This window comes from Xiphophorus couchianus, chromosome 15 (genome assembly GCF_001444195.1).
Source record: "Xiphophorus couchianus chromosome 15, X_couchianus-1.0, whole genome shotgun sequence".
In the NCBI taxonomy this organism is placed as follows: Eukaryota; Metazoa; Chordata; class Actinopteri; order Cyprinodontiformes; family Poeciliidae; genus Xiphophorus; species Xiphophorus couchianus.
In genome coordinates, this window is record NC_040242.1 from 8,352,335 (window position 1) to 8,495,895 (window position 143,561).

Genomic DNA, 143,561 nt, shown 5'->3' on the forward strand with positions numbered 1-143,561 from the left:
TTTCATTTCCATCACTTCCATTAAGAGAGTAAAAGCTTCAACGGGTTCCAGTGGTTTACTTACCTGCTTGTTGTAGCTGGAGCCACCAGACTTTCCACTCAGCCTCTCTTTGACGAGCGTTCTCAAAGCATTCATTGCTCCATCGACAATCGCCTGACTACTGCGTCCTCCTAGTGGCATCAAAGATTTATTCATTGCATTATACATCTTTAAACATGTGGTTATTAAATCAGCCACCAATCATTTTATGATAGCATCAAATAAAAATTGCACTTCTAATACTCACCTTGGTATTCCTCCGGTTTATTTTTATTTGCTCCAAAGACCTTGATGGTGGGGAACCCTCTGACGCCATATTGGCCTCCCAATGACTTGTGCTGGTCAGCATCTACTGCCCCAACCTTCACAATACCCTGAAAGATTGATACAGACACATTGGCTATGGTTAGTGTAATTAGACTACATTTAGTCTAATTAAAAGCATCAATGTTTGCAGGTCAAACATGAACATTTTATGTGACTCTACATGGAGGAGTTTTGTTAAGCAAAGAAAGAAGTATTGACAAAAAGCCGCACTTAAAAATGAGCTGCAAGCCATAATTTTATCTACATCTTTAGCATCTCATTTGCAGCTATATTACCATAGTAGAGTACAATGTTTCAACTGCAGTAACCTGAGTTTTACATTTATGTTTTTGCTCTCAAGTGAAACTGATCAAATCAGAAGGTGTGTGTTTGTGTGTGTAACTGTGTATACCTCAAAATGTAACCACCTGAAAACTTATCTGGAGCTTAAGTTAATTCACCATTACCGTATCAAGCAGATAAAAATAAAGGGAATGGTTAATCTGTGCTGCATACTGACAATTTAATTTTTAATTTGACAGCATAACTTTAGCTTTGCCACATAATAACTTAATTGTTATTAACTTTTTGTTTATGAAGAAGGTTTCTGCTGCCGAGCCATTATGAGAAGTCCATTGAGGTTTTAGAACGAAACATTTTGTGTATCAGTTATTCTGCTGCAACAAGAAGCAGACTTGCCAATTTTGAAGCTTTGGGTACAAATATATCACCCAGGTCCTTCTTTTTCTTGGAAACATATCAGTATAACTCTACTTGTCTAGTCTGTTCAAAATAAATGCAGAAGGAAGAAAAATGATGCGTGATGGCTCTGTTTGATTACCTTGAGGGCTGTTGCTGCTTTCTTCCACTCTGGAGCGAGACTTTGACAGTGACCACACCTATGACAGAAAATGGAAGAAAAAAAAAAAAACAACAACAAATGATTGACCAAATGACCATAAATTTCTGCAATTAGAGACAAACAAACTGGTCAGCAAAAGAATGGAAACAGACAAAGTTTTTTGGGTGAGCAATAACAGCTTAATGGTAGTTCAGATACTGAATATCTGCTTATTCTTTTCACATTCAATAAATTAATCAAAACTAAACATTTTTCTCTCTGTATTTGTAACAGTCACAGAAAAGCAAAATGAATAAAAACTGTTCTGAGACTCATACATCAAAACCCTGTAAAATCTGAATCTTCCTCAACTTTTGTTTTTATTGGGGGTCATAATCAGGACAATTTCTAAGATTGTGCTGCTCTAAAACTTTCAATGCCAACAAAGGACAAAAATCAACTCAACAGTTGTATTATATTGTTCTTTCAGATGAAAACACAAACTTGTTCACCTCATCTTCTTGTTAGGGTTGTGCTCTTCACAACTAAAAAGTGGAAAGCAAATTTTGCATACAAGCCTCGTTTTGTGTTTGTGATTCATATGTAAATGTTTAAAAGGGAAGGAAATGCCTCAAACAGGCGACTGTCACTCAACCACAAATCCTTTCTTATAAAAACGATTACAGCTGCATCCTTATTGTGATCAACGAATGCGAACATCTGTATGAACTCACCAGGGAGCATAGAACTCCACCAGCCACAGACTGTCACTCTGGATCACCTCCCTGTTGAAGTTGGACGGTGTGAGCTCAACAACATCATCACTGGAGGAATACATGGCTTGGACCGACAGGACCAGCGAGCAGCCCAGCATTCCTAAAACACAAGGTGAACAACCAGCAGGTTTATCTCAGCGACTAGTTACGTTAAATCAATTAAATAAAACACTAGCTACAGAAGGTTGCTAGAGGACAGCAGAGGACTGTTTATACAGAGCTAAAGATTTGATTTTGAATCATTACATAAAATATAAAAGGCCCACTCCTGCACCGAAACTTAGCCCTGCAAGCTAACAATAGTAGCTAAAACGCACTAAAATACTTTAAAAACTAGCTCCTCCTCGTTACTAATATAGCATAATAATATTATAACATTCTCTAACTTATAACTTACCCAATAAAATCGAACTCATGGTTTTAACTTCTCTCTGCTCGTCTCCTCGATTGAAACAACACACAGACTACCGCCGCTGCTCACTCTCACAAAAGTCTATTGCAGTGGGTGGGAAAAAAAATTAAAAAAAAATCTCACCGTGGCCCACGCTGATTGGTCCGCTATCGGAGACGGTGAGATTAGACCAATCAGCGTGCGCCGTGTAGTTTTGAGGACGCACGAAGGAAAGGAGGAGGATGGAAGCAGCATACGGCACTTTCGCTTAACCAGGATGTGTTAGATATGACTAGGCTGACTCATTCTTAAAATTTAATGACAGCAGGATACGTGTTGAACCATTAAAAAAAAAAAACTTATTTTAGCACTAGAAAATACAACGAAGAACAAAATTATTAATACTCTTTGAACTTTTGCCAATTCTTTCCACATCAAACCCCAAAACTTTAGTGTATTTTGTTTGGATTTTAAATGATAGGTTAACGTAAAGTAGTGCATAAATTTGAAGTGGGACAAAAAAATGACAGCAATTAATATTCTGAATTAAACGTACATGTTTGTTGGGCACTTGTGCAGTTCATTTTAATTTGATAACACCAAATAAAATCGTGTGAAACCAATTCAAATATAGTTACCAAATAGAATCCATCTCTGATCATGAGTGAACAAGCTTGTTCATGGATTATTTGTGAACAAACAACATCTTGAAGATCAAGGCAGGCAGGGAACACAGCAAGTATAAAGTTTCTAGCTATAATTACATCAAAAGGTGTTCAACAAGATGTACAATGTTCAGATTATCTCTAAAAATGTGTGAAAACAATCCATCTTCTTGCACTTTACAATTAAGCACTGCTTTTCTTCATCACATAAACAATAAAATATTTTGTTTACTTACTTTATGGAGAAATTAAAGGCAATTTTTTTTCAAGTCACACAGGGGACAAATTTAAGTTTAAGTTAATAAGCTTTGTATTGTAAACAACTTTCTTTAAAAACAATACAATCTGACTTAAATTAAAAATAATTAGAAAAAATAATATTTTCAGCTAAATGTATTCCACAATAACAAACAGAAAATAACTGAAAACACAGCATTTAAATTAAGGTAAAACATATCCATAAATTCATCAGTTTTTCTTTATTTTTTCTGAACTTTTAACATGTTTAGCTCTTGAAACCCACAACTTTTGCAGAAATGTAATTTCTTTTTACAAAGCAATTTCAAAACAATAAATGTTAAACAAACTAAAAAGGGGGAAAATACTCCATAAAAGCACAAAAAGTACACTATTAAGTGATAAAACAGATCATCTTGATTGGTTGTGATTAGTGCAACGAAGGATGAGCTGCATTGGAACGATGTGACCACTAGATGGAGACAAAGTCCAATACTCACGGTACACCAAGTCTTTAATACAAGTAGTGAAAAATAGAATAGAATAGAATAGAAGTACTTTATTCATCCCAGCAGGGAAATTACTTCGCAGTTACAGCATAGAGACAAGACACAATAACAACTACCACTGAGTAGTAGTTGTAGAGAAAATAAAAATAAAAAAAGTGTTCATTTGTAAAATATAAAGTTTGATAAATAAATAGATAGAGTTATTTGTCACTATATCTTTTATAACCATTGTAATACGTTCTTTTCTCAGACACAATCACAAATGTATTGTTCGTAGCATGTGTGTGTGTGTGTGTGTAAGTGTTATTTGTGTTTGTAATTCGTGTTATTTGTCTGAAATAAATTGTTCATCTATTCATTCACGTCCTTCTTATGAGCTTTCCATTAATTTATCAGATCAGCTGTCAGGTCATCATTATCGTCTTAAAGGCCAAATGACTCACTGGTCTGCGTTACTGGTATATAAAAAAAAAATCCCACTGTAAAAGCTCTTCATCTTCATAAAGCTGTTAAAACTGTTGCTGAGAAGCTTTCAGTTAGAGTTTCATGATGATGAATCCAGTGTGGATGACAGGAAGGCCACATTTTGGGCTGATAGAGAAAGTCTTGGGGATATTTCTTCTCAACAGGTTGCTCTCATGATGCGATGGAAAGCTGCAGTTCTCATCTGTAATTTCGTCAAGCTAACACCTCTCAATGATTCCCATGAACGCGCGGAAAATTGCGATCCGCAGCGCCTGGCTGCACTGCGCTGCGTCCAGACAGTAAACAGCAAAACACGCAGCAATCCCACGTCGCAGCCGGAAATTGAGAAATCAGCTTCAGAAATAAATGTGGGTGGGTGAACATATCGACTTCTGAAGTCAAATGTTGAAATGTAGTCCATAATTTTGGTGATGTATATTTATAATTTCAATGTTAAACGTGATTAGTTTGAGAAAACAGAAGTCCAAATTTTGATATAGAAAGTAATAATTTTGGCTTTAAAGTTTGGATTATGACTTTGAATTTCACGAGATAAGAGAACAAGAGAACCTTGATTTCAGAGAGACTTTTAACTTTAAAAGTCAGAATGGTAACTCAAAACTATTGAACCTAATAATCATTATATTACATCTCGCACTTATAGAATCGTGACTCTATTTGCCATTTGTATCTTGTAAGCGATTCCACATTATTCCACACCTGTATTCGTTAACCATGAACCTACAAGAAAACCCTTCTTGTCTTTGGAGTGTTTTATTTTTGAAATCTCTGCCGGAAGTTTGGATTTAAATTGCTCTGACTTGACAACAGGCGCACTTCAATGCCAACTTTTGCAGCGCGCACAGGCGCACTGTTCACTGCCAAACAAGGCTGCACGGAACTGACAGGACTTCATGCTGCAGTCAGGTCGAAGAAAACAGATTTTCTTTTTCATAACTAATATACATATACATATCTATTTAATTTAGAGGAATCTAGCGGCTACATAAAGAGCGCCAGGGCGCCTGGTGACATTTCTGTGGGCATTTTATTCAGTTTTGAAGCGGGCAATCTTCGGAATAATGTGGGGAATCCAGAGAAGTCGGTACGCGGACTGCAACGGCTCTGAAGCGAGTGAAGAGGCGGAGATCGTGGTGAACATCGGCGGAGTGAAACAGGTGTTGTATGGCGACGTGTTGAATCGGTTCCCGGAGACCCGACTGGCAGAGCTGGTGGACTGTTCTCTGAAGTCTCCCGAAGAGATATCCTCACTGTGTGACGATTATGACCCAGACACCGGGGAGTTTTATTTTGACAGGGACCCTGAGGCATTTAAGTGTATAGTAGAGCTGTATTATTACGGAGAGGTACACATGAAAAGGGGCATCTGTCCGATTTGTTTCATGAAGGAGATGGACTTCTGGAAAATCGGCGCCGATTTTTTGGATGAATGCTGCAAAAGCAACCTTAAAGAGGTTCAGGATGAACTTGCAGAGATCGCAGAGAGAGTGAGGACTATCTTGGTGGACAGAGAGGGAGACCCGTCAGCTGGAGGCTGCCAGCGCTTCCAGGCGTCCCTTTGGAGGCTGATGGAAAAGCCGGAGTCCTCAGTGCCTGCGCACGTCATTGCCATACTTTCTTTCATCTTTATCCTCGTCTCCTCTGTGGTGATGTGCGTCGGGACAATCCCCGAGCTTCAGGTGGAGGACTCCGATGGCAACCTCACGGAGCACCCCACTCTGGAGGTCATCGAGACGGTGTGCATCGGTTGGTTCACCATCGAATACCTCCTGCGTCTGATCTCATCTCCAAACAAGATCAAATTCGTCCTGTCTTTCATGAACATCATCGACTTCATGGCGATCATGCCCTTCTACGTGGTGCTGATTCTGACCTCCTTCGGCGCCGGAGTGATGGAGCTGGCCAACGTGCAGCAGGCGGTGCAGGCTTTGCGCATAATGCGCATTGCGCGCATCTTCAAGCTGGCGCGCCATTCATCCGGTCTCCAGACGCTCACATCTGCGCTGAAGAGCAGCCTGAAAGAGCTGGGTCTGCTCCTCATGTACATGGGGGTGGGGGTGTTCCTCTTCTCGGCGCTGGGCTACACTATGGAGCAGAACCACCCGGACACGTTGTTTACCAGCATCCCGCAGTCGTTCTGGTGGGCTGTGATCACTATGACTACTGTGGGCTACGGGGACGTGTACCCTAAGACCACTTTAGGCCGGTGTAACGCGGCCATCAGTTTTCTGTGCGGGGTCATCGCCATAGCGCTGCCCATACACCCCATCATTAACAACTTTGTGCTGTTTTACAACAAGCAACAGGTGCTGGAGACCGCAGCCAAGCATGAGATTGAACTGATGGCGCTGCGCTCCACTGAAGGCGAACTGAGGGCTGCACCCGAGCACCGTGAACATGTTTGCGGTAGCCGGGTTTGGGACACCTCCATGAGCTCCTGTCACAGCGATACGTTCCTACCTCTGCTGAAGGACACCAGGGGAGGGCCGAGTATGCAAACCCCGAGCATGGAGACTAGCTTTGAGAGCACAGCAGAGGCCTCAGAATATTTCATCTCATGAATTTGGAAAAACTTGTCTTATCTGATAAGAAAAAGCATCCACAAGATGATCTAATCACTTTTTTATTTGAAGTACTATATATGTATGGGAGATTGGTTAAGGATTTGAAAATATCCCCGCTCTCAAAATAAGATTAAACAGAAAAATGCATTAGCTTTGGACCTGATTCACAGCGAACCCAGATTTGCATATGGCCTCCACTTGAACACCCATACAGGCATCTTACTTCAGCCAACATTTACATATGCTGCCCAAATAGTTAGAAAATTACCTGACAATGGGGTCCCAGTAAGGACTGTATGCAGGTCACATTAGGCTCAATGACTACATTATTTGCCACTGAGGGGTTCTGGCAGCTTTTTCTGTCCAGGCAGCAAAAATTTCCATATGGAACCAAACGTGTAGGGAAAAGTAATATTTACTAGACCTTTTTAAAGTGAATCTATTTTTGCTGAGTGGTATTGTTACAACATTTGTTTTTATGTTGGTATGTTATGAAGGTAACATTGGATCCATTATGCATATATTATAAGGGTAGGAAATGGGCTGAAAATAACCCCCACATGTATTTTACCACAGGTTGAATAATTGCCCCATGTTATTTGCCTATACTTTGCCTATTGCAGGGAATCCATGTTTCCTGAAAGGTTTTCCCTATGTCAGCACCTTATGCCATGCTACCATTTACATATGCGGCCCAAAAGGATTGGAAATATTGAAGCTTTTGCTCAGTTGCAATTGATTCACTGTGAAAAGGAAATTTAACTATGTTCTTATTTTTGCATTTTTCAGTAAGTACCTATTTGAAGAAGGTTTTTCTTCGAAAAGCCACTTTTCCCCATTTAGGCATCTGATCAAAGTTAACATTTACACATAATGCCAGTAAGACATGGGGTTTAAAATGGGCCTCAGCTGTGCTAAATACCCCCATGTCATTTGCCTATATATCAATCCTTTCACAGATAACAGTGGGTTTATGTTTGTTCAGCTGTTCTATTCCAGCAATTAGTTTTTCTCTTTTAGTCATCTCATGAATGCCAATATTTAAGAAATGGGGGACATTTTGGTAGGACAAGGGTTGAAAGCAGGCCCTACATGGGCAGGTTGTATGAATGGAGGTTATACTGTATGTTATCTGATTATACTTATTTGATACAACTCAAATCCGGGTACAAAGATTCCCCATATTCATCTATTTCATCGATTTTGAATGTATATTCATTATACCCAAGTGAGACATGAGGTTTGTCTAGTAAACCCAAGTTGGACCCATACATGAAGCACATTGTGAGCTCACACCCACCTACTACAGTAGCCATCAAGTCTGAGCAAAATCCACAAACACATACTGGTTGTGATTTAACACTCCCATACAACTAAATTTCACTTATACTGTAGATTGGTCTGTAGCTTCTTTTTTTCATGTGAGGCAGCTTGTTCAGGAGAAAATTAAGAAAAGTCAAATACCTTCATGATAACTGTATAAGCATAACAAAAAACAAATCAGATTGTACTGTGCTTGTGATTTAATTATCTACATTTCACTGGCGTTGCTGGAAGCATAGAATTGCAAACCCTCAAGGACTCTTAAATGTTGTTTATCACCCGTGATTTACATCAGCGTGATTATTGTTTTTATGTCAGTGTAGGGTGAAATCTGATGAAAAATGCGCAAGAGTTTTTGCAGCAGCTGCGTCATTTGCCTGATTTTTTGTTAAGCAGATTTTAGGGGCTTTGAATGTTCCTTTTTCTCCAGGGTTCGTTCCAAGTTGCCATCTTTCTGCTGATAAAAGAAGCAAAAATCAGGAGGTGAAGAAATCCCAAACCACATGACTATACTCCAACAAAATCATCAGTAAAATGAAACATGAAAAAATGAGGAGCTGTGTGGAATATGTATTTTATTGTGATTAAAGTTGAATGCAGCATTTTTGTGCTTTTCTAAATTATCCTGACAGGTGCCATTTTTAAAAGGGATTTTTTCATATTTTTGAAATGCCTCAACTCCTACACTGACAAGTCTGAATGATGTTGAGTTTGCTACACGAATAGAACAGTCACTTTAACAGTTAGCTGGCACAGCAGGGATACTGCAATGCCCGACATGTCACGGCATGATTCAAGCAAAGACTGTACATCTTTGCAGAGCATTTTGTGACATTAGGGTCATTAAATCACTAAATGCACAATCTTTTCACAGGAAGCATGAGCAAGAAAAAGAAGAAGAGAAAAAAGCAATTGATGAGGACTTAAGAGGCCTGATTGTAAGTAGACTGATTAGTTGATTTTTTTTAAAGCAGCTGAATTTGGAGTATGTTCATGGATATGTGCTGGTTAACTATTTTTGTACATTAAGAACATTTTATTCAGTGGTTGCCCAGTGAAATACTAGTCAGAGTCAAAAAGGGAAACATTGGTTAGTTTCAATGACTATTTGACTGGTGAATCACAAAAAATGATTCATAAACAAATAAATATATGCATATACTTAAAGCTATATGGATTCTTTTCAAGAATTGATACACTGACATGATCAATATGTGTGCACAAAAATGGCACCAAAACACTGCTTAACATTTTTAGTGGGATTGCCATCAATTTTCTTAAAGACAATGCAAATAAAAATGTTAAAAAAATAAATTGTTCCTTCAAGAAAGATTAGACATTAGTGCTTCTGGCAATGTCATCAAAAATAACCTACCTACCTACCTACCTACCTACCTACCTACCTACCTACCTACCTACCTACCTACCTACCTACCTACCTACCTATCTATCTATCTATCTATCTATCTATCTATCTATCTATCTATCTATCTATCTATCTATCTATCTATCTATCTATCTATCTATCTATCTATCTATCTATCTATCTATCTATCTATCTATCTATCTATCTATCTATCTATCTATCTATCATTTATGTTAAACTCCACCTGATTTTAGTTCCTGGATTCCTCTTAGCTTTCTTGACTTTTTATTTTATCCATGGTCTAATGCATCCAATTGCATAATTATTTCTTGACAAGAATTAAATCAAACTAACATTAGCTACTTTGAGAAAAATCACTGCCTTTTAACAGTGTATGTAGCATCACATGCACATACATGACAATGTGAAACTCCCCAAGCTCCCAACTAAATTGATATTTAAGATCAATTTATTATTACTTAGAGTAGAAGAGTACAGGACACTGCTGCTCTCTCAGTGACGAGGTTTGTGAATATGTCACTTCTCCAACATGTCAGTTTGGAAAAGAGAAACTTCTCTACCACCTCCTCCTCGGTGATGTTCTCAACTGAGCTCTAAGTCTTCCGTTCTGCAGCCTGAAAGCGAGAACATGAAGGTGGTCAGAAGGGAAGGGTACTGTTCAGACTGTCCACCCACTCACATCTTTTACTCCACAGCTATCTCCTCTGGCCAGCAGTAGATTCATACATGTCAAAGACAGAGAAGAGGGCCTTTGTTGGCACTGACAGGTGAAGGGAGGAATGTGAAAAGCATCCATTGTGTAACAGCACAATGCTCCCCTCACAGCAGATGCACATGCAAATCCACACGTGCACCGTCAAGTTCAAATTTAGATCCACAATCGCATGTGTGTCCAAACATCACTCCTCTCCTGTCCGCCACCTACCCACAACAGCAGACAAATGATTGCACTCACCCAAATCCAGCCCTGTTTCGTCTTTACACTTGCAGTCACGTGTAATGTACTCTACAGTGACCTGCTGTGGTCTGCCAGCTATTCACAAGTTTTAACACTCACATGTTGCTCATTTGTTGCATTCTGTGGGTGTTTGAGACAAGCAACAACAGACAAAAATGCTCATTATCCCCTCACCAAAAAAACAGAGATATATTAACTTGACAACCAACTGCTTTCCTCTTAAAAACAGTTGATTTAAAATAAAGCTTGTCTAAAATAAAATCTAGCAGAAGAGACTCCAATAATTGTTTTAGCATCTCTGTTGGTATAAATGGAGTCAATATGGTTCATTTTCTGAATTACTTCCTTATATTCTGACATTTAATGTGATACTTTTCTTCACTATGGGTAAAACTGCCATGCTAGTAAATTATTGTTTTTAATTAAGTCACTTGTGTCATAATTATTGCCACTTTGGCTGCTATTGCTTCTTGCAACCCTGTACTGCCATGACACCACTTCTTTTCCCCCATTGAACTTCACAAGGTTGGAGGATACATTTAAAATGTCTCGGTGTTTCAAATAGCAACTGATGCCATGTGATTAGAATGTTCCCAAGGCCCGCAGTAGCACAGTTCCTCTACCATCCTTAACACTGGCCAAGGAGCTTTCCTACAAATTTATTGTGTGATTCATGTAAAACAATATTATGTGTTTGTTGCCATAAAGCTCAGCCTTAGTCTCATCTGAATTTGATTGTCAGCTGTCTTGGCAAAAATATGTAAAAGTGAAAAGAAAAAAGTTGTGAGCTTGATCCAATGACGTTGTCCATCAGAGTGGGAGAGCCACAGCCAAAGACAACCTGTTGTCTGCCTCCTCCCTCTTTCCCTGTTTTCAGCATCCGACTCTAATAATAAGCATGTCAACACTTGTAACTTGCTGACAGATTAATTGATGGACTGATATGTCTGTTAGATCTGTCGGACAGCATTCTGCTGAGGCAACAAGTCATACTGATTGACATCTTCTATTGTGGAGTGTCACGGAAGTTGCTGTCATATCGAGCTCACACAGTGAGACGTTCATGTGCTGTATGAATTTTTAGAATCGTTCTAGAGTGTGTGCAAGGATCAAGGTTTCAGTTTTACACCGACAATGAGCTAAAGAATGGGTGAAAAACAGGAGCATCTGGAAAAACTATCTGAAATAAGCTGGTTATACTGAAAGCAGGAAAATACGGGAAAGCAAAACAGGCTTAGTGAATAATAATAGAACTTGGCAGCATAAAACTGGAGTGAACAGAGGCTTTGGAAATTATACCAACTGACTATGCAGGAAATGGGGAAACTAACTAAACACAAGTAAGTACCATGAAAACAAAGTTAAATATAAAACACATAACTCCAAACATAATAATCAGAACATTGAACTCAAACAAAACCAAACTTTTAAGTCTGCGTGTTTTCCACCTTTCTCTAACAGTTAACAGTGAGGTAAAGGTAAAGGTAATTTTATTTTTAAAGCACATTTTCATCAACAAGGCAGTTCAGAGTGCTTATGAGTAACACAAAAATGTTGCATGAGTCCAAAAAGAGTTACTTTTCAAGGTTTTGTGTTTTTTGTAAAATCAAAAACAATCATTTCTCAATGTGTGTTTTCTTCCCTTCTAAGTTAGCTCAACTTAAAGGTTTACATAATTTTTTTCAGTGTGAGATTATACACATGGTCCTAAAAAGGCAGTTTAAGAAGCATATAATAACACAGGTGCTGTGTTTATGACTATTATTGTTATATCTTGCAATAATGCCAGCAAAAATATTATTTTTTCAAAAATACACAGAATTATTCTGATTCCCCTGCTTTTTCGTAGCCCACAATGGGTTCCTGACTCCCTGCTTTGAACATCTATTTTAGTGTTTACTGTCACAGTGTTTACATTAGCCCGCCTCAGATTTTCATCAACAGCTGCATGCAGAGAAGGCTGACAGCAGTCATCTGCAGTGCATGCATGTCATGTTTGTTCGGTTCGACGCCGCTGTGGGAACAATCCCGCGTTACAGCCCCACGTCATGCCTGTATGATTCTGTACATAAACACCCAGACTGAAAATTTTGTATGCTTTCAGAGCAGATTTACTGTATGCTCCAAGCAGATGGGGTGCCACCAGGAGAGCTGGTATTGGTTGGCTTTCAGGAAATCAGTGCGATTCCTGAAATATCACTCACGCTATGTCCAGTCGAGCCTCGGGGCTGATTGTTGAGTGTTGACGTGGCCGGTTTTGAGTGTCACCCAACAGTTTCGATGACAGCGCGGAAGCACAGACTTATCTCCCTTTTTCCTTCTCCCTCGACCTTTAGTAGGGGGAGATTGTCAACACCTGTTCCCCTTCTAAAAATAGGGAAACCTCTGTGTACAAATGAACGGACACAGACAAACTCGTACAAATCATGTTGTAGAGTGGTGCTTTTTTGGAAAGATTCATCTCAACAGTTTATTTCAACAAACTTGAATATTATCATATCGACAAAAGATAAAAACCTGCATTTATATCCTATAAGAATGCTTGTGCATAATGCCATGGCTTAGCAGCCTGCCTCTCTGAGACATTTTTTCATTCAAGAGATATTTGCAGCTGCCAGAGAGGGAAAAGGTAATCACCCTGATGTCAGATTCTGAAGACGACAAAAAATAAAAATCATATTCCAGAGATGTTGCTTTAACAAGGAGTGTTTTAAATGCTGCGTAGGTGCACCCCGAAGCACTTAAATTCAGAAGGCGAGCTGCATCAAAATTGCCTGAAAATAATTACACAGATTAAATATGACCTTCTGTGAAGTGGTAGGAGGAGATGCACCTAACCCAGAAAAACACATCTCTCCAAAGTGGATTCACATTTCTCTCTTCGCCTTTAACCGATCAGTTTTAGAGCGCCTGCCTTTCAGAACGTTCTCTTGGAAAATCTTCCGCTTATCTGCCTGTGGGGTTTCAAATGTGCAGATGAAAAATACATGCAATTTATTTAGCCTAATGCATCTGCTGGTGGAAGCTCTAATAATTTGGATCCCTTGCTACTTATAATTCAAGATGTTGTTCTGAAGGATTAAACATTGCAACAAACAAGATGTAATAAATTGATCCTTGCCAAATGGTTTATACCCTTTTGACTTTTGCACATTTTGTCAAACCACAAACAAGGTTCAATGAATTTCATTAGGATTTTAGATGATAGATCAACCCAAAATAATGCATAACTGTGAAGAGGAAGGAAAATGAGACGTGGTTTTCCATTTTTATGACAAATAAAATAATTTGGCATGGATATATAAATACAGTGTGAGCAATTGCCTTGTCATTGAACTTTTTGACCTACTTTTAATAAGCTTAGTTAACTTCTGCATGTAATCTTTTGTACTTGGAATTTATTTAAGGGTATCAAAATGAGGGGGCGGCAACTGTAAATGCAAACCACACACACAGATTACATTTGTGCTCAACTTTTTCTTGCCCAATCACAAGCAAATAACAAAACTTATTTGAATATGTTAAGGTTTTTGCTTCTAAAGTGAATTTATGTCAATTTTAAGGGGTACATTTGCAAGGCCGACAAACCAATGTTAGTTAGCAGCAGAGTTTTACTTTTTTTTTTTGAAAAAGTTCATAACCTACCTGGATTAACAATGGAGGCAATAAAACTGAATGACAGATAAAACTTTCTATGTAAGAATGATTTGCATGCAGAGTTGCTCTCGCACGTATTTTTCATTTTAGGCAATAACTCAGTTCCGCAGGGAGCTGAATGTGGCCTTGAGAACGTTTAAATTCCACAAGTAGACACTTTGAGTAATACTTAAGAGTGCACTGAGAATATTCCAGTGGTAGTGTATCATATTGTCAGATTTTTTATTACATGGTAATTCACATTAACACTTAGAGAATATTGCTGCTAGGAAACATGTAATGCAGAAAGCAAAGAAGGATAATGTCAGGAGTTGCACTTGGTCCGAGTCTAGTCTCCGTATCCTGAGGTTTACTGGGGAAGTTATGGTCTCATTTGTTCTGGTTGTTAACCACTTTTGTGGGGATTTTTACATGAAAAACAAGCTGAGTGCCTCTGGGCCACCACAGTGATTGCTAGTGAGTCTCAAGGAGGTGATGTGGTCATATCACTGTGAAAACATCCAGACGCTTCACGACACCTGTTCTCTGCTGATAATGCCAAGTGAAAGCTGAGCAGATTCACACCAGAATGTTTCTTCTGGTGCATGTAAATCAAATCACAGGTAGCAATGTGGCTGTTATGAACTAATTAGTTTAATCTGTTATCTTCTTCTGTGGTATTTAATAGGTTTTGTAAATTGTAGTTTATATAGTCAAACATGGAAGGATTTGTTTTCAAGTCACATGCACAGCCGGGGTCTTTAAATAATCGTTACAGCTTATTGTTCATGATTATATTAGTTTGATTCAGTACATTTAATTACCTAAAAATGAAATATTGAAAATGTAATAGCTTTCTCATACTAATGAAACCATATCACACTTCATGTTGAGGGGCTTATGGAGGCTCAAAGCTAATCTATTCAGAAACATTTTAATACTTTTAATACTTTACATGTCTTTTGGTGAATGTAACTTGTCGTGAAAATACACATTTAAGAGATTTTGATTTTTACATTTAAAATAGATCTATTTTTTTTCCTTCATTATGACAAAAACTTCACATTAACATTGCCTTGATCTTTTCACCACAGCACCTCTTGCTTTTCTGCCATCACAGCCTTTGTCAGCAATACCAAGGCCTTCAGCAAAAGCACCTTGCAAAACTATTGACACCATTGGAGGTATTCCGGATTTTATTATGCCAACACAAAAACATCATTGTATTTTTCTGGCCAGTAGCATTTCAATGAGATTATATGTGATAAACCAGGACAAAGTTAGGCAGAATTTCAAAGGGGAAGCTACACGAGATACAAATGTCTAAATCTAAAAGGTTTGGCATGCATTTACATTCAGCTACGCAGAGTCACTACTGTGTAAAATTACTACATGTTTTAAGTGCTGCAGCTTCAAGCAGGTTTTCTTTGAGAATCATTCTGTCTTCAACCCCATTATGCCCAACAAGCTTCTATATTACTGTTGAATCTCCACAGCATAATGCTGCCACCATCATGCTTCACAGTGGAGGTAGTGGGTTTGAATATCAGCTCCTCAATACACACATTGTTCTGCATGTATGTCAAATGTCATCAGTGACAAGTCAAAATGCATATGCATGCTACGCTTCAGATTTTTAATTTCAAAACCTTCTCTTTTCTCTTCACAATGCAAAATTCCCAAATGTTCATGTTTGTGGTTATAATGTGTCAACATGTTGAAAAAAATCAAGAGGTATGACTAGTTTTACAAGGCACCGTATGTGAAGACCCTGAACCCTGAGCTCACTGAAGAGATTATAAATTATAGCTGCCTCGGGATCGACTGTGATTCCGCCAAAGGATAAGAATGTTCCTGGGGAACAGACAGTTAAAAGTCAGACCTTGGAATGAACTGAACAGTCGGGAAACAGCCTGCATTAACAATGAGAAGATGAAGAGTCCTCTAGAGTTATATCTAGTTATGCTAAATTCCCAGCTCCTCCTCTCATTGGCAGCTTCAGACAGAAAATTCCCAGTGGGTATTTCTTTATCTTTTCCCTCAGCAAAATGGTCCCTTTGAAAGTAGAAATTTGAGAAATGAAGCAAAAACCATTTTAATTCAACTCACTATTGGCTTCATATTAACGTGTAATCTCTTCTTTGCATTCCATTCACTTGGCTGACATTGCAGAGTCCTCTGGAAGTAAACCAAACTCCAATCTAGCAAGTATGCATACGCAACGTTTGATTTAAAATTCAGAACCTTTAAATATTTATTACCGTTGTTCCTCTCTTTTCGGTGCATCGCTCAGGGTTTGGCTTGTCAGTCTTGTGTTTTGTGTTCTATGCATTGCTGTTGTGCAGAGCTCCTTTGATCAAGCCTTGCGAGGACAGGTCGCTTCAAATAACTTGTTCAAAGCCAAAGCTGGTTAAAGCTGCCTGAGTTTATTTAAAAATCAATCCGTCCTTTGCTGGATTTTCTTAGCAAATGGATTTAATTAGCGTTATAAACAGCAGCATAAAAGGCAGGGCTTTCCAGCTTTGTAGAGCTTGTATGGTGAGGAGCTGTCTGTTGTTTAAGTCGTGGTGTATGCCCTTCACTGAAAGACTTTAAAAACAGCTACAGAGGGCATATTTTAATTAATCTTCCATGCAGTAATGGCCCTGTGCCACTTTGTTTAAAAAAATATATGGACATCCAATTATTGAAACTGGTCTTGCGAGACCAAACCTGATGGAAATGATATGTACACTTATGACCCTGTTCTTCAGAGACAAAATACTTTGATGAAGTAGATCATTGTCCTAATTCAAAAATTACAATTAGTTCAGGCTTGAATTATATAAAAATCAGATTAAGTGACTGCGATACCTGAATTACCTGTCCTCTGAGACTCATCACATTCTCACAGAGAGTTCACACATGCATTTTTTATGTGTGAAAACATGACGGCTGGCAGTATGGAAATGTGCAGCCTCGGGCTCAAAACTACTTGAGCTAATATGGAGAGAGGTTTTAAAACTAGATGCAAATGTGCTATATTCGTCTCATAATAAATGAAGCCCTCTCAGCTCAGGAGACTGATTCTTACATCAACTCCTCGCATTTAAGAGTTACATAAGAGAGGAGTGGAAATGCATGCAAAAATAAGAGTTGTGAAATTAGGCCACTTGCTATGGAAAAATAATTTCATGAAATGAATAAGTACATTTTCACAGAAACTTGTTGCATGCAGTCTCTTTAGGACTCTTTTGTGTTCTTGCTGAGACTTAACAGGAGGAACCGTCACATTTGTCTGAAAGTTTCATCTTCACGTCCCTCCAGTTTGAGTTTGATCAAAAGGATAGTCCTGCACACATGGGATCATTAAACATTGATGCAGGCTGCAGGAAAGTAACAAATTGTTTTGCATAAATTACCAGTGTTCTAAATTTATGTAAAAATACTGGTAAATATAAATTTGCTTGCTATAATTGTGATTGCTTTTAAAAATCCTAATAATCAAGAGAACAAGATCCTTCAAACAAGAGACTTAAATTAGCTTTCTCTGGACTCAGTCTTAGAGACAGAAGTGTACTCACTGAAGCTTGAAGTGCTTCACATTGAAAGGATTCAGTTGACATGGTTCAGGGGTTTGTTAAGGACCCCTCCTTTTAGAGTTTAAACAAGTAGGTCCTAACAGGAGAGGGAGACTCAGGACCCAGTAGAGGAGCTATTGACCTGGGAATGTGATGCCCCAAAATCAGCTGAGGTGTTGTCATTTGGAGAGGGATGTCTGGATTTTCCTTAAGTACCTGTTAACCCTAATAGTGGATGGACGGACAGATGGATGGATGGATGAACTTCCTGTTTCATACTAAAGTAAAGACATCCTTGGCATACAGACGCTTGTCCTAACCTTGAACCATCATAAGTTGTTTCTAAAATCTTCCAGCAGTTGTTTGTTTCTTCCTATTTGATTCAAGCTTGACCTCGTAAACAGCTGTACTGACCTCCTCTCACAGCTTATTAATGACACATAATATCTGTTAGCAGCCCTGACCTTTCTCAACATGCTGCGAACACGTTTCAGTAGCTACCCGGAACCTCAGCATGACTCTACACCAGGCACAACAATAACAGGTGAAAGTCCTGTTACAGGCACTGCAGAAAGCCTCTTGGAATGTAAAGAAAAAAGACAAAAGTATAAGCAGACATGACAATTTACGGTAGCGGATTCAACAAGTCACAGTGGATATACAAAACGTCAAATGGTGATGAAATGTTGTGTTGTCTTTGTGCCTGGAGGTAATAAAATCCTTTGGAACATTTGTCTCTTGTGTAGGTCACTGCATTTGATAACAGATGAATACCAACGGAGAAGTAAATCTGCCACAGCTTGGAAAAAAACCCCAAGTGGCACGAGAAAAGTAGTGAAAGAATTCCTTGGACAAATTTCAGCGGGACTTATTTCACTCACCACAGGAGGATATACTTATTTACAAAAGCAGCTCCAGTCAGGGAGAACAGAAGGACCTTGAGGAGGAGTAAAAAGTCTGACATTTTTAAACAGGCAATAAACTCCTCAGTCAAAATGTTTTACAGTTTTTCAAGCTGAACCTAGAGGTGGATGGTGTAGTCTGAAATTATCCCTAAGCAAAATTAACAGTATAGTTTTACTTATATAGTCGTAAAAAGTAGTAGTAAAAGATATTCTTCAATACTTTAATGACATAATCTTTTGACCTTCTCATTCTGAAGATTGACAAGGAGAAAGAGTCTGTGATATTTCAAAAAGGAAAAGTAAATTACAAATGAAGTAATTGACCTAATAATTTTGATAACAATTTTTAGGAGATGTTTTGTTTGACTGAGCAAAACAATGTCTCAACGTTTTTTGTATGATATACTAATATAATTTTGTTTTCAGATCTTGCACACATTGTTTCCAGTGTGATAAACATTTTTCTAAGGTTGCTGCCCTGAGGTTTTTCTTTCAGTAAAGAAACCCAATTTGACTGGACTAATCCTCTAAACAGAACCAGGTCAGTGTTTTTTGTTTAAAATGAGCTCTCTCTACATTAAAATAAATAAATAAATAAATAAATATTATATGCACCTGCATTCAATTGTTGTCATAATTTGCATATCTAAATATATGTTCTAGTCTGTAAACAGCTGTCTTTTTGAATTTTGCCTCTCAGGTTTCAACAACACTTTATTCCATCAGGAAAATGGCCTCAGTTTGTGGTAAACTATTAAGCTTAATGTCCATCAACAGAAAGCCAGCTAATAGCTTATTTCCTTGGAGATCTGGAGAGGCCATTTACAAGAACGAGTTATATGGCAGGGTAAGTGACCTTTGTTCTCCTTGCCTATAACAAGATAATGCACAGAGGCATTACCACATGTCTACCTCAAGTGTGTTGTTATGTGGAGTGGAGATTTATGAGCCAGGGAATAAGATCTAGAACATTTCTGAAAGATTATGATAAATGAAGAAGCATTTGAAAGCATGTGATCATCCATGCCCCACACTGACCTTTAACTATGTATTGATTAGATGTGCAAGCAGCAAAATCTGTGGGATAAGCCTGCGTGTGTTCACAGGCGTGGGCGAAAAGCTTTTGAAGATTGATAAAAGGTTTTGCTGGAATGTTTTACAGGGCATTAAGTTTCATGATAATAGCCTCAAATTTCTAAAAGCAGAAGCAGTGTGACTTTTTTCACCCACCAGGACAAAAGCTTTTAATGAGTCTAACAATCTCTTTTCTTATTGTAGACTTAGCCGAACGCTAAAAGGTTAGTGTGACTAAAGAAATGTCAAAGATGAAGAGAAAAATGGGCACTGCAGCAGATAAAAAAGGCCTTTATTCTTGTAGGTGTTCTTTTTTTATGTATGTTATAATTTGGGGATTTTCTTTTAAACTGTTATCCAATGAAGTACATAGAGTTTGCCGAGACCAATTAGTGTGTTACTCCTGTCCATAACGGCATCAATAACCCCAAATGTGAGAACACTTTTTGCCTAAGCTTTAAAATCACAAGAGGTTGCTTGAAATATTTGACCACAAACCGTGATATTCTGTCAAGAAGCTGCATCATCTTCACTTTTAACATATTCTGTTCACATAACCTAATGTTTTGACATCTGATATACTTTTGATGTAACATATAAAGCCCCTGTAGCAATGTGTCTTATTTTGCCTTGCTGGTGCTACAGATCCCTTTTTTGCTTTGCACTCAGTGTATGAGCGTCCTCTAGTGGTTGAGTTGTTATAATCTGAATTAGTTAATAAATACATGTAGTTCTAACACCCCATGTCAGACTATTTAGAAATTTAATGAAGCAAAACTGAATCTAATTTCATCAGTGTAGACTGAGACTCTGCAAGGCGTTATGTGTCATTCAGTAATATTTCCAGTTAAGGTTGCCGCATTGAGTAACTTTGTGCAAATTTCAGTGGATGTCGCTGGATGTGAGGTGCATGTTGGGTCAGTAAGTGGCTATGCAGCTCTCCTCTCCCCCTCGCTCTCTGCTGGGCTACAGTTAGTTCTCCATATCAGAGCCCAACATGAATGATCAGGCTAGTTAGCATGGCAACCAAAGACTATGAATAAATAATTTTTCTGTAATTGTAAGTTGTTTCTCTGCCATAAACACATTAAATGAGGGTGACTGACAGTGCTAAGACCTTCCTCCTGGCTCTGATTGGTTGTTTCTGACCAGAAGCTGATGGTGACAATTTTAACAAATATGTAAAAAGAAAAACAAACAAACAAAAAAACCATACTGTTTATAAAAGTTAAATACAGCAGCTTTGAGCCACCCCAGTCAATTGATCCAGCATTCACATTCCCAGTATTAAACCACCTCTCTTTCACTCTTTAGTCGCTGTATTCTCCTGTTATGCTCCATTATACTCCATGTACCCCGTTCCTGTTTGTAAGTTCTTGTTTAGTTATTGTTACACTAAAGTCTGCTCTACATTTGGGTCTAATGATCAGACCAAAAATCATGACACAAATTGGTTGAAATATAATTAAAGCCAAACGTCTGGCTTTAGAAAAGGCGTTTCATTTTACTGATGATTTGTCATCTTGCGGAGAGGAAACCTGATATACTGACTATAATCAATAAAGAAAAAACTGCCGTCATCAATGTTGTGTAGTAAATTGTCTAATCTACCCCAATGAGCAGCTATCAGAAATAATAATATCTACGATATTACAACTTGAAACCAGAAAATGCCTGAAAACCTTTTCCGTGACCTCTTAGTTTTCACTATCATTCAATCATCAGTATTAAACACCAAACGGCAGCATGCCAGCCAGAAAACATTATACCTACTAATCATTGCCATTTCTCCAAGAAACGCAATGTTGTCCACTTAAATATGTCCAAGCCTGGGGGTTTGGAGAAGCACAAACAGATTAAATGTCCACCTAAGAGGAAGCAGGAGTTATAAAGAAAGAGGAGAAGACTCACTTTCCTCAAAACAGATGCTCAAGTCCCGAGGGGGTTCTAATAAAAGAGAATTAGGATTCGAACCATTCAGCCCACTTCCTCTACCTTTAACCTTCAGGATGCCAACATAAGGAAAGACATACATCAAACGTCTTAAGTTTTGTTTTCCGCCTTTTGGGGAACACCTATGAGCGAGGTTTCATTTTCATAAGTACCAGCATCCAGAGACTGCTGCGATTCATGTTTTAAAAGAGTTATAAATTAGAGCCCAGCACACCTCAGTGTGATCGAGGCTCCAGGACCGGAGTGTGTGGGCACACCAATGGTACACACAAATACAACACGATAAAGAAAATAGCCAAAGAAAAAAGAAAGAAGTAGATATTTAAACACATCCAGCAGAGGTCAGTTTCAAGACTCAGCCATTTTTATTGCCCACACACCCACGCCCACGTACTGAACATCATTAAAAACAAAAGGGCATCACTGAAACAATGTAGCAATCTGTGATGCAGCCAACTGAGACAGATTTGTTGCTGTAAGGCTGCGCTGCACGAATCTTACAAGAGAAAAGCCTTCATTTTCACGCAATTCTTCACCCATAAAAATGTGGGATTTGATTGCAGCTGTCTGTTTCTGTCCAGTATTTTTAGTTCCTGTGTTTGAACACTGCAATTACTTACTTGGTTTCAGCAGGCATAGACTAAATGGAAAGTTTTCATACTTTGTTTTACAACCAGATCAATTCTGTAAATGAAAGGCAACAGATAGGTGATTTTTGAAAATATTTGCTAATAAATTTGGAAAAAAGTACAAACATCTTTGTTTAGATCTTTTTACAATGGCACCACTCAATGAAGTTCAGTGTGACTAATTCCCTTTTGAAGTAAAAGTCAATGACCTTTGCATAGTTTAGTTTTATGTAAGCCTAAATTATATATATATATATATATATATATATTGTGTTAAAAAATAAACATGTAGAACAATAAACAAACCTAACAGATCAGGGATAAGGTTCGACATTATTCTGAACACACAACCCAGCAGCATCATACTGTGGATGTTGTTTTTTCCAAGCTGGAATAATAATCCTTTTCAGAGCAGATGGAAAAAATTTCAGAGCTTAAAAGAAACAAAAACAAAAAAAAACAGCAATCCTGGAAGAAACCCTGTAAGACACTGCAAAAAACTGACATGGCTGAAGTTTACATTCCTGTAGGACAACAACCCTAAACGTAAAACCAGAGCTTCATTTTTTAAAATATTATCAGATATTTAATTGATAATTTGTGCCAAGACTTGAAAATTGTTCACAGACACTGTTTCTAGTCAAACTAGGCCAGAACAGTTTTGCAAAGAATGTGGAACCACATTAGACTCTAGACACGCAACTCTGATCGAGACACATTACTAAACAGCAACTCAGGTGGAAAAGTTTTCTACAGAGACTCAGGGGAGACAACCTTCACTTCACAATGACGATTAGCATTTTGTCTACTGCATAGAATCCAAATAAAATACACTGATGGTTTTGGTTGTAGCATACCAAAATGTGAAACAGTCTGAATATGTTTGCAAAGGCATTGTAAATTGATTCATGGCAACCACCTTAAGGGATCTAGAGAATTTGAAAATATTGGAAATTAAGAAAACACCTCAGGAGAACACAGCAATGTTTATCATTATTTATTTACTTGACATGCAACCAAAAAGGAAACAAAAGTCAAATATTTACTTTCCTGCATTTTCTCACACCACCATTCATTGTAATCTTACACCAAGCTGACTGTCAGTTAGAGATGAAACTTGCTGATTTTTCAGCGTCTTTGGGTTATCACAAGTCACCTCGGTCTCAAATAGAACATTTTGCTGATGGTTGGTGAGCCACCTCCACAAGTACTCCATCTTCCCATCACACTCCCAGGGGTTCCCTGTCAGGATTATCTGCACAGAGGGATTAACCCCATCCAGCAGGCCTGTGGGGAGGTGGCGAAGCTGATTCTGATTCAGCAGCAGAAGCTCAAGGCTTTGAAGTCTGTGTAGGAGGTTCACTGGCAGATCCTGAAGCTGATTCTCCTGCAGGTACAGGTATTTTAGTTTTAGATTATGAGCAAATAATTGAGGTTTTAGGGTTATTAATTTGTTCCCAGCCAGATTTAGCGACTCCAGGTGATGCAGGTTACTGAACACGTCAGCGTGTAACTCTTGAAGACTGTTACCGTCCAGATCCAGGGTCTGCAGAAGGGGGAGTTTGTGAAGCAGAGCGGCCGAGATGCTGGTCAGATGGTTATTGGACAAATCCAGATAGAGAAGGCTGCTGTTGCCAGAAAACCATGCTGGGTCGGCTTCCAGCAGCTGGTTATTTTTCACTACCAGGTTGCGTAGCGAGCTGTGACTGAACACATTTGCAGGCAATTTAACTAGCTTGTTTCCTGTGAGATCCAACGTGTCCAAGTGGGATAAGGAGACCAATAAATCTGAGGAAAGATTTGCCAGATTGGTGTGATAGAGCTGCAGCTTGTTTAGGAACGGCACAGCACTCAGTTCACCTGCAGTGATGCTGCTGAGGTGTGTGTTTTGGATGGATATTAGTGTGGTGTTGGTAGGAAAACCAGTTCTAGGAAAAACTGTGAGGCCACCTTTGCCGCACACCACCTCAGCATCTGAAGGCTCAAAAGAGCACGAGCATCGATCTGGACACGAGTGAGCATTTCGTCTTTTGTAGTCAAATTCAGCTAGTGCGATGAAAGTGACAAGGAGCAACAACTTCATCTCTGCAGCGAAACACTGGGGGGAAAAAAAATCCCTTTAAGAATAAATCAACACTTTGTTGTGTAAATGATTCTTGTTAATATATGCCTACCTGAATAGAGCAGCAGGAACTTGTTCCCTTTCAAGTCTGGACTGTTTTTCACACAAGGCTGAGCATATTATGGCAGCGAATCAGGATGAAATGTTGCAAAAGGCAAACAGAACAGAGCAAATAAAGTGGTTACTGTTTTCCTGTACTTTGTAACAGCAACAATGTCGCCATGCAAATCAATATCTTCTACTTTCTGTCTCCCAAAAACCTTTTTAATGTATATACTATTGCAAAGGATTTCTTTAAGCATGCATATAATTGAAAGCAAAAATCCAAAACACATCCAAGGCTGATTCACATATATGTTTATTATAAAAGAGATGCGTGAGAAGAAGTGATAATGACATGTCACTTAAAGCCTTGCTACTATATTCACATTCAATCCAGGTTGAAATTCAAAAACAAAAGACAAAATGGTCGTATTGCTATCTTTTTATATTGTCAACAGGTGAAATGTAATTTATTAATTGAAGCAGAAACAGGTGGGATTGTTTTATGTTAGATTTCAGAACCACTGTCAAGCACTTAGTATTGATAGAAACCCATCTAATTCCATTTTATGATCTTTGAAAAGACTGAAAGAAAAAATAAATCTCTCATAAAAAGGTTTTAAATGGGACCAATCGACACCTAATTATGGAATGCTGAAGCAATTGCTCCAAATTTTAATAGAAAAGGAACACGGCTAGATTAAAACTCTTGCAGTAAACAAGTAGCTGCAAACTATCCTAAACTATCGTTGCAAATTTCAGTTTAGTCTTGTCAAGCCTTACTGAGAAGAGTCAAAGTCCAAAACGACCAGACAACTCTCTGGAGTAAAGGTAAATGTAAAACGCAAATATTCAAATGTCTGCAAAAAGTTTATTTATTTTTTATTTTTTGGAAAGAAATTTAAAAATGTCCACAAGTCATCGTAATGCTTTGGTTGCATCTTTATCCATTTCCTTAAAAAAAATTAATCTTCAGTACTTGAATTAACGAGTGGTTAATGAATACATATTCCTGCCTAAACAAAAACAAGCAAATGGGGAATTTTAAACATTTAGTTTGTATTAAATCTTGTTGATATAAAATATTTCTTAAAGGATAACTACAGAACTAACAGTAAGCTTTTTTTATTGAAATGTCAGGATGAGCCAAAATCTCGTTTGCAGCAGATAACTTCTTGTCCAGATTAGGAAGCCCCAGTAGCTAAAGCTAACTGCTAACCCAAGAGGAAAAAAGACCAATCTTCTGCATCTCAAAATTGTCATTGTTAATTTAGTATGTTTTAAATTACTGTTATATTTGCATTTAAAACTAAAAGGATATTATGTTTTTGTACACCATCTTGCCCAACAAGAATTCAGTGCAATTTTATACAGAAAATAATAGTTATTTACTCCAGAAAAGAAAGTTGTTGGTGCGCCACCAATGACCTTCCAGTGTTGAAACATGCATGAAGACAAAACATATAAAATGGTTCTAGAGGACATAATGTACACAAAAAATCTGGCAGATTTTTAAGATCAATAAAAGTGTTGGCTTGAACAACTGTTAACTTTTTACATATTTTTATTCTTATATTACAGATACAACATAACTGTAATATAAAGAAAATACACATTTTGTTTTCATTTAGGTTTCATACAAAAAGACCAATGGAATAGCACAACACTTTACTGCTATTTCCCCAAGTAATATTTTTTTATATGACCAATCAATCAAACATGCTTTGATTGCATTATCATAAACCACAATCAAAGCATGTTTCTGAGATTAGATGGGCCATTTCTGCGATTAGAAACATGTTGAGGACGTAGAACTTCACTTCAGACTAGCCAGTATCTTCAGCTTCTGTGAAAGTTGCAGGCAAGAAATTAACAGCTTATACAATTTAATAGGACCTCAGTCAAGACAAAATTCATGAATTAGCCCTTTTATACACCTAATCACAGTCAGAATCAGGAAGGCTGAGATCCAATGTTCAGATCGTTTTCTGTAAGGGAAATTACTGAGCGCCCTGCGAGAGACTCAGGCAATGCACAAGTGATGTTGTCTGCAAACAAAACCTTCTTGTTGTTCCTCTGAAGCCACTGCCACAGGTACTCTACTTCCCTGTCACAAAGTAATGGGTTGCCAGACAGGTCCAGTCCGCCTTCCTCAAGGGAGCTCAGCAAGTCAAGGAAACCTTTGGAGATGCGACTGAGCTGGTTGTCATCCAGACTGAGATGTGTGAGTCTGTTGAGTCCCTGGAAGAGGTTCTGTGGGAGTTTGGCGAGCTTATTTTGAGAGAGAAACAGAGAAGTGAGATTGTGTGTGAACTGGAAAACAGATGCATCCAAAGTGTCAAGCTTGTTGTTTTGCAGGTTTAGCCTCTCAAGTTTAGTCAGATGGTCCAGGGAGTTTGGTGGTATCTTTTCCAGTCGGTTGTTGGACAAGTCAATATTCTGTAGGTGAGGGAGCCTCTGAAACAAACCAACTGGGATCTCTGTTAGACGATTTTCAGACAAGTCCAACCAGGTCAGGCTGCTGTTATGAGGAAGCCACTTTGGATCTGCCCGCTTAATCTGATTGTTCTTAAGAACCAAGTTTCGAAGTGGAGCATCGCTGAAGACGTCTACAGGTAGATCACTCAGCTCGTTTCCGGTCAGATCCAACGTATGCAGCTGAGGAACGCCTCTGAGTAAATGAGAGGAGAGGCTCTGAAGCTGGTTCCCATACAGATGGAGCTCTTTCAGAAGCGGCGTTGATTTGAGGTGGTGTTCTGAGATGGAGGTGATGTTTGTCAGCTGAATTGTCAGCATGGTGGTGTTCTCTGGAAGACCCGCTGATGGATACTCTGTCAGAGGAACTTCATTACAAACGACCTCCATACTTGTGGGGTAGCATTTGCACAAAGCTGGACAGGAAAAACTGCTGTGGCAGAAGAATGCCAGGAAGAGAAAAGCAGCAACACAGAACTTCATCACTAAAATAAAACAGAATGAGAACATGAAGGTTTAAATACCTGAAGAGATATTGCAAAATGAATGACAGCAAATAAAACTGTTAAGAAATCTATTCTAGTTTCCACAAGGGCGAAACAGCTCAGAAACAGCTCAGAAACAGAAAAAAAGACTTACTGCGTTATTCCAGTTAAGGATCAACTAGACTGCTCCAGTAATGGTCACTTGCAAATTATTGTCATTTAAGGGGTCAAATCCTGTGATCTAATCATTACTTATTGTGTAAATAATGAAATGTCCCTGCAGAGTCACTTTTCAAGGCCATGCGCAGTTGCAATAGAGTTGCAGGGAAAGTCCAAAACCTTCAAAGGGAGTATTTTTCAGTGCGACTGAAAAATACTGGAAAGGAAAAGGTGCAGAAAAGGTCACAGCAAGGGGGGAGTTTTAAAATTAATCTCTGTCGGAAAACTGGTCATAACTGAGTCTTTCGGCAGGATAATGATCCAAAACAAATGGCCAAATCAAAAACACAAACTGTTAATCAGAATCAAACTGAAGTCTCTTTCATGTCCTAAGAAAGCCTGAGAAGACAACATGAGGGAAAATGCAGGAATCTGCAGAATCTCTCCAGATCATCCAAATAGTAAATGGTCAGAAATTCATTCCAGACTTTTCCAACATTGTGAAAGCTAATAGGAGAAGAACTGGTACATTATTGGATACAAGGTGGTGGGTTCAACAAATATTTCTCAAAGTGGGATTTTCCCCCTCTGCTGAATAAGCTAAAATTGTGAAATTCAGTAGAATAACAAGATTATTCTACTGCTTTAAAACAGTCCTTCATTTTAAGGCTTTTATTCGCCCTAGAAGATTCAAATATTCAGGGAGGTTGTAGTTCAAAAATAATATCACTAGCATTTTCTGCAGCTCTTATTTGCGTTTTATTTTTTTGCAAATATTGCTTTAAACTTCTGAATGTTCTAACATAATTGCAGTTCTCTGTGTTTTTTTAAGCCTTTTACATAAAACATTTGAAATATTTGCATAGCTAATTAGATTCCATTTATTGCTCAGTAAGGCAATCAAGTTCCAATTTTAGTTTATAAATCTGCAGTTTTTAGGTAAAATGAAAACGTGTCCTGCTGCATGTAGAGAAACACCAAAACCAACAAAATGCAGAATTGATCTCAGTTGAATAGAAACTGATTGGTTTAAAAATGTAGATGAAGAAAATTCATAATGAGGAGACAATCAGCAAGTTGAGCAGGTTTCATCTGCTGGTAAGTTATCCAAATTGTGGCGTCACGCTCATATTTAAAACCTTTGACATGGGATAGGATTTTAGCATTTGGAAACATGGAGAACCATTACATTATAGATAGTGGGAGCCACTTGGCTTTAGGGGTTCTGAAAGATTTATTTCAGACCAGCCCACTCAGAACTCATGCACTTGTGAGATACAGGCAGAGGTATCCTAGAAAATTTCACACTTGAAAAAGTTGCTTTAAAATACATGATCAGATATCACTTAATGATCTAATTTTATTTTCTTATAAAATTGGATGGAAAACATGAGATGTTGTCCAAGATGGCTTGAAATACTACAATATTTTAAAGCATCTAAAGCAGAAGAAGAGCATCACATGTTTCTAACTTATAAAATTGAAGTAAAAAACTGAAAGATGCATCATCCCTCTGCAGATCAACTGTCTGCCAAATTTTCAACTAATGGCTCTCTGGGCTCAACATAGATTTTTCTGTCTGTTTTGTTTTAAATTAAGCAAAATAAATAGGGACAAACTGTGACAGGCTAGTAGTAGACAGCTGCTAAAAAAGTGCAACATTGGAATTTATCATACATTTTTCTCAAATAACCATATGGTTCAAATTATCATACACACACTCACCATTATCTGATGGAATATTTGACCACTATTCATATTAGAAATGTCTGAGCTCATTTAAAGTGCCATAGTTTCAATGGTTTTCTTTTTTTTTTTTTTAAACCAAATATTTATTTGGATTCAGAGGACTGTTGGAACAACCAAGTCCAGGTTTCAACAATCCAAGACAAATTTCTACCTGAGGAAGACACACAAACTAAAATGATCAGAAGCCACAGCGGCACACCATGCTGGGACCAGCAGCTTTTAGTGTCTGAATGCAAAGCACATTGTGTTGCTCTTTGATTGAAATGTGTTGCATAAATGCTATATTTTCCTCCTTGTTTTGTACAATTTACTGGCTCTTTATGTCATGGACTCCCCATGAGATACTCAAATATAAGTCAGCAGGCTTTAAAGTAAGACACAAATACACACAATGCATCCTTGTATGTTTTGTATGTTTTCTTTTTAATGTCCTGAATACTGAATTGAAAGAAGAAATACATTTCACATTATTCCGTAATGCTGTGATGGCTATATTTAGTGTGATAAAACAAGTCCAGGACATTAAAGCTCAAAAGGGCCCTCCCTCTCTAAAACTCTGTTCATACATTTACAGGACACCCTGTATAATGTGCCACTACAATAGCCATAAAAATGTAACAATCATGTAATATCAGCTCTGCTTTTAGTGTTCGTAAAGAAGCACAACATTTCACAAACGATTTTGAATGAGTCCATCGGTGAATATAAAAAAGGCAGTCTCATTATGAAGATGTGGTTGAGTTTCCTCTCATCAAAAATGACAACAGCCAGTTAATCTGAATCTCTGTCATGTGTTTTGCTATTATTTTCAGGCTTTTTTTTTTCTGTACTTTTCACGTGCAGGCAACTGGGTCCAGACAATCCACATGGATGAAAACACAGCCAGGGTTAACTGGAAAAGAGAGATGTAGAAAAAAAAAAAACAAAACAGAATAATGTGAGAAAAACTTGAGATGCAACCAGCAGAGTGGCAAGAAATCAAAGGCAACGCCCACACAAAATCCACACATACAAAAACAAGGAAGCTACACTGCATCTAAACCCATCAGGGCTGTAAAACACACACAAGAAAACAGACAAATCCAGGGATAGACTGTCTACATGTTTGCAATCGTGAGGATGTTGTCCTTTGGTGAAGACTTGAAGCATGCAGAAAACGCCGCCTACAAGGTTTGCATAAATTCTCTAAGCTTAAAGTTACACATTGTAATGCTTGTTTTGCACTCAGCTGTTTAATTTAGGGCTTACACAAAAACATGCTTCAGATAATAAATATGCCTCCTGGACAGTTTTCACACGGTTCTCATGCAGAGGTGGAGTTACCCTCTGACTCTCCGATTTCAGAAGAAAATATCATCATCATCATCCATCGACCAACTCCAGTCTTTCAGGTCTAACTCAAGCAGCCTGAAACAATGAGGGTTCAGGGAATGACATTTTTTGTTGGTAGCAATACCTGCCACAATCACCAGGGGGCAGTTTGGAGCAAGGACTAGCTTCTGGGTTACTGTGCATGTACATGCTGCTTGGTATGAGGCAAGTGTTAATTGACACGGCAGCACAGCAACAAAGCAGGTGGTTGGGGCTCACCAGGCTTCTCCTACTTACAGTCTCCAAGTGTGATAAATTTTAGAAATGTGGGGTCAGAGGTGAGGAGTTCAGGGGTCAGTGGAGGATGATGCGGAGCATAGGGCCAGTGCTGCAGGATGAAAGCCAGTTAGGGCATGGCTGAGATGATATAGCTTCAATACAGTATCCAAAAAAATGTGATTAGTGACTACGCTAACAGGTCAGGAATAAGTGCGTTTTAGTTCAGCATGTGAAAATGACTCAGGAAGCCTGCTGAAAGCAAAAACACTCTGTCCCAGCAGCAGCTTTTTATGGCACAATAAAAGAAAGAAAAAAAACCTGCCACATTTTAACTACACAGAAGGAATGTTTGAACATATGTGTTTGCAAACGAAGATATTCATTGTTCTTACACAGCCTGGAAATGTTTGGAATTTTATTTCAGTAGAACCAGAATGGGGGAAGAGAGTATGGAAAATATTTCCATACTTTCTTCCCCATCTCGTTGTCTAAATGTTGTGTCCTTTTTTTCGCCCTTGCTCCCTTCTTAATGTCCTATATTTATTCCTTTAGTCCAGTTTTGACCTTTTCTTATTATATCCTCCTATCTTTCTTGTATTTTCCTTCTTCTGCCCTTTTAACCTTGAGCCCTACATGTCTGTTTTCTATATTCTTTATCCTTTTCTTTCTTGTATCAAATCTTATTCAATGTTGCCCTTAATTCCTTCTTCCCTTCTTTCCTCTGCTCATTTCATTCTTCCAATCTTTTTTCTCTCCTTACATTGTTCTAACCTTTTTTATATCCTGCTCTTGAGTCCAAAAGTTTCTTCATTCTTTCCCTAGTATGATTTCCATCCTCAGTTATGTTCTTCCTTCTTTCATTGTGTCCTACCTATCTCCCTTTGTCCTTCATTCCTTCTCTTCCCCCTCAATTTTTTATTTAATTTCACATTTTTTCCATGTTGCATATCCAGAAATATCTGCCATGAATTCCTCATTAACTTAAGTTCTTCTTATTCTAAAACTATGTGCTACTCTGGGGTGGTCATTCACATAATTCCAGTTAATCACATCAAAGTTGATGGCTGTAATGTTTGACAGGTAGGAATACTTCTGTAGTTACGGCTGGTGATGATCAAAGCTTTGATGCTTATGAGTTGATGTGACCCGTTTTCTGTGCCCCTCACCTGGACTTGTCTGATGTCTGCTGCTGTCTGGTGGACGGGATTTTGATGGCGCGGCGGTGGGACAGGCGAGGAGAGTCCTTGGGGGAAGACTCCGGCGACATGTGAGGAGAGGAGAATGGCAGGGATTCAATTGGGCTGTTCCGTGCTGCCGGCGGAGGACTTAGTGTTGGGTTTTTCTTCGGGATGCGCTTGAGGAGGTGATTGACCCAACGCTGCTGTTCCGTCTGCGAGCTGGTCAGCAGTAGCAACTCTTTGGCAGTGGACATATCGTAGTTCACTAGGGAAGATTGACAATATGAAAAGATTCAAATTAAGATCAAGATTTGAGCTTTTTAGTCTTTTTGTTCTAAGATTTGAAGCGAATCACTTCAAATTAATGATCCTCTTCACTGTTTGTAACAAGTTCAATGGGGATAACTACACAAAAATTTTCAGAAGCTCCAAAAGAGCTTGTTAAAGGAGAGAAATGACACCTTTGCATGGAGGAATATTGTCTTCTTTCTTGTCCAGATGGTCTTTATGGTACTTTGTATGGCAGCAGCGGCACTCGAGGGCCGCCGGAGGCTTGAAGACATTCCACAGGGGCCGTACACAAACCTCACAGCTGCAGGGCAAGTGGTACAGAGTGTTGATGAACTCATGACCTTTGTGCATGATGTAATTGGATCGTTCGCAAGGTGCGGGCTCCTCCACGGCCTCCTGGTCGCGTTTGCTCTCGCCCTCATTGGCATACAAGATCTGAAGGAAAACAGGAAGGCCATGAAATGTGGTGCAAAAAAAGGATTTACTTGATGATAATATTATGCACAAGATGAACCTGGATAGAAAGTTAAGAAATCAGAGAATACCTGGAATATTCTAGGGATTTCTTTGACGTCTGCTCGGTAACAGTCAGTTTGAGTGATGGGTCGAACGTGGAACAGCTTTCTAAAGGGGGAATAGAATCGAGCAGTTAAAGAAAGTCTCAAAAATGATCCGTCTTAATATTTTGGCATTTATTAAGCAGAAATGGTGTTGGGAACCCAAAACGAAAACAGTTTAGTCTGATTGAATGTCAGGCAACAAAGATAAAGTAGTATCAGTCAACTTGTTAATGAGCACTTTCATAAAAGTGATCTATGTTAGTTGAGACCAAGCAGTTCTGCTCAATTTTTTTGTCCTCAAGACATAAAAAAGTTAAAAATTTGCTAAGTGTCAGCATCTTCTTAAGTAATTGCAAGTCACAGTTTCTACATTAACGTGAGAAAGTTAAGAGACACCATTCCCTTTTTGCGGAATGATTTCCCTAGGTCCTGGGGAAGCTAAGTATCTCAAAATCATGACACTTCCCCCTCCATGCTTCAAATCATAAGATCCTTTTCCTTGAATTGTGTGACTGGGCCATCTGTACTGCTGTCCAACTAGTTTATTTTTGATTAATCTGTTCAAAGAACACTAATCGAAAAGCCTTGGTTTTAGTCTGTGTTCCATGTGGTAATTTTAATCTGCCCTTCATGTGTTTCTTATATTTTCCTCCCTGCTTGCCTCTTTTGAAAGTTAAACCTGTGCAGTCTCTGATTCTACAGAGACCAATTCCTGTAGAACCAGAATCTGCGCATGAAACTTACCAGAGCCTACTATAAGTCCTGTGATGACATTTTGGGGAACATTTCAGTTTCCTTTCGAGGTGAACCCGAGTGGACAGCAAGACCTGACTATAATGCCAGATGTATTATTTTTTTGGTGCACCGTGATCCGGCAACATCTTAAGAACTCACTGTTCTTAAGAACATTGAATCCCTCAACAGACTGATGAGGTGCTAACCACTGTGTTCCCTCTGACTCCAACAGGCAGCAGTGTGCCAAACTCAATGTCTGAGGACTAGACAGAGCAAAACCTATTAAAAATGCTGGGTGAAGATATTCTAATCAAGTGTGCTTGATGTGTCAGCCTTTCAATTTGCAAGATATTATGTTAAGATTTTATATATTTGTATTACACATTTCTGAAGATGCGTGGGTATCAGTTTTTTATTGTTTATCTATAACCATTGAATGTCTCGGTATTGGTAGTAAAAATAAATAAATAAATGTTCTTGGCACTATTGGCCTTTTATCGAGAGTTGCCAGACAGGACATGGGGAGAGTCCCAGTATTGATATCAAATATCCATAGCTAGAAATGTGTTCAAAAGACACACAGTCTGGCATTGGGTGTGGTAATTTTTTCATGATTTTTTTCCAGCGTTTTACCACCGTCCCCATTAGATTCCGTTAGTAATCCTTGTTTAGTAAGAGTGAGTTAGATGTTCAGCTTTCAGCGACTCACTCGATGTCCAGGGTCATGAATGGGTTAGCTTGTTCTTGGTCCATCTGACTGTTGTAAAACAAGATTTTCTTACTACTTACGACCACATACTGCAAAAGAAAAAATAAACAAGGATCAAAGATTGCTAAAAACTAAGAAAACACAACCCTTAAATGCAAGAAACACTGTTGGACTGATTACTTTTTTGTCCCAGCCAAATCGCTTTGTGTTCTTGGAAGGAAGTGAGATCCAGTCCTCCAGCCTGGAATCTAAAGAGCAGAAAGAAAAAGAAAAAAAAAAAACAAAACAGGAAGATGCTGGCATTAAAAGGACAGCCTTCAATCGTCTGAATAACTTAAAAGAACACCTTGACATTTTTAAGTGCTTGTGGCATTTTCTTCAAGCAAGGCACTCATTACTCTGGGAGGAAATGATTCATTGCTAAGACAAAGGTCCTAGAGACAGGAAATCCTGCTTCCTTGCTGTCACGGAGCGCAACAGCTTGATTAGTAATGACAGCAAAATTTACAAGAAAATGTACACACAAAGCAAGGACAGGATTTTGGTAGAGAAAGAAGAATTAATCCTGAGTCTGGAAAAATCTCAACATTAATTCAAGTCTGTCTCAATTTCAGGACAGCTCAACAGTGCCATGCTGTGAGTTTTAATGTGTTCCGCAAACATTAAAAGTCAAACGAGGGAGCGGATTAGCTGCATTAAAGTAGTGACAAGCCCGAGGACAAAAATTGCTAAAAACAATTTTAGCAAAAATAGGGTTACATTTCAGTCTTCCACACCATGCAGGGTCACCTCCAGCTTCTGGCTCACGGGACTGCAGATAGGTCAGAGCCAGAGGGCGCTGGCTATGCTCCTTAGGCTCTTCGTCTTCTTCCTCATCCTCGGACTCGGAGTCAAACAGAGCCCGGGCTGAGTGAAGGTTGGGCCGAGTGTCAACGCGGACAGATTTGTGCGTGCGCTGGTAGGTGAAGGACATTGACTCGGAGGTGCGAGAGTGAGTAATGCTCACTGCACAGGAGCACGAAAGCAAGGATGTGGTGAGGAAAAATAGAAGCATTGAGAAAGAAGTGGAAGCAACTAATAAAAAGAGGAAGAATCCATGCAGAAATTTGTCTAAGGGTTCAATAATGCAGTTTAAAACCATGAAATATGTAGCGACGATTTCAGTTTGAGGGCCTACCTGGGAATCCGTCCCCCATTTCCAAATCATTGTTGCTGCTGATGCTGGTGGAGTCCAGAGAGTGAACACTAAGGGACGTGATCTGACACCGAAGCCGCTCGATGTCGCTGTCTTTACTGTCCAGAGCCATCTGCAGCTCCTGGCGCATGTGGGTCTCTTCGACCATCATCTGTGCACAAACACTCAAAACTGAGTTGGGTGCATGTAAAGTTGGCTTACAGATTTCTCGTAATTTTGATTTTTTTTCTTATGCTCAGTTGATCCAGAACAAACAAATAGTGTCATAAACAAAGTTTTTTTTTAAATTTACTCGTGATCATTGGCTCAGAATTTAAATTTGTCTGATGAACTTTTTCACATCACAGTGTTGTAGATTCATCATGGGCATGAATGCCACAATAATTTATGTTAGTTACTCTCGACTTCGGCCATTTTTTTTGGATGAACTGATAAATAAAAAAAATGTAACACCCATCATTTTTGAACAATTGGGTTCAAAAGGGTTTCTTTTGATAAGAATAGTGAAGATATACTTAGATACTCCCTCTTAAACAGAGATGATTGTCTATTAGTAAGATGCAGAGATGCAGGAGTTTGTGCATATTTTAGAGCTTATATGACTACATTTTGAAAAATCCACAATAAATTCAGACAGGAATCCATTTCTGGTTTTGAAAAAAGAAAAAAAAAAATCACTCAAGCTTTAGATTTTATTATAAATCTATCCTGGAAAATAACTGCTGAGACACATGACCAAAATTAATAAGTTAAACATGAGTATGATGTGTGTATTTAAACTTCTGACCTAATCTGTACATATAATCATGGGTTCTACAAACCTAGTTTATTCCTCTTGTCTGCATTGCATTCTACCTTCCTTGCAAATAAAGCAATGTCAGTCTACATCCAGCTCTGCAGAACAAGTTGACCAGTAAAAAGAAAATGCATCTCTGTTTGACGTGTCAAAACAGCAGATGTTTTCTGGTAACAAGTATATATTCTGGGTGTATTTTGGGCATCGTGGGTGCACTGACCGCCTGCATGTCATCCAGCTCCTTCTGGTATTTGAAGATGATGCTGTTAAGGTTCTGCCTCTCTGCTTTCAGCTCCAGTTGCAGCTTCCTGTTCTCCTTCTCCTTCTTGTGCACCTCGGAGTCGACAGCTCGGACGCCCCCTCGCCCCTTCTCCTTCTTCTGGTTCATCACCTCGGCCAGCTTGTTCACAGCCTGGGAGCAAAAAAACAAGCTGCAGTAAAACAAAGCTCTTTTATATGGTAAATATAAACCCGGGGAATAAGCGGGGAGGGCTGCAGGAATCGATGCTGCTGTGAGAAAGGGAATTTTTATGCTTCTTTGCAGATGTCCAGAGTTCAATACAAGCCTGTAGCATTGAGCTATTCTTAACAAAAGATGGCATAACATGGAGGTTATCCGTTTTTAACTTGAAAAGTGTAGAAAATATGCATATGTTTTCAGACCTGTGTAGGTCCACACACCTGAATTTTCAGAGTCCTTTCAGTCTGTACTTGTCTTTCAAAAGATACTTTTAGACTTTCCAGTTCCTTCTTCAACTCTTTGGCTTTTTGCAGTTCTATAAAGGCAAACATGCATATAATTTTAGTAGTTATAAACATATATTTTCTTCAATACGTATTAAATCACATAAAAGATAATCAGATCGTGACAAAATAGGATGATTTTTATCTAGGCAAACACGTCTCAAAAATAAAAAAAACCATCAATAATGACAGAAAGACTACATAAGGTTCCTGTACATTTTCAATAAGTTAGTGAATAATTAACTGTCGAATGCTTAAATATAAATCAGCTTTTTTTCTCTCAAATATTAAGATTGATGAAACTTATGTTTGATAGATTTTGAAGAAAAAAATATATTTTGTAATATGGTGCCCATAACCTTTTCAGCAGCTGAAATCTTTCTTGTAACAAGCAAAGGAAATGTTGTAATTTGTTTTATTGTCTGAAGGATTTTTGAGATGTTTGAGGCTAAAAGAGACTAATCTGGAACTGTTGTTTTGAAAACTGTTGTTTTATTTTACTATATAACTTCCATCTTGTCATAAATTTGGTTAGACAGGTACAACTGTAATCAGTGCAGAAAGTAGAAAAAGTGTTTTGTTTTTTGTAGTTTTGAAATAGACATTGGGGTGTTTGAAGTAGACCAAGACAGCTTTTACACCCGTCAGCTCAAATTGTCCTTTTGTGGAGATTTATTCTGCCCGGTGCTCATCAGCACAACAGGAGCCTCACCTTGCTGCAGGTCTTTGAGCTGGTTGTTCAGCTCTTCTTTCTCACTGGCCAGGTTGGCCACGTCCACTGTCAAAGTTCGGTTGGACTCCTCCAGCTGAGAAAGAAGACAGGGGAGACGTGAGCTGATTCTGGCTACAGACAACTAATCTGTTGAAGTTATTCAAAAACAGAAGCCTAAAGGAAGCAGAAAAAGTGAAAGTGACAAAGACATGGTGGTGCTTGCTGCTGATCATATTGTACAGATTTTAGATTGAAAAGCCAGGCTAAAGACAGGCATTTCATACACAATGTGTAAGTGTAGCTATTTAGCATCTTTTCCTTTCACTGATATGACTGTCAGCACTTTGTAGTTGAAACTAAGCTGAATATTTGACATGTAAATAAGAAATGTGAGTCATGAATGCAAACATTAGTCAGAGGAATCAAGTCTTTTATCGGAGAGTTGCAGATACCAGAGTGTTACGTTGAAAATGTAAACAGACTTTGTATTAACTCAATGAAAAAAATACCTTTAGAGATAAATCTCCAAACTTTTCCAAAATAAATCATTTCAAAAACCAAACTATGCCGATTATAAGGTTGATGAATAAAAAAATGATTCTCCAATAATTTGCCGTAGTTAGCGTTTTCGTTAATGGAGTATGTTTGTGAAACTATTGAAATTAAATAATTAGCTTCTTTTACAAATTCAAGCAGGTAAAACTTCTGAAGTTGAATTTGTGCATAAATAAAATATAAACCAAAGAATGATTTCTAGCAGAGTTTGGTAAATATAAATAAACTACAATCAATCCTTGCAAGGAAAATTTTTTTGGATGAATCACCTTCATCTCTAAGGTTTTGCTTGCTACTTTTGAGGTGTTGCTGGCATTCAAAAAATATATTTCTTTTGTGTAATTTTATTAAACTGTTTAAACTAATTACACTTATTAGCATTTATTTTAAGAAAAAGGTTTATTTGGTGTAAATATTTTCTGTATGATGCAGTCAAGTCTGTGTGTGCTGAGGCCAAATGAAACATTATTCTACTTGATTACTGCCAAAGTCCAGGCCAAATGACCATTTCTCACCGAGCCGATGGTGGCCTCCTTCTCACTCAGCTCCTGTTTGTGTCTCGCCATCATGTCCTTGATCTCCAGCTCCTTCATGATCTTCTCCTTCTCCAGAAGCGAGTACTGTTCCTCGGCGATGGAGCGAGCCAGTTGTTCAGAATCCGCTTTGGTCAAACTGCTTTCCAGCTGTGCTGCCAAAGAATCCCTGATCAGGGGGGAGAAACACATGAACCCTTATTAAGCTGCTGGAGCTGGATAAATGTTTCAACAGAATAATCCCTGGCATCATTATGCCAGTTAGAAATCCTCTGCCTGCGGCGAGTCGGAACATAATTAATCAATGACATTTTTGTCATTGACAGATCTTCGACAGAATGCTGAACCGGCTTCTTTAACAGTAAACTTTTTATATTTGGGACATCTCCAAACTTCCATAATGGTGTAAAAAATCATGTTCTGTTTTTTGGCTGCAAGATGAATTCACTGGGAAGCAAAGACACTAATCTGGAAAGTCTGCTCCATTGTCAAACGCTAGATAATACAAGCTTTCTTGTTTTGAGACACAGCAACTCACACTGACAATGCAAGACAAACATCTATAACAGCTGAACTCTTTCACATTTTGCCACATTGCTACTGCATATTTCAATGTGTTTTATTGAGGTTTTATGAGATAAACCAACACAAAGTATCTAATAACTGTGAAGTTCAGGGGAAATTAAACTACTTCAAAAAATGTTGGCAAAAATGATAAATTGGAGTAAAATTGACAAATGTGGTAGGCCTGTCACAATAAAAATATTCCATGATGATAAATTGTCCCAGAAAGTATTAGGATAAACGTTATTGATTTTCAAGCAATAATGGTAATGGCATAATGATGCAAGGACACCCTTTCAAGGGTCAATAATCTTTCATTTCTAATTACTATTTAACACTGCTACTGGCAGACATTTTAAATATCCAAAATAAATAAACAATAAAATGGATACTGAAGATTCTCTAAACAAAATCATCCTCCAAAAAAGGGGCTAGTTGAGGCCAGTGCACCAGACTGAAGCCTTTCGTAGAAAGAAAGAGTCACAAAAAACAATCAATCATGCAAATGGAAGATGGATTACATAATTTTACTTCCAATTCACACATATTGCTTTGGTTTGTTCAGAAGTTTGTGTCTCAGTTTGACAGAGACTGATAATTTCACAGGGGATTGTAGTTGTTGTGTATGCTATTTGCTTTTTATTTTATTTTTTTCCATTCTTTCTCCAGACATCTCAATGTTTCTTACTGAATCACAATTTTTTTCTGTTGGAACAGTGAATGTTGAAAGCAGTTGAGTCTTGACAGGTACAGTTACCTTTCCTCCTGGTATTCTGCCAGCTGCTGCTGCGCCTCTTTATACATCTTATTCTTCTCATTGCATTCATCCTTCAGCTCACGAATCTGTGTCTTGTAAAGGGTCTACGGGAGAAAGAAAAAAAACAGCACACAAGTTGCGGTTTTTACATCGCACATTAGCGCTTAATGATGCAGATTTATGATATTTTTTCCACTATGCTGAACATTCATGCTGTTGCTGACTGTAAAATATTCGGCTGTCGCTACTGTTTGACAGATGCACTAGAAAAGGAGAGTTACTGTGAAATACTGCTCCGCCTCCAGCTGGTCCTTCAGTTCCTTCAGCTGGCCATCAGCCTCTTGCTTTTCCCTGAAACGGTACCAAAAATCTGTCAATCACAGGCGGAGGCAAAGCTGAACACGAGAGCCAGAGCAGCCAAAAAAAAATGACAGACATCAAAGCTGGAGCACTGAGTGCGGTTGCAAATTGGGCTCATTCTGAAATGCTTTTGAGCCTGACCTGTGTAGCTTCTGGTTCTGCTTCTCCAGGCTCTGCTTCATGTCCAGCAGTTGGTTGAGTTCCTGTTTGAGCTGTTTCTCAGAGGAGGCGAGCGCCGACACCTGCTGTTTCTGCGCTTTTAGATCCGACTGGCTCAAACTTCGCTTGCGGGTCTCCTGCTCCAGGCGGAGGGTGAGGTCCATCACCTGGACACATGAGCAAACAGAACAGGCCGTTAGGTAGAGAGCCATGTGGGGAGAAACTTCAGCTGCAGAAGAAAAAGTTATATTCTTCTCTTATCTAACTAATTTGAAAACATTTGTTGTAAATAAATGGGCCAGAAAAGGTAAAATTTTCATAATGGGATTCTGTGAGGGTTATTTTATACACGTTTATTTAATCCCAGCTGCTACAGCAACCAAAAAGTCACGTGATGGAAAATGTGCCCTGAATACATTTTAAAAATTGATGCAAAATTATTAATAATAAATAAATACATCAAATATATTCCTTAATGCAATTTGAATTCATCACAGGCTGAAATAGTTTCATTTAAAAAAATATATTTTTCAAATAATTTTAGTATTTACAGACACAAACTTCAATGTACCATAACATTTTTCAAATAAAATATTTCATTATATTCATCATTTAAATTACAGCATATGAATATGCATTCTTTTTGTATAACGGAACAGGCATTTTTTCTACATTTAACTCCTATTTTCACAGGCAGATTTTGAACAGCTCATGCATTTCTACATCTCAGAAAAGTTACCTCTTCAGAAAGTTTCTCCTTTTGTGCCTGCAACTCCTCCAGCTTTTGCTCTGCTTGCTTGTGATCACAGTCTAGCATGGAGTGCTCCTTCTTTAGTTGCAGCAGTTGTTCTTCCACCTGCAGCTTCAAGTAGCGCTCCTCCTGCAGGGTGCTCTCCATCCCTGGAACAAAAGAAACAAAACCCAAAAATAAATAAAAAATTGTTGATAGGATCAGTAAAACAGTTGTGCCTTTGCTATAAACTTGCATGTAGCACTAAGGGTTCTTGATTAGCAGAGTACTAGAAGATCAAACTGAATCTCATGTCACTTTTTAGTAGACATTATTTGAATAGCGTTGCTAAACTATAGATTTTATCTGCATAAAACCAAGTTTACACCTGCAGACAGACGTAAATGTCTAAAAGCTCTAAAATGCATTCATTCCACACCCAAAAACATTAACAAAAACCACAATTTCTAGTTGAATGCATTTATTACTTTTTGAATACATTAGCTTTTGGAAATAGCAGGATGTTTCTCAATAGAAACCAGGTGGCTAGAGATAAAAAATTTTTATATAAATAAATAAAACAAAATCTAGGCTTTACTGGCAAAACTGATCAGTAGAAATAGCAGTGGTGGGCCGTCTGGGCCTGCAAGGCCTTCTCTGCTGGCCTAAAAAATCTGAATCACAGACTGATGTTAATTATATTTTGTCCATGAATACGTATTAAATAAATCCAAATGATCTGTCCGCTTCCTTTCATTGCTAGCCCCCTGGTTGCGCTGCTTCCAGACGTGTATTTTCATATTTAAGCATTTAACCAATCACATTTCAGCCACTATTTGTTGCCAGGGCCAAAGAAATCTGCCTGGAGGCCTTCACAATCAGTTCCGCGGGCCCTGTAGCATAAAATAAATGTCCATCAAACTGTTTCTTCAACCAATCAGATTTTGAGTTGCATAAAACCAAGGCCCTCTCAAGGACACCAACGCCCTCTAGCAGGCGTACGTCAGCGTATTCACACGCTCTGATTGGATAGTCAAAGCGTGTACTAGCCAGAGCTAGCAAATTGCATCTGTAGCAAGCTGCACAAGCAAAGATATTGTTGTGTTGATTTAATAGCTGGTTAGTCAAGCTACAATGGGTGAAGGATACGGAGCCCTCTAGGGGACATGGGGAATTTTTATTCTTTTGCGTTCCCTCGCAAAACTTTTGCGTTACCTCGCAATACTTTTGCGTTCCCTCGCAAAACCTTTTGCGTTACCTCGCAAAACTTTTGCGTTCCCTCGCAAAACTTTTGCGTTCCCTCGCAATACTGTACTGGTCAGTTATGCAGCATAAATCATCTGACAGTTTTGATTGTGTCTCTGTTGTGTTCGTAGTCTGAATGGTTTAAAGAGCTGCTTTCAGTGCCGCTCCATCTTCGCCTTAACAGACATAAACATGCAGTAAAAAATAAATCGATTTTCAATCAGTGTTTTGCACCAAACAGTTAATAATAATAAACAAGTTTTCACTGAGGCTCTGTAAGAGCCATATAAATGAAATAAGTAATTATTGATATGACAGGAGCAGCGGCTTTGACACTTAGGTGTGTCGACGTGGGAGTGACGTCACCAGGTATGAATGGGAAGGATACTGACTTTGTGTGTATTAGGAAGCGGTGAGCGGGGCGGTCAGTCCTTGCAAAGTTTGGAACCTGATCATCAAAATGGAATAAATCGATAATTGTGACAGAACAAAGAAAAGGTTTGGAGTTGATTGATAAACGGACAGATGAGATTCCCCGAGTTAACCCAGTGCGGCCCTTTACCATCATTAGTTTGTCGTGTTTTTAATAATAAAAACTTGTTAACAGTACAAACTGTTTGGTGCAAAACACTGATTGAAAATCGATTTATTTTTTACTGCATGTTTATGTCTGTTAAGGCGAAGATGGAGCGGCACTGAAAGCAGCTCTTTAAACCATTCAGACTACGAACACAACAGAGACACAATCAAAACTGTCAGATGATTTATTACCCGCGATAATAACTCAGAAATAGTCCAAATTATAATGTATTTTTATTTCTTTCCTACTTACGGAAGGTTTCTGTTTATATCGTAGGTTTGTGGTGCCTTTCTATCCTAAAGAAAGATATAAAACTTCAGATATTTCACAAAAAGATAAAATTCATGGAAATACCTCACATAACCTTATATTAAAGCATAAAGTACGGCGCCCACCGTAGGAAAGGCTTGCAGTATTCAATTATGCTGCATAACTGACCAGTACAGTATTGCGAGGTAACGCAAAAGTTTTGCGAGGGAACGCAAAAGGTTTTGCGAGGGAACGCAAAAGTATTGCGAGGTAACGCAAAAGTTTTGCGAGGGAACGCAAAAGTTTTGCGAGGTAACGCAAAAGTTTTGCGAGGGAACGCAAAAGAAAAAAAATTCCCCATGTCCCCTAGAGGGCTCCGTAGAAGGAGGAGAAGAAATGGATTTGGTTGGAGATTTACTGTCAAAGCCATTTTCAAGACGGACTTTTCAAGAAAAGCTGGACATTGTTAAGCAAGGTCGGGCAACTCCGAAGCTAGCAAGCCTGTCACAACCAGGAAAAGGATTTGTCCGCCACTTTCAGTCTACTAACTAAAACTTATGCCAGAAATACGACAGGGCAGGTTGGACTTTCAGCATTAGCTTCGACGGCGATAGAAAAGGACTTCTTCATGGAAGAAACGCACGGATAATCTGCACAACAGAGTAATTGAAATCTTCTTCAGGAAAGAAAGGAGGATGGATTTTGTGTACAATAATCAGGATTTTTGGTGAGTAAATTGTTGCTATATTCCTAAATAATATTGCAATTTTATCAGGTTATTTTTGATGCTTTTATTATGTGTGTCGCAGCTGTAGAGGTTTTATAGCCATAAAATAGTTATTGAGGGTTGGATTGATTCAGACGGAGCACTGCTGAAGGCCTAGGTGTGAAATGCACGGCCCGCCACTGAGTAATAGTGATAGGAAGAAAGAAAAACAATTATAATCAATACTTTCTTAAGGTGATATTTTTTCCCCACTTGAATGAAAAATGTTTACATTGTGTTTTTTTGTAATCAAAATTTTGACATTTCACTTCTCCAATAAAAGATCCATTAATCTTAAGGCTTTAACAAATTCTTACCAGGGCTGCCAGCACATTTATCAGCATCTATATGTCTATTGATTTTTCTGTTCACCTTTTAAGGCCTCAGATTTGGCCTCCTCGATAGATTTGTAGATTTCGCTTTTATCTGCGAGTTTAGCTTTGGTAGCCTTATGCTCTGCCTCCTCCTGCTCCAGACTCTGCTGGAGCGACTTGAGCTGGAACGCAAGGTCAATCGCTTGGTTGTTCTTTTCCTGCAATCAAAGCATATATGTTACGTTTTTTAGAATAATGTCTTTTACACATTAAAGTCTTTAATGGAGGAATATTTTACACTTAAGGACAGTAAAAGTGATTGGGAGAGAAGAAAATACCTTTTCGAGATTATTTAGCTTTGTCTGTAGCTCCTTTTTTTCACTGTTGACCTTGGAAAGAGAAGATTTCACCTCCTTCACTTCGTCTTCTAGGAGTGAAATTGTTCCTGAAGTGGAGGAATGTAAAAACAATCAAATTAGAGGGAAGCAACTATTTTGCAACAAACATGCAATAATTTAACACCTGGTCCGCTTATTTTTGGACATTCCCTATGTGACACCTCATGTTTGGCCTAAAACACACAAAATACGGCACTTTAAGTTTGTTTTCCTCTTCTTTTCCATGAATCGACCCTAAAGGAGACTTTGACCAACGGAAGAAAATAGCAAGAGGCATCACGGCAAACAGGTAAATCTTTGACCTAACAAATTCCCCTCTGACCTCAGAGGGCGGCGTCTCTGTGTTACAGAGACCATGAAATTTAAAGCCACCTCTCAAGAAAAACAAACAAACAAAAAAAAACCTGCAATGTTCTGGCATTTTGCTTCACTCTCCACCTCTTCCAACAGATGTTTCCACCTATGATCCAATATTTCCCAGAGCTGAATCCAAAAAGCAATTCACATCTAATTCTCAGTTCAACTGCACACTGCCAAGTTATGTAATGTCTTTCTTTTTCCAAAACTGAAGAGAAGTCTACTTTAGGAAAACACAAAAATCTGATTACTTTTAAATGTCTAGATCAGGGGTGCCCAAAGTCTGTCCTGGAGGGCCGGCATCCCGCATGTTTTAGTTCTCTCCCTGGTTTAACGCACCTGGACCAAATGATGGCTCGTTAGGAGGCCTAAGAAGAAGACTGACATGCTGAAAAGGTTGTTGGTACCACCAGGGAGAGAACTAAAACATGCAGGATGTCGGCCCTCGAGGACAGACTTTGGGCGCCCCTGGTCTAGATCATAATTAGTGCGATGAACGATTAGTTAAACTGTCTGTTTAGCTGTTTCCGTGTCTCACCCTGCAGGTCAGCAAGGGTCTCCGTCCTGAGGTTGTGTTCTCCCCTCTCCTCCTCCAGCTCGACTTGCAGCCCCCTCATCTGCTTCTCCTGCTCCGCCTTGCTCGCTTCCAATCCGCTGCACTTTTTCTCCATCTCCCTGAGGCTGACTTCGAGGCTCTGGGCTTGTTTCTGCGTCTCCGCCTGGCTCCTCTTCAGCCGAGTCACCGCCTCCTGCTCAGCCTGCAGGGCATCGTTAGCCTCATTGAGCTACAGGTGAGAAAGAGATGAAGTTAGTTCTTATTTAGCCTAAAAGGCAAAACGTTTTTATTATAGCAGCAGATTTAGTAACATAAGGGGAAAATAGCTATTTCAGAACAGAATAGAACACAAATACCCTTCAATGTGTGATGAAATAAAAGTGAAGCAGCAGCAAAGTGACAAAATAGTATTTTCTTAATTACTCATGATACAAACGCATAAAAAACTTTGATGGCAAGTTCTAATTTTTCTGCGAGAAAAGTAAATCATGTTGTGGTGAGTAACAATACAGAGTTTCCTCCTCACCTGCTTTTGCAGCTGGATGTTCTTCTCATTAGATATTTGTGAGTGTTGGTTCCTCTTCTTCTGGTCCTCCAATTGGTCCCTCAAGTTGTTTACTGTGAAGAAGAACGTTATTCTGATTTTGAAAACGATAAACCCAGTGTCAGATAAAGGTTGATAGGTGCTCACATTCGTTTTCCAGGATGCGCTTCCTGTCTGCCTCCATCTCCACCTTGCGTTGGTTCTCCACACTCTGGTGCTGCAGGAGGGCTCGCTCTCGCTCCAGCTGCCTCATGGAGGCTTCCACTTTCTGCCGACTGTTCATCTGATAAAACAGGAATGCAAACGCAAACTTACATCTACCGTGTTATATCAGACTGGTTTAGAGCACCCGTAGCCACTTCTGAGTCCATTTTTACCTCCTTATCCAGTTCATTGACCAGCTTGTCTAAACGATTGGTGGCATTTCTGAAGACAACAACAAACTTGATTACAATTTTTCCATTAAAATATACTGTAGGATAGATAGAGATTTAAAAACAATTTCCTTTGTTAAAAACACAACACATTTGACCTGTTCTTTTAAACATTTTCTCCAATTTTCAAAAGGAGCAAACTGGTGAAATACAATAAATAAATAAAAGAACAAAAATGAAGCCGAATTTGACATTACCACTCTTCTTCTCGTTTCATTTAGCCTATACTGCAACTACCATTATTAGGATGTTTATTACTACCTCTTAAGTGATTCTGCTAATATATCAACAAAACATTAATCTGAAATGAATCCTGTTTATTCTTAAAATTACAATTTATAGATAACAGTGTATCAGAAAGTGATATAATCCATCATAATGATGTTCAAATGTGTGTGTCTCATCCATACCTGCACTTCTGCTCCAGTTCATCTTTGGCCTGCATCTCATGATCAAGCTGCTCCTCCAGCTGCTTAACCTTTTTCTGCAGCTGCTCAGAGGAAAAACAAAGAAAAATGTCTTCCATCTATCCTCTCTGACAGGATAAAAAACTTTGGACACAAAGTCACTCACGTCTTTCTTGCTATCCGCAGAATTTTCTGTATCCTTACAGTTGTCTGAATCCTCTTCAGGGCTGCTGCCTGATCCGCTCAGGAGCCTGCAAATACAGAGAGGAAACCAATGAATGTATGCAACCGCTTTAATTGGTAGTAACACACAAGTCCAAACTTCAGGGAGCATGTGAGGTTCAAAGATCAGCCATAACATAGTGTCAGTTTGTAAAACAGCAATTGTTTTACTCTAAAACAATTTGCTGTAAGGAAGCCCTGCTTTCTGACGTTTTTCTTGATGAGGCCAAACTTATAAAAGTATCTGCAGAGCCATGCAAAAGTATTCAGCTAAAATTTATTAATAATTGTTCAAATTAAAACCATACATTTAATTTTAGCAAGTAAAAAAAAAATATGAAAAAGGAGAAAAGCATTTAAGGTTTTCAACATTTTTGCCTAACGTGATATTAACAATGTGCGCCCACTCCATTATCAATTTAAACTTCTGTACCTAGTTTTTATTGTGAAATTTATTTAAAAGAAATAAAAAGCAAGACAAATTTACGAATTGTGTGATATATATAAATATATCATTGGAGTTTAGATGCAGAGTTGCTGCACTTGGTTATTTTCAGTACTGTTTACCATTTTAACAAATATGCCCAATAAAATTTGGCTACATACGAACACTTACTCTGTCCTCTGTATTTAAGTAGCAAGTTTGTGGATTAAGGCAATTCAGCAACATAACTTTAACAAATAAATGTTTTTTTCCTCAATTTTTATGCTAAGTTAAAGTGAGGCAGGAAACTATGATAAATCAGACGCAGAGAGGGCATTTAAAGAGACTGTCAGAACAAGGCGGCAGTATGGGTCTAAAACAAGGATCCAGTGTCTGGCTTCAGTGTGAAGCTGTTGTTTCCCGTTAAGCATTCCTGTAAACAGTCCTTCGTCAGTGCAAGGAACTGGCTTTTCTTCATATAAACTCATTACAGCATTACAAATAAATCAAAAATAAAAATTGAGCAATTCAGATAAAATACCAGTCAAATGAAAAGAACACAAGATTAAAAGACTTACTGATCCTCCTTGAAATAAGTGAAGCCGATAAATGGTAGCTGGTTGCCCGCAAACGCTCTGGGAGGAGGAAAAGTCTCAGCAGTTCCCTTTTCCACCTCTATTTCATCAAAGTTACTGGTGTCTATGTCGCTGTTCAGCTCTGGAACCACTGGAGCCACAGCTGGAACACAGGAGCAGAGGGCGAGTCGTTGAGTCAAACGGGTCAAGGAGGAGGAGGCGGTGCAAACCAGGAGGGTTAAAGTCGAAATAAAGATCCTGCTGAGTATAAAGACGTTAGATTGCCTCACAGTTATTTGCTGATCCTTTGAACCATTTCACATTTTACCATGTTACAAGAATTAACAGCGAATGATTAGAATATTATATTACAGTCTATAAATGGGAGGCATAAGGGAGGCAACAAAAGGTTTTTAATATTCTTTTCGAACAGAAATCTGAAAAGTGTGGAGTACATTTGTATTTCCTATGGCAGTAGTCTCTGGATCCACCTTATTCTGCTATTACAAATTTCCTCCACTGTCTTCTTTCTTTTGCCTCATTCACCTTCTTGTCAACTCTGAACTCTTTGACAGAGGCCATGGTCTGTTCAGGCTGATGATGTTAGTGTTCCGCTATAAAAGCATTCTGCATCTGACCTGATAATCTCATTTCACACGCCTGCTGTGTTCCTTATAAATGTTAAAATAACTTGATGATGCCGTTTCTCTGAAGTCTTCACAAAACAGCTGTGCTGCACTCATCCTTATAGATTAAATTAAAATGAATAAAGTGACTTTTAAGGGCCATTTATTGCATTGGGTTTTAGCTAAGTGCATCAAGATAAAGTAGCCTTGTTTTTAAGATTTTACTTGGAAGAAAACTGTGGGAAAAAAATGTTATCATCCTCCTTCCACTTTAACATTACAACTTTTGGTCCCTGCCATAAATGCAGTGAATGTAGAGGTTGCAATGTGACAAAGAAGTTTCAGGAGGCAAAGAGCATTTAAAAACCCTTCCTTGAAAACATTTTAGTACTGAATATGTTTTTTCACCCCTTTCAGCCAGCCCTGTGCCAACTTTGGCACGGCCTGCAGTAGGAGTGCGTTTTCTACAGGTTGGCGTGAGCTTGACACCACTCCTTTTCCCCACACAGTGCTTGCTTTGTGCCCCACACACACAGCTACCTTTCACAAATGAATCCTGACCACAGCAGCAGAAAAAAAAATACAGCACCCTCTGCTCTCCTTTCACAAGAGCAAGCACACTTTTGAACACGGCACGGCATGCAGACACAAATCCGTGCAGGGGCCAATCAGATAAAAATGGTCCTTTAGTCTATAAAAAGATTCCAATTAAATAAAAAGGAAGCAGTCTCAGACGGGTGTAATTCTGGCTCTATGCAAGCAGCTCATTGCTGTTAGGTCGGGACTTGACCGTCAGTTTGATAAATACACAGGACTGAAAATCAACGTAGGGGGTGATATAAAACTGGAAACTTAAAAAAAAAAAAAAAAAGTCAAACGTGTGGTGAGACAGAAAGAGACATGGATGGCCTTGTGGCAAGACTTCCCAGAGTGCTCTCTGATAGGGAGAGTCTAATGACAGGCAGCCGCGGCCACAGTGAGAGTGAAAAAGAGAGTCGAAACCCTTCGAAACGGGGCGCCCCTCTCATTAGATGAGGCCACACGGTCGTCCCGCCCGTTGCTACGGAAGATGCGCCTTTCTCAGCCCCTGCATCCACTCGTCCGTCAGTTCACTGCAATCATCGCCGTAAGCAAATAGAAGAAGATAAGAGTCGCAGCACAGAGCGAAGGCCTTACATAGCAGGGAGTTGATTCATTTTTAAAGATCTAAAGAGTGCACAGATAGAGCTCTGCAGGAAACAAGAAATAGATCTTTCTCATGTTTCCAGTGTGTGTTGAGCCTGTGTGTGTTGGAGACGGAGAGAGAGAAAGAGGACATGCATGTGCAGCGCAGCAGTGGCACAGCGGTGGTTTTATGTTCCAGACTGCAAGTCTCTGATCAGAACTTTAGTCTGGCCTTATAATCAGAGCCAGGTGCAGCGGAGAAATGGAGAGGCGAAAGGAAAAGGCTCTGAATGTAATCACTCACAGACACAAAGGTGCTCTTCATAATTCTAATGTAGAAATTCTAATTTTCTTCCTCTTTTTTCCCCACATATCCCATAATTTCAGCAATGTACAAAGAGCTTCTTGTGAAGACTATTTTTTTGTTTTATGTTACAAAGAGAAGTGCACACAGTAGATTAATGTTATCCAAATCTCATACTTAATCTTACGGACCTGTATGACAAGATTTTTATCTGTCATATGTACACAAAACCGTCCAGAGACAAGAATCTGATCAGAATCAAGTAATATATATATATATTTTTTAAAGGTTTTGTTGGCTCTAGTGGCCTTTATTTGAAAGTAGTTTGACAGGAAACAGTGTAATCAGAGAGGAAGACATGCGGCAAATGTCGCCAGGCCGGGAATCGAACCTACGACCACCGCTACAAGGACTAAGACCTCAACGTGGGTCATGCTTTGCCCCTGCGCCACCACAGCACCCCAGAATCAAATAATATTAAAACATTTTATGAGTTATGAGTTAAAATATTAAGGATATCTATGTTAAAGTATCTGACTTGAAATTAAATGTTTTGAATATGGCAATTACATAAAATGCTATGGAAAAAAGAACACAAAAAGCGTGGCAAGAATATGGAAAACTAATTTAATAATTAACTAAACATCAAAACAATATGACATTGCTTTCCACGACAAATATTTTATAAATCACAAAAGCAAAACAAATGATGAAAATCAGAGATAAAAAAATAATACTTTGAGTGATGCTCCAGAGGAGAGGGAGAAACAAATCAAAGTTTCCCTCACCCCAACTTTTGCTGCACACTGCTGATCAGCTCTGTCTTATTAGGGTCATGCTGCTTTACCACCGCAATTAAGAAGGCCTAGGAATGTCTATTAAGCAGCTGGCTGCAGGATGCCAACCTCAGAAGAAAGAAGACTAATTATCCAGCTAATAAATGGTTAATTAGTCACTTAATCTTCAACTAAACTGCAAGTGTGTATAATTTTAGAATTAAAAACAACAATTAAAATAGTGGACAATGTTAGTAAAACTGCCATAATCAAGTCATTTAATTTCACCAACAGTGGCTGTCGTTGCTCTCATTCCAGCATGTTGTCTTTTAAATTTGAAATACATCAAGTCTTTAAATAATTTGAAGACAACACATTTTGTTTTTGCTTCCATGTTATGATATCTTACATTTTTGAAAAATAGAAATTGTTTTATTTTCATCCCTTGCTGGAAGTTTCCAAAAACTGAACAGTTTTTACTTTATGTTTTTGTTGTTAAGCGGACCAATCTCAATGCACATTGTGTTTGGTCAACGACAATAAAAATATAGATTCATCTAAATTCCAAAGCAAACCGTTGATGTCAAATACATGACAGCAACCCAGTATTACTTGAAATCTGCTGCAGTTATCTTTAATGCATTTTTAAGATATACTCCATATGAGCTGATTTCCAGAAGGATTTGAGCAATAACATGATGTCCTGCTCTACAAAGCATCCCATAATTTGATGCCAGATATGAGACCATATGGAGAGCATGTGTAGCATAAGTGAAGGCTTACTGGTGCAGGGGCTGGAAATAAACTGAAATCACAGGCTAAAGTGGAGCAAATTTGGAAAGGGAATGGAATGAGCTGGAGGTGATAAGACAGAAATGGCAACAAGACTAAGGCACACATTACCAGACATGGGAATAACAGAGGAAACCCACACCTGCACAGACTCAGAGACATGCACCATGTGCCCACTTACTGTCACGGATGTTGTCAAAGGTCCACTGGTCGTCCTTGAAGAAGGGGTGACATTTGATCTCATCCACTCCAGTGCGGCCCAGTCGAACCTTCCTGCACACAGCAACAAGGAGGACACAGACACATTGAGAGGCAAGTTGCCTTAGTGAGAATGCAAAACACTCCCCACATCACCCCGCCCCTCCACCCACCATCACTAACATGTCAACCCAAAAACACAGAGCCCAGTGGAATGACTGCTCTGACCAAACTGGCCAGAATGGAGAACTGCATGACTGCTGCTGCAGAGAACCTCCTGTGTTCAGCCAGAACCAAGATAATATAGTTTCAGAAATGCAGAAAGTTAGCACGAGGAACCATCGGTGACACAGAAGCTTCCCTCCTTCAACGCCTCTCTGCATCCCCCTACCCCCAATACCTCTGGGTGCATGGCGGCAGAGGGGTGTGGCAGTTTGGGCTTGCCACGTGTGGGACATTCCAGATCAAGCAAGAAGGGGAGAGAGCGGAGTTTTCTGATGGGTGCATTAAAAAGAAAAAAAAAAAAAAAAAAAAACACGTGCAACCGAGCTAAGTTTAAAAGCTATGCCTTAGTGCCCAGAACACTAAAGGAGTAAATAGGAGTAAGAGAAATGGAAATTGGCAACAGTCAGGTAGAAAATGTTGCACATCATGAATTGAAAAAAACCATAAAGGAAAAATGAGATAACTCAAAGACAGACGGGATGGGGGGAGGGAGGGGATCAAGACCGGATGAGTGATCCAGCAAAATGGGAAGACAATGACAGAGTATGTGGGTTAACTGCATGCAGTGATTAGCGAATGTGTGTGTGTGAGACTGCCTCACATACACACATCTGATTCTGTGTGTGGTGAGAGAATAGTGAGTGAGAAGGTAAATAAACTCAGTGAGAAGGAAAAAAATGAAAGGCTGCTCTGTAGAGAAGCAGAAAGGGCTTGTGTTTGAAGCCTGTTCTGGGGAGGGGTCAGTAATATAAACAGGAAGTGGTCGCTTCCACTGGAAACGGCCACAAAGCAGGACCACTACCCATTTATTCATTCATGAAAACAAACCTTTGGATTCATTCAGCTATTTTAGGCAAACAGACTCATAAAAATCATTGTCTAATTTGAAAATACTTCAACAATGAATAATTCCTAATTTCACAATTGCCTGGAGTGCATCAAATTGAATGTTTCTTTTTAAACTTTTTATATGGGTTAAATAACTCACTGATCAGGGTGGAATTTTCTAGATAACACCACAAGCAGTCGAAAAACAAATGTCAGCTGCCTAAGGAGATTTTTATTGGGTTATGATCTTTTTAAATTGTTATACATAAAAATGACCAACATCATAATCATCTTCAAATCTGCTTTTTTGCTTCAGCATATGCCTGAAGTTGAGCTAGTCATTCCATTATGACCAACCCACACTGCCACGCCCCTCTGCCGCCATGCACCCAGAGGTAGTGGGTAGAGGGGATACAGAGAGGAATTTTGGTTTTGTTCACAAATTGGTTTCCATTTTTGAAAAAAACAATATAACTTTACATCAAAGATCAATAATTAATAAATTTATGACAATTTTGTTTGGATTTCTCATTTTTTGTTAAGTATGACTGTCCATTTTTTTTCTGTCAGTGTACTGCTGCTGGTGATTTCCCAGAGGAACCAGTAAAGTTCAATCTAATTCAAGCAAATCTAAGAACACGTTTCTTTTTTTTGGGCGATCCTCTCTTGTATCAAGACCCAGACGACCAAACGGCTAGTAGATCTATAATTGGATAATGCAGACAAACATACACCTCTCACGTTCTCAGATCATGTAGCGTTAACTTACACACATACAATGATTTTTGTATGTGTAAATGGCTCCAGCTACTCAGCATGTTCATACACATGAAGTGGATTATGATTTATTTTAAAAAAATGGTCTAAGAACATTTGATAATGTTTGATAAGCAAACCTGTCAGTGAGAAAGGCACTTATGAGATCTTTGGCATTCTGAGACATCTCTACATCGTCCGGAAAGACCAGAGCGTTATGGTGGTTCATGATCTTCCCATACGTTCCGATGAGAGACTCGGCATAGAACGGAGTTTCACCTGTGATGAATATTAGACATTTAAACTTTCTAGATTTTTACCAATAAACCCACAGAAAGAAGTTCATACTTGTGAATTTAAAATGTAACTCACCAACAAGCAATTCATACAGAGAAACTCCAACAGACCACCAGTCACATTCCCGGCCGTAGGTCCCATCACCGCCTTGAGACTGAAGCACCTCAGGGGAGATGTAGTCTGGTGTGCCTACAGCTGTCTCACAGTGCACCATACCAGACTGCAGACAAGCACACACACAATCACAAGTATAAGATTCAAAGTATCAAGTCTGTGGACACTGATTAATATATACCGAGATGATCCGTGTCAAAGTGCCCAACTAAACCAGTCTTCCAACACCTGTGGTTTATCTTACAGAACACGTCATGGCAAACTGTTTTGTAAGCTGTGCTAGTTTGAGGATCCAAAAAAGTCAACTTTTTACGTTTTACAATGGTAATCACAAAATAAGAGACAGTAGTGGCTGCTGAAGCCCCCGTTTGGCACTGCTTATTCTTAATTTAATCAAATTAGTGTATAGGAAGAAAAACTTTTGCCTAGAATGATTAAGTTTTTCTGTCAGGGTACCAATATTTTTTCTCAACAAGGTGTTTTTCTTTGAGACATACCTTTGTTATAAATATTATTGAATTTAATCTTAAATTATATATTTAGTTAGCCGTTTTATTTTAAATATTTTGCTTCTGGTACTTATTTTTTATTTTTGCTTATAGTTTTTACTTTTTAATTCTATAATTTTTAAAATGTTACTGATGCACTTTGTATTTTCTATCTTGAAAGATGCAAAATAAATGAAGCTAACTGTTATAATTTATTTAGTTAATTACCAGCAATACAAGTCTTTTTATATATCTACATAAGAAATGAAATCGTAAGAAACCATAATGCATGTCGAGGTGTTTGTAACGAGTTCAGAGGATTTCCCCAAAGACACAAATATGTAGGAGCAGCTATTTTAAAAAGCTGTGGTGAAAAGCTGAGAAACACTTCCTGCTCCACACCAGAGGCAGAACCACAGAGGCATTTTGATTTGATAGCTTAGCAAAGTAAATCCTGAAGCTTTTCAAAACAGCTTCAGTGCAATTTTGAGTGCCACTTCCACTATTTGAACACCTGATGGTGCACTAGAGCTCTAAGTAATAATACAAGAAACATATTTCCCTGACAAAGAATAACTTCTAAAGTTTCTGAAATACTGAAACATCTCATTCACAACAATAAGCCTACCGAGTTCATCCTCATGCAGGTGCCAAAGTCGGCTAGTTTGAGGTGTCCGTGCTGGTCCAGCAGCATGTTGTCCGGTTTAATGTCACGGTGGATGAAACCCATAGAGTGGATGGCATCCAGTGCCAGCACCAACTCAGCCGTGTAGAAGCGAGCCCACTTCTCGGGGATGTCATAGTTTATGGTGAGCGTGACCACATCTCCGCCAGGCATAAACTCCATCACCATGTAGAGGTTCCGATCATCTTGGAAAGCGCAGCAAAGCTGGAATGAAGTTCATTCCGCACATTGATGTCATTTTGAAGTGCTTAAAAATTTTGATACAGATTTGACAACACTGGTTTATTTCTACACAATTGGTTTTCATTGTTTAACAGCCAATAGTGAAAGTCAAAAATCATTACTGCAAACTTCAACCAATCAATCAATCAATCAATCAAATTTTATTTGTATAACACATTTCAGCAGCAAGGCATTTCAAAGTGCTTTACATTATATCAAACACAGAAACACAAAGTCATCAAGTGGGGGGTTTTGCATCCATAAAAGATTTACCAGTTACACTCCTACTGTGTTATATGGAACGAAATACCTATTGGTATTTTTATTCCCACTCATGCTCACAATCACGCAGTTTAAAACAATGTAAACAGCCTTTCAACGGGCTTCCGGCACGAGGCTCCGTACACCTCTTTCACGGAGCAGGGACTCCGTCGTCCCTCACGGATTTGATGCCAGGATTATGACATTCAAAATCACAACCAGGTTGAACTGATTTATCTAAAATATTACGTTATTGTAGCTTAATTAGTTTAGTTTTCAAATGTTTAATTTAAACATATGTTCTATTTTAATTTCATTCAAAATTACCTAGATAATAACACACAAGTTCCTTGTTACAACTTTATAGCTAACAAAGTTGGCTATAAAGTTGTACAACAACTTTATAGCAAATAAAGTTTGCTATAAAGTCGTAACTAACCAGTTTGAAACTATTATTTCAAACTGGATTCTTGTTCCACATCTTTTGATTTCCTTAGCAATTAATAAAACCATTAAGTTTGTAGGATTTGATTGAAACATCTGGATTAACAACACGAAACATATCTGCAAGATGATCTAAAGAGGTGTTGTCTGTGAAACTGCTTTTTGTTTCTTGTTTTTTTTTTCCCTGTGTGGGATCCTATTATGGATGGGATTCCTGCCGTGTTAAAGGTGTGCCCGACAAATAGCTGAAATCTCAAAGTGAAAACTTGTGGGTGGTTCTGTTGCTGCAAGAAGACAAATGGTGTAAACATGAGTAAGGCTACAGTGAACCACTTGCAGAAGGATGCAGCAACATTACACAGCTAAAGCTGCAGAACTCTGAGGAAAACACTGATGTTTTGTTTTTAGTCATTTAAATTGTGACCATATTCTAATTAGAATACCCTAAATCTGGGAGATGTCCTATAACATACTTTGGGATTAACAATGTCCATTTACCAAGCAACTCATGACCACTAAGTGTTATTAAAGTAGCAAGAAAGCAGAGGTCCTATACAGTTTCCATACTTTTCTAAACTAACATTTTCAGATTTCCCAGTCTATTTTTGTCCCATTTTATGTTAATAATTACCTTTTTCAACCACCACAGTAATTTATTTCAATGACTCTACTGGAGGTGTTTTAGCCTGAATGCGTCGGTGACTCAGCAGTCAGGAATTTAAAAAGTAAAAGCCTGTTGAATGTGCAAGTAATAGTTGGACTGTCAACAGATTCTCTCATCTAGCATAGGCGTTTTCACTGCTTTGCCGTTTTAATCTCTACTTGTCAGGCCTCCTAATTTATGTGGACAGGTACGTCTAGATAGAGTCGCAATGTTCACTTTTCAGCAGCGTCGTATAACACATTGAATGCAGTGTTATAACCTAAACTTGTGTTAAACTTCTCTTAAACTTCTGGGTTTCTTTGTTAACAGGGTGCTCTTTGTTCACTAATGTTCTCTAAGAAAGCTCTTAGGCCTTCACAGGACAGCTGGATATATAGTGAGATTAAATTAAACTCATGTTGCACTGAATTTACCATTAAGGTGACTTCTAAAGGCATTTGAGTCTCTTTAATTCAGAGGTACCAAAGTAAAGGTATAATAATTGATACCCTCTATGTTTTCCTTCCATTTTGCAATAATGTACCACTTTGTACTGGTCTATCACATAAAAGCCTACGAAAACACATGAAAAAGGTTAAAGAGGGTATGAATATTTTCGCACTGTACGTGTTGTGGAAAGAAATACACATCCACACCTGAACAATCCAGGGACTGTTGGAAAACGCCATGATGTGCCTCTCCTCCCAGAAGAAGGCCGAGTCTGATCTTTTGATCATTTCAAACTTGCTGAGCTGCTTCATGGCGTAAACCTTCTTCGAGGCCTTGTGACGGACCTGTAAATAAGGCCAGTCGGATAGAGAGAGGTGGTGATGTAAACTGTAACAACTGCACAAGGACAATAAGGAGAAAACTGTTGGTAAGTCACCATTCTGCTGAGATAACAGCAGAGATTCAGACATGAAACGGGAAACAGTCAGTGTTGTACACACCCATAAGAAGACATGCTTACACAAGTGCTAAGCACAAACACAGACGAGTACCCCTTCACACCCCCTCACCAGATTTCATATTCATACCCCACACAAAGCCTGTCCGGACTCGTTCCAACAGACAAACATCTTATCAGATACCTGATTCTACCAGCAGAAGAAAGGCAGTTAAAAGACGAGGCCAAGAGGAGAGCGAGGAATTACAGCCAATTTCAAAATGTATGATTCACTAGGTAGGAAATGATGTGAAAAATATTTTAAAGTTCTGTTTAAAACAGGGTGTTTTTAAATTTGTCTTGATGGTTGCTCCCTCTAGTGGCCCAGAAGCAAAATCTTAAATTCAGGAAAAAATTCTCTACTTCAAACGCAGAGTTTAACAATGAAATAAAAAGATTAAAGTAAATATTTTCTTCTTTTATAGGGCACTAGAAGAGAAACGCCTCACCAGCTGCACTTCACCATAAGCTCCTCTCCCGATCAACTTCACTCTTTCAAAGTCGTCAAGCTTCACCTGCAGCTCTTGGAGTTCATTCACCAGCTTCTCATCTGCAGATAAGAGATGGGAGTCAAATACTTCAGCAACCCAAAAGTTCAAGCTGCTGCCACTTATATTTAAAATACCTTTTGGAAATTTTTATTCAAAGGTCAAGAAAAATTTACTTTTTGTGATCTGCATAGTTTATCATCTCAATTTCAAATGGAACTGCAGAGAAAACATGGACAATACCATCGATTTACTTAGATTAGTCTTGCGGTCCAGTTTATAATTGTCCAAAAGGCAATGACACTTTTCGAACAAGAATTTGAGTAAATCAAAAGCTATTAGGACAAGAACTGGAATGTATATATATATACACATACATATATATAGAAATAAAATGAAATAAATAATATGAACTAAAAGAACTCTTATTTGATTAGAAAACGTATTTAGGGGATATGTTACTAAAACAAAAACAAAATAAATGGCAGAAGTAATCAAGATGCTTGAATGGATCATTTTAAATAAAAACAAACAACACATCTCAAAATATATCTGTAATAAGTACACATACTTGCATTAAATTAATTTAGTTAAACATACATTTAACTAAAACACTTTGTGGGCGACAAATCTATGTGAGGTGAAACTAAGGAGGAGAATTTGATCCCAGCAACAAAATTCAAAAGTGTTTCAAATAAAACCACTCTGCACACACATCGATCATAAACAATGTTGCAGATTGTTTATGAACATAATCAGCCTCTGAAAAAGATAAGTCTAAAGATAAGAGCTAGAAACACTCCCACCCATTTTATACCTTTGTATTAAGGTGCAACTCTTGGCATCAAGGTTTACTGAGGATTAGCATTTTAAAGCTGCTACTGGTTTTTGCCATACCCCTCTTATGGTTTGTAATACATTTTATGACCAGAGTCAAGAGTAGTGAAGTGTTGCTCTTCCCTACCTGTTTCTACACGCTGCCAGAAAACGCTCTGAGAATTTTCTCTGTCTAACAGGAAAAGCAAATTTGCCTGGAAAGTTGTTATATGGAAATTTAAGCAACTCGAGATTAAGCTTTTATTTGACATATTTTCTAGGAAAAGGAACTGGCATTTTACAGCTTCAGAAAAATCCATTCATATTTTGGCAACTGCCGCCCAGCCCTCAGGGTAGCTTGCACCTACAAGTTTAGACAACATCAACATATGCATGCCTCCAGATGATGATGATATCTGTCACTTAGAATCCCTTTATTCAAGGAAGAATAAAGGGATTCTTTATGAGCTGAATATATGAGCTGAATATTTATGACATGATTCTATAGTAAAAGAATGGTATTACTAAACTCGACTGCCTGAGGTACCAACCTATTAGTCCCCGAAGAAAAAAGAAAAGAAAAAAACTAAAAAAAACAACAACACATTTGACCCTTTTGAAAATGAGAAAAGCAACAAACACACAGCTCTGGCCAAGAAATGAAAAACAATTATTTAAATTATATACCGGTAAGTCTTGCATATTTGACGAAAACAACCACTGCAGTACTGAAACATGTTTGTTGGGATTAAATAATAAACGGTGGATGAAAAAGATGGAAAGTAACTATAAAAAGGACACAAAGCACCAAAACACTAAAAACACAAAGAGTAGCTCTTACATCTGTCCAGAAATGCCTCAATGTTCTTGTTCTTTCGCAGGACTGGATAGTTGAGATCAAGAGCTAAGGCATTCATGGAATCCTAAAAGACAAAACAAAAAACATGAATTTATTTTTTAAGTGACAACTAAGACAGATAACAAATGCTAATATTATATTCAAATGATTTAATTTCCAAGTTTGGATGCCTTTTAACACTCAAAATTCAGAGTTAGAAACTCTTACAATGTTTTACATTTGTATTTATTTATAGGACACATAACATTGATATCCCAGCATATCAAAGTATACATCACAGAAAATGCACATATTCAATCTCTTTTAAATCATCGATTCATCTTCAACCTCCAAATTATCTCACAAAAATTAGAGGCCAGTTTACAAAAGATATATTGCTGAAAAACTATAGAATACTTGGCTACAAATTGTTGACTATTGAAGGTTAGAAAATATGTTTGAAAAGCTAATAATTGTGTTGCATCTGTTTTGTTTTTTTTAAAAGACAGCATTGTACAATAATATGTTTTTGTTTAATTGATGAACAAATCAACATGATTTGAAGAACATTGAAGAGAAGGAGAAAGAGTACAAAATAGTTTACCAGGCGTTAAACATACCAAGGAGCACAATGGAGGAAGTATGGCACAGCAGCAACATTACCAAAAACTAGACATCCATCGAAGATTAATGACAGGCTTCCAAGAGGAGTACAGGAACAATAAAGCAGCTGTGGGAATTTCTGGCAAGTACTGGATGTATTAATCATGTGACGGCAATCTTCCATGTTTTTCATATTTTTGTGCCAATTCTTAAAAAAACTAAATGTATTCCTTCCAAAAGAACATCTGAAGTCTCTCGAAAGGTGTAGCTTTTATGTAAAGTCTGAACATTCTGCTCCCTTCCCTACAAGGTGTTCTTTTTGTGGAGTTTTATTGTTCTAAATAAGCAAGACAAAATTAAACTATGTTTCAAAGCTAAATGTCTCATTTTCGTGTTTACTAATCTGTCTGAAATAAATTTTCACCTGCTAGATGACCTACGTTTGCCTGATAACAGGTACCAGAACCAAATAAATGGACAAAGCAGTAAAAACCAGGGGAAGTATTTTATTAACCAAATTCTTAAATGGGAGAGAAAATTAAAGGAAATAAACACAGTAGTTCAATCTATTCTGGATCAATGGAAAAACACGTCTGACAAGTCATTTCAAAACGAAGGCTAATCACAAGAGGTTAAGGCTGACTTCCAGAACACACAGACCATTTCTGTGCCTCAACAGAGAGGGGGTTAGTGGGAGCATCTGACTAACAGTCGGGGTCTCTGTGGTGTCATCAGAACTCAAATTAGGGGTTTCAGGTTGCATGTAAATCCAAAATGTCTCTGTGATCCTCGACCTAAGGGGCTGGCAGGACAGTTGGACAGGTGGGTGAGGGAGGTGGGGGTTAGAATGCGGAGTGACCCTCTGTTCCCGCAGCCAGGGGTCAAGTTGAGTCACCCAACATGCATGCGTGTGTCTAGGGAAGTTGAGCCATCGGTCTGTTTGTTCGAGGACTTATGGGGGTTGGGGTGATCAGGGGTGGAACAATTCTGCACCTTTAAATAGCAGTGGTGAGGCAAAATCCCCCCCCACTGCAGGCGGATGGAAATAGACGTAAAGGCTCAGAAGCTATTGTGGGACGAGCCGCATAGAGGTTTGGATTCAGTCTAAGCAATCAAAGATCTGTGATCACTTTCTACAGTCGGTATTTACTCAGATTTTTATGACTGTGGTATGTTACTGCAGGGGAGAAGTGAGGTCTGCTTAAAAGATGTAATAACACGTTCAATAAAACCGGAGGAAACATAAAGTCAGCTGTGTGTGGTGATAGTTGACAAACCTTTGAATCGCATTAATATTCTTCTTTGTTAACTACAGTGATAATAATATTTTAAACACAGTTATTTTCATGCATCATCTTCTCAAAAAAGCATGCTTTGTGAACAAATTCTGAGCTCAGACTCTCATTAAACTCTTTACTAATGACAACCCTTATTGATGAGTTTCTAAAATAATAATACTTTATTCTACAGGCATGAATTTAGTCCAATCTGAATTGTTGCCATGACCTTCCCCAGCATAGAAGTGACCACTCAGTTCAGATCCCAGTCTGATGCAACATCTCCTTCTACTAAATGATCCTACAAGACACTGTTACCCAACATTGCTGTACTTCAATGTCAGTGCAATGCATGATCATACCCTGGTTGGATTTGGCAATATCAGACAGATAGTCGTTTAATTTTGTTTGCATTCTTACAGAGATCTAGTGCATCTAATCAAACTTTTTGTTAAATTTAGCAAGTGTGTAACCATTTTTATTAAAGTGAATCTAATAAACTCAAACAACACTTGTCATTCCTGCCAAAACAAGAACGCCGAAGCACTTTTACAAAAGCAATATCAGTAAATCTAATACACAAAGCTCAGAGGAAACAGGAAGAAGCTCATTTATAACAGCTAAATCATAAACCGCTTTAACATCTGATGATTCCCAGCTTGGCAATTTTATTCCATCACGTTAGAAAATACACATTTTTAAATCAAACCAACAAAGACATTTTTTTAAATTGTAACAGGTAAAAGTGTTACAAAAGGGTTCACAGTGGTTTGATTTTTAGGACAAAGCATTTAGTCTCTGTGAAACCCTTAACAACATGTAACAAGCTTTCCACATGTGTGTCTTTAACAGTAGGACATAAGAGGCCATTTCCTCATAAACTTCCTAAAGAAATGAACGGCAGACAGATTGGTGACCCTTTAAAGAGTCTATGCTGGACCTCTTTAGAAGTGAGCATTGGGTCCTTGTAATTTTGTCACAGTTCCAGTCTATTTAAGCTTTGCTCTGAATGTATATGGAATTTTCAGGCAAGTATCTATTTTCTTATAGAAAATTCATCCGATTTATCACAAATGAAGCTAAACAAATATGTCTGTTTTACTTGCATGGCATGTTCTCTTTTTGATTTTGAGCAAAGGGTGTATGTCACACCATGTTTATAATCAATGGATTCAAATACTTTGATCAACGTTTAAAGCCTAAAGTACATCTTCAAATCCATGGGAAATTTGTAATTAACTACTATGAGCAGAAAGTGAAGGATTAGTTTTACAAATGTCAACTTGAAACTCTGTAACTCCACTTCCTTCATCTTCATCTACATCTGGGCTTTTCAATGAATGCAGCACATTTGGCAGCTTTGGAAAAATCTGTAACATCTGTTTAACACGTTAAGCAGATAATGGATTACAAATTTTCAGAATGTCAAAAACATGTCCACCATTTAGAGCTTGAATTATTGACACATGGATCTTTGCCAGTGAAAGAGAGAAATAAAAAGTGGTGTTTAAGGATAAGGTGAAAGTGGTTGATACCATAGAGCCATTGGATTATTGGCTATGATCAAGGAGTCAGACTTGCTCCAACATTGTTTCATCTACCCTGGAGACATTAAGCTTTAAACAAAGCAGGAAACTGAAATTCAGGGACCATTAACCCCATTATTTGCATTTGTGCTGTTTTTGTACACACACATTTTTGTTCGTTGGCAGTAAAGAGTTTGCATCAACGACTAGGAAAACCATTATAAAAACACCTGAAAAGTTAACTGCAATCACCCTCACAGGGAAGACAATGTTGCTGCATTAATGCAATTTGTAGCAGTGAAAGATTTCAACTTCTTTCAAATAAGAAGTTTGATGTCTTTTGTTTTCAGGAATTTGGAAAAATCTGAACATGATCCAGTTGCTACCAACTGTGTGTCTCATCATGGTAGAGTCTTTTGGTAATGTAAGGCACGACAAATGATACCATCAGGTATGCATTCGATAACAAAGGCTTGACTAAAAAGATAAGAACAGAAAAGGCTCATCTTGTATTAACCATCAACTTTGGATAACTCTAAAATGATTTTATGTCCACGGCAGTTCTTTTTTCTTGGCCTTCTTGCAAACATAATTGTTAGAACTCCATGAATATTGCTGATAAAATAAAAGCCTCTGCTGCGTTTTACTTATCATCATGAACACTATACCAATACCACAAGCACACAGACAAATGGCTGAAAAGAGGAAATTAAATGTTATAAGCAATATATTATCCATGGTTTATCTTAGATAAAGACATAAGCCACCCAATAACCACTCCACAAGCCACTAATCTTAAGTATACATTATAAAAATTACATGTAATCATAACATGACGCTTAATTTATGTAACCTTAGGAGATAAATCACATGAATGTAAAGGTGTTTTGCTTTTTTATACAAGTTACATGACTAATTCCTCAAATAACTGTTGATCTTTTGAACAAATACAACACTCATTTGTCTTTGAATTTAAAAAGAGGCCATCATCAATAAATGGAACATTTCTGAACAGGATTTGTAGCCCAATACATGCATCGTCTTCTTTTTATCTGAAATCGGGTTGTGAGGGCAACAGGTTCAGGAGGGAATCCCAGACTCTTGTTCTCTTTCACCCGGAGGAACAATATATCCCATCTGGCTTGTGATCCCCAGAATAAGCTGGAGTTTCTCACTGGAGAGAAGGGATTTGTAGTTCAATAAATTGTTAGTTATTGTCCCATTGATCAATAACCCTTTAAAAATAACCAAAACAGATTCTAAAACGAAAGGGTTGAAAAACTTTCTATATGTTTATGTGATACTGTTAATCTTGTGTTACACTGCCAATACAAAAAAAAATAAATTAGTCAAACAGGAAACGGTGAGGTGAGGTCATGACTAATTATCTCAGACTCTATTCCAGGAAACGACTCCAGCTTCCTGCCTGTTTTTTTCCCAGCATCAGGAAGCTTGGTGGCCATTGTTACGTCGACCCAGAACTGCTTAACAAGGGGAGCCAGTGCCGAATAGAAATATAAAAAATACAACATTTTGAAAAATGACCACACAGAGATGAATGTACTCAAACATCATTTGTTGTCTGTTTACTCAGCAACATGAGGCGAGCTGGATTTATCAGGTATCACTGTCCTGTACTCAGTACTTTGCTTGTGAGTCATCAAGCCTAAGAATAGACACAATTCTGTCATTTAACAAGCAGAGTGGTCACAAATTCTAATTAAACTTAAAACTTATTTGCCAGTCACGTTTTCCTACTGATGATTGTTCCACAAATACAGACCCCTGATACATTTGTTATGCCTAACTACAAGCCTAAATGTATTTTATTCACATTGTATGCTACGGACCAGCACAAATTAGCACATGATTGCTGGCTGGCAGAAAAATTAGTCGTGTATAGTTTTCAGAATATTTTTTTATTGTACTTCTGTTTGCTTTAATCCAGTTGACCAAGAAATTCCACCACATGAACATGTGATTGTTCAGAGTTGTATCTGAACCATTGCATTTAAAAAAAAACTGTATGTTTAGCATTGTTCTCCTAATATCCAGGATGAGAGCCTCACATATACGTATATTTTTAAAGTACCGGTAAGCAAAATGTTTCTATTTTGGTTCCTTGACCAAAACACCTTTTTTTCCCCCCAAAATTGATTTATAGCGCAGCCCTGCCTTAAACTTATCCCTGATCTCTCTGGAGTACAAGATGTTTTCTGGAATGATTTTGAAACATTCCAAAGCTCACTAGATGTATGATCAACCTTTCCCTGAGCAACTGAATAACCAAAATAACCTTTTTTTTATCTAGTTGTATTTCCTTGGTAAAGTGTGGCTCTATATAAAGTGAAGTGCACAGGACATGTTGATCCATACCTATTAATCATAGTGCTGGAAGACAAGAAGTAGTGTTTCAGGATTTGGGGTGGTATGCAAAATCAGTTAAGGTAGAAGTATGTACAACAGCTAGTTTACTGTCTAAATACATGTTAATTATTTAGAAAATATTCCAAATAAACTGGATTGCATTCAGCCGCCTATTTTTTTAAATGACTTTCAGTTTCAGTTAGACTCTAGTCCGCTGTTGAAGTCAATCACATTTGATCCTCTTTACACTCATATAGCTCTGCTGTAGTGTGTAAACAGGGAGTTTTGCATTCCACGCAGGAAAAGCGGCAGAACATTAAAAGGTGGGGCTCCTTCTGCCTCTTTCTTCACCCCAGTTTGATGTTAAACTAATCCAGTAAACGCGTTAAGTTGTAATCTAGAATACAATTTATTCTAATGCTGTACGTTTCCGCATGCGTTTACTTCGGCTGTGATCTCTCTTTTATGGAAGGATAATTGTTCTGAAGTATGCGCGCAGCTCGCTCTCTCACGCCCGTACCTGCGTGGGGCCCCAGGGCAAGTTGCTCACTCACCAGTAGCGTTGATAAGTTAAGCGACGACAGTGGATTCTTCACCATGGACTCCAGCTTCTTTAGCCGGCTTTCCACTCTGCTCTCCGCTCCCAGCATGATTGCAGTCCACTATGTCCAGTTCAAATGCCGTAAAAAATGCTAAAAGACAAACTAAAACAAAACACCTGCAGTTTTGTGTTTGTTTTTTTTCTTCTTTTTTATATATTTCTCGACCAATGGTGGAGGCGCACGCCGATCCGTGGCTCAGCTTCTCATATCATGGCTCCTCTGTACACTAGGGCTTGAGTTGTCAGGTTAATTATTCATCCACAGAAAATAAAACCTCCCGACTTTTTTTCTCCCATTAATAAAACATTAAGCGACTAAAAAAAAAAGAGAGAGAGAGAATCCCGATGTCTTGGAGTTCAGAGACGGGATTTTTAGTCACAGATGCGCCCGGTCAGCGTCACAAACCAGGTAGTTGCACTAAAATCACACAAACACCGCAGGGGGGTACAACCTGTGTGACACGGTCGCCAATGGTTAACACACAACCGTACAACTTCCGGTTAAGGATTGTATTACCAAAATAAAAGCAATCAAGAAAGAAGTAAATGTACTGCTTGTATTGGCTAATTGTGTATTGCTATTTATATAAATATATATATTTTTTTGTCAAAGCAATGTTGATAATCTTTGACTTCAAGAAGCCACTGCAGAGGGCTAAATATTTTAGACATAAAAGTGCTATTTAATTAAAAACTGACTGACACAAATTGAAATATCCTTATTAATTAAATATTAAAACAACTTAACATGTGTGGTGTTTGTAACATGTTACTTGCATCATAAAGGGTGGTTGGTTTGAATCTCAGCCTGAGTCTTTTTGCATGGAGATTGCTGTGGGGTTCAATTTGTTCCAAAAATAAGCAGAAGTCATATGTGTAGATGTTGTTGGTGTATGTTGTTGCTAGGTACTCCATAGATGAGCTATTTTGTTGCGTGCTTGATATGTGAAATCAGATGATCTGATTCCTGTTCTTTTATCTTATTGCTTGCTAGATACTCTGGCTTCTTTGTTGAGTCAAGAAACACAACTGTCAGATTAAATGATTAGTCTAAAGTGCCCGTATATGTAAATGCATGGCTATCTGTCCCCTCTCTCTGTGTTGTCCTGTGATGGACTGGTGATCTGTCCAGGTGAACCTTGATCCCTCATTACTCCCAGTGGCCCTGCAAGAAGAAGAAGGTGCAGACAATGCTGGATAAATAAATACATTTGAAAAACAAAATGATTTTATTTTGAGAAATTTCTTTACATCCGGTTCTCCCGTGGAGGGGATTGGTAACTTGCTGCAAAGGAATCTTCACACATGTCGACTTCCTTTTACAAGTTCAATATTCGTTTCTTTTAACTTTTTGACTTTACGCCTGACGTAAAGCATGTCGATCTATCACTTGTCTCTCTATGATGCTGATAATATTAATAAGAAAGAAAGTTTTTTTGCGACTGAAATTAGCTGAGATTCCTCCTGTCTTCTCTCATCCATCGATTTTACAGACACAGCACATAGACTGGAGTAGCTTTCAGTATTTTAGGAATGTTGACTCACTGCCTTTCAGACACTTTGGCACTAAGAATAGATATTTACATGGTCCATAGTGCGTCACTGTCACAATATAGTTATTTCTTTTATGCGTGTGTTTGATGATTTCATAATGTAAATTGTAGAACTTCAAACGGGACCAGAATTGAAAAAAAAAACATTGTAAAAAAAAAAAAAAAAGGAAGAAAAGAAAAAAACATATCATAAACGTGTCTTTGCTCATAGAATAACATTTATTTATTTTTATTTTACAAAGAGATCTCAATCAAGGATCTTGGATATATAATATTTATTTAATACAAACAATCTGACAGTTTCATTCCAGACTGAAGGTTAAATGTGTGTCAAGTGGAGGTCAGACAGTACCTATTGGCCAGGCTACAAAAGCAACAAACTTTTGTTTTCTTGTCAAATTCCAATAATTAATACAAGGAAATAAATGAGTAATGACAACTGTGATTGTAAATAATTTGGCCTGTGCTATTAAGTTGGGCACGCGGTTGTTGACAGTGCAGCTGTTTTTCAGGAGTGATGTCACCACTGACTCAACACTGAGGTTGTTGACAAAGTTTCCTTACTGGCTGAGGATGAATAAACCATTATGTCATGACCTGCAGAATAAAGGTGACCTTGAATTAACAGAACAAAAGAAAAGTGCTGCAATTGTATGAGTAAGCACACACTGAATTTTAGAATTGAAGCCCACAAAGTCTTTGGGACAAACTGTCACCTCAGCCTCCATTTTTTTTCAGCTCTAAGGTGTTCTTCTTCCAATGATGTTTGACCTGCAATCTTTGCAGAGCTTTGATAGCTCTGCTTCAGAAAGAATCCCCACACCATGACCCTTCCACCACTATGTTTCACTGAATGAATGGTGAGTGCAAAGTAAGGGCTAGTGTATTTTTTTTTCAACCATATTTTACTTGCAAATTAATTTAATGCATTCCTACCACTTTTTGCAATTGACATTTTTGCAAAATTGACAAAAATGTCCATTTCTACCAGTGCAAAGCTGATAGAGACTTACAGCAGCGGTTGCAACAAAATGTGGTTATTTTCCGTTCAATCACATACAAGCATAAGGAAGTACACCAGGTCTGTATGACAAAATATGGAGGAGCTCAAAGGGAGTGAATTGCCCAATGTATATTATGAGTAAATATAACCTTGATGGCAGTATTTAGTATCAAAGAGAAAATAATAGCAAAATGTCTGTATTTGGCATCTGATATGAAATACCAATGAGTAATTTTTTGTAACTAATGACTTTATGCAAACTGCATTCTAGTTTCCATGTGTACTCAGGTGCAAAGTTTAAAAAAGGCAAACACTCCCCTCTAGTGGGCTTTTATCATAATAATAATGTGAAAGGGCACAAAATTGTTTCGGCACTCACGAAATATATTCAAATAAAAATACAACAGAAAAAAATGCATCGAATGAAACTTTACCTATGCTTCTTCCATAAGTTAATATAACATAAAATTGTACCTTTTAATTGCAAAAATGAAGTGTTGACAAGCCTCAAAGCTATCTGTCTAAACGCATGTGTCCTCAACTGTGGCAACTGTAATACTGATCACTGTTTGCTACAGCATTTGATGCTTTCGAGTGTAATACCTCATCTGGTAATATTACAAAGCTGATCTTTCTTTACAGAATTGTCAGAAAAGAGCAAAAATATTAAAATCAAATACCCTGTCAGGAGGTTGCAAGCATGCATGGCACCCAGTGCTATAAGTAGTTCTGATTTTGTAGATCAGAAGAGGAAATAGTGACCAGTGTGTACCATCTTTGTCTAGACAAACAGGAACCTTAGATTATCAAAACTACAGTGCACTGGTGAGCGCATCCTCATATACCTTCGTAGTTTAGCTTTCCTCGGGAAATCTTTGGCCTGACTCTCCCAACACTCGGAGAAACTTGCCTGCAGATAAAGTATTCATCTCACTAGATTTCTCTCCTTTCTCAGAAGAAGTGAGAAGGCTGGCAAATCTCAGGCAGTCACTTGCAAGAGGATAAAATCTCAGAACCGAGTGAGTGTAGCATGTCTTGTATTTATGTTGGGCGGATAGGCGGAATAGAAAAGGCTATACTATATTCCTGGCTTTTGCTCAAAAAAATAAAAAGAGGAAGAAAAACCCTGCTCCTGAAGTTTGAGCCCCAATCGGCCAGGTAATTCAAAACCTGGAGTGGGGAGTTAGCGTGGGATATGAGGAGAGAAACAATGTGGCTCTTTGTGCAAGCCGGGCAGAGAAAACAAACCGTTTCCCCTGGAAAGAGATCATGTTCAGGCTCCATCTGAGAAGACCACACAAGGCTGATCAGAGCGCTGTCTGCTGAGTGGAGGAAGGTGAGGAGGAGGAGGAGGAGCGCATCTGGGCAGCCACACTAACTTGTGCGTATATAAACGCTTGAGGGCAATGTCAGACAGGACGAGGATCTGAGGATCTCCCTTTCAAACTCTCAGTCAGCTCAATATAACACACAACCCAGTGATACTTTTTGGTCCAAGGGGGAAAAAAAACGTGTGACTGAGTTGTGTGTTCTTCCACGTTGTTGATTTGTGATGACTCGGCCATCTGGACTGCTTCCTGGGTTGGCACCCTGCTGGTCTGACGGGTTGAGGGACAGGCAGGCAGGCGGGCAGGAGGGTGTTCATTCTGGTGTTGTTCACACAACGGCGTGGCGCTGAATCTGGCACTGCTGGAGAACGTCAAACAGGGAGTCTGTTCATTTGGACAGGATGATAGAAGTTTGAAAAACAGGAGAAAGAGGAAAAAGAGCAAAGAAATGTTACATTTCATTTCTACCATATCTTAAAACAAGATCTACAGCTCTGGACGCTCATTCCCTAATCCACCCATTCCACATAAACACTTTGAATGAGGCTTTTAATCATGTCAACACTCAGATAACTGCTGCATAGGGTGCAATCAAACCAAAAACATCTGGCCTATTTTCTCTTTTGCACACTTTAATTCAAACACACATATTAAAGTTAAACACACACATACATGTAAGGACCAAAGCAGGACTCTATACTTGCTCTGTCCCATTGCATTTTAGTTTCAAACGCTCAGTGAATACCCATGTGGTGGAATCAGGTTACACGCAGCTATAAAATATCCCAAATAAAGGCAAAGAAAAATTAGACAAAAAGGAAAAAAAAACTGGCTTTCTCCTGAGGTAAAATCCTCCAGTTGGCTGCTGACTTTGTCAGAGTGGGTGTTTGTTTAAAAAGAATTTTTACAGTTGGGACAATAGAGCAGCTCAGCTCAGAGGATAGAGGTGGCAAACTAAAGTCATCCAAAGACAGCAGCCAGATCCTGTTACAGACAACAAAAGAGCATAAATCAGTTTGAACAACATGACTAAGGCATTGTTATTTCAAATATAATAGTTAGTATACAACGTCCCGTTGAAGTATTTATGTGCTTTGAACTTTTCCACATTTGGTCACATTAGAACCATAACCTTCAATGTCATTTATTGCAGTTTTGTGTAATAGATCAAAACAAAGTGGTGGATAATTTTCAAATGCAAGGGAAATAATGCCAAACTAAATTTATTTTCTTCTAGAATTTCCTTGTAGTAAGCTTCACCCATCAACTCTGATCAGCTTCATTCTCCCTGTGGAAGGAAAAACCTCACCGCAGCATGATGCTGCCACTACCATGGATCATTGTGGGAATGGAGTGCTTGGAGTGATGCGAAGAGCTAGTTTTCTTCTTCATACAATGTTTTGCATGTAAGCCAAAAAAGTTAGAAATGTTCCATCCTCACAGCATGCTGTTGCCACGACAATAATTTAATACGGTAATTACTGTACACATTTCTAGTTTTCAACCATATTTTTGTTTGTACAAAAATTGAAAACCATGCATCCCTTTTTTCCTTTAGTGTCTTTCATTTTAGTTTTGCATTGGTCTACCAAAGAAAATCTCAGAGAAGTATAATGAAGTTTGTAACTGTAAGGAGGAGGAATACCTTTGCAAGACAGTGATTTGGTAAAAATGCAAAAGGAAACTAATTGAGTGAAAACTTTTCTGCTACACAGAGTCAGTCAAACATCTGCAATCCAAGATACGGATTTAGATAAATTGTTCAATCTCTATTTAGCAGCTGTCAGATTTAAACGCAATTACTAACGTGACCCCTGGCCTTTGGAAAGGGATACGAAGTGAAAAACAGGCGGGTTGAAATCTAAGCCATCTCTGTAATATCAGTGGATTAATCTCAGCACATACAGTAAACCAGAAACATGATCTTGTTATGGTAAGATACCACAAGTGAGGATGACGGGTAATGTTACTGCCATTTGGACTACAAGGCGAGTGAAATCAAGAAGGGCTTTTGATTGGTCCAAAGAGAAAAAGCTCCCCTGCTGCATTCTAACAAAACAACGTCAGAATGATATCGGTGTCACTTCATAGTTTACAGTTAAAGGGACAGTTCTAGACTATTGAAGGGAGGTTTTGTTGAGGGTAAAGCAGAAGCTTTAGTCCAGACAATGGAAGTTTACTGTCTGAGTAGAGTCAAGATCAAAATGAACCTCAACCAGTAAAAGCAACTCCAAAATCAAAAATGTCTTTGTGGTAATTGCAAATGCTATTTTATAACTCTCTGAACCATAATCACTGAGCATTTAGCAGTTATCTACACTGAGGTCAATGATTGTTTACATGATAAATGGGGGTAGATTAGATCTAAGACCTAATGCCATACAATTCTCTATGACAGTTCCTTTCACCAAAAACAATGCAATGACAAGATATTCCCTTGTCATTGTATGGAGGATCATTGGTTTCACTGTGGCTTCAATCTTTATTTCCCATCCACATTTTGTGTAAGCAACTAATGCAAATATGACAACGGTTTAAAAGTTTATAAAATCATGTTCGCACAAAACTTTTATTAAGATTAGAGTTGTATCAGAAGGCTGCCCTCACCTTAATCTGTTACTTAATGCGATCTTCATCTTTCAAGACCAGCGATGGATTTATGCTAAATGAAGATGCAATGAATTATCTATTAGATGGAGAGCTATATTTTAACTAAGTCATATTCTGAAATAAGTGTGACTTATTTCAAAAACTGCTTTGGGTAAGCAGTTGCAATAAACTCATAACATTTTGATAAGCTGCCAACTGGTCCTGAAGAGGGCATGGCGTTGTTTAATTAAAAACCACAATATCTTCTGTCTATCTTCAACAGACTGATATTCACCAGCAAATCCAAGCCTATAATGCAGGCAGTCATGCAAACAAAGCATTGTGACTGTCAGCTTGTGGTGAAGTGATTGCCTTTCAAAGTCACTCTCACTGCTTCTGCCCTCCACCTCCTCTCCCTGCTGTAACCTTAGCTCACATAAAGGTGCCAGGTTACCGGGATTCTCTCTGGTTGGCGCCATACTGTTTAGTGACCATGTGCACACTGTGAGACCAGTGATTAATCTTGCACCGTGTATGAGTGAATCTCCATACAAATACCTTTTTACACTTTACATTGTTATTAAACCATTACTGGAAATATGTGTGGTATGTGAAGTATGTATGAAGTGTTGAAGTATGAAGTATGTGTGGTAGCCCTTATAAGGTCTTAAAGGAAACTGACTCATGAAACCTAAACCAAAAATATGGATATCAGAACTGCTAAGAAATTGCTGATCCATATAACTTTTCAGTTAGTGGGCCGAGTCATAATACCACAAAGATATGAAGTGATGCTTAAAGTAATTGCTATACGTTTCACATTATATTCTAGTAAAGTTACTCACCTTGGTTCTCTATTTATTCTGATCTCGGATCCTCAGGCATCGCCTCTTCAGGGCTGGTTCCATCTCCACTGCATTGGGCATGTTGGCAGGACTCCGTAAGCTACCCTTGTCCCTTAGTTTGGGCAAGAGTAAAGGGGATGTGGTCCCACCTGTCTTTGGTGCTGTGGGCAGGGCATAAGCATGGTCCTCATCTGGAACGTGGGAATCCTCCCCTGCATCCCCACTGGTTGTTAAGGGCCCTTCTAACTGACCAACTGTACCTTCGACTAGCACTGGGCTAACAACAGAACACTTGTTTTCTTTGATAGCTTCAAGTTCATTTAGTGAAGAATCTTGGGGTGTCACTGGTATTCTTTGGGATAAGGAAGAGTCCAAACTCGTGGGTGTGGATGATGTACCATTTTGAGGATGGTTCTGAGTGGAGGACTTGACATTGTGTGAATGGCTGCTCTCCATAGGACTGGATGGGCTGTTAGAAGATGGAGTGAGGGAATCCAATTGCTGGAAGTCATTTGAAGGAGACTGTGGCAGAGAAATGTTCGGTCTGATGATATTGTGGAACCCTGGTCTGTTAAACTGGCCAGGTCCTGATTCTCCCAGTGCTGCCAGATCCACCATCCCATTGGCACTGGGCTCTAACTTCACTTGGGTCCTCTGGAGAACCCTTTGGATGACTTGTCGCTCTGTCTGCTGATGTATAGTTTTATAGTCTGTCTGTCCCTCAGAGATTTTGGTTGGGCAAGACAATTCATTACACTGTGCTCTGGGAGAGAGTGGTTTAGTTTGAGGTGTGGCTAATGGGGACAAAAATTGCCTTTCTGATTTAACCCAATCTATGTCCTTTGGGTTGGGTTCATTTGTTGAAGTGAAGGTTTGAGAAAAGTTTCCCCCCAGTTTGTTTGCCTCCACTCTACTAGCCTCTTCAGAGATATCTGGAGACATGGATCTAGTAATCCTGGATCTAGCCCTCTCTACCCCTTCTGGTACAGGCTGGATAACTCCACCATGATTTGGTGTTTCAAGGGCTGCTTTAGGAGGGACTGGAATTGGAATTGGAATAGGTATGGGGACAGGTAAGGGAACAATAATAGGATAAGGAACCAGGACTGTGGGTTGGGGTAAAAGAGGACTAAAAGAGGGGATACCATAGTTCATTATTGGAGGCACTGGGACAGGTCCTCTTGGCATTAGGTTTAGAGGAGGTGAGTGTAAGCCAGGGAAATAGGCACCAGGAAAAGGGTGCATGAGTCCTGGGGGATTCATTGAAGAAGAGGTAGGGGGCTGCAAAAGAGGAGAGTGAGGAGGTCTGTGGATAGGGCTGGAAGGAGGACCTGCATGTCTGGGAGGATTGGCCAGGGGACTCCTTAGACCCTGAGCATGAAGCGGGGGCCTAATGAAGGGTATGGGGATTTGAGGTAATGGCTTTTGATCCAGAGGTGGGCGAGGAGGAGGTGGAGGAGGAAGAGGAGCTGGATGAGGTGTGACATCCATAGTAGGTATGGATGGCTGAATGGATCTCTCCAGGTTCTTAAGCCCTGAAACTGAGCCCCTTGAAGAGGAAGAAGAAGAAGATGCTTCTAAGGATGACAAAGACGTTGAATCCCCCGGTCCATGAATTAGGACTGATCCTTTGGGAGAGAGATTTCGATTGCGTGCATCCCCCGTACTGATGGTGCTGCTGTTCCAAGACTCAGGAGTAAGTAGCTTTTGCCCTGGTACACTGCCATCCACTCTCCCATCCTGACTGGTTCTGTTTGGGCTGGAGCTGGTGCTGGTTAAGGCTGCACGAGCTTCTCGGTAGAAGACATCCATCTTATACTGGTTGAGACATTTGATGCTGCAGAACTGAAGCCGTTCCTCACCAGATCCAAAGTCCAGGTACTCCTTTGTGTGACGAACATGCTTGCACCAGTCACAAACCTGTGGTACAGGCGAGAGAGACTGCGGGGGGTCAATGAAGGATCACATTCTTGCTTCAAACTTATCTAAACATACAGAACAGGGAGGAAATGGGCTCTTCTGGTGTATCTGGATGATACATTTTATACCTATAAATAATTTCCAAAGAATAATAAAGAAAACACTAATAATTTCCTCTTACTCTGACATTAGTGTTTATCTTTAACACTAGTCTGGGTGAGTCCTCAGGATGGGGGCGCTGAGGGGATGTCTCGACATGGAGGTCTTCATCTCTGGCCTAACAAGGAGAAACCACAAAGTGACAAACACACCACTATTAGGCACACTAAAAGTATCTTCAAAGATTACGCTGGAATTGTTGTGTCATAATAACATATCACTTGATGTTCCTCTTTATGAAGCATCAAGGTCAAAATACAAAGGTCAATAAAAAAGTTCAAGTTTCATGCTACTTATTTTGGTGGTACCTATTGCCGTTAATGCAGTGCTTTATTTTTCCTTCCCGTGACAGAATTAATATAAGGAAATTCCTTCTGATTCATGTAAGATGATCTGCAGAGGATCTGAGTGCTCCCCCATCTCTGTGACCCAATGAGTCGTGTTGAGTTACGAAATATGAGGCAGCTGAAGGTATGGTATGCACTGAAAGTGGACACCTCGCCCCAGGCCTTCTGGCCTTCCTCTCAGACAAGCAGCAACAAGCCAACAGAAGTGCTTTCCTCCCTTGCCACAAAAAAACTAGACAGCTTGTTGAGCACACTCTGCTCAGATTTACTATGTGTCTCTCTGTTGTTTAAAAAAGAAAAAAAAACAAGAAAGATGAAACACCACACATCGATATGTCAGCCTGAATATTTAAATATCAGGAGATCTTGTTGCAGTGAAAAGGGAAAAACCATGGTTATGTGCATCGGAGTGTTTCTCTACAGTTGTATCTTTCCTGTCCTCCAGACCAAAGCCACTTAATGGTCGGTCCCTTTTGCATTAACTTGAAACTGATCCTACATGTCCTGTGCAAAGTTTGACCTCCCTCCCACCACTCCTTAAATGGATCCTTTAAATAAACCAATCACTTCTGACCTTTAAAGATTGAAAGAATTTGTTGTTGAAAGTCTTTGAACCTGCAAGAAGACATATGATCCTTAAATTCACTCTGCCACAGATTTATGTGTTCGTGTAGGCACCTGACTGTTTGTGGCCATGCCATACAGTATTTAATTCATTAATAATCACATAGATCTAAAGGTTAATTTTTGTACTCCATCACCAACCTTGTTGCGCTTGAAGTAGGCCCGTCTACAGGCAGCAAAACACTTCTCACTGCAGAAGCTCTTGAGCTCTGAGCCCATACACAGCGAGTAGCGCTTTACTCCCTCCTTCTGGCACCAAACGCAGACTATTTGCACGTTCTGTACATCTTCCACTGCAGAGGGATGTAAAAAAGCATAGAAAGCAGGGTAATCATTGCATAGAATTTGCAGAGATATTTCTTTGCATAATTCTGTGCAAAAATCGCATGCATCGCTTCAAATCTGCACAGGTGGAGCAATGAAAACAATTTAATTTCCTCAGAGCTTATTAAACAGCTAAACAAGTTAGACATGGAGTAGAATCTCAAACCATTTACTTAAAACTGGATGTGCGCCAAAGCTTCCAGCCAATGCATCCTGTAATAAATTAAATGAAGGTGTCTCGGGCTTGTACTTTATCAGAGTCCAGATATCCTGTTACATCTGCATTCACCTTATTGCCAGCTGGGTTTTAAGCAGGTTTGTTGTAGTGAGGAACCACATGGACAGTGAAATTCTGTTTTGACCAAACTATCCAGAAATCATTGATTGATAATGAACATGTCAGCATTATTTCAGGCTACTCACATCCATGAAAAGTGAGTATGATAACTCATATGTCTGAGTAGTGAAAAAGCATGCAGAGAGCGGAAAGAAATACTTTTCTTTCATAGACCTTTTCAAATTAAAATCCAGTTCTGCCTCAAATGTTTCTTTAACGGGTAAATTGGTAGTCACAGGAAAAGTTCTCCACAAAAATGTTACTAGTCCACATTTATAACAAAAATTATATTGATTTAGGTAATAAAATTTACTTCTAAAATCCCTAGAGATACTGGCTGCAATTGGGCTATTTATTAGCCTCTGACCTGTGATTAGCCACTCTTAAACACAAAGCCACAATCAGGTCAGTGAAGGCACCATGCTCAAGTGGTACAAGTTCATGCTTACAACACCCTTCAGTGTGTCCAGGTGTCTCTCGACAGCTCAGTTCGTACCTTCACTGGGGATGTTTCATCAAATTAGGGAAGCAAAAACTGACAGTGTTGACTGCAGTAGATGACAGGTAGAGAGTGTTACAGCTATCTTGTTTAATTTTCAGATCCTGTTTGGTAACATAGCAGATTTCTATCTGCAAATTTGCAAACTCCTTCAGATTACAAGCAAACAAACAAACAAAAAATCCGTTGCACATCAAACTATTATGATACCCACCAAATATCAACTTAGGTTTCTCTCACACCAATTTTATTACTTTACATGTTTTGAATTTTCACAGTACATCAACATTATATTACTACAACCAATGAAGACTGTCATGAATTCAGAAGGAGGTCCAGAGATCCACAGAGAAAGAAGCTGCTGACCAGAACTGGGAACTTTTCTTTTTAACCAGGCAGCCAGAAACTCAAAATTTGATCTTTTTTTAAATCCCTTAACAGTCATGATGACACTAGAGTCCTCATGAACCCATTGGACAACATGTAAGTGTTTTTGGGGCAACAGTTGAGGGGGTTAAATAGTGTATGCATCATACTCCAGCACTAATAGTTTCTGCTAATAACTCCTTTGGTCTGGATGCTGTTACTGAAGGAAGAACACTAAAGGTTAGCTGCTTTGAGCATCTGGGAGGCACAAAGGCTCTAAGAAGTTATTTAAAAGAAAAAGGCAAGTCAGTATTTCCTTCAGGTTGCTATGCCAGAGTACAAGACTCTGGTAGTTGCTTGTCAATTTGTTCTTTCATGGATTCACACTTTCACTTGTTTTTAACTTGAGCCTTCTTGCTCAAAAAGAAGCTGTCTGCTACAGGTACTTTCAGGAATTATCCTGCAGACTGTTGTTTACTGTTAGTTATGCTGACTATCATGCTAATTTCAGATATGAAATATAAGACGTAAATGAAAGTTAAAAATGTTCATTTCAAATGATGTTGTCCTTTTTGTAATTTAGCTATGCTCTGTTAGAGTGATCATTCTGTCTCTCTCACACAGTGTGAAATTTCTGATAGGTGCATTTCCAGATTATCTCAAGGTTTGTTAGTATTTCAGTAGAAATAGCCATTTTAGTGTTAAGGACCCTTTACCCAGTGATAAGCACCGTGTAACTGAAGGATAAACACATATGTCGTGTAACTTCAACAGCTCCTCGCTTTCTCCAGAGCTTCAGTTACTGCTCAGGAAAGAACTGAAACTAATACCTGTTCCATCACTTGCAGCTGATCTTACACTCTGGCCTCTCAGGACATACAGTAAATATCATGGATTATCAGTTCTGGTGCGCTATGCTTGTAAACCAAAGACATATTTTAATGTAAAGGCTTAGCAGAGGCCACTTAGTTCTTGATAGCTAGAGAAGACCTCTCATACCTGCTGAAGGTTTTATGAGGGGGACGATGACAGGGGCATTCTTGTGCTCCTTCGGGGTGGTCAGGATTGAGCTTGTTGAGGAAGAAGATTGAGAGGAGGAAGGGACACTGGAGAGGTCCCTCTCTCCACTCTTCATGGCCAGGACTGAGTGGCTGACTTTGGCGTCCAGGCTTTTGGGTTTTGGCAATGAGTTTTCTGGGAGTGGACAAAAAGATAAAAGAAAAAAAAAAACTGTAACAGAAATCCAGCTTTGTAAAACAATACAACAACATAAAACCACAGTGTGCTTTACGGGACACGATAATAACTTCTGCACAAACAACAGGCACATCTGGTTAAATGTAACTTGAGGACTTGCAGCCACAGGAGACGATGTCTTGCAGTGACTCAATGTCTGCAAAAAAACCTGCTGAACCTGTTAGTTTGTGTAACACTGCTCTAAACAGTGACCTGCCACCACCTGCCCCGCCTCCCCCCCTTACCTTTTAGCACAGACACATGCTGCCGCCTCTCCCTGTAGTTTCTGATCTCATTGGCCTCGGACTCTCTGAGGTCCACCTTGTCATAGCCGTACCATCCCAGGAGCTCATTCATGGTGCTTTCAGCAAACGTCTGCCAGAAATAAGGAGGAACAGAAGTCAGAACTCCAACTTATGTCAAGCAAAGCAATAGGAAATTGTGAACGTGCATCTTGGGGTTATTACTGGAAGTTTTCATCATATGGTAAACATAATCAAAGCTTCCTAGTCTGAGACAAAGTGAGGGATTCTTTCTCAGCCACGGCCCTGTTGGGAGAAATGAATAGGGGCACAGTGGAGTACAGTGTGACTCTTTTTCCATGATGTATTCAAGTTGTTTACTCTTGCTTAATCTGAGATGGAAAGGTTTATAACCCAACACCAGTGTGAAATCTATGAATCATCCTTTGTTTATCCCTTTTAATTGGAAAAGAGAAGGAGAGAGGAATATTATTCTGAAAAATTTAGATGTGTGACCTCAACTTTATATTATTATTATTATTATTATTATTATTATTATTATGACCTGATGAAAAAATACATACTAAAGTCCTTCTCTTCATCCACCCACCTCTCTCTGTGGCTTTAGAGGAACCCGATTGGAGAAGAAACCTGATCCGGAACGGGCAGAAATCAGAGCGGGACACCCAACACCACCGAGTGGTCCCACGGTTCTCGGAAATGCCCCGCTCCTCTCTTCTCTCCTCTTCTCTTTCTAACGTCCGCAACTTGTTCTCTCCTCTTCCAGCTTTCCCCAAACTCTCCTCTCGTTTCTTTTAATTTTTTTTCTCCCCCACCCCCGCCCACCCCTGCCCTGTCCTCCTCTCCACATCCCGGCACCTTCCAGGCCTGACACCCGACACGGCGCTGCCTCTCGGGTTTCACCACCTTTTCCAACACAGCCAGTGTGCTGTGGTGTTGCAGCGCTTGTAGTACTGACTGCACATTCTTTCCTCGCTCCGACCTCCGCAACCCGGGGCCTCCGACAGAAATGGATCTCTCCCTATTTGCTTGCTCACTTTCTTGCTCTGTCTGTTCTGGGAGAGAATGTGTGCGTGCGTGTGTGGGGGTGAGTGTGTGTGGGTGGGTGAGTGAGTAGAAGCGGCCGTATCATATCCCGCTAAATATGCCTAACGATGATTAAAGTCAAGGATCCGGTGTCTGGTGCCTGCGAATCGGGCTCTGACGTGGAGGCAGCGGGGTCCGAAGTGGTGCTGAAACAGATGCGTTACAAAGAAAACACCGGGGCAGACCTCAGTTGAACTAGAAATCAGTTTCTCTCACTGTTTGGGCCGTCTTCCATCTGCATATCCTGGTGTCACTTTCTCTTTTTTCCTGTATTTTTTTTTTTTATATAAGAGATTTTTCTTTTCCCTCCTCCTTATCCACCCACTGCACTTCCCACAATGTTGTTTTTGTTTCTTTTTGGCAGTTTGGACAAACATCTGCTTTGTGAGAGTGACAAGCCATATCCCAAACCACGGAGAGAGAGAAAGAGAGAGAGAAACAGAGAAAGAGAGAGCGAGCTGCAAGCCAAAGGCAACAAACTGGGCCGACCCGGAGATCCAGCCCAGGCAGGCTTACATCAGGCCAGGGGGATAGTGTTTCAAGTGTTTTGATTAAAATTAGTTAAGATGAAACAAAACACCTCCTGTGGATATCAAACGCTGCAATCCAAACCACTTACACACAAAAACAGCGGATTTTTTTTCCTCTAAAGAAGGCCCCTTCCTCCCCTCATCCTTCCCAGGAAGACGTGTTGTCTTTTTTGATTTCCTCGCTACGGCTTCAAGGGTCCTCAAATATCATTTTAACAGCAGAGTCAAGAGTCTCAAATAGCCTGTGTCCAAACCCAAACAAAGCACACAATCCACGGATTGGTTTCCATGCAATGGGCTCATAATGGTGGGAGGGAATCGTGTCTGTTACTGTGATTTAACCAGGGACCCCGATGAGGGATTCTAAACACTTTGTGAGAGTTTTATTTACTATGCGTGTTTGCATTCTTTACAGTTGTACATCAGATCTGCAGAGTTTTCCCAGTACGCGGCTAGAGCAGGCTATTTAAGGAATATAAATGCCCTCCCCTCTCTTTCTCATGAGCCTCTGTGGTGCGGCGATTGAGCGCACCGCAGGGAGCGGGGAAGAAGTGACGCACATCTGGATCTCCTCTGGACATTGGATAGTGCGCGCCCGGCCACAGCTGGCCCACCATGGCGTCACTAGAAGACCAAGTGTCAGCCTGTTCTTTCCTTTTAAAGTTTAATATTATTTAATCAAAAAGTCAACATCTAAATTTCATTCATATTAAAAAAAGTATATATATTTTTCTTAAATGCAATTGTTGTCCTCTAAAATTGAAAAGCGGCATGCTTTTTCTAAACTTACCAACAAACAAACAAAAAAATATGATGAATTTTTTTGATTATAATATAAAAAGGGGGGAATGAGCGTTCAATGTCGGGGATTTTTCCAAACACTGATTTGTGCGCCCTTTGCGCGTAGAGAATTGTTCCCAATCTATCCTCCTACCTTCATCTCCTGGTTGATTTCCCTCTTCACTGGGTGCGCTGGTTTCCTGCTGCGTTTATTTTCCGGAGGTCTGCCTTTCTCCATCTCTGGCATACTGTAGTCCCGTTCAGGCTGGATCCGACCCGGACCGGTGACTCGAGTGTCAACTGAGGGGAAGTTTTCGCGGAGTCGCGCAGAGTCACAGGGGGAATTCGTCAATCCCGGTGACAGTGGCTGTCATTCCCCGGACGCCTGAGTCTCTCGTTTAGGGCTCCGCTCCATTCGGGTAGGGGTGAACATGCGTGTGTAGTCCCCTCTTTGGAGGCTCCGCTGTTTAACAATCCCCTCACTCTCTCCTCGCTCCACTGCTACCAAGCTCTAACTGATGCACAACATGCCTCTTCCTGTTAAAACTTTCAAAATAGACTCCTTCTGCACACGACAGGTGAATCCATAGCGGGAAAACCCAAAGTTTGAAATTCATTAACATCGTACTTACTGTGACGTTTTAAGATTAAACAAAGCTCTCGAGTAGTTTAAGAATTTGAATGAAGACGCATCATATTTTAGGGATTTGAATCAGACTTTGGAATGTCCGTGGGAGCATCTTTTGAATTATTAAACTTTTTTATTCTACGTTTCAATGTATTTCTATTTGGGTTTTACAGGAAAAAAATGTGCATTATTTTCCTTCCAAGGTTGCAGCTGTGCACTGCTTGGTAAATTATTGCATAACTCTGAAATGGAAGATTATATTTTATTCAATTTTATTTTGCAAATAAAAATCTGTAAAGTGCGGCTTGCATTTCCATTCAATCATCCTGAATCAACACTTGTTGCTGGAAACAATTTGCACTTTTAAAGTGCCATTTTTGCCAAATCTTTGCAAAATGCTTAAACCTCAATCAATTTTCATTGTTTCACGATCAGATTAAGATTTGATTTCTGACTGGTTCATTGCAACCCCCCCCTCCACCCCCCCCCCCCCACACACACAAAAAACAAAAACTTATAGGCTTTGATCTGAACCATTAAATTGTTGAACCATTTTATTTTTTTAAAAGTAAAATGTCATCCTGTGAGAAGGTAAACCTATGCTATGCCTCTGTATCCTGCACCTGCTAACAAATTTTATTCCAACATTTTCCAGTAGCTTCCACGACTCAGGTGAAGCATCCACACAGAATGAGGCTCCCATGAGAGCAAGTTCAATGAAAACACATAAAAAATGTGAAGCATTTCACATAAATGTCCTAAAAGACACCCTGCAAAATATGAACAGTTGCTTTTCTCTGTTCCATGAAAGCCAGATTTGTGCAGTGCATAACAATCAGTTCAGCTGACTTTGCATTTGCTGTATGGGTTTCTGCTGCACCTCCAAACGCGCCACGAAAATCTTGGCTACTAATCTAAATAACACACTTTTTGGCCAGCCGTCAGTTTAGGCCAGGGGTGTCAAACTCATTTTCATTTTGGGCCATATCAAAAACCTGAATGTTCTTAAAGGGCTGGTTGTGCCAGAATGTATAAAACCCACTAAGCTGTTAAAATATCAATGAATGGCTGTTTGTGTCAGTTTCTTAAAATTAAATATTGAACATCTTTTCATACTGACCAGTCCATCCAGGATTTTGTGAATGTTTGTGGTTTATTTTATTTTTTTTGCTAATATATGATGTTAAATGTAACTTTTATTACTCACCATATCGGTCATGGACTATAGCTTGACATCAAGTCAGGTTGAGGCAGCAGTCACTGAAACCCAATATTTTCAGACAATGTTAAGAATTTTCTGTAAAAATCAGGAAAAGAAATGTGGGGAGCTGTTGATTTTGTGTGGATTTTGTATGAATTTTGAAGATTTGTGAAAAACTGGAGGGACTACTTGACACCTGTAAAAAGACACATAAAAAGCTATGGAGGGCCAGATTTGGCCCCCGGGCCTTGAGTTTGACACATGTGGTTTAGGCTGATGGCCATGTGTTGACATCTATCCCTAACCTGCCAAATGTGTTCATTTACCTTCATTTTTGCTAATTCTTTGCTAATGTTCTTTAACAAACCTCTAAGGCCTTTACACAGCAGCTGGATTCATACTGAGATTGGCTTGGTAAAAACCAAGCCATTTCTCACTTTGCTTTTCACAGAGGGTCTGGATCCTCAGATACTGAGAAACGATTGCTTGCTGGAGACATGGACAGTGTTGAAGTTTCAAACTGTTAGATCTGATTTTATATACTCACTAATGTTTTGCTACGTAATGCTCCAGTTCAATTAAGGCTACCTAAAATTGTGTATGCTGCAAAAGACCCTGTGGGGAATAGGTCTATAACATCTTTGCCAGCAATAAAAAAATTTTAAACATTCCACTTGCTCAATATTTGGAAGCTTGGCCAACACCAACTGAATGCCTTCGTTCACTTGCTCCACTGTCATTGCCAAACTACAGCGATGGCAGACAATTCTAAAAGAGCACAGAAAATTAACATCAACCATTAACAACCCCTCCTTCTTTTTGCTGACTGGCCCACTTTAAATTCATCCAGGGAAATCCAACTGAAAGGTAGAAATCCCACACTGAGCACTAACAAGAGATGAGAATTGAATGAAATTGCGTAGGAAGGCAATGGCCAGCCTTCACTGAGATTAAATTACTAATTAATTTAACTGGTATGTGTTTACTAATTAGGCGAACTCTGAAGGAAACGTCCATTTGATTCATTTATGGGTATCACAATAAAGGAAAGAAATACATAAAGTATGGATGCCACAAATTTCAGATTGTTATTTTTGAAAATTTTCTGAAACCATATCTAAGTTTACCAGATCTTCCCACAGAGAAGTGCTGGCAAAGTGAGACAACTAATACTGCCATCCTGGTGTTCATTTTCAGAGAAGTTCTGAGTGTGTGGAACAAGTTCTGTGAAAAAGAGCACCAGGATGGCAGCATTAGTTGTCAAAAAACCCCCCCTAATTTCTGCTTCAATTGATACACAACCCACTGATGCCATGTTAGGTAAGGCATCTCTCTGCCGTCACAGATGTGTTCAAAAAGAGTTGCAAAATGTTTGAACTCTTTCTGTGATTTTCATCTGAGAGAAAGTTACAAGATTTTGTGTCTTGTGTGTCTTTCCACTTTAACTTGCATATAAGCATCCATTGATAACATGTTCATTGATTATCATGTACCAATCTAAGGTCTTTTGCAAGCGTTCTCCCAACATTTTAACTGTAAAGTTTAATTTTTGCAGGTTACAAAAATAACTACATGATATATTTATAGTATGTATAAATATTACACAAAATGCCTAGCCCACGCTGCGCTTTTATTATGAAAGGTGGCTCATTTGACTGCCGGTTCCACCAGCGCAGGGCCCTCTGATTTGATGTAACCCAACACTTGTGCCCACCCCTCCCAAATCTCAACAGATACATTTCATAAGGAATGCAAAGACTGTGTTTTATCTGAGGGGACACAGTGCAAACACTGTCTGTACGCTCTTGTCTTAAAATAAAGAGATGAAAAGGGCCCTGCGAGTTAAATGATATCCATGGCACAGGGTTCGGAGCTTTCTCAAATGGCATCTGTTTGATCAGGGCTCTGTGTGTGGAGCCAGTGTGTACACACTGCACTAAAAACACCTGAAAGGTCCACAATTGGCTCAAGTCATGCAGCCTTGCTTGAGGACACATGCCTGAGGGCAGGGTTAACAACCAGGAAGGTGTGTTCCCCTGTCTCTGTGAGCAAACTGAGGCTTTCAGCATAAACATTTGCTGCATGATTATTCCTAAAGCAAGGACAGGGAATTTATTACTGTATCATGTTCAAAGACTGCTGATGAAACTCTGGGGACATTGCAATGGGTTAGAACAAGTTCATCGGGTAAAGCAAAAGTTTTCATCTTGCAAGACTTCCATCAGATCACCAAACCTTATGCACAGAGACAGACAGGTAAACAATCACAAGACAGCGAGACTTTTCTTTTTCCCTCCCTCTTTCCTGCCTCTCACTGTCTGCTCTGCCTGGAGAAGTCCAGAGACCACGCTCGTGTAAACAGAAACCCGATCCACTGCGCAGGGCTTGGGTTTCTCCCCCTCGTAGACCCAGTGGTGATACCTGATCCGACCCGGCTTTGGGAACAGGGCTTATCTGATGCCTCACAAAAGGCCCCTCTCTCCATGCTCTCCATAACAGCGCACATCTGGTGCCTCTGCAGGGAGCGCTGTCCCCTCGGCTTCCTCTGGGGCTGAAAGCTGGAAATAAAGACGTCTCGCTGTTTCTTCAGCAATCTACTGGGGTAACACAAGTGACATGGGACTAGAGACAGTTGTCGGGTCTTAAGTTACAATCCTCAACATCTGGGGCGAATTATGAAAATAGGCCGCTTTGTGTGCGATTGCTTGCTTTACTGTAAACTGGCAACATGATTACAGCAAGCGTTCTTTGCAATTTAAAAGACGAAAATGTGTCTGTCTCTGTGAGGCTTGATTAAAGAATACAGTCTGTGTGGTTTATAGTTGTGTGTTATCACCAACAGAGGGCGATATTTGTCCATAATTGGTGAACAAGCCCTTTAATCTGATATTTTCCCTGCATATAATTACAGTGCATTGAGAAAGTGAGTATTCATATACCCACACATTTGTTGCATTTTTTTCTAGCACAACCACAAATGTCTGTGTATTGTATTGGGAATGTATTAGTCATACTAAGTGCTTTACTGTAAAGAAATAAAATACAGAAAAATTGTCTTCAGACGGAATATAGTTACTATACATATTCCACAGCTGTGTAACTTAATCTCAGTATAAACACGCCTATTCTGTAAGTGCTTCAGAGGTCTGTTACGAAACATTGGTGTGAAAACTGCATCTTAAACACCAAGGAACACAGCTGTTTGGAGAAGCAAGTTTAAAGCAGATTGTCATTTGAAAACAGAAAATCTGTTACACAAAATCTACCCAGAAAATACCAGCCACCTGAACTGACAAGCTGGAGGAGAGCATTATTGAGAGGTGGAGAAAATAAGGTTACCAGAGGTGGTAACTCTGGAGGAGCTGCACAGATCCATAGCTGAGAAGAAAGTCGTTATTGAAAGAAAGTTAGAAGTCTCAGTTGCAGTTTGCCACAAGCCTTGTGGAGGAGGAAGATCTTCAAGACAGATTAAACAAAAACTCTACCTAAATCCATGCTGAAGGATATAGCTTGACATTTTTACACAAAATTCAATATTTCATAAGTTTAAAGGTGGCAAAGTCAGAGTTCCAAGTGGGAAATTTAGATTTTTGTCGACCTTAAAGTCATGTTACAGAAACAAAAACAAAAACTTCTGACAATGTCTTACAGAATCTTCCACACACCTAGCATACAAACTATAATTTGAGGCACGAAAAACAAAACAAAAATCATTTTACAATTTTAACGCTAGGCGTCACTGTTGGTACATTTAGAAACCACTTGGAGAATTCAACAGGTGCCAACTAATCAGTTGAACATTTCTTAAGCGCTTTTGCTTGTTTTAATAGAAATATATGTGTCTGTCAGAAGATAAATGTAGTCGGCGTGTTGACATCTTACTGAACATGAAATCTTAGAGTTCACACTCCTGATGGCTCCAGAATCACCATGACAACACTAAGGTAGGATGCATTATTGGCGGAGGATGTGAGGTTGGGGTTCGACACGGTACATTTAATGAGAAAGGTGAATTACTTTCAACATACGGGTAGCTGAAAATTGATCATTTGTTCACGTGCAACCGAGCATGCGTGCTGGGACTTCACTTAAACAATTTAGAAACTCATTTAACTTGATCAAAACCATCCACGATTTAAATTCTCGTTATGAAAACGGCCGTCACTATCAATTTTGTGTTATAGTGATAAAAAGCATAGATTTCCATAATCTTCCGGACTTCAGGGCTCCACCTACGCTGCAGACCCGTTGGTATAAAAGGCTTCCGCTGATGCTGCGCTCACATTACATAGAAGCAGCGCCTGTTGGTTGTCCTCCTCCATCTGGCCAAACCACTTCAGGAAAAAAATAATTTATCTTTAAAAATGTCCAAAATGACGATCGTTCAACTGGGGATGGTTTTGTTGTTCGCAATATGCTTATCAACCCAGGTAAGATACCATTCACAGTCTAGCAATTTATTTTTATTTTTATTTTTTTTAGCGCTATTTCATGTTAATCGTGATTGGGGGAGAATTAACCACATTTCTAAGGGGCACGGAAGTTTTTTGTTTTGAGGAAATTGCGTATAATTGAACTTTATAATCTTTATGAACAGAATTTAAGTTAGTGTGGAAACTTGTATTGAAGCAAATTAGAAAAAAGGTTTAATGATTTAGTTCTCTTGTCAGTCACGTTGAACATTTTAGACATCTTCGGCATCTGAATGTATTTGTTTATTGTAAACCTGGTGTTTGCATCACACATGATTAATGATTTAGGGACTGACTGTCTCTCCACCATGTGGAAAGGTGGACGAAGAATCTAAAGTTTCTTTTTGGTGCAATTTGCCAAATGTGGGTGTCACATTTCGAAACAGAAGTCTCCTGTCTTCTAAACCAACCTACAAATCATCAGTATGTTGTTACAGAGTGCGTTAGAACAATCACATCTGAAATTTATAGTCATTTTATTGAGTTTTCAGTCAGATTATGGACGTCCAGGGTACTTCAATTTGAGATCTTTATCCCAGAACATGCTACATTGTTATCTTGTCTTTTCTGCCTCCTCCAACAGGTGGACTCAGAGGAAACCAACTCAACAGTCACCAACTCAACCTACAACCATACTGCCACTACCCCAGGCATCTTAAGCAGTCCAACCCACTCCTCCATGGGAGCGGCAGTTTCGCTGAAAGCAGGCGGCCTCACTGTCCTGACCCCAGTCATCATGGCGGCCTTTCTCCTAAAGCCCTACTGCTAAATGGTCTCTCTTCTCATCTCTGTGTCAATGCTCCGCCTTGCCTCCCGTCATCCCAAACTGATCCAGCATCTCCTCCTCCTTCAGAGACCACAAAACTCACGCGGATGGACCTTCATCAATTATGACAACGCTCAACAAAAGGAGTTCAGGACCCCTCCACCCCACGCCCCTCTTGCATAAAGCCCTGCCTTGCATGGATTCAAAAAGGAATTTTGGTTCATCCCGCTCCGCCGCGCCCTCTCGGTTTGCGTTTCCACAGTCACACCATCATATGCATTGGAGACGCTCAGGGCTGCAGGTGTCATGTCACAAGTTCTGATTGAAATATGGACCACTAGAGTGTGCAGATTCCTTTTTCTTTTGCCACTTTGAATCTGCCTGACAATCCATACATCAGAATGGTGTTTGTTTAGTTAAAGTGAAGTTTGGTGCATTTAGCTGGGTTTTCTTAAACTTTGCTTTTTGGTCTGTAAATGTATGTAGCAAATATGTTGCCACATGATTTGTGTTAGTTTTGCCCTGTGATTATTATTTTTTTTTTAAATCTGGTCTTTTCATGATGAGGGTGTGGCACCTTTCTTTACTGCATCCATGGGTCTCACGGCCCAGGAAATGACTGTATGTAAAACAATATGGGAAGCGTGATGTTCGATTTTTATTTCCCCTTAGTAGTTTATATTTTGTATAAATTGAAATTGAAATGAAATTATGGACGAAATGACAGTGTACAATAAATTATAAAACCAGACAATTGGAATTGCTTCTTATTTTGTTAAAAAATGAGTTTCATCTCTGTATTTTTCTCCTCTTTTTTTCTAAATTTGCAGATATTTTTGTACATAAAACCATTCAACATGGACTTAAAGGGTGTGGCCATGCATTCATCAAGCTGCCGACCAGTCTAGACAGGGAGCTGCTGAGCTGCAGGGCAGAAAGGGACCCGGTATTCTCCTCCTACAGATCTCATTTGTAGAGCAGCCAGAGAAACACTAACTGGCAGCGTTTTCAGCCATGTCATCCTTGATTGCGTAGAAATTAAGAATCAGACGCCTCTTTACCTGATAATGCAGAAAGGAGTAAAGCTATTGAGTCTGGCATGCTGATACGTGTTACACTTGTCGTAGGTTTAAATGAAATTGAAATTAAATTCAAATTCATGCCTTTTTTATAACTTAAGGAATACATTTTCATTCCTGAAAGAAAACAGTTAATGTTGCTAAGGTAGGCCTTGAATTACCAGCACAAAAAACATGCTTAAGGATAAGGTAACACAAAGTAGCACATAATTGTATGGTGGAAAAAAAAATTATAAATTTGTTTTGAAAAATGTTTTCAAATCAAAATGTGGGAAGTACTCGTATAAATTCCCAGACTTTCTTAGTTTGTACTCAGCCCCAATAGCTCAACATCTTTTGCTCAAATAACAGCTGAAATTCTTTGGAAAGGATGTCGCTAACAACTTTGCACATAGATGCAGAACTTTCTTCCCCACAGCATGATGTTGCCAACACCATGTCTCACTGCTGGGACCATGTGTCAGAGCAATTTGCATTGTTAATTTCTGCCACAAATAGTACTGAAATGTTTAGTTTAGACCAAAATACATTGTTCTACATGTTTGTTGAATCTGGATATACAGTATATATATATACAGTATATACACAGTATATATACACTGTATATATATACTGTATATATATATGAAGCTACTCTTGTATAAAGGCCAAATCTGTGTTGCATTTGATGTCCTACTAGGTTCCCCCTTCTAAACTGTGGATCTCTGCAGCCCATTCAGAGTTGCCAGAATTACTGGCTGCTTCTGAAAAGTTCCTCATGTACTGAACTTTTCAGTTCCTCATGGATATATCCATGAGGAACTGGATATGAGGAACTTTTCAGAAGTTCCTTATAAACTTCTGATATTTTTTGGTTGTATTTTTAACTATTGTGTTAGTTCTTTCCTAGTTTTTCAGGCAGCAGGGCAAGTTCATAAAGACAAAAGGAAACAAACACCAAACACTGCACATTTGTGGAACCTGCAATGGCGAAACGAGCAGCTTGCAGCTCAGAAACGGCTCACCATAAAAGAAATCCATCCTGTTGTCTCTGAATTCTCACTATTGTCCCCTTTCCTAACAGCATACCTTCCTTTTCTGTCCACTGCTAATGTGAATCAATCTATCGAATTTTACCTACTGTCCAAACTAAAGTTTAAACACTTATTATTATTATTATTATTATTATTATTATTAATTGCTTTTTTAACTATACTCTTAAAATTAACAGTAGAGTGTCACAATAAAGGTACTCCAGCAATGCATTATAAATCAATCTTTTACCTTATTTCAGCTTAAAATGATGCAGCAAATCTTTTATTTTAATGAGCGGTAATTATTTTTGAAGTTTAGCATACATAATAATTTTATTTACATAACCCTCTTTAAGCACAAATGTGACTAAATTTACTAACGGAAGGTATAAAAGCATAAATGGTAAATAATTAAAAGAAAATTTACCATAATAATACAACAAAATAAAACAAGTAAATACGATGTAAAAAGTACATGTCAAAGCCTAACAAAATATAATGAAGTATTTCAGATACACAGTTAATTTTACAGAACCTGATGTTTTAATTAAAAAACTCTTTTATAGCATATTTATGGTATTTTTGCATTTATTTGTAGCTATCCACTGATAATGGTCTCATTCCGTGAAGCACTTTTCCAGTGAAAACATTTCCTTTTCCTTCATTGGATCCACTGATGCATCCTTTCTTTCACCAGAACTGGTGCTTCCAGTAAGATCCATTAGCAGCAACAGTCTACAAGCCACATTTTTGCTGTAAAGAATCAAGGTACTCTGACTACTACCAGCAACAACAGTGTTGTGTTTACAGGATGTGATGATGCCATGATAAAAACTAAATATTTCAGTTAAATCTTTTGATTGAGAACCTCGTTTCATCTCTAGAGAGCATTTACCACAGCTTTGATACAGTTCCCTCGCTACCTAGAGCTACCTGCTCCCTGGTATGAGGTGTGACACCCAGCAAACCTTTAATCATTGATTGACTCTATGAATTATTCAGACAGGTGCCACTGTTGCAGGGACAGTTTCACTTGCATATCATGACCCAGTCCCAACCCACACCAACAATGTTCTGTTTCATACATATCTTTGTTGTATGTTAAAACAAGCAGTGGGATTATTGCAAGGTCATTATTCACATACAGTACTGTGAAATGGGAGAAACGTTTTGTGGGTGTGAATTTTCTTTAAGACTCATGAAGTAAAATAAATGTGCGGTTTAATGTTTGGGATGCTTGGGTGGTAAAGTCTGATATAAGATACGGCGACAATTAGGTCATCAGGGGTCAGGCCTCCCTGCTTTGTGTCAGGTTTCATGTCTGTAAGACACAAAACAACGGGAAACAACTGGAAGTAGCTTTTACTTTTTTTACATAGGTCTAAGTGATAATGTCTGTTCATCTGCGCAGAAGGATTTAGATTTACAGTCAGTTTATTTTACAGCTCATTGTACCCATTCAAACAGGTATACCTTCAATATTGCTATATTGAAGTTATAGGACACTATTAATGCCAATTAATAGTCTCTGACTGGACTACAAGTCAGTGACATGCTGTCATGTTTGGTGATGTCAAATGTGCAGAAAAGTGGCATACCTACTCTAACACTAAGAGCTCTGAAATCACATTATACTATCTTGAAAAATGTCATTTACAATACAGTAAAAACTTGTTATACTCTATTTTGTACTAATTGCAAAAGTCAGTTATGAAGCTATTAAAAAGCAAAGCATTAAATATTCAACAAACCAAAACTATATTTCAAAGTCTATCTGTTATGTTTTTGATGAATTCAATTATCCCAAAATTAACTGGGGGCATCATGGGTTTAAATTAATTGCTATAAACTGTCTTTGTGTTTTGCTTTCAAGCAGTGATCTCGCAGCATAATATGATTTTTAAAACTGTCGAAGGAAGAATAAATGTTAGTCATGCTGTTCTTATTCAGGAGATGGATTATGCAAACATTAAGTGGAGCACACAGCAGTAAGTGTGCAGAAAGGTTATGTTCCTTCAAAGGTTATTTTAGAAGAAAGAAGAAGAAACCAAAACTCATGTTGATCCCTAATTTTTGTGAACTGAAAAAAAAAGAATGTTGTAAGCAAAGAAAAAGCCCTCTGATAGGTGTTTACACTGAGCCAGAGATTATATACAAACATTTCTCCCTTCTCCTAGATTTTGTGAAAATTTAACATGAATAATACTGTTTTCTAATTCAAATGGATTGAAATTAAACTAACAAAAGTTACTTATACAGTAACAATATTGGGCAATTAAAAACCATATGTGTAATAAATTAAATTCATTAACACCCATTTGAGTAACCAGCTTGTAATCCAAATGCTGTGGTACAGCAAAATAATATGCAATGATGAGCTCATCCTGATCCTCATTTATTTTTATCACTTATGTTCTCTGTTCATGCAAATCCTCTGTTCCTGTTAGCATTTGCCTTTCATAAGCAGAACAGGCTGCTGTCCTTCCTGCCTGTGAGTACATCTCACTCATCAACACAGGATGTATTGACACACAGCATGAACCAGTAAAAGCTCTTTACAAATTCTATCAACACTAACAAAGAATTGTTTAGTTTGTTCTTAATGCAATTTCTTTGGATGTTAGGACTGGCGTCCTTGTAAATTATTTACAGATTTTTTTGCCAAGAAAGATTGCCACTCAGAGCAGAAACAAAAATATGGTTGGTTAATTTGAGACTGAGTAAGAAAAATACAAAATACAGAAATCAAACATTAGTTACTTACTAAGCTGAAAAAAACGCACTACTTTTTTATTGCATTCGTTACAGCACATCTCAAATTTAGATTTATTCCCAACAGTTCAATGAAACAACTCATTGTTTTATAACAATGAATTATGAAACATTATTCAATGAAACAATTCATTGTTTCATTGAATAATGAAACAATGAGTTGATGATGACTTTGCTAACAGCGACTTTGTTGTTTATTCTGATCAACCTGAAAGTGATGATTCAGAATTTTATTAAGTGAGGATCTGATAAAAGGTAATAGAAGAAAGGTGCTTTGTGTTGGATTTTCTAAATTTCCTTTGGGAAATAGAAGCCGTATGTCACTCAGACTTGTTAACTCAGTTGTAGCACCATTCCCAAAACTCTTGTCTGACAACTGAGAGAAATTAAACTCTTGCTCGATACCTTACCTGTAGTAGATAACTATTTACTATAAATTCAAATTAGTTGGACCTGGAAGCTGTACTATGTTTGAATTGGGTAGTTGTGTATAGAAAAGGTAATAATTATTTACACTTATTAAGGAGGAGTAGGTCACCAGGAATATTTATGTTTTAGACTGAAAATGAAACACATGAATGATTTCTGATGAGAGTAAATGTCTAGTACAAAGGTGAAGAGATTTAAAACCACAAAAACATTATTGCATTAAGTTTTTGGCTCTGCGGAAAACCTAAGTTTTGTCATTCAGTCCAATGACCGGGTAGAAAAGCAAGGCAGTGAAAAATAAATAAAAGAGCATTAACATCAAACACTGTTATAATTTGTACTTTTACTTCCCTTTACTTTTCTTTTTCCCAGACAAAATTGCTTTACAGCTTCAGTTTTATTACATGTGTCACAGAGGAAGATAATAGGTGGTGCACTTCCTCCAACTTTAAATTCCTGTGAAAATAATCAGTGAGCTCGCTGTTGTAACATAACAATTTAAAGGTGCACAAACTAGTTTGCTTAAACTACTGTGCAGTTTCTTGAGATTAACGTTGCTTTAATACATTCAGAGTACACTTTGCAATTGGATCTGCTTTAGATTTAACTACTGCGACTTTGCACCAAACCAAGACAAAATCGTTATTTCCAGGTGTTGAGAAGTTAACTGCCTACATCCTTTTAACAAAACCACATTTTTAAACCCTCAAAATATCCATTTCAGTATGCATAAGCACTGTTCCTATAGATAAGTCTTTGCTGAATTCATTTTTCAGTGATTTGTAAATCATGGTGGTTTCCATTGTACTGGTAAAAAGGGTTGCGGAAACTCATCCATATGATCATTGAGTGGAGGAAGGAAAAGAAAAAAAGGCAGCCAAAGGGCTGGAAATTAGCTAAAAACTCCTTCCTGCCAGATGGTCTGCTGTATTTATTTTCCTGCACTGCATTCCCCTCAGGAGGTTTGTTTTTTTAGACACAATAAGCCTCTCATTTGCTGCCTCCACAATCATAAGAGGTAGATCAATTAGCACAAAGGGAACTGGTTTGGTTTCTCACTCTCATTTTTACTAATCACATGTAGCTCATCAATTAGGCAGGGAAATGGATGAATGGATGAGGGGATGCTATAGTCACCATGGAGACCTGATAATGCTAAGTTTTCTGAACACCCGTCCTTTTACCAGGATGCACCTTTTTGGATCAAAATGTTTTTTGATGGATGTTTCTTTATCGCTTGTTCATTGTGTAGTCAGTCAGTTGAGGTTATGATTTTGCTTCTTTTTACACAATAAGATAAAACAAATTCACGTTTGCTCTGCCACCATGCAACATGTCATCCTTTCATAAGCACTGAATGACCTATTTAACATGACAGGAGTGAGAGCCCTAAATGCTAACCTGATTTCATAAGCAAATCAGGTTGTATCCCACATTTACAACCCTGATGTCCCTGCTGCCAGCAACTCAGATGCTCCTCAGTTTGTGGTATCACTGACTGAATATGTAGGACAAAGCGGCTTCATCTCCGTTAATCTTTCAGAAGGATACCTGATGCAGCACCGTAGCACCTGTTTGCTGGGAATTGCTTCCACCCACTGAGCATACAAACAGGGTTATATATGCAGCCTCAGCCAGGAAGCTGCAATGTATATGAACTAATCCTGCGCACAATGAGCACAGGGGTCAGAGACAGAGTCAGGGCCATCTGGTTTGCCGGATATCACTGAGTCTATGCTTTACTGTCAATGTAGTTTCACCAGTAAGAAGCATTGTAATAACTGAAAGTCCCACAAATATGTTCTAATGGTGAAATGGAAATAACAAGAAAACATCAGGATGACTCAAATATTTATATATATATATATATATATATATATATATATCTATATATATATATATATATATATATATATATATATATATACTAAAGCTTTATTACGCCTTTTTTGAAAAGCTACAGGTAACAGCTTTTTTATATCAACAATGTCATAAAATTTACTTTCATTTACTTTCTTCAAACTAACAGAGGAAAGTGGATTTCTTTGTGTAATTATGGCTTATGCCGTCATTGGGGGATTTCAAAAACACCGTCATCATTAACCATGGTGCTTCTCTCTGGAACAGTTCCCTAACACGGGAAAGCTCTCTCATTCGTCAAAGTAGAGGTCACCTGGAAACTTTGGGAAAAGAGCTGCTGACTTTGCATCTGTTAGATAATCTGATGATGGTTACTTCCCATAAGCCTTGTTGACTTAATGTTTCCATAAGTTTGACTTCTTCTCTTTTGCCTTCTCTTTTTTATTACATAGTTTTTAATTCAGTTTAAACTGAAACTAAAAATATTTCTTTTATGCATTATTTACATGTCTGGCATTTGAAACAAAAGACACCTTGGCCCACCTGAGTACGCAAACAAGTAGATATCAGGAGCCCCTGCAGTTTATATTGCCATGGAGATAGAGTTGAAGATACAATCATACACCTCCTTCAACAAACCTATTGTCATCTGGACAAAGCAGTCAGCACTGTGAGGATCATGTTATTTGATTTCTGCAGTGCATTTCACACAATTCAGTCTGATTTGCTTTGCTGGAAACTCCAGGAGACACAGTTGGAGGCCATCTTGGTCAATAAATAGCTGACAGACAGACCAGTTTGAGAAACTGAAGGGTCATGTGGCACTTTACTCTCACCATTCCTTTGTACACTTCAGACTTCCTGCACAAGTCAGACTAATGTCATCTACAGAAATACTCAGGTGGCTGATGAGTACAGAGAGCATGGAGTGAAAACATTCATCTAATTTTGAATGCAAACAAAATAAAAGAGATGATAAAAATTTTGTATAGATGCAACTATGTAATTGCTAATGCATCAAATTTACAGTTCACAAAACAATAGATGTAGTGTCAGCGGCAACATTTGAATTTTCTCTACACTTTAATTACTGATCGGTAATTGAGAAGGTCAGCTGATTTTAAAGGTGGGAAAGATTTGAATTGTTTCCTCGGGAGGATTCAACAATACTAAATAGAGCAGCTCCATGCTATCAATCTTAATTTTGGAATTATTTTTTTCCTTTTCTCACACCTGAGAAAAGGTGTGAGACAACAACATTGGTTGTTGATTGTTCATTTTCCATTAGTTATGTGGCATATTATTATACTTGGTTCACTTTCTTCTTAGCTAAAAATCACTCTTGAATGGTTTTCTATTAAAATTATAATTATAATATTTCATACCCATGCCTCCTGCCTGCCAGGTTTTACCCATGTATTCTCTTTTGTCAAGTCAAATCATGTTTATTTGTAAAACACATTTCAGTAACATTAAATGTCATTAAAAGAAATCTCTCTAAACAATAGAAACTAATCAGACAGGCTTTCTTGGTTCATACTAGTAAGGTTAACTAACTATAATTTTATAATCCTGGAAGATTTTCATAAAATTACACCCAACATTTGCATTTCTACAGTATTTAAAATAAATGGTCTCATGCAAACAGATCATCTAAAATAATAGATGATTTGTTGTTGATAAAATAATTGAAAACAATTATTTTGTTGATAAAATATTTGAAAAAAACATATTTTATCAATAATAGGCACATTTCCAGACTGAATCCACCTGGTAGTGGACGTTTGATGCGCTATCTCATTCCAAGTGTTTCCTTATAAACAACCTATCAAGAAAAACAATTTGAATATCAAACGTAAAATGTTGTCAATTTTGTGTACCGTAAATAGATTTCGTACAGCATCACAATGTCTATCGTGTTAATTCTACTCCTAGCTCGTTTGTTAAATTGTGCCTCTTGAAAAGATTGAGGATCCTTTTTCCTTGATGATGTCTTATTAGCAGACTATCAGCTCAACTTGCAGCCCCTTCACACCTCCTCCAATTCCTCTCTCTACTTCCCACACTCCACCGGCAGGCACTGACATTTCTGTAATGAATGTGCCTCATTTTCAGAATGTTGCCCAATTAGGTGTGAGACTATGAGCTGTGGGGAAAGTTTTGTTGTATTTGCGCCAGAGTGATTCTCTAATTAAAGATCCAAGTAAATTAGACTGAATTTCTGAAAAGGACATGGTTGATGGCTAACTTTTCCTTTGAAAATATTCATTGCCTTATATTAGACAAATATGCAAATATTGTGATTCCAGCATGTCAAAGCTCAGATTCTACTTAATGTCATGATTCGTAGAGTTTATTGCATTCATCAATAATGCCTGTAAATGTAAATGAAACATACATTTTACAAAGTAAAGCAGTAAAAGGCTGCAGATTATAAAATGGAAACTGACCAGATTGCATTTCATAGAAGTATTTGTAAGTTTCCCCACATGGAGAGATCTGTAATTTTCATTGTGAATTTTCACCTCAGCTGTGAGTGAAATAATCTTAAAAAGAAATCCAAAAATTCACATTGTATGTTTTTTTTTAAACTAATTAGTTAACATTTTATTGTGTGAAATTAGAATTTGAAATAACACAAAATAGAGCATGATGTTTGGTACTCTATTTACAGTTACAGATATTAGACCTTTCCTGTAGTTCTTGACCAGATTTGCACACATCTCCAATGCTCTTAATGTGAGGAGTTATGTTGCCAAACATCTTTTGATACATGGCCTCAATCATCCTCTCCTCAATGCTCTGCAGTCATCCTGTCTCTTATGCAGAAAAGCACCCTCAAACCATGATGTTTGCACCACCATGCTGCCTAAGTGGGATGGTGATCTTGTACTCTTCCTTTTTCTTCCTCCAAACACAGCAAGACCACAAAGTTGACCTCCTTCCCTGCCTCTTCTGGATCACAGGAATGTCCTCTCGTCTGTATGCACATGAATTTGCACCTTCAAAAAATGTACAGCTAAAATAAATTCTAAAACATTATATTCTATGAAAGCTTTTGCCCCAACTCTGGGGATACAGTGTGACATGATTAAAATATTGTTTCTCGACTTTTTGAATAGGGTTTGGACTGCTAAAACCTCAGACCAATGGCGGTTTCTGATATGGGCAACTTGGGCAAATGCCCAGGGCAGCATCTTGTGGGGGCAGGGAGATGACATGAGCAACCCTCCTTCATGCATGCATGTCTTCTGCCTTCATCTTCATCAGCAGCATCAGAGTCAGTGACTGAAATAGCTCAACAGACTGGTTAGAAGGCTCTTTATGACCTCTAAGAAATGATTCTGCAAAGAAGAAACCTTTTCATGAAGAAGAATTCTTCAGAAAATCAAGAAGAATATGGACGGCCCTGTGCATGTTCTTCATCAGACTATTAATCAACAACAGAATGACTTCAGTTAGAGGCTTCTGCTGCCCACAGCCATTCACAGTTCTTCAAACATCAACTCTTTGAAGAAACTTAGGTAAATATGACTTGTAAAAACAACATTTAATTTTCCATTGGAGGTTAATAAAGTATTTTTGAATTGAATTCAGCTAAATTGTAATATTCCATATTTAACTGATAATTCTGATATTATTTCAATAAGAAACAGTTGTTGCTCTGGCATGTCAGAGAACTCCGGTTAGATCCTGATAAAAGAACAAGAAACAATAGTGTCAAAAATAATCTGACTCAACACTGAAGGGATGAATGAACGTGAGGAATTACTGACTAGCAACATAATGAAGTACTCCTCTACAGCATCAATGTTCACTGCCAATGCATTTACCCAAGGTATGGCCTAGTCTGCTTATTTTCCTGTTATCTTTCACCTTTTCATGCACCTGTACTGCTGTGCATCTAAGGAACATGCAGATGGAAAATCTCAGTCACACTCAATATAATATGGCCACTAATGAGCATTTTAAAATCTGAATCCCCCAGTGTGACCCAATGGCTGAGGTCATTAAGCATGAATTTCTCTGTAAACGTGCAGCACAAATGAGTATATTCCAGGCAGAAAATGAGGCTGTGGATTATTCGATTCAAGGAACTTTGAGGCTGCTGTTGTTTACAAAATCCGGCGCCTTATCTTACAATTATAATGATTGTGATCTGCATCCTCATTACTAATGAATGATTTCTTCCTTTACTTACAGTTCCTTGCAAATATAAACATACCCCATGAACTTTATTTTTTACAATTTTTGATGTCATACCCATAGACCTTTGTGGTTTATAAATACCACATACATGATTTTTGAAATTATTCTGTATCCATTTGTTCACCTACCTTGAATAAATCCTTTTAAGAAACACATTTTGCTGCAAGTAGAATGCAGCAAAAGACCTGCAAGACCTTTGGAATAGGTACATCTTTGTACATTAAAAGACTTTTTGCCCATTCATGTTTTTTTTTTTTTTCAATTGAACTAAGATAACACAGAATGCCTTGGTTATTCTGGTATATATAAGAAGCCTTATGTCCCATTTATTTATGTTCCATTTACAACGGGACATAAATAATCCCATTGTAGATCTGGATGCATTGCATGGTTTTTCTGTTGTGCAGTGAATCAAAACCTAAACAACTTATAGGTTCTCTTCCAGAATTGTAGTGCTTTAATAATCCATCTTCCCATCGACTTTACAGCTTTCCAGTCCATGCTAAAGAAAAGCAAAGTGGTGCTGCAACCACCATGTTTTGCAGTGGGGATGATGACACTGTACTTCTTTGTGTACATAAAATAAGAAAGCCAAAACAAACAAAGTTTGTGGTTCTAATGTGACAAAATATGGAAATGTGATATGAACACTTAATTCCAAAACACTGTATGTCTCACTTCTACCTGATATTATTTCAATGCTTATAGTTTAAGCAACAATCATAAACTAAACACATAAAGTAAAGACACAAGACAGGCAAAATAACCTATATTGGTAATTTTTTTTTAAAAAAGTGACCTGTCTATGCACCACATTGATGGGTACTTTCTTTCTTTCATTGCTACCAGTTTCCTAAAATTCAACTAGCACATTCTTATTGAGCACCTTCCCTTAAGAGTAAAAAATGAGAACACCAAGTCCTGTTTTCTTTCTCTCTTTTTGTTCAGTGGGGAACTGACCTGTCACATAATAAGCGGTGCTTGTGTGATCATTATTCACCATTAGTGGCCTTACATATCTTTCATCCAACTGAAGCGGGGTCTCAGTGTTCAGCTGGACATCTGTCCTCTTGAAAAGTGTGACATGCAGGTGGGGGAGGAACTGCACAGAACCACAGTATAGGTAGGCGAAGCTATTGACAGGGAAACTATTACTGTAGCTGTGCACTCTGCAAATCTGGCTTTTATGAAAGGGTAGAAAGAAGTAAGCCATTGTTGAAGGAAGCAATTAGAAGTCCTGTAGTTTGCCAGAAATCAGCTAGGGGAATTTTTCGGCCTAGATACAAAATACCATGAGTTTAGAAAACAAACACTGCACATCACCCAGAACACACCAGCTCCATGGGTTTAACAGGAACAGGGAAGCAAAGTGGTTTGGATCTGGGTTGTCCAATTCCAGTGTTTACAGGTAATTTTCCCTCATTTTAGACATAACCCTGCTTTCTCAAAGATAGTTCAAATGGCTGAATTGGCTACGCAGCATGTCATCAAATTCTGCAGGATCAGACTAAACACTTGTTCTTTTGAGATGTCTTGAACCAGGAAATAATCTATAACAGTACGCCCACTGAGAACTGACCTGATCAGTCAGGGGTCTGCAACCTTTATGGTCCAAAGAACCATTTTTGCCCTCAGGCAAGCTAAATAAAATCAATTTAGAGCTGCAAATACTACATGACCGCTTGAAACTATTTTTTAAATAAATATTTACAATAGAAAAGAACCATACTTTTATTTATATTTCTAGGCATTAAAATGAAGAATAAATAAACTTTTGCAAAAAAAAAAAAGCATACTTTTTTTTTCTTTTGGGTGTCAATATTTGTGCAAAATGATGTGAAGAAAAAAGCGTTTTACAACCTAATGACAAGAAAAATATATACAATTTATCAGTTTGTTGTCAAAATTCAATGCAATTTGAAAAACCAAAAACTTGAAAAATTGCTTGAATCCGCATTTGCTGTTCTATCCATATTTAAAAAAACAACAACAAAACATTAGTTGGTTCAATATAATTTTTAGCCAAAGTTATTAAGAGGCATTATGGAAGATTCAAAGAGCCTCTTGCCACAAGTTACAGATGCCTGCTTTAGATCCAAGTACATTGATATTCTAGGATGGCTCAGTCAGAGACATCCATTCCTAAACAAAGCTGAAAATCTGTGGCAAGACTTGATAACTGTTGTTGGGACACCCTCCAGCCAAGACATCAGAACTTCACTTTTTATTATTATTAAAGTTATTTAAAAATATTCACCTTTTATTTGATACGTACGCCCTACTTTATGTTAGTCTGATACATATATTTAAAAATAAAATACACCGAGCCTTGTGGATGTAACTAGAGAATCTGAAAAAGTTTAAGGGATGTGAGTAGTTTTGCTGGACACTTTATATTCATTAAGAAGGAAAGCATAGAAACCCAGGAGGTGTTCATTTTTAGTCAAAAACTGTCTGCCCTTCTTCATGACCACCAAATGAAATTAGACCAAAGATATTATTTTTGGAGCAGCCGCATGAGATGGGCCACAGGTCTCGAGACAGATGACAGACCTAGAAAAACTACACTGCATGTGTATTTTTGTAAAACGAAATAGACTTACTCATAAAGTCTATCATTTCTTGAATAAATAGCAAAGTATTTGAAAATTTTTAGTTTTGTCAGGGTAATGTTTGTAGGATGATGCATTCTGCTCTCAGCAGGATGAAATTGAAGTTTTTTTGTTTTTTTAATGTGGCAACCGGTGGCATAAATCATTAGGCAGAAACACCATAATGAGCCAGCACAGACAAAGCACCCAATTTCCATGGTGTCGGCTTTCTGCTGGGAGTTCTGGTGATAATGACATAGCTGTTTGTTACTTGGTTCTGAGCTGAATCACGAACACACAAGCCGAGGCCTCTCTGTCCTCAGTTTCTGGAACAAGAGAACATCATTAGGCCTCATCACATATCAGACAAGTGTTATTTAATATATCTATTTATTTAAGCTGCTACAAATTTTACTTTTCCAGCCACTTATGAATTGCTGAGAAAGACATAATTCAATTTTCCTGCACATTTTTTTCTTTTCTTTTTTTTTCTTGAGATTACACAAGTCTTGCAAGGATTAATCTTTTGAGGGGGATTACGTATACTACCAGTTTGCTTTAAATTCATGTAGTCTTTTAGTTGCAATATTTATAGCGGTAAAGATAGTTAAAGATATTGACACTGCATGGAATGAATATGACTATTTCCCGTTAAGCAGTTAAAGACATGCAGCAAGTGCCATGTTCTTTTAGACATCATGTAAAGCCATCTGCTTATAGCCCCTTGTGACTAATTGAAACGTAAATATTAGGTTTTCAGTTTTTCTTTCTCTGGCCAATCCATTAGTTTTAGCTTTCTGGCTGGTATCCGTACATTTGATGGCTCACTCAGCAGTGAATTTATTGTTTGCAAAATCTCTCAAGCATGTTGGCTTATGAATATTTTATTTGTTTTCCCTTTTATGATATTAGGGGGAAAAAAACAGGAGCTGAATAGATTTAATTGTTTTGGAAATTGTTGTGGAGACAGTTTTTATGGTTCTGATTTTTGACTGTATCAATGACATCCAAAAATTTATATAAACCAATCTCTCGTGTGAATCAAAATTTATTCAAAATTTATTCAAAATTAATTTAAAAACTATTCAAGCCCCTGGCAGAATTAAATCTAAAGTTGCTTTCACTGAGCCAAGATGTTTTGTTTCTGCTACGGCAATCGCTATAATTGCTTTTTTTTTTTTTACTGATGATTTTTATTATATATATTTTGCAATAAGCTCTTGATGTTGGGCAGCATCCTTGTTCTTATCCTAATCTTTAAATTTTTCCAAAGATTCTCAAAGGATGATATTAACTTTGGACTAACTGTAACTATCCATACAAAGTTTGAATTGATGCATCTTAGAAAGTTGCTGTGAAGCGATTCTGTTTCAGTAGTCATCAACAAGGTGGATATTTTAGCAAGCCTCATTCTAGGTGGATATTTCACCAGTGTTTTTAGGAGATTTGGTAGAGCTCATTTAGCTTACTCACATAACCATCTATTAAAACAAAGACAACACCTTTCCAGAAACTTAATATTGCCGTTCATCCATTCCAAGCAACTTTTGATGTGTTTGGAATCATTGACAGATGGAAAGTGAATCTAAAAGATTCTCTTACATTTGACAATAATTGTTATCTCTGAAAAAAAATCTATAATTGGTTTCAATTATAACCTAGGTTTCAATTATAACCTAGGTTATAATTGAACACCCAAGTCAGCCGGCTGGTAATAACCAAGATTTAAATGTATAAAAAACTGGAAGATGTTGGAACATAAGTGTCACTGTCCATGGTAAAGTGAGCTTAACATTAAAAATAAGCTCAGACGCTGAAAGAAGCCAGGGTGCCTAAAAATGTATATCTTTAACATTTACTGAAATTGGCAGCTACCAGAATGACTGAGGCTAATTTATTCTAGAAGAAATTAAGATTGTGTTGTTTGGTCATAATAACAAAAAAAGAAAAAGTGTTTTAAACTTAAGAACTCTGTATCAACTATTCATTTTGGGAAATATTCTTTATTTTTTTACTTTGTTTTTATTTGTCTCACTGAGATCCAACATTTTATTTAGAAGAGACGTTTTGATACATAAAACAAACAAACAAACAAACTAAATTATAAAAATAGTATCTACAAATATGTCCCCACTTATTTTTCGGGTATCTCAAGGATTTAGTTTAGGCTTCATTTTCTTTTATGCTTCCCCTGGGTTGCATTTTCTAAAACCTTGACATTGTTCACTTTTTTTTGCTGAGAAACTGTAACTTTTAATTTGTGTTTTTGCGTTTTTGTTATTTATGTTTTGTGGAGAAATGCCAACTGAAACCACTTTCTTCTAACAGGCATTTGTTTTCATTTAGGTTGATCATGATTAGTAATTTGAAAATTATTTAAACAGACTTTAAAAATGTATATTTCAATAAGCTCTAACTTGTCTTTATTTTCTGAGTTTATGTCCATCTCTTTTCACAGATTTATTTATTTAGTTATTTATGTATTCATTCATCTTCGACATGTACTTATTTCTGAGCAACATGTCTAAAACTAACATGCGAATAGAAACAATCAGACGTGAAATAATCCACATTATAAAAATGTGACGGAAACACGAATCAAAACGTATTACGTCACAACCAATTCTTCCACACTATTGGACAGAGTCAATGTTTACTAATATCTGATTGGCTACCTCCTTGAGTTCAGAGGTTAGCTTGTTTGATAACTTATGCTATAGAAAGAGGTGTTTTTCTGCAGGTTTGTACTCAGTAGTTCATGCTTATTGAAATGTAGAATCACACAGGTGGACTGTCGCCGATGTATTTAGTCTGTTATCAACCTTAAGGCATGCATGTTTTGCGGCAACCAGTTAAACATGCTGACATTAGCCTTGTAGCTTTGTCCATTAATTAGCTAGCTTGGTACCAAACAGGCAGTCGTAAATGACATATTTTTAAAGCTTACCTTAGCTGGCAGTGGGTTTAAAAGCGCTGTATCAGAGTTATGGCATCAGTCAGGCTTCTGTGTTTGTTCAATGGGAGGGCTGCAGGCTGGAGCAAAACATTAGCCCGGACTGGCTGCAGAAATGTCTGCAGTTCACCTTCAAGGCTGCAGAGCATGTCAGCCTGGGTCATTGATCAGTATGGCTCTAGTGGAGTTTTGAGGCACACAGAAGAAATCCCTATCCCGACTGTTAATTTTGCACATGATGTGATGATAAACGTCAGCGCGGCCAGTCTCAACCCTCTGGATCTGAATATGAGGGGTAAGTGCTATTCTGGCATTATCAGCAATAACACAAGATCTAAATATTTAAATGAATATGATTTGCGATTTTTTTCCTCTGTAGGGGGTTACGGAGCTACATTGCTTAACTTAAGGAGGGATCCTTTGTCTCTGGTTAACAGCTTTAGTGAGTTTCCACTCATTCTTGGCCGTGATCTGTCAGGTGTAGTAGTGGACTGTGGGTCTGGGGTAACCCACTTTGCTCCAGGAGATGAGGTAAGCACTTCAATACAAATCTGTCTTAGAAAAAATGAAGAGCAGTTCCAGTGTCTTGCAAAAATATGCACAAAGCACCCTTTGATACAAAAACAGAATTCAATCTTCTTTAACATACTGTACCACCCACCCCTTCATTTCCCAATATTTCCCCATGCTACCTTACAGAAGTTCTCCAAGTTTCTCAAACTGTTAGGAGCTTTTTTATCCACAACCCTCTTCATTTGTGACTCCACAAATTTTCTGTCAGATGTTGTTCTGCATTTGGCTATTTTCTGCTCAAACTTTTTTTTTTTTCCCGATGTACTGGTTCTGACTGGTTGTTAGAAAGTTAAATCCCTTTGCTCTCTTAGCAGACATAAAAAAATTGTCTGGAAATTCACTGGTGTTTGAAAATATTCATAGTTTTATTCATTTTTACAAAAAACAGTTACATCTGGGAGAAAAAGCAACTACAGCTCATGATACCACCAGTAGTTTTGAGAAATTTTTACAATTTATTCAGTACAGCTTTTTTTATTACCTCTTAGCAGCCTCAATTTGTTGTTTTTTTTGTCAATTATAATGAGACTCTGTACATGCTTATTTTAAATACTAAAATGTGGAATTTATTTGTACTCTTCTCCTGGTTCATGCATTTGTGCAGTGAGACTATTCTAATATTTTCTAATTTAGCTGCAAACTATGGCTTTAAAGGAAGTAAATGTCAGAAAAGGACAGCAACATTTTTTTTCCCGATTTAAAAGATTTGGCATAATTGATGTTTGACTTTTACCATAGAAGATTAAATTCTGAAATGAGATCAAACATTGGATAAAAAAACCTCCTTCTTTTTAATGCATTTTTGATCCATCCAAGTTTTGCACCTGGAATTAGCCCTGTAATTTTACATAACATTTTGAGAAAGGACAATTTAAAATTTCTGTTAAAAAGCTATGATGGAAAAACTGTTTTATTTCAATTTTTAGGCTTTAAAACAAAGAACAACAAAGAAGATGGATACATTTTATTTTACGGGATGTTAATATCTGTGGGAAATTATGTATACAAAATGAAAGCCTCAGTTTGCTGATTAATGACAAGAATAATGAATCTAATAACACATACTGGTGCCTTTAGTGTTATCCCGTTGTGGAAATTCAGTGAAATAATTCCATAAAAAAATTATGGGCAACTTCTAAAACCTACATATGTTATTATGTCTCTTCAAAACATTACCAGTACTTGATTTTATTTTTAAAAAAATCATTTTTAGCTAAAATGATTAAGAGCCACTCATGGCTCCAGAACCGCAGGTGCAAACCCTGATCTAGTCTTCCTTCTTTGCTTTCTTTTCACCCTTCTGTTTTTGAAGGTCTTAATAAAGTTGTAGAAATCTCAGTCATACATTTATAATGAGACTGTTTTGACATGTTTAACAATTCAAAATTGGCTAAGCTCAAAACAAAATTCTGGAGATTTAAATAATAAAAAGTTTGGAATGTTTATACAATAATTTTGAGAAACCCTGAATATTCTTCAGTTATGTTCAGGAACAAAGCCCACCACAGAACGTTACGCTTTTCTTTAGATGGTGACACTAATGAACGCCTCAACCTATAGTTTTTGTAACAATCAAACTGTTGGAGTAATTCTTAATTTGAGGAACAGTCCACAGATTTTCAGTGTGGTTGAGATCAGCAGTTTCCAAAAGCTTAATGCTAACCTGTTTGATCTATTCCAAAACTTATTTTGAAATAGACAAAGCATAGATACTTATGTTGAAAATTTATCAGTCTCTTTCTTGATTTGAGATTTAGTTGGAGTATTAAGGGATTGCCCTTTTTTGATATTCCTTTATCATTGCACAGTGCCCCATTTTTCACCACTAGCCTCACCAGCATCCTGCCTTACAGTTCATACAGTGTTTTTAAATTCTAAAAGTCATACATTCTGCCTGCCAATGTGGCCAGAAAATTTGATCTTTATCTAATCTGACCTTAAAGCTTTTCTCCAGAAGCCATTAGGCTTGTTCATGTGGGCAGACTGTGAGCTGATCAGCATAAAAAAATGACAAAAACAAAAATATACATCAGTCATTTGCAATTTTTTCTTTATTTTTCCAGTAATTCACACACATTTGGAACCAGTGACATGGCTTTAATGTTGACACAGCCAAAACCGAAGAGAGATATTTCATCTCACCCCCATTAAATGGCAACAACTATAATACATAGTCAAACCCTCTGACTATGTATTACAGTCAGAGGGTAACAGTGTAACCTGTTACTCAGGCTACACTGTTATTATTCATGGTCCTTTCTTGGAACTAAAAGATTCTCTTTGGTCGGTGGTTACATTAAGTTGACTCATAATAATTACGGACGCCTACTGTGTTGTCTCCCACATGTCCACATTAGTGTCTTCCTGTAGGCTGAAATGCAATTTTGCGAATTCGTCTTCAAGTGAACATGATTAAGGAACAGAAGGACACACAAAGATTTCCAGCAACATACTGTTCACAGCAGTGAGCCGCCCGTTTAAAAATATCCTTTAAAGCAAGTTAATTATGATAAACGGCAGGAACCGTCTTCTACTAGATGGCTGATTAGCCAGACTAAGACACCATGAGTGGGCGGGTAATTTCAGCTGTGTTCACCTTGTTAAATGTCATGTTGGTCCTCTAGGTGTGGGCTGCTATTCCACCGTGGAAACAAGGCAGCCTGGCAGAATATGTGACTCTAACAGAGTATGAGGTGAGATATAGAGACTGTTGTATAACATCAGTGCATGCGTTTAAGATTAGTTAGAAGTAATTGTTTGTTTTTCATGGAAAATATAAAAATGTACTGTAGAAAATATTATTTCAAGTGATTGTGCGTTATGAAGCCCTGCTGTGTAAGCAATTAGGATTAGGTTTGTTTGGTGGCAGTAGCTGCTGTGGCAGTAATTGCAGACACATAATTTGGCCTGTTTTCTTTCTGTGCTATATTTCTCTCATTCTGTAGCACCTTGCTTTTGTTGCAGCTCTCCTAGGCTTATTGTGACTGTTTTTGTTTGTTTTGTAGGTTTCCTACAAGCCAGAATCACTGAGTCACATAGAGGCTGCATCCATCCCCTATGTAGCCAACACGGCCCTCTCTGCGCTTGTGAATGCAGGAGGTCTTTGCAGGGAAAACTCCTTTAATAAAAGGCAAGAAGCAGCATGACCTTGGATAAACTTTTCACCTACCATAAGCTGTATTTTTTAGTTATTTACAGAAAATGTAAGTTATGCCTGATGAGGAAAGAGTCATTTCTGTAAGTTGGTGTGTTAAAATAACTGTATCTTTTCCTCCTCTTTTCTTCATCACAGTAATAAACAGAAGACTTAATTTATAAACCAAGTAGTGCCTTATAAAAGTATCAACATCTTAAACGTCTTCAGACAGGGTTTCCTCCGGTAAAGTAGATAAGATGTACCTTGTTTAACCAGAATTGGGTAATTATTATTATCATTATTCCTCTTAACAACAAGCTTTTCTGAAGAAAACTATTCCCACAGGAAGATGCTGCCACTACTTTGTCTCACTGTGGGGATGGTGTGTTCAGGGTGATGCGGAGTGGTGGATTTCTCCACAACTTTTTACTGAGATTAAATTAAACATAAGTTGGGTCTTAGAGCTGTTGGTTGCTCTGGATGCACTTTGGTCATGTGAAATCTAAAAAAAATACTTTCAAATTTGTGGTTTTAACTTGGAATATGTGTGCAAAACAGCGGTGATTATTGTGAAACAATTTCAAGGCACTAGGTCATATCTTCCATTCCTATAATTTCCTTTGTACCCCAGGATGATGCAGTTTCTGTTGACAGCATTGCTTAAATGAGTAACATGGTAAATAACCTGGTTTTTATGTTCCTCCTCAGAGTTTTGATCACTGGAGCATCTGGAGGTGTCGGAACGTTCTCAATTCAAGTAATCGAAATCATTTTCTGTTGTTGCTGGAACATTTGACTCATTAACCAAATGTTTTTCTCATAAACAAGAGAAAAACTTCTTGCTGCCAGTTTACATCTGTTTTTAAAAAAAAAAAAAAAATTCTATCCAGTTATTAAAAGCTTGGGGTGCCCATGTGACCGTTACCTGCTCTCAGAATGCCGAAGGCCTCGTCAGAGGTCTTGGAGCCGATGAGGTGGTTGACTACACTGCAGGAGATGTGGCTGAAAAACTGGACATGATGGAGAGGTGAAAAGATAGGCTTTGATGAAAACATATTTTAACCTATCTTTCAATATGATTTTGTTAAATTGAACAGCTTGTGGCTGTACCATTAGGTTTGACGTTATTTTGGACAATGTGGGAGAAGATATGGAGGAGTGGGCCATGCGCCTGTTGAAGCCCTGGTCAGGGGCGAAGTATGTAACGCTGGTGTCACCTTTACTCCTCAACACTGACTCCATGGGGCTGCTAGATGGATCACTTCACGCTGGGCTGACCCTGCACAACAAAGCCTTTCAGGTAAACATGAATCGCTTGAATGATTCTGTACAGAAGTTATCATCTCTAAATGCACACAAATCTGTTTTTGTCATGAATTGATCAGTTTGGGTGGGGATTCCTGAACAAAGGTGTCATGTTTAAAGCTCAACGGTGTTTCAAGAGCGCTTAGCTGGGAATGCACACCTGTTCAGACACCTGTAGTTCCCTCTACATTTTACTTCCATTCAGTTGATCAGATTAGTTGAACAGGGCGTGAGAAATCGTGTCATCACATGACCAGGCTACATTGGCTGCCTTTCAGACTTTAGCAGGAAATCAGACTTGGAGTAAGAATTTCAGACTTTGATCTTCTAATTTGGTAAAGTAGTAGTGAATTTTGAACATTTCATGGCTGCAGTGCATGAATCACACAGGACAGGGTGGAGCAGCTGTAGGGACTGAGTCAAGTTGGCCTGGCCTAGTGAAGGCAGCGATGACGGCACAGCTGGCCGCGGTGGGGCTGGCTGTTAGTGAGTCTGTGCATGCGAGGAGATTCGACTTGATTGGTGTGTGCGTGTGCGTTTGCCGCTGACGCAGCAGTATTTGGTATTTGTTCAGATTACAGCCGACTGACTGACTCTCCCCACCAGCAAATACCAGCAATACAGCATGTCTTGCCAAGCCTTCGAGGCCTTTTGTCCATGAGAGCAGCCAGCTGGTCAGTTAGGTGGGGCTCAGCTGCAGCGGCCTCACCACCACCATCTAGCTTTCATCTCATCACATCAGGGAGTTCATAGCACAACTGAGCCCTCTAGTGGTGAATGTGCACATAGCAGGAACCATCGGCTGGACCTTATACCAGTCTTTAGGTGATCAGTGTCCTGCATCTTTTTGGTGGACTGCTGCTCCTGCCACTCAGACGTAAATAATTTATTTACCTCATCAGCTTGTTATAAACTCAAGATGTCAAGAATCAGTCAGGGACCACTGCTGCAGATGTTAGAGAAGTGTTGAAAACATCCCGTGTCATATAAAGCTTTGAAAAAAATTGTACTTGCACCTTGAACTGTTTCTATCTTACATCCACAAACCGTAATGGTCTTTTTTCTTAAACTATGTCCTTCACTTAAGTTATTCATTATTTTTATTTCGGTCTATCACAGAAAATCCTGTAAAGTACATTAAAAGTTGTGGTATAATGTAAAAAGGCTCACTATCTGCCATGCAGCAGAGTGCAAACGTTCTTTCTACACAAGTTTAGTTTGTGTATAACTTGTTTTGGAGGCAATGACTTCAGCTTCCCAATAAAATAAATAAAAATCGGATCACTTTCTTGCTTCGAAACACATTTATTGGATACAGATCTGCTTAAACGCATAAGAGAAGCAAAAATATGACGTCCTAAAATAATATGGACATTAATAAAGAGACTATTCATTGCAATGTTTCTTATTAGAAATACCAACAAACTGTTTCATCAGTTGTCCTGATTGTTTTATCTCTCATTTTTGCCTTCACTCTGTTTTGCCTCCTAGAACATAACCTCCAGCGGAGTTTTCTACAGGTGGGCATTTTATGCTCCCGACGGTCCCACCTTGGATGAAGTCAGCCGGCTGGTGGATGCAGGGAAGGTACTGCCTCAGTGCTGCTTTAATATTCATATCATGCGAAGCTGACATTCAGAGCTGTGGGTGCTGGCAAAGTAGCAGAGTTAGGAATTGCCTGATTTGCACAGCAGTCGCAGGCTGACAGTAGACCTCATGCTGTGATGGAGATCATGGAGAGCAGAAATAACGAACATGCCAGGGATTCCCTACATGCCTGTGTTCAACGCTTCCCCGCGGTTTTGTAAATGAGCGAGAATCAAACTCCCGTAGTGCCTCGCTTGGTTTAGCTGGCAGCGTGGCGGCGTGCGCTGCTGGGGGGCGATGTGAGTCGGGCGCCAGGAAACTGTGAATGGATTTTAAAACAGTGCTGAGCAGCCAGTCGCCGAGGCATGTGGACCCTCTGTCCTTTTGTCCTGGGGGGCTTACAGCTTGCCTTACACTCTGACCAGTGGCTGGAAGCTGGGGAATAAGCACACACACACATAAATAACAAAACCACCACTCACTCACACACACACACACACACTATCTGGTTTGTAGTGACGCCATTGCGCCCTCCATTCATTGTTAAAGACAAGAGCTGCTGACCAGAATAACAAGCTGAGCTGCCAGTGCTGGACTAGCAGAGGATTGTCCAGCCTCATCACATTCTTAACCTCTCCCTCACATTTGGCACTGCTAAAGCAGAGCTTATTATACACATAAATCACATGTGTATAATTGTATTTCTATTTTCAAAACCTGTCAAGTGTGAAAAAGACAAAAAAAACCAACAAAAAAAACCAGACAACTTTTATTTCTAATATTTTGTGAAATAAAACAAAACATCAGCTTATCACTTTTGACTTTTAAAGCATATCTCTGTCCAAAAGGTTACATCTAGAACTGTAAATGTAATCAAATTGATGGATGCACTTTTTTTGTGTGAGATTATTTTTCTGCTATGAAATATTATTTTAAGACCTTGTTATGAGAGGGGTGATAAGTGTGGGGATGCAGATTTTATACTTCCACTATGTCTCGCTTTTGAAAAATAAAAAATCTGTATTCACTGTCTTTGACTGCAGTTTGTGGTTATAGTCACTGTTTGCAGTGGGAGAGACTAATGTGTTCAGTACTGGCTCATTTTGTCCTGAATCCACAAAATAGAACAGAACAACTTCAGTCAAAAACTACAGGCTCAGAAGGCAGGGAAACTCCCTTATGAAACATTTGAATGAAAAAAGCCCACTGCAACTCTAGACAGGCAACAGTTCATAATTTTTCACCCACACCTATTGAAGCGATTCTACTTTAAGCTTCTGAATTTTTCTCTGCTGGATCGTTCCAGATCCTGCCGGTTGTGGAGGCCCAGTTTCCGTTCAGCCAGGTGCCTCAAGCGTTCCAGAAGCTGGAGCAGGGTCACGCCAGGGGGAAGACTGTGGTTGAGGTGGCTGAAGACGATGAGTACATGGAGGCCGCGGAGTCTGAGCAAAAAGTGCAAGAAACGCTGCAGCAAAATTGAAGATGGAAAATTGCCAAGCGAATCCCTCGTGCACTTCTTTGACCTTTCACAATGCTACAATTCACAGCAACAGACTGTGAACTCCAAATGGGAAAGGTCATGAACAGAAGACGGTGAAGAAGAAAAGGGAGAAAGCCAAATGTTTTTCTTACAGCGCTCACCTTTCTGCGCCATTTTATATTTATAAACGGTGTTTAAATTATGCTGTGTTCATGCTCTATTGAAATTAAAGTACACTTAAAATGGTGACATTTAAAAGTTAATCAGGTCACCATTCTGTTGTTATCCAGACTCAGAAACATGTTGATGAATATACGTATATGCATAACATGGAATTTGGTTTAGTCATCTTTAAAGGTTTCACAGTAAAAGACTTGAATTTGTTTGTACTCTTTTGTGTTTTCTTGCTGGAATAACATAACCATGTATTGCATGTTCACAGAATTTCTTTTTGAGAAAAACAAATAAATTCTTATTACATCTATCCTTTCTACATTTATAAAATAGTGATGCAGATGCAATATATTTAAGATATTTATTGACAAAAATAGTTGTACAGCTTTAATAATTCTGGTAAAACAACAAAGACAAGTGATTATTGCTTGTATTTTATGCAGCTGGAATGTAAGGCAGGACGCAGCGGCATGATGCTAGTTACAAAGTAAGAGTGGTAACACTGTTTAACTTATTGGGGAGAAACAGATTTATCCAATGGAAAAATTTACACAAATCTAAAAGAAACATTTATGTAGGTTTAAAAATCAAAGTATTTTCAAGTTCCTACTTAATATATGCTTAATGGGTAATAATACATTCTTAGAAAATTTATTCTCTGTGTTGACCTCCCTCATCAAAAGGTTGCACAGCTCTTAAGCCTAATATTGTCCTTTCTGGCCTCCAACAAAGTTCTTCTTATAAAGAGGAAAAAGTTCAACACGGCTGTTTAAATGCTCTCCACATCCCATCTCTGCTGTAGTTTATGTTTGTCAAGTGTGTTCAGAATCACTTGGTTTTTATCGTAGTGATGTCCACCTGAAATGCAAAACACATTTTCAGTTAGTATCCAGATAATTAAGTGTTTATTTGTTTTTTTAAATCATGAAGACATACAAATTATCACTGTAACTCTATTTAAGAAGGATTTCATGCTCCAAATTATTTACCTCATCAGAATTAAATGACTAGGTCAAAGGCAAGATCAATGCTCACATTTGTATGCATATGACACTTTATAACACATAGTAATATTCAATAAGTTAGCATGTTAAAGAAAAGTTCATTTGTTTCAGTAAATTGATTCACAAAGCGAAACATTACATAGATTACAATTACAAACTGATGATTTCAACCCTTTATGTCTGATAATTATTATTTTTCAGGTACAGGTCATGAAAATATTTAAAATTAGAATATTACATCTGATCAATTAAGAAATACAATTTTGATACAGAAATGTAGGCTTATTGAAAAGTATTTCAAAGCCTGCGTAAAGGTTGTTACTTTCAAAAGGTACTTTTAATCTGACAAACCAGCCTATTCTGAACTCATATTCTAATATTAATACAGACGTTCAAATCGTATGTGAAAGCCACAGTTTAAGTTATTACTCCAATGTAACGTACAAGTTTTTAGTGTTTAGTCCACCAGATGTCACTAATGAACAGCTTTTTTTGAGGGGAAAGATTAGTAATAGAGTGCCAGTTGTTCAATTTTCTTTTTAGCATAATGTGCCCAAACGAAAATTGTAAAAGCACAGACAACATTAAGGACCATTATTGCATTATTATGAAGAGTGATGGATACAGTAGTTAAGTTTCAACCTGAAATGATTGGTTATTTGTCTAATACTATTCCTTGAAAATGAACCAATTTAACTTTTTTGCATTTTCTTATTCTTGCCCAGATTTGCAAACACAAACTTCAATGTCTTTTTTTATTGGGATTTTAAGTGACTGACCATCACAAAGTATAGTGCTAATGTGAAGTGGAAGGAAAAGGTACAGCATGTGCTGAAGCTACAGTCCTTGTGGTTGTTCTGGGTTCGACATGCAGCCATTTGCTGCATGTCTTCCTTCTCACTCTCTCCTCACTGTTTCCTGCCAGTTTACTATCCAATAAAGGCCACTAATGCTAAAAACATCTCAAAACGTGGATGCCATTAGCACTCACCTCTGTAAGGCAGTGATCTCAAACTGCATTCCTCAAAGACACACCCTGCTTCAGCATACCTAGCGTCAATATTAGCTCATTAGCAAAACTCTCTAGAGGTTGACTGTATACTACTGAGGCAGTATAGGTATCCATTTTCACATTTTGCCAGAAGTGATTATTATTTTTTTGCCTATATCATCTTTTGGTATATCTCGCCCTAAACGTTAGCTGGAGATAGGCACCGGCAGCCCTCCCGACCCCACTAGGGACAAAGGTGTACAGAAAATGGATGGATGGATCTTTTGGTATAAAGAACGTGTTTTTTTTTGCCAAGGTGACCTTTGGAAAAAAAATGACTTTGACCATTATTTTAGGAAGGTGACGATATGATGGACTGAGCAATGACCTGTTCCTATTTCTTAAATAATCTTCCCTAACAAACCTCTGATGTATTAATAGTACAGCTGTGTGTCTCGTTATAATCATAGCTATGAAAATCTTGCTTTATTAATCTTCCACTTCATAGTGATGAACCACTTTATATTTGTCTATCACATAAATTAGCATCAAAACACATACAAATGTTTAATTGAAATCTGTGAAAATGCAAAAAAGAAATTATTTCTTATTTCATAAGAAATAATAAAATAATTTCATAAGAAATAATCTCCAGTGGTGACTTTTTACCTTTTTAGACATGTAAGATAAATAACTTGGATCACCTATGTTTTAAGATTCAAGAGTCACGGTGTCAGGCTTGGAGGCTCACCTTTGACTTCCAGAACCAGATCAGCGTTGGGGCTGTAGCGGATGAAGCCTTCAGGGGTGATACTCCAGAGGTGGTTTTGGTTGTTAAGCTCTGGTGGCGTGAGACCAACTCGGCTTCCAGCCATCGTGACACTACCACTTGGACTCAGGCAGCACTCCTCCAAGAGCTGGATGCAGGTAATTAGAAAGAAACAGAAGCAAACATCTTTGTTTGGTTCCTTTATTACTACAGAAGAGCAATATTTTGGTGTACAAGTTATCTGGGAAGTGATCAAAACCTCACAATCTGTCTTCCATCAGCTTTGACCAGCAAGCAGCCGGTCAGATATTAAGAAATGTATTAAGTTTTTCTGTTATGTAAGACATCAAACTTAAAAACTTCCACTTTATTAGGTCTGGAAACACACTTTTCAGTTCAGAAAAATCCAATAAAGGTTAGGAACATGTGAGTCGATGCATACATGGAAATAATTCCTTAGTTTCTGTTGGGTTCACAGCTGCTGAGTCAATGGAATCTGAATAACTTTTTTACTGCCATTTCTTTGTCACATTTAATTAAATTTAATTAAAATCACAATCATCAAGTCAGACATGTAAGTGATACGTACACCTGATGCGCACATCTCTCTTAATTATGTCTAAATTAATTTCCATTTACTCCAGGATTAAACTCAATTATGGTCTTTCCAGTCCAAATAATTTGAGTAATCTCGGTTTTGGTTTCAAATTTGACTATTACATTAGTTTCATTTTTCAAAGTCGCTGAAGATTGTCTCAGCCTCAGGATTCCTGCACATTTACCTAATGAAAGCTACACACTGTCTTAGACTCAAACATCCGGGGCAATGTTTTTGGTCATATTCTTTTGGCCTTAAGCTTTAAGTCTTTATGGATGGATGGATGGATGGATAGACAAGTCTGTCAAGAGGGACAACATAAGAACTTATACCAACATGCTGTCTGCAGATTGAATTTTTATGCTCTATTTTCTTTTTCCATACTTATTCAGAACTGGGAAATAATGCAATAAAATAAAATTTTTTGGACTGTGTAGAAACCCCGCAGCCCTTTAGGAACAATGCATACCTTTGACATTACCAATATAGTAATGACCAGCTTGTACCTTGCAGTGTAAATATCCGTTCTGGTAAGACCATATCTGCTCTACGCCGTCCGTCTCTTCAGTTTCTTGTATCCGCATAAGTTTGACGTCATCCAAATCACCAGTCACTGACATTATTAGACCCGTCTGTCGGTTTCTTAAACGGAAGTACACTTGCTTCTGCACACACAAGGAAAGACATTTAAGCTGCGAAGATCAGAGGTTAAATAACATTTGGCTATTGGATTAAAAGTGTTGTTTTTTTCCCTTTCTGAGTTAGGTTTTAAAAGTGGTAACAAATCAAAGTAAAGATTCATCCGCCGGGTTTTTTCTGGCCAATTTTCTTTGAGATCCTTTTTAACAAGGAGTAAAACACAAAAAGCAGAACAGTAAATGTAGGAATTGACAAGTTTATCCTCGTTTCTGTTTCAAAGGATCAGATTCAACTGATTTAATTTTTATTAAACTAACAGTCTCTCAAAGTATATGCTGCTGGTTAATGTGTTTATAAAACAAAAATCCCAGGAACCTTTAGCTTTGATACATTTACAGAAAAAAAAAAGATTTTCAGTATCTAATCTGCCGATCTGCAGTTTGGTGATTCCAATCTCTCTTGTGAATCTCCAAATAAAATGGATGCCAGGAACAGATGTGTCTGGTACATATGTATGAACACAGTCTTTAGAAGTTGACATTAAGTACAAGCTTTGAACTGCGGTAGGTATGACACAGGGTGGAGCAAACCTGTAGAAGAGGGCGAAGAGATCCAATTTTCTGCCAGGTGCTGAACTTCCGCCAGTCGGGAACCTCACCAGGTTTCAGTAAAATCTGGCCACCCCTATAGTTGATTCCCTCGTATAATATCCATCTGATGCAAAAAACAAAAAATCAAAAACAAAGACAAATCTTACATCTTGTATGATTACAGCAAACCCACATAAATAAATATCACTTCAAGATGAAAAGGGCAGTATTTTTCTTCTTGTGTCTTCATATAAATGCCTTTGAATAACTGCTTATTCTCAAGAAAGCAACACAGAAAAGAGAAAAAGACAAACTGCACTTATGCATCCAAAAATATGTTCTTAATCTTTACCAGATTTGTATATTAGAAAAGAAAATAGCACTGTACATTCCCTTGTGTGTTTTGTTAGTTATGATTCATTTCATGGATTGAAGCCAATAATTCAAAAAAATATTTGATCTGTGAATGATTGATAAAATGAGAGAACACAAACCTCTCTAAGATAATCTTTTAAAAGGTTCTGAGGTAATCCTGATTTTTGCTCTGCAGTGAGAATAAGCCACTCCACTGAGAACGTTGCCAGTGAGCTCTTTATTTCCTCAGCAGGACTCACACCTGCAGTCTAAATCTGACACGTCAGCAGCAGGTTTCCATCATTGATCTACATGTCAGCAGTGCACTGTGAGATGTGCTGAGGCAGCACTCTGAATTTGAAATCTGATGAACATCTCCAAATGTCATTTCACACCCAGTCATTTACACAAATAGCTCATGTTCCCTCTGTCGCGATAAGAGACTTTGAGATTCTCTCTTAAGCATATTTAAAAACAGCCTCTGGTGACGGAGAACAAATCCAGGTGGTTTTTTTTTAGATTGTCAACCTTTCAGCCTGTTTGTTTCATCACCTAAAATCAATTAGATTTATTTTTGGGTTTCTTGGTTTGTCTGCTAACGTTCATCCATTTTTAACAGACTCGAAGGCAGTGGTTTGTCACACAGCTAATTACTATGGAAGCAAAAAGCTTCAAAACCACCATAAATGATACATTTAGAAGCAGCGCTTCTAAGAACCAGCAGACTAAAGACTGATTTTATATTTTTTCTGTGAAAATAAAAAACAGCTCTCTGTTTCATGCCTTCCATTGCAGAATAAATTACTTCGACACAACAGTGGGTCTGATCTGCAGCAGAAACATACTCATGCATGAACCTGTCAGTCACTGCCTGCTGACAGCTGGCTACCTGCCTTACATTCTGCAGAGTCATGTCATGCCCACTCAACCAGAGCTTTATTCTTCAACATCCACTCAACCAGAGCTTTATTCTTCAACATCCTTTTATCTTTTCAAATGAAAAATGAAAAAGTGTAATGGAGGAATCCGATATACTAGAAATTTGGGAGCTTAAATGTCATGAATCAACAATGTAAAAAATAAGTAGGTTAGACTTAGTTTATGGAAATAAAGGCTACCTTTTATTTAAAGAATTTTGACTTTGTTAGGAGAGCTTAGGATAGAAACATGCACAAAATGCACCATGTAGAGACTATCTGTGGCTAACTTGTCGAAGCATTGCCAGTAAGACAATAAAACAAGAACCAAAAATTCAACAAAGACAGCTTCAATAGACTTATTATTTAGACATGCACTGATCAGGTTTTCTTTCAGTTCCCATACTTTATCCTTAGGACTGCCACAAATTAAAGAGGAACACAAAGGGTGGCAGTTGAAGAATCCCTCATTTTAGTTTGATTATTATTCTTTCAACTTGTAACATCCTGGGTTCATATAGAGCCTAATATGATTTAAGAGCTGTGACCACTGATACACGACAGCACACTAGAGTCAAATTTTGTCCATTTGGAAGATTCTTTTGAGCCCATGTCGGTACAGGACAATTTGACTGTGGATAATGACACTATTTAACAGCTTCAGCCAGAATCTAGACGAGGTCTTAGGCTTTTGTTCTGAGGTAAAACTGCACATTTTGGACCAAAATACATTCATCTTCTGGACAGAGAACATGTCTCCTTTCTGAGCAGTATGATGGTTGGACATTCCCATCATGTCTATACTTGTATATAACTGTTAGAACAAATGAACGCGGCACATTTAAAGAGGAAAATTTGGAGAGGAAACAACTGACACGGGTGGTGAGAACAGCACAAGGCATTGTGGGATGCCCCCTCCCAGACCTGGACTCCATTTACAGAGACTGGGTCAAGAAGAGAGCTGGATCCATAGCGATGGATTCCAGCCACCCGGGCCACAGACTGTTTGTGCCGCTGCCATCAGGCAAGCGGTACAGGAATATACGGACTACAACAAATAGACTGAGAAACAGTTTCTTCCCCACAGCCGTCAGAGCCATTACTCCCTGCCGCCCCCCCCTCCCACACATATCATAACCTCGCAGTCACACATACATATCCCCCACCCCCACACAGCCATATTGTTCTGCACTTTGCACTGTCACATTATCTGTACTTTGCCATAATTGGACCTGCTGCTACTTCTTTGGTGTGGTTGAGTGCCTTTAGTTAATTTAGTTGTATATATTGTTATTATTATTATTGTGTGTTTGCTTATTTATACTGTATATATTTGACCTTTTGTACGGGAGCTGCAATGGAAATTTTGTTGAATTCTGTTCAATGACAATAAATGCTATCTATCTATCTATCTATCTATCTATCTATCTATCTATCTATCTATCTATCTATCTATCTATCTATCTAAACATCTGTAAATTGTTCCCAGGGATGAACCAGACCTGTACAGTTGCACAATTTCCTTTCTGAAATCTTGGCTGATTTTCTTTGACATTCCCATCGTGTCAAACAAGACAGCAGTGTGTTTCAGGTGTGGCCTGAAAATACGTCTACAGGTGTGCCTCCAATTAACTCAGATGTTTGTGTTTGAGGCGTAATTCCTCAAACGTCTATAAAAAGGTTTGACTCAAGTCATAGTGTAAGGGACAGTTATCCCTCCTGTTGACAAAATGTGTTTAAACGTCTGAAATCAAGGAAAGACACACGCAAAAAAAAAATCTAAAAATAAATGTTCCCACTATGTTCTCTGACATTTAGGAAATAGAAATAATTCAGGAATTCTAACTGACCTAAAACAAGAGAGGTTTGATCAGATTTAACTTCAGACAGTGAGAAAAAAATGTGTGTGTCATTTTATTTGGTGTATGTAAATATCTGATTTCAATTGTATATGTATATAATTTAGATTGCACCAGTCCAGCAGGGGTTACAATGTACTCACATGCCTCCTTCCACCAGCACGGACTGGACTCGGCTGCATCCTCCCGCCAGCGGAAGGTTGACTGATCCTTCTGTGAGCAGAACCCTCTTCCCCCGCAAACCGCACCGCTCGAACAGAGTGATGGATGGCAGAGAAAACTCCTGCCAAGAAAGTCATAAGGAGCATTAACAAACTCGGAAAACTGCAGGTCACGCAGTTCAAAATAAGAGTCATTTCAGAAGTTGCCCTGGAAACCGACCGCACTCAGACCTGTGTGCTTCTTGGCAAATAAGCTGTCTGGAAACTTGTAAAGAAGGCCTGTTTTCTAAATTGATGTAAGTGTCTTATTTGTTACTGGACAACACCTTTTCTGGGTACAAGTACAAAGAACTGAACTACTCAATTCTTTGTACAAAATCAACATAAAATAGTTCAAACTCAAAATACTTTACAATTTAAATTTAGTTTACGGATTCTTATAAGTTCATAAATATGTAAATCACTCTCTTGGGGCTACATAACAACATTTGCCTTGTTTAGAAACCACAAGGCAGCTGGATTAATTCCATTGTGGGTGGCCAATGCTGTGGACAAGAGTGGTAATGGTATAAATAATTAGACCACATATGTATAATAAATTCCAAAGCGTAAAATACATAATAACAAGACAATGGAAATCATATTTCCATCATATTTCATATTTCCTTAATAAAGGAAGTGTAAAATGGTGAAACAACAGAAACAGCTAACACTTTGTCCACTGATAGAAACAACTAGTAGCAATCAATATTCTCTGTTAAACAGGCTAAAATACATTTTTGAGAGCTGTACTTAATTTTTTAACATCTCTGTTCAAATTACTACATCTTATCTGCCAGAACTACCTTGCATGTAAAATGTGTAGGTAGTCAAAATACAGATATATTTAAATTGATAAAATTTTAACAAGGCAGCCAGTGATTTCTAACTGATTGAATTTCACTTCTTGGTGTTCAACTCTGTCTGTAATAGATCAAGCAGCAAAACTAATTTCCATTTTTCTTACTCTAACAATAACCTGAGCAGTTTCCAGGGAGCAGAGCACCCCAACAACTAATGGCAACACAATCAGTAAAAGCCTTTATCTTATACACACTGATTTATGAAACACAGCACACAAAGAAGATGTAAAGCACTGCACCTTTAAAGGGACAAGCAACCCGAAACACAGAGGTGGGTGGAATGGCATTAGAAGAATCGACAAAATACAGACTCACAAAGCCAACAGTTTGCAGCGACAGGATGGATGAGCTCCCGCCGACACAGCCCATCGCTCTCAGATCTGGGTAACTTCCTTCCTCTAGCACATACATCTTCCCTGTGAAGTTCTGCCCTTCAAATGCCAGCCAGCTGAGGGTCATTTGCATGAACATGGACACGAATGCAAAGGAAAAATGAAGATTGCAATGAAATCAAGTCATTTTTTGCATTTGTACTAATTTTATTCGATAAGCAGTACAATAAACAAATGCCAAAAAGCAAACTGAAATATGTGTAGGCAATGCAGTGTATTTTAATCAGCTCATACATGAAAATAACTGAAAAGCAGAGCTATAGCAGCCTCAGAGATTTTCCTTTTCAGTCATAGCTGCTCCCAGCGGCCTCTACGTTTAAGCTCTGCTTTTCGAAGGTTGTTGCAAAATGTCCGTAAGCACGATTGATTCAACCTGTCATAACTCAAAAACAGTTACAGTAAAATGTTTTCCCCTCAGCGTGCGGCATTGCTCACCTCCCTGCCAAGACTTTGCAGGAAGCCACTGAGAAACCATCCTGCAGGCACTTTGCACTGTCCTCCAGGACAAGGACAGAGCCCTGGAAACCGGGATCAGAGAAAAGCTGCACCTGGGGGACACAAAGAAAAGCGAAACAATAACAGAATGAGTCATGTACCCTGCACACATAGTCAGATAAGATGGACAAGAATACAAGCTTGCGCACTAATATTGTGGGTAGGGCCTACCTTAAACTTGGCAGTGTTCTCAAAATCATCCTGCAATAAAAGGAAAGAGAAATGAAACTAATTTACAAAGAAAACTCATCTAAGGAAAGAGAACTGAAAATAAAAATACAATCTGTGCTTTATAATTGGCGACAAAAATCCTCAAACATTCTTTTCCGATTGTTATGTACAAAGTCGATATGAAATGTATGTGCGACATAAAAATCAACTTTTTGTACAATTGCTTAAATGGACCCAATGTCCTTGGAGGCTGAGGTGGAATTATAATCAGCAGCCTTACAGGGAGAGAAAGTGCAGTATTTTTATTACGATTCTTCAAACCTGTTTATGAATAATGCATATTGTTGTTCTTGGAATAGTTTTTAAAGAAGTTTCTGGACAAAGTCTGCTGAGACTGTCCTACATATATTGACTAGATTCACACTTTAAGGAGGAGGAATGCTCTACTTTATGTAAATATCTGTTTGTGAAATTGACTAAAGTTGGTAATAACCTATGTCTTAGTTTTAGTTACTCAGATTACTTGGGAAAAAAACCCATAATGGAAGGAGTCAGGAGTTGATAACTTCAAGGTCTATAAATTCATTGAGCTCAGTGGAATGCAGACACTTTGATCAAATGAACCCATTCATGGGTTTATAGACTTCTGACGCATCATATTTCTCCCTCCGTAATGACAAAACTGCTTTTTTGGAATGCCTGTTTCATTTAGATTTTTGGGGATTTAACTTGTTTTTAGATAAAGTGATTAGAGAAGAACACTTTAATGAGTAAATTAATCTTTTTTGTTTTCACTCAAATTTTGACACTACACTACATCCCACTGCTTAAACAGTGACTGTTTATCCTCATGTTTGTAACCAAAACAGCTTCTGCATGAGTCACCTTTCTGATCATTCTTATGATGTTCCCTTTCCACAGGCCACATTTTTGTTCTTGATTTGACGGTGACTCACGCTTCTGAAGATATTTTCTCAGTGGAGAATTGCCCGAGAACTCCTGAGCTGTATCTGCTCCGTCTTATTATTAGATTGTGCTACAAAGATGAGTGTTGTGACTGGTCACATGCAGCGGGTCAGAGCTGGGGAAGTGAAATCTTGTCAAACATGCTCCTCTAACCTTTCCAGCCCAAACAAAAACATTGGCTGTTTTAGCAACAGAAAACTAAATACGACACACTCGCTGGGCCGTCTCAGTAATAACCAGGCAACTTTTCCACCAAAGCAAAAACAGTGAGATTTCATGGTTTTCCTGTGAGTCACTGCTCTTACCAGCACGACAGGCATAGTTGAGCCAACTTTGTGCTGCAGCGCGCCCCAGTCTTCTGGGCTCCCATACAGGCCTTTCTCCAGGATGTAGGACTCGCCGCAAAAGTCCGGCTGTTCAAACACAACCCAGCTAAAAGGGAAAAAAATAAACAAAGCAGATGGGGAGGAGCGTGATGTCTCTGGCAGATATGACAATTTTCAATTTCATTCTGCTTTAATTAAGAGTGACAGGTGAGTGTTTGATGTGACCATATTTCCTGAGAAAGATCACCACAAGATTCCAAGTCGTGCGTAATTCTCATAAGCTGCAACAATATTTGGACGGAATCCAAACTAATACCACAGTTAATGCTACGTGGTAGCATGTCAGCATTTTATTAAAAAACACAATAAGTCCTGGCATTTTGGATCTGGCTCCTTGAATTAAAAAAAAGAAAAAAAAATAAAGCAAGGGGGTGTACTGCCTTTATAGAGTAATAGCATGAGAGGTAAGTCAAATTCAAACGCTTCAGAACCAATCACAGGCTTGCAGGCACGGCGGGAGAACATGGGTGAGGCGGTGCAGCCTAATGGCAGACTAGCAGCGCAGCAAGAATTTCTGAGTTCTTCCTTGTAAAGAAGGACGCAATGTTCCGCTCCACAGTAATAACAGTCTTGTTAGTTTCTCTCTTGGGAAGTCAACTTGCTTCCCAAGGGAGCATTGCGTGTTCTGCTCTTCATTATCCCTATTTGCTCTCAGTTTGCTTTACTTCTACACTAGAAAAAAAGCACAGACCACAACCAAATAGCACGGCTGCATGTTTCTTGCTACATATAAATAGAGATCATGAGTAGATGCGTGTTTTTATTCAGACAGCCACGCACCTCCTCCACACATAGTGTGAAACTGAATTTCACAATTATCCCACACCACAGCAGGGTGTGAGGCAGCATGCTCCAACGTAAACATACCTAGACAAGGAAGTGCAGGCTGGAGAACTAAAAAACATTAGTGAATTTGTTCCTCTGTCTTGACCTGTCTGCCTGGGTGTGGCAGTTTTACCGCTACACCTGAACCACGAAGATTGGCAGTAAATCAACAAGGCTTTGCAGGAACTCTCAGCTAATTATGAACTTGAAGGGAAGAAAAACATTTTAAAAAGCGTGCACATTACTGGAGTTTAGCAGGCATGTTAAGTAGTCATGATATGTTTCCAGAAAAGCGTCTTTTAGTTTCATTGGCTGCTTGGATAAAAAGCAAAGACTTCTAGGATGAATATATTAAAAAGTGTCACTTACACGCCACTACTGACATCAATAGACTGCGTCTTCATGCCGTAGCCCGTGTCATCCATGTTAACAACAGGCAAAGTGAGGTCAACATTCACTCCAAGCTTGCCAAAGTTTCTGTCACTGAACAGCTTCAGGTGAGGAGACAGAAAATCCTGCCACAAAAATAAAATCCACCAGATTCACAAATGAACAAGAATAAGAAGAAAATGCTGAACATGTCACAGCATGCTAAAATTTGCATGATTCACAGATCACAACACAAAAACTAGCTAAGAAGCCTATTGGTAAAATGTTTTCATTGTGCTGTTAAACACTAATTTAATGTTGGTCATCCAAATTACTCACAAAAAACTATTCATACCATCTGAAACACTAAATAGGTAAAAACATGTAATTCTAGTATGAGATCCTCACATTATCTGATCGCTTTATTTGAAACTAAAAACAATGTTTTTTACTGGTGCTAAAATATTTTACCACATGTTTGTAGGCAGAACAATGTTATCCATAAAATATATGTATTTTAATTGAAAAACATAGCCTAGGAAACAGCTTAAATTTATAAGTCACTTAACTTGGGGAATTTTAAGACGCTGATATTTTCTCTGACTTCTCATTAAACCTTGATGTGTCTTTTTTAACCAGCAAGAAGCACCAGTCTAAACCTTAATGTGACAATTATCTTAGCAGCACAGTTAAAAACTGCAGTAACAATATTTAACCTGCATAAGCATATTGCCTTGAAAGCTTGCCTTGTGTAATCAGGAAAGATAGTGCCCAGAATTCCTATTGTGCGGTTTATATCTTAAGAATTGCGTGTAAAACGTTAGAAGTTGGTTGCACATGGTCAATTTTAGACAAATTCCAACACCTAATTTCAGTGTATTACATGTTTCCAACTGCTTTGGTCACACATAGGCCAGAGGAATGTATTTAGTGCTGGACTCACAGATATTATTGGTCGTAACGACAGAAGCTCGAAGCCTCCCCATTCGCTGCAGTCCAGGTACTCCCCTTCCTCCAGGATGTGCTGCTGACCCTCGAACCCGGGCAGGTTGTAGCCCACCCAGCTGGAAGAGGAAAACATCTGTACTTCAACTGCATTTATAGATGTTGCTGTTTAAACAGTTTGAGAGCTGAATGCACTCGGCTTAGGACTGAGACAATGACACCTTAATTTCAACTTGCACAAGGAAAGGATGAAAAAGCGTGACAAGATGACTCACAATCCTCCAATGATTTTTAAAGATCCCACAGATTTTGTTTCAAGGTTTGTTCCATCTGCGGCGATGCCTTCTTCTGTCTCGCAAAAGCTCAAAACGTCACTGTCAATTTGTAAGCAGGAGCCCTCAAAGCCGGCCTTCTCGTACACCAAAGCCTGCAAAAAGGCACAGACAGACTGCATTCAAGACTACTCAGTTCAAAATAGCGGGTGTCATATATTTTTAATACACTGTCGGCCTCTTTCTATTTTCCCACAAAAGCACAAAATATAACATTGATTTGAGTGAGTATTCAATGAGCATCATGTTGTTTTTTTTTACATTTTCTGCAGTTGCTGAACAGCAGCACAAAAGGATGGATTTGAAAAGAGGCTTTAATTCTCACATCTCACATAACTAAAATATCTGCTTTTTTTTATCGCAGCATTTAAAGTCGTGACTATTTTTGGCTCAGCGCAAGAAGAGCACAAAGACTTGATCTGAAAACATAAAGCTCAGCAGCAGATGGCTTTTTCAAGAGGATGCTTCCAATCTGAATGTTTAACTTGCAAAGCTGACCATGTAAAAAAGCGAAGTGAAGTGTGCTTACCTTAACTTCGTTCGGATTCTCCACTTTGAATCCACCCTGGAAAAATGGATTAATATGTATTTATTTATATGGTTTTATAAGTCCAATAATTAAAACCAAAATATTCTGTCATTTTAGAAATAAATGTACAGGTGTCAAGCAATTACAAGTAAAAAAAAGAAATTAAAAAAGTGAAAGAATGTCTGTGAACTGATTCCTGTCACGCCAAAAGCCTTTGTACAAAGTGACATGCCTGAGCTGATTCACGTGGAAAAACAAAACGCAAGAGGAAGGAATAACAGCGATCTAAAGAATGCATTTTAAGCTGCTAATTAGCCTTGCAAAGACAATTCTCCCTTGCATTTCTCTAACATGGTGTCACTGACATTGTAGCACAGCAGCATTTTCTAATAAGCCCCAAACGAAACAAATAGTTACAGGATGATGTGAGAGACAATAGTTTTGTCATGGACTTGCATAAAATGTAAAGACAAGTTATGACTGTGTGTCCACTTGTCTTGGGTAATGACTTTCATTTACTGAATGCAACTTGAGTAGAGATTAGCACAATCCATTCAGAACCTTTGAATGGATTGTCCACCCAACAACTGCCCAATCTAATGCATTTTAATATAGCTTCATGTGACAAAGTACTGCAAAACAGGACGCCCAAAAGTACATGGTTTCCAAAGTTTTGTACAAATAAAAATCTAGAAAGCCAAATGTAAACTTGTGCTCTGCTCATTTTATTCTGACACCCCTATGAAAAACCTGGCAGCTCCAACTTAAGACATCACCTAAACAGAAAAAGTAACACTCTGAATGTAGCTGTTCAACTATGAAGTGTGGCGGTGCCAGTGTTATGCTGTTAGCAGGTACAAGGAAGCCTGACATAAGTCTGGAAAGATGAACGGTGCTAAAAAGCCATTCATTAAAAAAAATAGCAGAAATGAATTAGCAGAAACTTCTGCACAAGGATGATTAGCAGGGAGGTCAGAATCAAGTTTCTACAAAGGAACAAAGGAGAAAATGGAAAAATGTTTTGTTGATGGTTTCTTTTTTTTAAGTTAGATAAATAGTAAATATCATGAAGTCAGAGAAATGGTTTGCAAACTGTACCAAAAATACCACTGTTGGTCTTTGGGCATTCTTTGTTACAATAAGTTTGTTACATTTTATCAGCTACAGTATTTACAGGGTAAAGTCTAAGCAACATAGAACTAGATAGCTCAAACATCCCAAGAGCTAGCTGGACTCCTGTTCACGTAAGGCACAAAGAATACTGAGGATAACCAGCCTTTTAGATAATTTTGATAAAATTATATTGAAACTATTTACATATGTTTATTAGTGTAGATCATCCCTTCTAAATACATAAAATGAAATTGAAAATTCAGACTGTGCTGGTCCAAAAGGGAAGCACAGCGGGAAATATTTTTGAAAATTGCCCTGCAGAAACTGAATCAGAGGTCAGTGAACCACAAATGGCACTTAATGATGTGTTCAATTTTTCTCTGAAGCCAAATACTTCAGAGACATAATTAAGCTGGCTTATTTTCAGCAGATGATGCTAATTCCTGTTAGCAATACAAGCTGCTGGCAATGAAATTAATGTATTTAAACATAATAGGAAATTGTTGTTTTTTTTACAAACAGAGGTCATTGTGTCATAAATCTTGCAGGTTTTATAACTCCAAAACTGCCTGAAGTGCAAACAAAAGGCTTGTGAGAAATCTCCATCTGTCCATGCTTGCATTCTGATTTCAGGCAGCTTTACTGTTTATTTTTCCAGTTTGAACCTTGAAACATATTTCCTTAAGCATGAAGTGCAAAGAAATTTGATTGTTATTTTTTTTTTATTATTTTTATTTGTACAATAAAACAATAATGTTATTATATTAACAGTATTAACAGCTGTACTGTTTTTAAATTTCTTGAGAGTGTGGTCACACTTGCAAAACAGCATTTACAAATATGGCACTTGTTAGCAAAAGACTGAGAATATTTTATGTTTGACAACAAACATCAAGGTTTTCAGCAAAACCAAACATATAACTAACTTTCATAGCCATAAAACCCCTCTACCTGACTTGCAACTAGTAGTGATTGAACTGTTGTATGCATAAGAGGATACACACACATACTTACCATTTTAAGTGGTCTAAGAGATCCCACAAATGGTGAAGAAAAGCCCCAAGCCTCAGGAACAGGATATGCTCCTTTTTCCAGCACACCTATCATGCCTTCGAATCCCGGATCACTGAACACCAGCCACCTGCCGGAAGATGCACAAAAGACTAAACATTACCATTTTATTTATTACTATGTCAAAATGTCCCTCTATGTTATACGTAGCTGCACCCAGTGTGGTTTCAGAATCACAGGAAGTCATGGCCTGATGTAGGTGGTTACTTATAGTGAATAGTGGAAGCACATGGTACTCACACTTAAAATAATATGCATCATTAGTATGAGTATTATGATTAGTATTATAAGCATAAACCTTTTCTGCTAATTTCACTCTAATTTTTTGTGATAGACTGACAAAAAATTGTAAAGCGGAACAAAAACAAAACAAAATGTCTTTAAAAATGTTTTACAAATAATAAAAATTACCCTAATACGACAATGTCTGTAGTTTGTCACAACCTTAGTAGGGAACTCAGTGAAATGTGGATACTGTACATGACCTTGAATGCACCATCCCCACAGTCAAACATGGTAGAACCATTATGGTATGGGGATCTGCTTCTTTAGCACAAACAAGAACTGATGGGAGGATGAAAGCAGCTGAATACAAAACAATCCTGGACATAAAGCTTTCAGAGGCTCCAAAAGACTTAAATCTGGGATGAAGGTTTACCATCCAACAAGATAAGAATCCAAAACACACAGCAAGATCTATGATTCAATGATTCAGTGATGTTTTAGGTTGTAATGTGATCATGTGAAAAAGTTCACGGTTTACATAATTCGACTAAGAGAACAAAGCTGAAGCTCTCTCACAGGAAAGACTTCAACACTTCCTGCTGCGTGCAGCACTTAAGAGTGGTGAAATCAGGCTTTTTAGTAGGGTTTGGTTTTATACCTCTATCAGACATGAGTGAAACAAACTTGAATGAAAAACAAAAGATGCTTGTTTTAGAGTAAAAGCCAGAGGAATGGCATGCTGCAGTTCAAAGTGGTTTTCTTCACATTTAATTTTTAGTGTGGGCAGCCTTTGTTCCCCCCTTTTCTCTGGCATTTCGAGCACAATACCAATGCCTCATACCAATCACCATGTGTGAGCCTCTGGCAGGAAAAAACAAACCCATCCCTTTCAGCCACCGCTGAGGAAGTAATACCAGGAGGCGATGCCAGCCTCGTTCTGCTAAGTAAAGGAATAGCTTCACTCCATTTGGCTGGAACAAAACCACATCTGCTACACAGTCGTCTCCACTCGAAGCAGGGGAAAAGTTATGCAGGACGGGCAGCTGAAGGAGATCTTTGAGGATTATCTAACTAGATGTAATCCGACACCTATCACTTTTGTTTAATCTGCGAAGATAGTCAGATTAAATTCTTTATTGAAAGGCAAAGCCGCAAAAAGTAGCTATGAAGCACAAGTTTAATAGAACGCATTGCCTACTGGGGCAGGGCACAAAATGTCCTAAATGCCTACACCTCTTCTGTGGAAAAAAAAAATCCCACATTTTGCCAAGTTGACACCTTTGTCTGGTTCTCACTGTTCATCTAGTTTTCACCTCTTTCCTTTTTTTCTGACATGCACCAGCAGGACAGACATGCCCAGGCTTTCTAAAAAGTAGGAATGAGAACAAACAAAACATAAATGAGGAAGATAATGATTATTATCACTCAACTTTTTTTATTTTTCCACAAAAGAAAAGATTTCTACTAGTCAGAGAACCTCTGATGAGTCTGCCAGTCGATATAAAAAGCAACATAAGTGATGGCAAATAGGAGTAACACATGTGCGTCTAACTACATTTTCTTTTGTCTTTTGGAGCCTCGGGGTATTTTCTCGGTAGTTTAACTCAGCACTAATTGCTCATACTAACAGGCAGCTTTTTACCTAAGTGTTGTTCACAGTGGATTCTCAACAGGTTTGAAACTGCTGGGAAAGGGAGATAAGCCGAATACGAAAGTGACAGCTGTTTTGCTAAAGCTCGAGATAGTCTTTGAATTTCTACATTTTGACCATATTTGGAGAAAAAAATACACAATACATGTACCCTCTGTGGTTGCAGATTATACATCAGTTTTTCCAATTATGGTTTTCTATACCATGAATATTTTAATCTCAGCCATTAGCTTCAGGTCAGGAATTAATGTCACACACAGTTCCCCTATGTTCCAGCTGCCAATTAGAAAACTAGAGGTTATTATTTTTGTTTTTCGTTGTTACGGTCCAGGCTAAATAATAGAAACAGCACAACATAATTTCTTGGGCTTTAGAAATTCCTACTTAAGGTATAAATAATTAAACACATGCACAAAATGATGTAAGTAGTACAGTACAAATTAAGGAAGCTAGGGAACAACAAAGCTGAAGTAGGATAGATGTGTGGTCTTAAATCTGGAAATGGGAGCATAATACATACTTGCTGAAACTTGTCCAAATCTACAGTCAATGCAATAACTAAAAAGCTTACAACAAACTAGACTGAGTGAAGATCAGTTGTTTGTTTTGAACCCACATACAAAGAAAAAGCTGGTAAAGGATGAGACAAAAAAATCCTTTGAAGCTCAAGTTAGAGAACTGCAGCAAACAAAGGACATCTTAAGATTAACAAGTCTTTGTAACAATCACTGGATGCTATCCAGGTGTTTTATGGTGAGACATGTCACCACGAAAAACATCTTTCTTAATACTACAAATGGTAATTTGGAGTTTGCTAAAAGCTACTAGGGCTTTAACTGGAGTCATTTGATTTGTCAGACAAGGCCATGTTTTTTGGCTGCAAACACTCTTTTGCTCAAAAGGTTTGAGAGAAAAAGCAAACATTTTACCAAGTCAAAATTTCAACTATGCACGAAATATTAAGCTGATTATTCCTCCAAGAACTTAAGAAATTCAACTTACAGGGAGCAGATGCAACTCAGCATTTACATGCAACTGATTTGCATAGAGAAATTGGGATATGCAAGTTCTAAGAGAAAAAAATCTAATACAACACCCAGTGAAGTCAGAATTCTGAACTGGATAATTGAATGTGCCTGCCTGACATCGCGGTCATATTCAATATGTCTGCCATTTATATAAAATGTAGCAAAAGCATTTATTTCCACTTGTGTTTTGAAACCAGTTGTAGTACTGTTGACTGGATGCAGCATTAATCCCCAGATTATTGTTGTGGCTTTTCAAGTGATCTGCTCATTTTCAGAAAAACCTTTAGTAAGCAAGAACGTCACAAAGTTCCTAACTTTGAAAATCACCTTTTATTGTCAAATCAGATTACTTGAAACTTCTTAATACAAAAAGAAACTCTTAAAGAATATCTAATCCAAAATGTTGATATCTAAATGAAACCAGATGCTATAAAAATGGCAATACTCACACTCCAGAGTGGACTTGGATGGAAGCGGTGTTCAGCGGGATACCAAATGAGCCAGTTTCTATCGTATCATCATGGTACGGTGTCACTCTCCCCCGGCCCTCTGGCTCAGTAAACAGATCAATGTGAGGGATGCTGTAATCCTACAGAGAGAGCAGAGGAAAAAATCAAACATGTCAATCATCTGTAGCAGCCAATGCTAAATCTTCAATAAATCCTCCCAGTGAAAGCAAATCAGCGATTAACTCATTCACTTATATGCTCTGAAATATGGCCTGAATGTCACATCAGCTATTAAAGGGTACATGAGTTGAAAATGAAGTAAAGTTAATGAGTGTACTCACCCTGACAGCAAGTCGAATTGAGCCTATGGTAATCGGTGGGCCATTCTGTTCAGTTTGTGGCTCTGCCCACATATTTTCTAAATCTAAATCTAGTCCACCTTCTTCCAAGGCGATGGTGCGTCCCTGAAAGTCAGGCTTCTCGTAGAGGATCCAGCTGTAACATGAAAACAGTTTTGTTTCACACAATAAACACAGAAAACTCAACTTAAGGAATTATAAAGGAAGGATATGAAAGGTTTTAACTAGTTAAAAAATAGAGAAATACTCTTAATATTCACTGGATGCTCACTCTCATATCTTTTGTGCAAATATAAAAATTGGAAGCCTTATAGTTGCTAATTAGCTTAGCTTGAATAACTTTAATTGCATCTCTAAGCCTCTCAAGAAAATGCGTAATAATTTCCTTGATTAATCCTTTCGCAAGATGAAGTGTAAAATCAACAAATGGTAGAGAATGAAGATAACCTCCCCTTCTGTAAATAGTTTAATAAGATTGCTTTAATTCTTCGTATTTGTGTAAGATGAGAGAATGTTGAATTAGTTTGGCTCAGTTTGCCTGCAGAAGGTCACATCTGATTCTTTTTAAATTGCGTTCTTTCTGTTTTCTTTATTTATTTAACAGAAGCAAAAACAATTCATTTGCATCTACAAATATATTCACTTGTTCAAGGATGCAGAAACTATCCAAATAGTAAAATGGATTCACAAATTGTTGTAGGAGCCGCTGGTTTTGCAGCACAATATATTAATGCTAATCATACCCAGCTGAACATTAGCACAATACTTTTTAATATGCCTTTTTTTTACCCCCAATATTGTGCTGGAACATTTAGTAAAATTACCAGGAACACAACTCTGATTATAATTTCTGTTTTATGTTTTAAATAGATCACATTGTCTAGAAACGTCTAATTAAAAATCCAAGACTTCGTGTTCTCCCAGACTACAAATATGAGACACAGGACCCAATTACCCCTTGCCACTGTTCTACATGAGAAACACAAAAGAGCATGCATTGCAAGTAAGTCAGCGATACCAATAATTCTGCTAGGAAGAGTTACTGCATTCATGTGAAAAATAATGGCTTTATCCACTATTTAGGAGACTGAAACTGCCACAGGAAACAAAGATATAAATACACGAAATAAGCAGTAAAATCTATGTGATTAGATCTTAAAAAAAAGAGAGTAGTTACCAACGATGAAATCCAACTTCTGATATTTCACCCAATTAATCCTTTGAGACACCCTAACTTCACCCTCACAAAATCACTTGACATTAATTAGAACTACATCTTACGGCACATTTTCAACTGAAGCTATTTATTTTATGCACACTTACCATCCCCTCACAACCTTTACAGATATGAGAGGCGAAAGCTCCAGAGAAGAAGAATCTGCCATGTCCCTGTAAATCTCATGCGCTTGGCCACTGAATTGAGCTTTTTCAAACAACACCATCTGCATTGGAGACACAGAGGGCAGAATAAAACATTCCATCACATTAAGCATGCCGGAAAATAATGGGGGAAAAAGCATCCCTCATTAAATGCTTCATAGTAAAACAGGATTTATTGAAAGCAGGCCGATGTACAGATGTTTACTCAGGCTAAAAAGCCCATACAAGCATGCAAGTAGGGCATGCTGTTAATGTTTTGAGTCACTTTAAAGGAAGTTATTTGCATGTTTGTGCTAGTCTGACAGATTTTTAAAAATAGTCAAAAGCAAAGAATTGAACCACAAAAATGCTCTCTCTTGGGAATAAATGTTTTTTTCTTATTACTTGCTTCCAAAGATCTTATAAACAACTATAACAAAGCTCTATTTTAAGTCAGTGGTTCCTCAGCACAACAGAAGCAGAAGGCAAGAGAATAAGTATGCTGAGCACCAGGGGAATAACTGGCTTAGCTGCAACAGCTATTATGAAGTTATATACTAATGAAGATCCTACACTCATGCACTGTTAGCAGTATAACATTTCATAATGCTAATCATACCCAGCTGAACATTTGCACAAGACTTTTTAATGTGCCTTTTTTTTTACCCCCAAGAACGCTATATGAAGAACAGATGTTTTCCCAAAAACAAAGCGTTGTCTATTGAGATTCCTATCTCCATCTTGTTTCTATCGAGCAAAGGTTTTGCCTACTGTACCTTTCCAGGGCGTTTATGAAATCCCTTGACAGCTATTTTCTGAAACACAAAAGAAAATGGGATTGTGAGAAATACCATGAAGCATGGCAAACATCTGCAAAATGCAAAGCAATGCTAATTAATGTAACCTTGTGCAGCTGCTCTGTGTCTGCAGATTAACCTGACCTTTACAGATTATTTATAGTCTTTTGTGAGTACACAGCTCTGATTTCATACTGAAACAGCACACTTCTGGGCAAATTTGCCAAAAAACAGAGTAATGCATGCTATGAATGCTACAGGAATGCTTTAGAACTGATGTGAAATGTGAAATTCCAACCAACAAGACCAGACTGAATAACTTTGTGGACCATAATTCTATAATAACCCACTGCTCAGATTTGCAAACAAATGCACAAACATGCCTAAACGTTTGGCTGTGGAAAAATGTGTGATTCAACAATTACCCACGACAAGCCTCTGTCATCCTGAACATAACATTTTGCATGGATTCATGTGTGATTACAACAAAATTATATTGTTCTTTGGAGGAGAAAACCTAGAATCTGGTCCAAAAATAAACTCAACACAAGTATAGCTAAAGTTCTTGTCTTTCTAATTGGCTGGGAATCTAAAATCTAATAACCCAAATTTTAATGTCTCAATATGAAGCTATACCTCAACAAATAATAGGTTCTCTGATGCACTTAACTGAAAATTCAGATAAGGATGGGGATAGATCCACTGGGGCAAAAAAGGCCATGACAGACTTGGAGATTGATCAATCTCTTATAAAAATTGCTAAAATGTTTTAAAATGCTTCGCTTTATTGATTTACCTATAGGTATTTACTGTAGATTTACACCAGTAACTGTAAAGAAACTTCTGCTGTATGTGTAGTGAAAGTGGTTTCAGCCTTAAAGGATTACCAAAATCCTCATTAGTTGAAGAAAATATCCTTTATTTATAAAAACAAATGGGATACAGGAGAAAGTAGTACAAAGCAGAGTAAAAAATAGAAGTAAAAGATCCCCTCTAAATAACACATGCAATCTTTTGGTTTTATTTCCATAAAAGCCATAGGAGCAGCAGCTTTATGGAAATTGTAGTAAAATTGTAGTATCTAGCTCACTATGCCAACAACTGAAACTTGATACTTCTAACTGTAGAGAATGAATCTGTTGCACAACACAACATAGCATCCTGCAGCAGCATGCTTGTGATGTACTTACGGTATTTCTGAGAGCCTCGTGTGGTTGGGACAAAGGCTCTTTGGAAAGATGATGAGCGTGTGCAGTTGGAGGAATCCCAGGAAAACTTGGAACTGCAGAGTCAGGAAGCACCAGACCTGGTTTTCTAACGTCCTCTGCCTTTCCTCCAGAAAGCAGAGATGCCATTTTCCCTGTTAGCTAAGAGATAAAATGATATGCTTTTGGTTGATTCTTTGTCTCACTGCTCATTCAAATGTTCACAGATGACTTTCTACTTAAACAATACACTGAACTTCCCGTTTCAGCTTATACCACTGCGTCACTATTTTAGTTTAGCTTCGACAGCAGTGACATTAGAATATTTTTCATTCAAACTGAAACTAACCTCAGGTTTGACTTGGTCCAGTCCTAGTACTCCCGGCACAGCTTTTGCTTGATCCTGTGGGAGGTGCTTCTCTAAATAGTCAGGCAGCTTGATGTCGTTAAAAGCAGGAAGTGGAGGACTTGAGTCACAGACCACAGTCTCTGCAGTCTGGGTTTCCTCTTCATTCTGCTTGGCTGCTGTTTGTTTGACTGGAGTTGAGTCTGTCAGGCTTGGAGGGGCCGGCTGGGGTGAAGTTAGAGGACTGAGCTTGGGGGGTTCGTTAGGCAACACACTGTCTGAGCAGGTGCCTTCAGCCTGAGTCTGAGCTCCATTCCGCTTACCTCTTAAGAGAGAGGAGGTGAGACTGCTGAGAACCGAGCTTCTCTCCAAGCGAGACTTAACTTTTATTTGATCTTTTTCTTCCTTTTCTTCTACCTCGCCCTTGCCAGCATCCTTGTCCCTGAGGCGAGAGTGAGAATCAAGGCCACCAAGCAGCAGGCTCCTGTCAGCAAAACTCGCCCTGGCGGGTATCAGGCCAGATTTTGCATCTGCGCTCTGGAGCTTGGCTAAAAGGCTTGGAGTTGTTTCTAACGTGAGCTGAGTCTTCTTCCTCAAGCCAAATGTGAATTCCTCAGGGTCAAATGACTTCTCAAAGCGGTCTTCCTTAATGGCCGGCATCGCAAAGGGAGGCTGGGGGGTCCGAAGGTGGTTGTGCTTACGAGGTGGGAGGGAGAAAGGGGTGCAGAGCTTTTTAATTTTTTCAACAAAATCATCATCATCCAGCTCACCAGAAGTATCCAACAGGTTGCTCTCACTTCCAGAGGAAGTCAGTTTTGCCTCTGGGACTCTCAGCTTGTGCTTGGGAACATCTACATCTAGCCAGCTGGATGGTGTCTCTTGCTGTTGAAAGGAATTATCGTTCTTAAGATCCCTTGGCAAATTCAGTTTCCTCATGGATGAATGCCTCACTGGGTCTGGGATCAGCTTATTAACCTCTGGGGGGAGAGGAGCTTTTGGAGTGTGACTCAACGTGTCTTTCGCTGGCTCCTTTATGACTTTGACGAGTTGTGAATGTGAGGAGATATCACCATTAGCAACAGGTGAAAGTTTATTTGCTGGGAGAGTGATTTTTTTCTCTGCTGCATTTTCTGTTTTATTACCTGTCAAGTGAAGTGTGATGCTATCAGTGGGGCTCCGAGTTATTTTCTGTGCATCTTTGAGTGAACAGACATCAATACTACTCTCCGTGCTTGTGTGAGTAAGAGTGGGCTTCTTGAATTCTGTCAAGTTTTCTTGCACGGATGGGATAGTGGTTTCTTTTTCCCTGACATCTTCCCTGGGCCCTCTGCCTAATGTAGACTGATAGTCAGAAATACTAAAAGAATTTTTAGCAGTTGAATCTGTCTTTTCCTTGTATGTCACATCAACCTGAGCAGGTGCCACCAGGAGAGTGCCATTAGTGCCTTTTGCACTCACTCCCTCATCTGGCATGGCTGCTTTGGTAATAGGTTCTGACTTGGACAGCTCAGGATCATTAGCTCCATGTGTACATGAGTCATCAAGTGGATTCTCAGATTTTTCCACAGATACAGAATCGGGCTTGGCTACTCCTGCCACCAGCTCACTTTGTATTCCAGAGCTTTCTGAGAGTTTTGTTTGTGACTCAGGAGGCACATTTGTGGCCAACTCTGCCTTCTGTGGCTCTTTATCACTCTCTGTTGCACTCACAGCCTCATTAGTCTGGGTGATTGTACAAATAACAGCTTTCTCTGGAGGTACAGTCACCGCCTCACTGGATTTTTGTGTATCATCAGGGAGGGCTGATGATCCAATGGTATTGTCTGACATTTGACAGGTTGTTTGTGGTTGTTTTGATTTTTCAGAACTCTGCTCCTTTCCTAAGATACTTTGCCCACTGTCTGAAATATCCCCCTTTGCAGAGGTTTTGTCTCCAGGCAGAAGCTGCTGGGTGTTTTCTGTGTCTCTCTCCTCTGTATGATGTAGATTTCCACTGTTCATTATTTCTAATTTATCCACATATTCAGTCTCAGCTTGATATATCAGTGCTGTGTCTGTGCTAGGAGGAAGCTGGGTTTGTTCTGCTTCTTCTTTAGCTGCTGTGCCTTCTTCCTGTTTACTTGTTGAGTCGAGCAGCATTGATAATTCTTTATCTAATTTAGGCTGCTCAGCAGATAACTCCTGATTTGCTGCAGGTGGTGTCTCAAGATGCTGTTTAGCTGAAGGAGGTGTTGAGAGAGAGGTGGTGGAAATTTGACTCCTGTCCTCTGAGGAGTTTTGTCTGTCTTGTGTAACTGTAAGGCTCTGTTCTTCTGATTTTTCCTCCTGCTTGGGTACAATTTTGGCCTTCTTATCAATAGTCCCTTTTATTTCACTGCTACAGCTAGCAGTATCAGGTTCATCTCTGTTGACAGGTGATTCATCAGCCTCCTTTGATTCATTTCTGAACTCATCCTGTTCATTTTCTGTCAGAGTCTGTATTCCTGAAATGCTTCCAGGGAATTTTTGAGATGACATCAATTTTGGATGTTTTTTGGGGGTAGAGGACATCTCCTCTGTATTTTCCACCTCCTCTTGTTTTACATCAGAACCCTTTGGTTGTACTTGTGCATTTGGACTGACAGGACTAGCTGCTTCTTTATTTTTTCTTCGTTTAGACCGGGAGCTTGTTCTGCTTGGGCTTTTGTGCTCTGGTGTTACGTTTTCGGTAGTATCTGCAGAATCTCCTAGATCATCTTTTACAATAGTGCTTGAATGTGTGACTTGATGTACATCCTTTGCTTCTGTTTCGCTAGCTTTAGAGTCTATTTGTTGCAATTCTTGAGGGGGCATCGGTACCCCTGCAGCAGAAATATCCTGCACATTTTGATTTGATGTTATCTCTGACTTTGCTTTGGTTTGAATTGGCTCTTTGGTATCAAGTTTATCTTGAATTTCAAGTTCTGACGACTTTGATACTGGAACTGTCACAGAGGCATGAGATTTTATAGATGTTCCTTTTACAGGCAGCATTTGAGTCGGTGCTGGTTTTACTTGTGATTTTGATGGCTCTGCAAATTTTCTCATTCGCTCCTTGATGGTCATTGGTTTCTCACTGTCAGCTGACCCAATGCCTGACCTGGGGCTGCCGTAACGTTCTGCAGATTTTGACCTCTGCTCAGACAAAAGGAAGTCAGTTTTAAGCCTGTCTGAGACAGATCTGGTTGGGGAGACATCAGCACTTCTTGGGGTCTGGAAGGTCTTGTTGACACTCCCATCTTGTTTTTTCTGCTCAAACAGGTTGATTTTATCTGCAATCCGACCAGCAACAGGTTTGGGCTCTTGAGCAACTGTCTTTGGGCCAGGGACACTGTGCAAAACAAAAGGGAAACATTTGAAATATTTAAAATAATGCAGCACTTAAAGATAACTTACTTAAAACCATATACTTTCTATGAACAAGTAATGATTTAATCTTGAGGGAATATCCTAATCACCCAAAGATTTATCTAACCTCAATTTAGATCTCAGCTACACTTTTACAAGTCCAATCCTAAAGCTCAGGCCTGAACTTTGTATTATGACTCACACCTCTGTTTCTCTGTGGATATACCTGAATCAATTCCCACACCGTTTACCTGCTGTGTATACGTCTGCGAAGTGACATTTAACAAAAGTATGCAAGTCAGTCTGAATAGTTAACCCTTCACCTTCCAATCAACTGGTGTATGTGGACTGTACAACTTTTAGTTACTTAAAAGTTTGAACTTACCTTGCGTCAGTCTCTGTTTTGGGCTTTTCTTCTTCTGATATCTCCTTTAATGTATTGCTGAAATCCCGCTGATTTGCTGTAGTGCTTTGTTTTGGTTTAAGAGGAATATTTTTTGAAAAAAGCTTAACTTCACTTTTGGAAACCTTAATACTCCTGCGTTTGGACTCTGGTGTCTCGGTCTTCCTCTCTACTTTGTAAAGGCTCTCATCCTCGTCCATGTCTGCTCCCACTTCTACCTCGCCCGTCTGGCTGGCTGCAGAGTCTGAGATTGAGTTCTGGAACTGGTCCAACTGCTTGACCATATCTGTGGAGGAGAACTTGCTTTCTCCTCCTTCAGGTGAGACCTGTAAGGAGGGGGCTGGCTTGGAGGAGGAGTCTGTGGATGCTTCTTTCAGCTGAGTGCTTGGACTTTTGCCCTGCAGACTGTCTGCAGAGTTACCTGCGGGAGGGAGTCCATCTGCAGATTGAGTGTTTCTGGGGTTTTTGCCTGTGGGGCTTTTTGCTGTGGGGCTTTTGATTCCGTCTCCTTGAGAATTTTTCCTGACCCTCCTCTTGCCTGAGTTTTTACGGCCCATGTCGTCTGCCTCTGTTTGTTCAGCCTCAGTCTTTAACCACGAGTCTTTGTGTGTTTTGAGCGACACTCCCCCTAAAACACTGTAATAACTTTGTTCCCCGGCAGCTGGCCTCACATTTTTCTCAGCGTTTGCTGGACTTGAGCTGGCTGCTAAATCAAAACTCTGTGATGACTTTGGCTTCCGAAGTATCTGCAAGCTCTTTTTAACAGTTTTGCAAACAACTTCCTCTCCCTCACAGATGTTCTGGCCACACTGAATCACGCTAGTCTCCTCCAGGTACACATGGAGCTTCCTACCTGTCTGAGCCTGTGTTTTTCTCAGTGCGTGTGGCTGGGTGTGGGCCTGGTCAAAGTCCCACGCCACTCCCCGTTTAGACGAAGACGAGGGATGCGTCAGATGACTGACATTCCTCTCAGGATTCCCACTTGCTGAAGGAGCACTACTGTTCTCCTCTGTCTCCTTGCCCTGCCCTGTTCTCTGCTTCCACCTCTCTCCAAGCTCCCCCTCCTTTGCACCACCCTCTCCTGTCTCAGTGCTGCACACAACTGAGTTGTCTCTGTGGGCAGACTGCGTGGCGTCCCTCTCTTCACAAGGGAAAACCTCTTTAAAGAGGCCAAGTGAACTAA

General features: G+C 38.6%; 7 protein-coding genes across 19 annotated transcripts in view; 2 read left to right on the forward strand and 5 right to left on the reverse strand.

Annotated features, from left to right (window-relative positions):
- The window catches only part of pdia6 (protein disulfide isomerase family A, member 6), a 7,091-nt gene extending 4,581 nt beyond the window's left edge, over positions 1-2,510 (reverse strand). For both annotated transcript variants that reach the window (XM_028040545.1, XM_028040544.1), the window contains exons 1-5: positions 2,360-2,510; positions 1,921-2,062; positions 1,187-1,244; positions 287-413; positions 64-170 (exon numbers count right to left, since the gene is read on the reverse strand). In XM_028040545.1, the coding sequence (XP_027896346.1) occupies positions 64-170; positions 287-413; positions 1,187-1,244; positions 1,921-2,062; positions 2,360-2,378 (453 nt within the window). In that variant the 5' untranslated portion in view covers positions 2,379-2,510. The remainder of the gene's footprint in view (positions 1-63; positions 171-286; positions 414-1,186; positions 1,245-1,920; positions 2,063-2,359) is intronic.
- Positions 2,511-5,040: 2,530 nt separating this feature from the next.
- Positions 5,041-8,741, forward strand: LOC114159155 (potassium voltage-gated channel subfamily F member 1-like). Its single transcript, XM_028041273.1, has one exon. The coding sequence runs from the start codon at positions 5,312-5,314 to the stop codon at positions 6,809-6,811; it is 1,500 nt and encodes a 499-aa protein (XP_027897074.1). The 5' UTR covers positions 5,041-5,311; the 3' UTR covers positions 6,812-8,741.
- Positions 8,742-23,206: 14,465 nt separating this feature from the next.
- LOC114158491 (leucine-rich alpha-2-glycoprotein-like) lies at positions 23,207-27,933 on the reverse strand. 3 transcript variants are annotated; one of them, XM_028040037.1, is made up of 3 exons: positions 27,518-27,933; positions 24,414-24,471; positions 23,207-24,337 (listed from the first exon to the last, which is right to left on the reverse strand). In XM_028040037.1, exon 3 carries the CDS (start codon positions 24,320-24,322, stop codon positions 23,312-23,314), a length of 1,011 nt encoding a protein of 336 aa, XP_027895838.1. In that variant the 5' UTR covers positions 24,323-24,337; positions 24,414-24,471; positions 27,518-27,933; the 3' UTR covers positions 23,207-23,311. The 3 variants fall into 3 exon arrangements, with proteins under 3 accessions (XP_027895838.1, XP_027895837.1, XP_027895839.1); XM_028040036.1 differs by lacking the exons at positions 23,207-24,337; positions 24,414-24,471 and adding an exon at positions 24,703-27,402 and having other exon boundaries at positions 27,518-27,903; XM_028040038.1 differs by lacking the exons at positions 23,207-24,337; positions 24,414-24,471 and adding an exon at positions 24,703-27,363 and having other exon boundaries at positions 27,518-27,902.
- Positions 27,934-29,673: 1,740 nt separating this feature from the next.
- On the reverse strand, positions 29,674-67,228 carry LOC114158490 (rho-associated protein kinase 2-like). 6 transcript variants are annotated; one of them, XM_028040029.1, is made up of 34 exons: positions 66,749-67,227; positions 60,425-60,506; positions 58,729-58,829; positions 57,990-58,127; positions 55,707-55,967; positions 54,552-54,696; positions 54,320-54,458; positions 52,354-52,445; positions 48,514-48,673; positions 47,456-47,540; positions 47,293-47,372; positions 46,826-46,874; positions 46,596-46,731; positions 46,431-46,522; positions 45,887-46,133; positions 44,932-45,038; positions 44,652-44,811; positions 41,449-41,609; positions 40,692-40,876; positions 40,472-40,541; positions 40,191-40,294; positions 38,852-39,038; positions 37,782-37,875; positions 37,007-37,101; positions 36,546-36,737; positions 35,512-35,680; positions 35,124-35,339; positions 34,515-34,582; positions 34,335-34,423; positions 32,876-32,954; positions 32,501-32,765; positions 32,028-32,304; positions 30,595-30,678; positions 29,674-30,163 (listed from the first exon to the last, which is right to left on the reverse strand). In XM_028040029.1, exons 1-33 carry the CDS (start codon positions 66,842-66,844, stop codon positions 30,612-30,614), a joined length of 4,488 nt encoding a protein of 1,495 aa, XP_027895830.1. In that variant the 5' UTR covers positions 66,845-67,227; the 3' UTR covers positions 29,674-30,163; positions 30,595-30,611. The 6 variants fall into 6 exon arrangements, with proteins under 6 accessions (XP_027895830.1, XP_027895831.1, XP_027895833.1 ...); XM_028040030.1 differs by lacking the exon at positions 30,595-30,678 and adding an exon at positions 30,880-30,970; XM_028040032.1 differs by lacking the exon at positions 35,124-35,339.
- A 1,320-nt stretch (positions 67,229-68,548) lies between these two features.
- On the reverse strand, positions 68,549-83,109 carry LOC114158678 (sine oculis-binding protein homolog). Of its 4 annotated transcripts, none has more exons than XM_028040408.1 (7): positions 82,739-83,109; positions 80,171-80,300; positions 79,689-79,883; positions 77,305-77,456; positions 76,215-76,310; positions 74,114-76,033; positions 68,549-71,063 (listed from the first exon to the last, which is right to left on the reverse strand). In XM_028040408.1, exons 1-6 carry the CDS (start codon positions 82,829-82,831, stop codon positions 74,123-74,125), a joined length of 2,577 nt encoding a protein of 858 aa, XP_027896209.1. In that variant the 5' UTR covers positions 82,832-83,109; the 3' UTR covers positions 68,549-71,063; positions 74,114-74,122. The 4 variants fall into 4 exon arrangements, with proteins under 4 accessions (XP_027896209.1, XP_027896208.1, XP_027896210.1 ...); XM_028040407.1 differs by having other exon boundaries at positions 74,114-76,054; XM_028040409.1 differs by lacking the exon at positions 82,739-83,109 and adding an exon at positions 80,782-80,992 and having other exon boundaries at positions 74,114-76,054; positions 80,171-80,302.
- A 23,163-nt stretch (positions 83,110-106,272) lies between these two features.
- Positions 106,273-115,027, forward strand: LOC114158875 (reticulon-4-interacting protein 1 homolog, mitochondrial-like). The gene is made up of 9 exons (XM_028040772.1): positions 106,273-106,852; positions 106,937-107,088; positions 109,755-109,823; positions 110,136-110,260; positions 110,975-111,023; positions 111,157-111,293; positions 111,383-111,566; positions 113,063-113,158; positions 114,465-115,027. The coding sequence occupies exons 1-9, from the start codon at positions 106,591-106,593 to the stop codon at positions 114,636-114,638; spliced, it is 1,248 nt and encodes a 415-aa protein (XP_027896573.1). The 5' UTR covers positions 106,273-106,590; the 3' UTR covers positions 114,639-115,027.
- A 132-nt stretch (positions 115,028-115,159) lies between these two features.
- LOC114158874 (uncharacterized) overlaps positions 115,160-143,561 on the reverse strand; it is a 34,125-nt gene continuing 5,723 nt past the window's right edge. For both annotated transcript variants that reach the window (XM_028040771.1, XM_028040770.1), the window contains 21 exons: positions 142,361-143,561; positions 138,613-141,958; positions 138,249-138,425; positions 137,038-137,076; positions 136,226-136,344; positions 134,885-135,038; positions 134,544-134,683; positions 131,134-131,260; positions 129,007-129,042; positions 128,421-128,572; positions 128,144-128,264; positions 127,201-127,346; positions 125,926-126,052; positions 124,655-124,684; positions 124,424-124,536; positions 123,912-124,044; positions 122,677-122,816; positions 119,404-119,527; positions 118,681-118,839; positions 117,559-117,724; positions 115,160-115,670 (listed from right to left, as the gene is read on the reverse strand). The exon at positions 142,361-143,561 is cut by the window's right edge and continues 205 nt beyond it. In XM_028040771.1, the coding sequence (XP_027896572.1) occupies positions 115,582-115,670; positions 117,559-117,724; positions 118,681-118,839; positions 119,404-119,527; positions 122,677-122,816; positions 123,912-124,044; positions 124,424-124,536; positions 124,655-124,684; positions 125,926-126,052; positions 127,201-127,346; positions 128,144-128,264; positions 128,421-128,572; positions 129,007-129,042; positions 131,134-131,260; positions 134,544-134,683; positions 134,885-135,038; positions 136,226-136,344; positions 137,038-137,076; positions 138,249-138,425; positions 138,613-141,958; positions 142,361-143,561 (6,839 nt within the window). In that variant the 3' untranslated portion in view covers positions 115,160-115,581. The remainder of the gene's footprint in view (positions 115,671-117,558; positions 117,725-118,680; positions 118,840-119,403; positions 119,528-122,676; positions 122,817-123,911; positions 124,045-124,423; positions 124,537-124,654; positions 124,685-125,925; positions 126,053-127,200; positions 127,347-128,143; positions 128,265-128,420; positions 128,573-129,006; positions 129,043-131,133; positions 131,261-134,543; positions 134,684-134,884; positions 135,039-136,225; positions 136,345-137,037; positions 137,077-138,248; positions 138,426-138,612; positions 141,959-142,360) is intronic.

Excerpts from the sequence above, each read along its gene's own strand:
- LOC114158678 (XM_028040407.1), bottom strand. The coding sequence starts at position 82,831 with ATGCCAGAGATGGAGAAAGGCAGACCTCCGGAAAATAAACGCAGCAGG. Across the intron at positions 77,457-79,688 it reads CCTCATAAAACCTTCAGCAG|TGGAAGATGTACAGAACGTG; the intron begins GTATGAGAGGTC and ends ATCCCTCTGCAG. Across the intron at positions 76,055-76,214 it reads AGATAAACACTAATGTCAGA|TCTCTCTCGCCTGTACCACA; the intron begins GTAAGAGGAAAT and ends GACCCCCCGCAG.
- LOC114158491 (XM_028040036.1), bottom strand. The coding sequence starts at position 27,388 with ATGTTCTCATTCTGTTTTATTTTAGTGATGAAGTTCTGTGTTGCTGCT.
- LOC114158490 (XM_028040029.1), bottom strand. The coding sequence starts at position 66,844 with ATGCTGGGAGCGGAGAGCAGAGTGGAAAGCCGGCTAAAGAAGCTGGAG. Across the intron at positions 48,674-52,353 it reads CTTTGACAACATCCGTGACA|CTGTGGCTCCAGTGGTTCCA; the intron begins GTAAGTGGGCAC and ends CCTGTGTTCCAG. Across the intron at positions 47,541-48,513 it reads ACTTATTTCAAGGAGGATCA|GCTCCTGAGCGGATCAGGCA; the intron begins GTAAGTCTTTTA and ends CTGTATTTGCAG.
- LOC114158875 (XM_028040772.1), top strand. The coding sequence starts at position 106,591 with ATGGCATCAGTCAGGCTTCTGTGTTTGTTCAATGGGAGGGCTGCAGGC. Across the intron at positions 111,024-111,156 it reads TCGGAACGTTCTCAATTCAA|TTATTAAAAGCTTGGGGTGC; the intron begins GTAATCGAAATC and ends AATTCTATCCAG. Across the intron at positions 111,294-111,382 it reads AAACTGGACATGATGGAGAG|GTTTGACGTTATTTTGGACA; the intron begins GTGAAAAGATAG and ends CTGTACCATTAG.
- LOC114159155 (XM_028041273.1), top strand. The coding sequence starts at position 5,312 with ATGTGGGGAATCCAGAGAAGTCGGTACGCGGACTGCAACGGCTCTGAA.